Genomic DNA, 144179 nt, shown 5'->3' on the forward strand with positions numbered 1-144179 from the left:
GGATCTTAGAATTGGTTGGATTTCCCTCTTGGAGGGTGGAGAGGAGATCGAATATTGGCTATCTCCCCCATGAGACTGCCAAAAGGACTACAGCCAGTTCGTCTCTGATGATGGAGCTGATATTGGAGAAGAGACAGAGGAGAGGTGGGTACAGCTATGCCATAGATTATGTATTTTGTGGTTTTATATCTTGATTTTATTCTGTGAACCACCCTGAGACCCCTGGGTATAGGGCGGTATATAGATGATGATGATGATGATGATGATAATAATAATAATAATCATCATCATAATAATGTCAGAGCCACCCGTGGTCCCAGCTCACAAGAGACCAAAGTCCAGTCCGGCTTATGTACAAAAGCTTTTATTGAAGAACATTCTTAGCTTTACATCCGAGCTCCGTGGCTCTACGTCCGTTACGCTTAGACCGCTGAAGTCCCCTCTGAGTCAGTCCCGCCTCTACACCAGTTTAAGAGGCTTGTACTGGTCCACCTCTTCCTCTCCTTCCTTTTCCGCAGGGCCTTTCTGCCCCCCTGTGTTCTCTCCCTTCGGGACTCTCCAGAGGCTGAATCCTCTGGCGCCTGCTCCCCCCTCCTTCGCGCTTTGGGACCAGGCTCCTCCCCAGGACTCTCTTCACTTCCGCGCGCCTCCCATTTTGAACTTGGCGCGTGTACGTTGCTCCTGACCTTCCCTTCGACAGTTACACTGCTCTCGGTACTACTCTCCGCCCCTTCCGGCAGGACGTCTTGCCCCGATCTCCTTCCCCTCTCTGCTTCCTGTTCTGCTCCTTCTGACACACTGGTCACTCCACCCCCTTCACTCCGTTCCGGCGGAGAAGCCGGTCCCGATCTCCAACTCCCCCTGGGGGTTCCCCCTTCGTTCCCTTGCTCCTGACTGCTTCCCCCTCTAGCTCCCCTTGGCTTGACCAGGGGGGCTCCCTTTTGGGAGTCCTCCGATTCACTGGACGGACTCATGGACAATCTTGGGTCATTGTCGTCCTCTTCCTCGTCACCCTGGAATCCTTCCCCCTCGCTCTCTGTCTCCTCCCTCATCTGCGCCTCTCTCCCTGAACCCCTGACAAATAATAATAATAATTATAGATCCACAGCTCTCTCTTTCTCCCAATGTACCATGGGAAGATTAACAGGATTTGCATTCAGGTGAGCTAAAGCTAAAGTGAAGGCATAAAATGGAGAATAACTCATGAGGAAAGGTTGACAAATAGCAGGCAATGACAAAATCATCATCATCATTCAGAAGAGGCAATGGTCTGCTGCAATATTTTCCGGAGAGGAAAATCACAAGGTTTTTTGAATAACGCTAGTACAGTATCAGGAACAGCCCTTAACATTCCTCCAAACTGCAGATGCAACAATTGTTTGTTTTACGTCACTTTCCGAGCCCTTGAAGCAATAATGTGGCCTTGCTATGCGTATGATAGTCATGTGCATCGATTAGAACTGTGGCACTTTTATCTCTCAAAACAACTTCGCTCATTTTCTGTCACTTGCTGAAGTCAGTTCTTTTTCCTCTAAGCAATGCAGGAAGGGGCCGAGCCATATGACGGTGGTTTGGTATTCTTCTAACAAACCTTTCAAAGCAACCACTGTTCAAATGCTCCACTGTCTTTAGATGTAGTGCATGAAGCAGTAGCAAGAGGGAACGAAGAGTCCGTAAACAGCGTTGCAGCTAAAAACTGCACATCTGCTACCTGCTTGGTTCTCCAAAGACTTAATTTTTTTTAAAAAATGTGTAGGGTTGTATTTTGTGTGCATGTGCACGTGTACTTGTGTGTGTGGTGTGTACAGCAAGACAGAGATCCTTGCTCTGAGGAATTAACAGTCTAAAAATTTAATACAGGAGAGGCAGTAGGCAAGATTACCGCCAGATGACGTGTTTGCCTTATTGTGCGCTTCTACTTACCAGTAGCACAAAACTTGAAAAATCCCGATACTGTTTCTTGGCTCTCCAAGACCATGGCAAATCACATATGTAGAACAGGAAGGGTGGCAGACAGCCATGTGCTTACAGCGTTTCTGACTTTCACATGTGTTAAAGCCAAACACAATTTTATACACAGCAAGCCAGTCACAGAATTTATAAAATTGTGCAATGATTTCTGAAGAATGTCTGGCATAAAATTGTATCCAGGAAATCCCTGTATTTCTTGAATATCTGAAGTTCACAGTAAACGGCATTCTGCCCCAATAATTAGTTTCTGTAAGAGCACAAATCTGCTTCTAGAGTGGAGTATTTATTTATTGTTAAATTGCCCAGTTCTGTTGTTACACCAAACCATTGTTTAGTGTTACAAGAACGTGTCCCGCGTCCACTGGGCTTAAGCACTCCCCTTCTTCTCCTTTAGTGCTGCTGCAAGGAGGTGATTGGAAGCTTCTACATATGTTTTAGAATAACAGCAGTTTAGTGTGTCATCTGAATCCTAAACTGTGGTTAACGTTAATCATGGTTAGCGAAAGCAAGATGACTTTATAAATATACCACCAATCAGTTAAGACTAACAGCAATATGTCTGGATTTTGAGGCACAACAAAGTTCATCTCACCACAGATGGAAGAGAAAGATTCTGAATTCCTCCCATCAGACTGGAGAAAGAGGAGTAGTATATGAGTTTGGCAAGAGGCTAGGTTCATCCTTGGAATGCTAAACATTGATTTAGCCTAGCATCCAAACCAGCCCTGCCTTAACTGTTGTTTTGAAATGAAAGAACAAATAAGTGTTTATAATTTAGCAGCAAGAAACTTGAAAGAAAAGATCATTGTGTTAAGCCCACATAGTGAATCCAATGAATTAGGTCCAGTGTCTTCATGCAATATTGTCAAATGGAAAAATGCATTGGGTCAGAGAGAAAACAAAAAATATGATTTACTATATACTCAAAGAGAGTGTTGGAGATAAACTGATGTTAAAGATGACCATATGTTTGTGCTAGAGACCTCCAAATCCTATTATATGCCCAAATTTGGATTAAGTAAAAAACCCATGTGCAGCAAAAAAGGGAAAAAAGAAATCAAACAAATGGTAAGATGTAGGCGTAATCATGTGTATTGTTTGGGTAGATGATTCTCTTCCAAGCCCTGTTGTTTTGCCCGTCTCATAGCTACTAATCTAATTTTCATGCCTTCTGTCTCCTCCATCACTGTGTTTTCAAGCCTGGATGTCTTAGTGTTTCCCCTTTTCACCCACAAGTAGATATATAGCTGACATATTTTGTAAGTGGCTTGACCTAGTTTTAGCAGATTACTATTAAGTAAGTGTTAATGATAATAATTAATTGCATATAACAGTCACCAATGATGGGATATTATTGAGTCATATGATTTAGCACGATTGCAGCTTTTTGACTCTGGATTTTCAATGTCTTCATTTGCAATACTGCATTTTTAAAACTCAGAATGGAGTCCTAGTTAAGCTGCATCATTACCATAAGATGCTTTCTGAGCCCCTGCGTTTTTCAACCTCAAAACAGATATGAAGTTACTCTCCTTTCACAATCTATAAACCATTTTGAGAGCAATTTTCCTTATTTAATAGGGGTTGCCGTTATGCTTGTGATTCTTTAATTTAAAGTCAAACACATTAGGCTCCCAAATATTAAAAATGATGGCAATTGAGAGAAGGGAAATTGGAAGGCTAGTACAGGCATTCCCAATGTGGAACATCTGTAAGGGATGGAGAAATATGGTACATGACTGTTCACTTCCAGCAAATGCAAGCTGGTATATAGGACTCCTGGCACATCGAAAAGTAGTGCAGAAGAAGGAATTCATGGCAAACTACTCCTGCTGAAATTCCCTCTTCTACACAGCCAATATTCACCAGTCTGATGCTATCCAGATGTTGGACCACAACTCCCATCTTCCCTGACCATTGGCTACGCATGCTAGACCTAATGGAAATTGAAGTCCAAAACATTGTTTGTGTGCACGCCAAAATGGGGGAGACTGTACCCAACTATTAAAAGGTGTACAAGCCCTGTCCCCATAGCTTATATTTGTCAGGGAATGAATCTGAAGCCTCCACTCTTAAGACTGACTCTCTTGAATCTGAGGTCCAAGTCAACCTCCAAACAAGATCTGAAACAGAAAAGGATGGAAGTCTGGAAAAGGCACCAATCACATGGATGCAGAATCCCCCAAGAAACTTTGAGTGGAGAGACCACAAGGGTAGAAAAGGTCAAGAGGAGATTGACTGGAACTTCATTACTTATAATTGCCAACTGCGACCGACGCCTAACTCACATAAGAACTCTGCCATTCCTTTAGACATCTCCTACTTTTGCATTATGCTGTCTGCCTTACATGGGCCTGCAGTCAACTTTCAGGTTAGCGGATTGGTGATGTGGAAAACCTACATGCCAGTGAGTGAGGGGTTTCCTCCCTTGTTCTAGTACCTAAAGTACTTCTTTTTTTTTTCAAGTAAATTTTTATTGTTTTCCTTACATATTCTTTTCCAACAAACCATATTAATGCCATACATTTCCTTTGACTCTGCCGAGTCGCGACTCCCCTCCCTCCCTGCAATTGGTATATTTAACCCCTTTCTGTCGCGCACATCATTCTCACAAAATGAAGGTATTACATTGAAGGTATTATGTCAATCCTGCTAGTGTCTTGACCTCTTTACAATTGTCCTTTAAATATTCAATAAATTACTCCAATTATTTTGGTATCTTTGGTCTTCCTGGTCCCGGATCCTCCCTGACAATTTGGCAAGTTCTGCGTATTCTGTCAGCTTCACCTGCCACTCCTGGATAGTTGGTATGTCTTGTTTTTCCATCTTTGGGCCAGGAGGGTTATTGCGGCGGCTGTAGCATACATGAACAAATTTTGGTCTCCCATTTTGATTTCCATTCCTATTAAACCTAATAGACACACTTCCGGTCTTTTGGGGAAAGTATACCTATTTTTTTGAGTTCATTATAAATTGATTCCCAAAATTTTTTAACCTTGTCACAGGTCCACCACATATGAAAGTACTTCTGGTACCGGGCCTATCCATTCTAGTTCCTTTATAGTAAGATCGATCAACCACACTGCTCCCTGTATCAGGAATGCACAGGCCAGTCATGGGGTGCTGGTGAATGAACTTAATTCAAAACCAGATGGTTTTGAGTTGGCTTGCATATAATCCATCTCCATAGCTGGTGCACGTTTGTTGCAGTAGCACATGTGTGCAATTAAATATGGCTTTTCAATCCTTCACACATTTTTCAGTTGATCAACCATACTACTGAGCCTTTCCCTACTCTCTTTCACATTGCAGAACTCCAATATAGGTTTTCAGTAAGCTCAAATAGACCATAAAAAAGCAGGTTGATTAAGCACAGGACAACGATGGAACTAGCAAAGTATATCACAGCACGGCTATGAATGAATGTATATTATTTACACTTTTATTTAAACTCTTTTAACAATACAACTTTTCAAACATCCACATATTTATACATACAGCTGCTTTGCATATATATATATATATATTTATATAAAAATATTTTTCAAGAACCTAAAGGAGTTGAGGAGACATTATTGCTACAAACCTGAAAATATCAAGCTGCTGCAAAACTAATTTTTCAAAAAAAATTATAAAAATATAACTTTTTAGAACATTTAAAGGAATAAAGTCTTCCATCTAAGTGCCAATGAAGTACCGCGGTGTGGAAAATTATTATGCCTTCCAACAGCTATGGGAGCCAAAAAGGTGTTGGAAATATCCTTAGAAGTTGGGGCCAGGTGCAGGATAGAAGCCAAGGCTTCCCTATTCTCAGAACAGGAAGATGACCTGCATGTGCAATGGGAACACCTGGTGCATTTCGGGAGAGTTTCCCTTCACAGAAGAGAATGGGAAACCCCTGCATATGTGGATTTTGGACTGAGCCCTTCTTCCCCCAAACTTCGGAAAGGTGCAACAGCGTAAATAACTCCAGTGCAAGTGTCTTCACAGTAGACACTGGCTAGCAAACATCTCTAAATAGAGCCCCAAGTGACATGGAGGAAAATGTAGCTATAGATCAGATCATACAGTAAAAGTGAGTGGTATTCAGTGTAATTTGAGGAATCTTATCTTGCATTTGGGTGAATAGCTACTTCTAACAAAACAATGTAAACTCAACAAAGGAGTGCTGAAATAACAGGGTGCTGAAATGCTGGTGCACTATAAATAAATAGCTATTTCAAAATTGGTCTATTACCCACATGCCTTCTTCTAGATTTTCGCTCCTTTGGGGAAAACTGGATCTTTTAGAGAAAAACAAAGGGTCTAGAATGTTTAAGCATCTTTTCATGGTCTAGGACATTAAGGATGTATTCTGGAACAACAGTAGCAATATCGTTATGCCATTCCTAAATTTACCTGCCTGCTATACTTCGCTTGGCTCTAACATGAAAATCCACAAACCTCAAGCAAGTTATTTATCAAGTGTTGCCATCCCTGCAGTACATAATGTCACAGAGGGATAAGCCCTTCTCCAGGACGTGGTTATGTGGGCCTGTACAGAAAGCTTTCACGGTTGTGTAGAAAAATGCAACCAGGAGATACTTGGGGAAGAATAAGAAGGGAAAGAAAAGGGCTTTTACAAACAATAATCATGTTGATGGTAAGAAAAGCTGTGAAAAATGAGCAGCTTTCTTCAGAAGGTACCTAGTTCATACCATTAACACCTTGCCTAGTCTCTGATCAGCATTACAAGAGCTTTACAGAGAACATAAAACTGTATGTTGTGTAATGCAAAGAAGACATATTTCTTCACCAGATTGAGAAGCAGTAGTCAATGGGGACACAATTATTTTGATCACTTGGAAATAGCCACCCAGCAGAGAATTTTCTTCTTCCTGGCATATGCCGCGAAAGAAATGGGATGCAGAGACCTTCCAAAGTAGATGAAGCTATGAAAAATAATTAAAACCAACCACAGGACAGCCACTCACAGGTTACAAAATATACATGTACATGAATGTGAACATATGCATTCAAAAATGAAGCATGAACATAATCTTCTCCTTCAGCCTCACCCACCCATGCCCCAACGTATCTTCTACCTAGAATGCAGAAGCACCAAGAGGGGGACAAACCAGGTGAGAACTGCCACTCAGATGTTGCTAGACTCTTTTCTGCCATTTCTTCTCTTTTCTGCCATTGGCTATGATCATAGGAACTGGAAATCTGGAGGGCCGCAGGTTCCCCACCCTTGTCCTAAGAGGTGGCCCAACATCTCAGGTGCTCAAGCTGAGGTGCTACAATATTCAGGGTCTTTCCAAGTGGTCTATTTTGCTCCAGGATTTGAATTGTTATGTTTTGCTTTTTGCTTGCATTTCTAACATTTCTGGGGTTGGGAAAGTAATGGAAATCGATTCAGATATCTGCATTTATTCATTTCCAAACATAAACACCTATTTTCTAGAATCAGAGCTCTTGATGTCTGGCATTATATATAATATATACAGATAGATACATCCAGCGGCGGAGGAAGCAGAACTGGCACCTGGGGCAGGGCAAAACACCTGGCCATCCGTACGGCATATGCGCGTGCTGTATGTACGGTGGCGGGATCCTCTGCATGTGCCTGCAGCGGCAGCGGTTGGGATCCCGCTGACAGTGCCATATGGTTTGTTTGGAGGAAGGCACTCAAGAGATCGACATATCCGTATCCACCCCCAGCAAGCGCACACATGAAGAAAAATGCCAGGCAAATTCAAGTGCATTGAAATGCAAGCGCGCATTTGCCTCTCCTCTACGCCCCCCCCTCACCCATGAGGAAGAGAAAAGGGCAAGACTTTGTACCTATTTTAAAAAATCTGCAAAAGCAAATGGATCCTTGTTCTCCTATTCCTCCAAGCAATGCCAGTGCAGAAGGAGCTGCTGGCTAAATGAAGGAGTCTCTCTCTCTCCTGTTTCAAGTTTGCAACTCCTCAGGGATGGAGGAGGAGGAGCCTCTTTTTTTGCTGCCATTTTCTCCTGGCCCTGAACTGCCCACACCGCCAGCTGCACATGGGAACAACACAATCCAGCCCAGAGAAAAATAATAATATTTTTTTAAAAAATGCAAACAATTCGGGAAGGAGGGAGGAGAGTCAGGCTAAAAGCACGGGTTGTTTTTGGTTTGCTTTGGGGTTTTTTTGGTCAGCTACGTTTGCCCCACGTATCGTCCACTTTGTCAAAACACCCACCCACCGCAAAAGGAAGTTAAAACAGCAACAAGGTGCCTCCTCCGCCGTGACCATTTCTACATAAAGAGAATGCAATTGGAAATGGAACCGAATCGGGGCAGAAAAGGGGTATGGAGAAGAAAAGGCAGACCAAACATTTTATTTTCTTCCGTTTGAATTCAAGCGAGACTTGAAATAAGCAGAGACTTCTTCCCCCAAAAAAGAGGGGTCCCCAGCACCCAAGGGCTGAAAGCAATGGGGAGACAAGAAAAGCGCTCGCAAAAAGTTTCTCATGTCTCTTTCATTGAGTGACAGATGCCTAGACAGATTTCTCTTTGTTCCTAAAGAAACAGGAACTCACCCTCTCCCCCCAATAGCACGCGTTACCCCGGCTTTCCTCCAAACAAATCCATCCCCTCCCCCCAAAAGCTGTCATTTTACAGAAATCAGGTTTTATTTCTGTGGTGGTTTTTTTTTAAAGAAACCTAAATTTACAGAGTCCAAAATCGCTAGGGGTTTTTTTTGTGGGGGGGGGAGCAGATGTAGGGAGGAGTTTGCACAAGAGAAAATTGGGAAAGTTGCCATTTTGGGATCAAGAGGGAACAGAAGCATGTAAAAGTAAAAGAAAGAAGGTTTGAGAGGAGAAACCCTCGAAAACTTTTTTAAAAAAAGGTTTGTGTGTGTGTGTGTCCTTTAAAGAAAGCCAGACCCGGGGGGGGGGGGCAGCAGAAGCACCTCCATTCAGAGAGAAAAGGCAGGAAAGAAGTTGGACCTCTCTCGCAATTTTGCACTGAACATTACCGGGGAAAAAGATCTTCTTCCCAACTCCCTCGCCTCTTGCTTGCTTTTCCATAGCTGAGTGCCTGGAAAACACTTTTGTTCTGCCCTCCTCTTGCTTCTTTCCTCGTGGTGCTTTTTTGTCCCTCTTCTCTCCCACCCACTCCCCGCTAGAATTTTTATTTTATTTTTGGGGGGGCAAAGTTGAAGTGTTTTTGCAAACACTGATCGGATATTCTCCGTGCACACACACACACACACAACACACACACACCACCCAGTTCTCAACGAGGGCGCTCCATTCTCTGTACAAAAACTCTTTCCTCCTCCACCGCCCTCCCCCTGCCCCTGGTTTGCCTTTGAGAAAACAGTCACGGTTTTGCAAAAGGTAAAACCAAACCCCCGAACCCTCTTACAAGTGCTTCCAGCCTTCAGACGCCCCACACACTTTTGCAAAAAAGAAAATGGAAGAAAAGTAAGAACTCCAAAGTTTCGCTGAGCAAAAAGAAAGAGGGGGGTGTGTGTGTGGGAGCTGCACGTCTTTGCCGGCAAAGCCGAGCAAATCTCATCCTCTCCCCGCCTCCTGCCTATTCCTCCAGGCTCCAGACAGGACTCAGGAGTGGGGCCAACGGCATGCCGCCCCCCCCCCAACGCAACTCCCAAGTATCCAGAGCCAGGAGGGGGAAGGTGGGGAGAAGAGGAGCTGCTCGCCGGCAGCGAAGGGTGCAGCCGCAAGGGAGGCAAGGCGCTCTACTCTTCGTTTCTGGCCTGACAGCAAGAATCGGCACTGTGCCTTTAAGAGGGCGCCTGCAATTTCGCCACCCCCACCCTCCTACCCAGCACAAGAAGTAAAAGCCCGATAGGTGGGAGGGGGAGAGAAATGTGACCTAAGCTTGTAACGTGCAAGAGAGACCATGAGGCACTGCCGCGCAGAGGATCCTTTGCCCGTGGCTGCAGGCGCAATGGCACCCCCGCAGGGTGCCCTCTTGTCATCCCTTCAGAGATTGCACCCGGGGCACTCCGCCCCCCCCCCCACCCACCTCTTCCTATGCCACCGGATGCATCTCTAATCCATACCAAAGATTTTAAACAGGTTGTTTTCCCACTCCCAAACCTGGTTCTACACTACAAACGCATTTAACATAGCAACTATACACAGATTCTAGCAAACAGTGTAACAACATTGTTAACCGTGATGGGTAACCTACTTTTGTTTTAAAACAGCATGTGATTTTCAAAAGGGGGGACAGAGCAAGAATATCACTGCAATGTTCCCACTACCCTCAGCGTAGTAGCGAATACGCTGCGAACAACCAGTAGTCATTTCGAAAACAACAACAGTAGTTTCTTCATCAAGGCTGGACGAGTCTCCTCTCAAGCAACTTCATGCGTGAGCAAGGGCTGAGTCGATGAAGCGCTGCTGCCAACCGAATTTATTCTCACCGAGTGATCTGGAGCATTTCCTTGAGTGCAAACACCACTTGTAACGTTTGAGTAAATCTGGAGAAAGATTCAACAACGCGATCAGTACTGAACGACTGCAATGACAACAAACTACCTGCCCCATGGATCGCCATTACAAAAACTTGTGTCACGACCAATTGTTTGTTATTGGATTTTGCTCCCATTTACAATTGTAGAGATACAGTGTTACCTCAGGTTAAGTACTTAATTTGTTCTGGAGGTCCGTACTTAACCTGAAACTGTTCTTAACCTGAAGCACCACTTTAGCTAATGGGGCCTCCTGCTGCGCCGCCGGAGCACGATTTCTGTCCTCATCCTGAAGCAAAGTTCTTAACCTGAAGCACTATTTCTGGGTTAGCAGAGTCTGTAACCTGAAGCGTATGTAACCCGAGGTACCACTGTATCCCTTAACTTACTTTATTATTTTATTTATTTGCACCTTTGCAGGAACTTCCAAGCATCTTGCCTGGATTTCACTTATCGCTTCACTCCATCTGTGAAAGTGTCAGGGGTTTCTATAAGGCACATCTCCCCATCCAGACAAGGGTTGGACTAGATGACCCTTTGGTCCCCTTCCGACTGTACATTCTATGATTCTAAGCTAGAGGCATTTTTGCAATTAAAGGACACCTTCCAGCCACACACGAAAACTGGATCAGAACCAGGGCTCCATTTTGTCCATAGACCTGAGGTTCCCCAACCCTGATACAAACCAAAAATGGCTTTCAAATTTGTTCCATTTTTTAAAAAACCAGTAAGCTTTGGATTTAGTAAAAAAGCACAGTGAACATCATTAGATGGCAACATTCGTAGGCTTCTCTCTTCAGTCTAGATTATTTGATCTCTTTTGATCTGTAAGGATCTCCAGTGTGACTTACATAAAGTTTAAAAGTGCCTTGGAAGTGCTTCCATGCCATCTAACTGCTCTGGGGTCACCACTCCACAAACCTCAATTCTCATTAAGAAACTGTGGCTGTTCCCTTCCAATTTTATCCCACTTGCTCTCCCTGATTTTTTGGTCAGTTGTCTGGCTGTGTACTTCCCCTCTACTCTGGAATTTCTGCAAGTAGCCAATATGACAACACAAGGCTTCTATTTTTGAGCCAAAATCTGCCAAGTGCCATTCCTGAATCAAGATATACAAAAACAGGAACGGTATTTGGTGACAACTTTTTTTCATTTCTACTCTTTCAAGCAACTGAGAAAGGCATTTAATGCAGAGGAAACTGGGGGGAGACCCATTTACGGTGTGTAACGACATTAAACAAGGGCACTCAGCACCCATCTCCATCAAGAAGGCAGATTGAAAGGCTCAGTGCTTACATGGTTTGTGGTATCTGAAATCTGCTGCTCAATCAATTGTACAATTTGCTTAAAAGTCGGCCTCTTCACGGGGTCAGCATCCCAGCAGCTCTTCATTATCTCATACCTGCAAATGCGGTCAGAAATTTATCAACTGAGATTTCAGCAGTCGGTGAAATGTTAAGTAACATGTAGAGCAACGATGAGCAATATGGCATCAAAATGCAGTATGAGCAATATGGCATCAAAATATGGCTATTTTACTGCACAGTTTTTAAAGCAAACCACATTTACTGGAATAAGTAGAAAGATTTAAAAAATATAGTGATTGTGTGTGGAATCCTAAAAAGACAACAACAACCTGGTGCTGTATGGTGGCCTATGTCCTCAGTTCCGATCTTGCCTTGCCATATATTTGAGAAGCCCCCCATTATATTCAACCATGCAGGTACTGTGAGTTGATCTGCCTTTGTCATCAAAGGACAGTCTATTGAACATCTCAACTTCTTTCAAAACCTATCTCTCATAGACACCTCACTTTTCTGCTATCAAGTAGCCCTAGCCCTTTGTTCCCATCCTCATTCTTTATTTAGTGCACCTTCTCCATTCATGCTCTCTGCTTCTGAGCAGAGACGCTACCCATCTAGATCTATATCCATGATCTAGCACACTGTCGGTGGGAAATAAAGAGCAGGACTTATAGGAACATCAAATCTTGAAGACCCTGCTGTCAAGGTCATCTGACATGCAAGACGTAACCAGCTGTACTTTTGAATAAATAAGGTATACTATTCATTGTATCAAATTGTAGATTCCAACGGAAGTCTCATAAAGTTCAATGAAAAAAGCAGAAGACCCAGTGGATCAGTTCATTCTCTAGTCAATTCATGCATAAGGTCCATACATGTATAAGTGCCTATTTCACTTGTCTGTTCATAGAGTGCAATAATCCACATGAAGGGTTGTTACAGTTCCACAGAATCCTTTCACGGAGTCTAATAGGTATAGGCAAATAGATCATTTTTTTTTTTTCGCTGGTACATCACCCCGGCAAGACTGGGGAAGATGTACAAAACCGGAAGCAGCACTTGCTGGAGATGTAAAAATAAGGTGGGAAACTTCTTCCATATGTGGTGGACTTGTGAGGTGGTGAGAGGATTCTGGGACCAAATCTAGGATGAATTAAAAAAAATATTGAAGTATAGTTTTCCTAAAACACCGGAGGCGTTCCTCCTAGGTATGGTAGGAGAGGAGATCAAAAGAGAGGATGAAATTTTTTTTCAGTACGCTACAGCTGCGGCCAGGATCTCATTGGCGCAAATCTGGAAAACGCCTAATACCCCCACGATCAAAGAGTGGCAGATGAGACTGTTCCAATATATAGAGCTAGCGAGACTGACACAAAGAATTAGGCATCAAAATAACAGTAAATTAAAAAATGATTGGAATAAATTTTTAGGCTACATTGAAGTTAACTTTGGAATTACTAAAGTCACAGTGGATGGAATTTAATACCTGCAATGTTTGGATTATAGTAATGGTAATATAATCTGTGAGAAGGTTATAAGAGTTTCTAGCCCAAACCGGGTCGGATGGAGGTCATTGTGTTCGTAATTCCTGATTTTTTGTTTATTATCTTTTGTCTTGTCATTTTCTTTTATGTATGTCCTGTTGTTGATTTTTTTTATATGTCTGTCTTTTGTATGGTGTATTTTGTAAAAATTTAATAAACAGATTAAAAAAAAAAAAAGGTATAGGCAAATAGAAATTTGATTATGAGCACTCTAGAGAATGTACTGATCTACTTGGGTCTTCTGCTTTTTTCGTTGAACTTTATGAGACTTCCATTCGAATCCACAATTTGATACAATGAATAGTATACCTTATTTATTCGAAAGTACAGCCGGTTACGTCTTGTGTGTTTATTGAGTATGTTTCACGTAACCATAGGTTTGTTGTTATTTTGCTAAGGTCATCTGACAGTCGTGGCCTGCTGGCTATCAACAACATCCCATCAGCTATGAGGAGAAAATCAAACTGAAACTAGCTAACTTTGGGACACAAAATTCCACAAGTTTGTTTTCTCTGATCATCATCATCATTTGCTTAATTCGTCAGTTGTATAGATCTAATGCTTCTGGGATCATGTTGCACCAGTTGCAAGTTTCAAGACAGGTTTGGAAGTTCATCAGCAATGGCTTCCAAAATTTCAAAAGATCATGTGGGGTGTCATCTGAGCAAGACTTCTAGGGGCTGCAGTGCAGTGAGGAGTCCAGTCTATGTCATTTCACCTCTCCAAAATCTAAGTGCAATTGTTCAAAATAAACAAATTTGGGAAGGGGCCATCACCTTAATGCTAGAACATGTGGCCCTAGAGAGCTGGACCACTGCTTGGGCTACCCAGATCAAAATTCACAGATAATGTGCTTCATTTACTCACACTGCCAAATCCAGATTTTCTGGGTGCATGCTTTGGGTCATACTGTGGCTAGATTTTGTTTTTCTATTTTTAAAGAAATTTGAGTACAGATCATAATGCAAACTAATATCTCAATCATACATGCATGTATGTGGGACATCAATCGTACTAATTTCACTGGGGCAAACTTCCAAGTCAATGAATCTAGGACCAGCAGTTACGGCAGTGATGGGGGATTTTGTAAATATTCAGTTGCAGTTGTAGTTTATTTCATGACGTACAACTTTGAGCAGGAGAACACAAATACATTGCTTAAATCAAGAAGCTTAAATCTAGAAGTTTGACATTTTCCACTTCAACGTTGTTATAAATTTGGCCTCTCACATTTCAGCAGGTGCAAATTCTGGAGTAAACATTCTGTATCCTTCCTTAATCCTTTTATAGAACTTGGAATCCACAGGCATTCCAGGATAGGGACTGCTTCCTGTTAACACAGAGCTGTCTGTTAATATATCATATCAGGTTTGGTTAAATGTGAGAAACAAAAGATCCAAGAAGTAATTGTTGTAGCTCTGTATAAACTACAAGAGTTGATAGTCATATGCGTCTTACCTAGAGAGAACAGTTCCCAAAGCAGGATTCCGTAAGACCAGACATCACTCTCAAACGTGTATACACATTCAAAAATGCTTTCAGGTGCCATCCATTTCACAGGAAGTCGTGCCTTTACAGAGAAAGGAAGGGAAAATGAAAAATGAGTGCATTAAGTGGGCGGGCAGGGGCTGAGCCAACCCCACCGCCATTGTAAGACTACATCAGGCCTGATTTGGGTCCACTCACTGTGCTACCTCCAGACTGGTTCAGGGATCTGATTGCTCCTTCAACTTCTGCCCCAGCTGGCTGGTCTGCAGATGTGGCTGCATTGCTCCATTAAGCCCCGCCAGCAGCCAGCGATAGGATTGAGCAGCTCATTGAAAAAGTCATTCCTATCAGAAATAGCAGCTATAGAGATGGGCATTCACTGCCATAAGACAATGCCACCAAGGCACTGGAAAGAGTTCATTTCAAAACCCTTTAGGTAGGAGCTTAATCCAGGTAACAAAGATGGAAGTGATATTATCACCAAACTCGGAATATAATCGCACATTGTATTAATTAACATTATTTTTTAATATATTAGTGGCCATGTGATAATTTTAGCTTATAAATTTTATTGTTTAATGTCTTAATTTGTATATTAAGGTACTTTTATAGCTCTGTTTAGGGTAGGTAACGTCTTGATAATATAAATGTTTTAAGTTTTTTTGTATCAATCCAGTATATTTTCTTTTAATTGTTGAATGTTTCTGTGTACGTTGCGGGAGCCTTTGGCTATGCGCAATAAAACTGACTGACTATATTCTGAAATGCATAAAACCCACCTAGAGGAAAATCCCTGGCCTGCTTCTACCAAAATGTAGCCAAACTTCTACATCTTTTGCATTTAAAGGCAGCTAAAGGAAAGACAAATCAGGCAGTCATGGCAACCAAACATACTCAATATTGCCTATAGCAGTGGTGCCTTAAAGATGTCTAGGACTCCCCCCATCAGCCTCAGTCAGCCTGGCCACTAGTGAGGGATGATGGGAGGTTCTCAACATCATCTAGAGTGCACAACGTATTGATTAAAAAAGAGTCACAACACACTTAGCCATGATGATGATCCTATTTATCCAAATGCTGTTTTATAGTATCCCACGGCTATGCTACAATGTACTTTGTGTTTTTATTTGTTCAGAGTAGTTGAACCGTTTGAAACTGCTTATAAATACAATGAAAAAATCTTATAAAATAGAAACAACCTAAGGCCAGTATCCTAAGAGCTGTATTACTAGTTTTATGGATTCAAGTGGGTTTTAGATATGTATCTTGAACAGCAGGGCCCCAGGCACCCCATTTTTGAATCTGAAGGGACTTTTCAAAACATTTTGTGATATAGCTGAGATCTTTCTGTTAAAAGAGAGTTAAGTCAGACGTCCCAATGGATTCTCCAATGGGCTTGATTAAAGCAGCACCTTGGAAGTCGGTCTAACTCTTAATGTTGCTGTAGCCTACATAATTCCTAAATGATTACACGTTTCTAGTTTTCTCATCACAAGGCAGTTCGTTTTCTCTAATGAAACCCCTTTTAAGTTGGTTTTGGGCATTAGAGAGCAATCTTAGGTTAAAATCACTGCACTTCAAAGGATCACGTTTCATCAAATGGCTGCCATTGTATGGTACAACCACAAGTCATTGTTTGGGTTCAGGAAACCAATTAGTGTTACTGTTTAGTGTAATTAGATGAAGTGGTAGCCTTGAATTAGAGCAATAATCTAAAAGCCACCATATCTTTGATCACCGGAGGATGATTGAATTGTTTTTTGCTGGAGGCAGAGGTAGGTGCTGGCTGCTGTCACTCTTCGGGGTGATTGGAGTTCCCCTAGCATCAGCTTTGATATTATGCCAGAAACAATTATGGAACATCACCAGCTCCTAACAGCTGCAGCCAATTCGTCTCCTGACTCGTTCACACTATGAAACATCAGGCAACTCAGGACACGGAAACCCCTTAATCTAGGCAAATGAAATTCAATTACTTACTGCCCCCCTTGCAAGCTGTTGCCCTGTATGTTAAAAACCCTAGATGCAGATAATTAGTCTGAGGCTTCAAAATTAAACCTGGTCCTCACTTAAGTTTCTTCGCACATATAGATGCTATTAAGGGGCTTTCATACTCTTGTTTGCTTGCCTGTGCTGCACGTATTCTGTCATTACAGCTCGTGCCTGAATATCACATTGAATTTTTCAAGGGAAAAAGGAGTGATGGTAAAACTTGAAGGAAGGAATGTAATATTCTTTGCCTGAGCCTCAGATGAGTCAGATTCTCCTTATCCCAGGAGACAGTTTCAACCGCACACATGTCACACAGGAAGAGATTACAGGTTTAATGAAGAGATTTAGTTGAGAGGAAGTTTATCTGAGGGGAGGCCATTTGCAACAAGCGAACCTATGACAGAAGGGACCTCCTCCATACCTTCTGTTCTGAAAATCAGCACAATTTGTTTCCACTGTCCATCTCTCCATTCCTATTCTAAGTTGGCCCCCCCCCCTAGGCAAAGGCTATTTGGCACATAGACGCTGACAGGCATGAACTCCAGCCACTAAGAATCAAATGCAGTTCCACAACACACTTCACAGAGGTGCAGGTTGCATCCAAACATACTTACATTTCCTTTGACCACATAATTTGAGTCGTTCCTGATATCTCTTGCAAGGCCAAAGTCACATATTTTTGTAATCCGCCCATGAGTAAGCAGTATGTTTCTTGCTGCCAGGTCTCTGTGAATGCACTGAAGGGATTGAATAAATATATATATATATATATATATATATATATATATATATATATATATACACACACACACACACACACATATAAATAAATACACCCACACCCACACCCACACCAAATATGGTTGTTTTGCATTGCACACCACCAATATACAACTGTGCAGAACTGCACTTCTATTATATTTGGGCACCTTGGTCTTAATTTACTGGTCGGAGTCCTGTGGCTATAGCCAAATGACTTTTTGAGGATAGGAGAACCAGGATCTTATTGGATAAAGACTGGATTGTACCAAGGTAGCTACAGTAAGATCCTACAGTTAGTAAGCTCGCCTTGCTTTACTTTGTGTCTGTTTCTATTTCTATTTGATTCCACAAAGGGGGGCGGGGGGACAGCTTTCCTTCCCTAGTTCTCTTGATTCTGCCAACTCAGAATGTTGTTCACGGCACAGTGACTTGGAGGAAAGGTCCATGGAAATCAATGGAATATGCTTTCAAGTAATGTCTTCAGAACTGGAATGTTTTCCATTGGGGTTTCCACCCACTGCACCTACTTAATCTTGTTCACCATGATACAAGGAAGCCAGAAAGGGATGCCTTCCACCAAGTGGCTTAAGGGGTTGTTCTATGGTGTTGTTTAGTACAAACATTTAGTATGAAGCAGATAAAGTTAGGTGAAGAGCTTTTTAAAAAGTATATAAAAAGGCCGACTGTACAAAGTAGTATTTACAGGTGCCCATAGTATCACAACAATTTAAAACACTTCCTGTGACTGATGGTCATAGTACTGAAGGCCAGCTCTGCTAATCTACAGAGAGGATATATGATGCTTTTGTGACCTGGGATTGGTAAGGGTCTGTTTCTCCAGGCTGAAGAACATAGCTGATTCCCTGCCCATATTCCACAACCCCTTATTTCCCCATGGGAGGTGTACCTGCTGGGGGAGAACTGTTATTTTACACTCCCAAGGTGGCATGAGCAGGGGTGTAAAAACATCAAGAGCAGGAGGCAAATACATCCCCCCCGACAACAGCTGGTTTCCCATCCTTTCAAAAATTACTCAGCAGTGAAAAAGATGCTCAATTTAGTGCTCCTCTAGGTGAACAAATTATTATTTCCCAACTTCTCCACTCACATTTTTGGAGGAAAGGAAGCTCATCCCTTTTGCCACCTGATAAGAAAAACTTAGCAAGTCTTCAATATCCAGAGCCAGTTCATCATCTTCTAAGATGGCAATGGTGACATCCTGATTAGCAAACGATCCTATGCAACACAAGTAGGGACAATACATAAATGGATTAATTATGGACATTTGGGAAGATAGCAGTTTTTCTATTAACAGAGCACAGCACTTAATTAACACAGGAATACCCCTAAGCTGCTCTTGAAACATGAAGCGATTCTGAATGTGTCCACCCAATGGAAAACTGCAAAATTGTTTTCCGTTTTAGTGTAGATTATTAAAGTTCTAATACACTGAATTAGGGCTGGTGTTGCTGTTTTTTAATGGACATGTTCTGATAGGTATGGGCCATTTCAAAAAGGAACTTTCTTTCTTTCCTTTCCAATCCTGCATGACAGCTTACCTGGCCTTCCAGGACTCCTTTTAGTGGCTTTGGCGTGGATGACCTGAGAAACTCCTGGTTTCATGTCCATGTATTCATCAGTGGCATCACTATGTGGAAAACAGAAGAACTATGAGGTTGGATAATATATGGGGAATCTGTTGGCTTGGGTCACTGGACCCGTAGCAGTTTGTATGATGAGGAGTGACTAAGGTTTTCAGCTATATAGAGAAGATGACCTGAATGAACATATAATTTTTTTATTTGAGAGAGAATTATTTAATCCGTACAGTGGTACCTCGCGTTAAGTACTTAATTCGTTCCAGAGGTCCGTACTTAACCTGAAACTGTTCTTAACCTGAAGCACCACTTTAGCTAATGGGGCCTCCTGCTGCCGCCGTGCCGCTGGAGCACGATTTCTGTTCTCATCCTGAAGTAAAGTTCTTAACCTGAAGCACTATTTCTGGGTTAGCGGAGTCTGTAACCTGAAGCGTATGTAACCTGAAGCGTATGTAACCTGAGGTACCACTGTATTATCAACAGTCTCACAGTCTAGCATTCTAGATTGTTGGCTGACAAATTTGTAGTTGTACAGCACAGAACTTTGCCAGGCTGCAAGACAATGGGAAGGAATGTCCAATGGAAACAAATATTCATTGGCTATGTTGTTCTTAATCCCATACCATTCCCATCATCCCTGGCCACTGGTCTTGGTTGCTAGCGATGATGAGAGATGTAGTCCAAAAACAGCTGGAGACCCAAGTTTGGGAAACACTGATCTAATCCACAGGAAACGTGGAGACTCAGTCAAAAGTTTGCGAGGAATAATCTGACTGCTCTCTTAAAGGACAGCCAGAATGGGAGTACTAGACTGAATCACAAAGTCCAGGATTCAAATTCCTTTAAAGCTTGTAAGCTTATCTGAGTAGTCCTGGGCAGGCCCCTTATCTTTCAGCCCAGACTACCTCACAAGGTAGTTGTGATAGTAAAATAGGACAGACTCTGTGTACACCATCCTGAATTCTTCAGCGGAAGCACGAAATAGAAGAAATGTGATAATAAAAGCTCCCTCCCCCCACACAAAATGAGTACAAAGCTGTGAAAAGCAACAAAACAACTCCCCTCCCGAATGCACAAGCGCACAAAAGGTACACTGTGATTTCCTGGCAATGACCACAAATATTGGCACCACATCCTTACTACATGTGTTCTTTTTGATAGAGAAGGTTCTTGTAGACAGCTGTTTCTTCATGCTTTGGGCAAATAAAGGAGTCACGTTTCCTTCTCAGAAAATTCAAAAGGTCACCATAGCAGCAGTATTCTGTGATGACCAGAGTAGGACCTGCAGATGCAGAGGAAGTCAAAAGCAGTGGGTGAGTTTTCCATTCTGGCTCAGGCATATTTAAAAACAGAAACAAACAAACAAACAAACAAACAAACAAAAAGCCCCTCGATTATTTGGCTACATGTACAAAAACGGGCCATTTCAAATCACACTATAGAGTAGTGTTTCAGCTTGAAAAGTCAGGGTGAAATTACATCAGCGGATTCTCTATTCAGGCACTGAGCCTTATTTCCAATTAAGACGATGTCATTCCCAATTAATTATTTTCACACATCAATAGGGCTGCAGTGTTAAGAAACACACATACACACAAATTAAGCAAGTCCTGTGATAATGGTGCAAACCAGACACATCTGTTTCATTCCGGAGCTCTTCCTGAAGGAAGTTATCTGTTCCAAATGTAAGCTTCAAACATTAATCCTTTTGATTCACTCGTGTTTACAGTAGACTTCTCGCTCTTATAGTAATGTTTTGGAAATGATATAAAATATTATAGTCTTCAACATAATGGGGGGGGGAGGGAGGGAGAACCATTCAGATAGAACTCTCTACTGAGACAGAAAGCTAGAAGCTCCAGACTTTTCAAATGATTAAAAGGGAAATTTAAGGGCAGAATCAAATCGTCTACGGTTCTAAAGTTTTTATATCAAAGATGTGTTTTTCTGAATGCCTGGCTGCCTCTAAGTCATTTCAAGAACTGGATGCCTGAGATTTCAAATATAGGGTTCTGTATCAGTGCTACTTATTCTGGATAGTTCCCTCCCCACTCACACAGAACCAGAACTATTTTCCATAATAGCAATAACTACAGTCGTTTATGCTGGGTGAGGTATTATGACAAAAGCACAAGCCTTCTCTTGGGGCTGTGAGGTCTCCTTTTCTGTACCCCAGCAAAGCTTGCCTTCTTGACTCACCCCCAATGGACATCCGGCGGCCCCTAAGTGTGCTCAGTCATCAAACCGCCCATTGCTTCCTGCCCTCCTGTGGGTTTTCCCTTCGGTGGGTTTTGTGTACTTCTACAAACCTTGGGGTCCCCCTGAGCCTGCAGGTGCCTCCTCCTCTTGTGTGTAGAATGGAGCGTTTGATCTCCTTCAGAGTAAGCAAACACATGAGGAGTAGCAAGGATGGGTTGCTCCACCAAGCTCCCTCCAATGTGTCACTTGTACACAGTGTAGAGCAGCGGATCCCAATTAGCTAAGTCCCGTGGACCTCCTGTTTTTCAAGCCATGGACCCCCAACTTTTGAAATTTTTGCTATCTCTATGGTGGTTTTCATTATGTGAATAGTGCCATGGACCCCCTGGGTGGGTTACGCAGACCCCCTGGGGATCACAATCCACCAGTTGGGAACCCCTGGTTTAAAGTTTAAGACTGATGCCCTGAAGCAGGGAAGCTCCCAGTGTAATTTGGAGCACTGATTTGGTCCTGTGAGGACCATCCATGGGTAGAGGAGGCTCCCTGCTTCACACCTTCTCCCTCAAATTCATGGAGGGCTCTGAACTGCCCTATGGTGCAGGGCTTGGCGGCACAGACCGCTCCCCACTTCTCCTCACTTGTTTGCCGACACACAAGATGCCTGAATGCCAGAATAGGACGTTTCTCTGTGTGTGAACATTACTAGCTTTCCCCTCAAGCCTCCCCAAACTGTACCTCCAACTGTACAGGCTCCAAGTAGATTGACAATGTTAATGTGGTTGCCAAGGTAACTCAGGACTTTCAGCTCGGACATCAGGGCTTCCTTCTCAGTGAAATGGGCGCTGGCTGGAGAGAGAAAGATGAGAAATTCAGCGAACATAAAAAGGGAGAAGGGAGTCGCAAAGGAACATGCCTCAAGGTGTTCCAGGTTGCTTCCTGGCCCAATGTGCTTTCAGGTCTTCCAAGAAGTCTCTGCTTAAAACTAGGTTTGCCACGCTGGTTTGTGATCTTAGGAACATTTACTTGCAAGGGGTACAATAACTGGGGGGGGGGGGACTCTCTTTAATCTGATGTGTCAGTGTTCTGACACATGGGGTACATTCTTATGGTCACACAATGTGCTCCATATTTTGGAGACCCTTGGATGGCAACTCCACCTCAAACTCCCTCCTGAAGTTAGGAAAATGGCTACTGGTGTGTGTGTGGGAAGTCGCGTTCCTGAAGATTCATTATGGAATTTCCTTCCCAAGGAGGTGCTTCCAGGCTCACACTCTACCAGTCAGAATCACAGAACCAGAAGGGATACCAGGTCATCTAGACCAACCCAGCATCCAATCAAGTATCTACAATGCAGGACGCAGCTGTAGCATCCCTGACAGATGCTTGCCCAGCCTCTGCTTAATACCTCTGACAAAGGAGAACCCACTACCTCCAAAGGCAGCCCGTGTTCCACTCTCAAACAGCTCATACCATTAGGAAGCACCTCCTAACGTTTAGCTGAGATCCACTTCCCTGCAATTTCCACCCACCAATTCTAGTTCTGTCCTCTGGAACAACAGAGAACGAATGTCCTAATATTTCCTGCATAGCAGCTCTTCAGATATTTGAAGCTGGCAATTTATGCAGGAATTTGGTGCTGAAGGCAATGTGTAGCGATGAGGTATGGTTTTCGTCTTTTGGTGTGTATGCCGCTTTGGGAACCCTTGGGATGACAGGGCAAGAGAGCTATTTTTAAATACCGTATTTGTTGCTCTATAAGACGCACCAGACCATAAGACGCACCTAGTTTTTGGAGGAGGAAAACAAGAAAAAAAATATTCTGAATCTCAGAAGCCAGAACAGTAAGAGGGATTGCTGCGCAGCAAAAGCAGTGATCCCTCTTGCTGTTCTGGCTTCTGGGATAGCTGCGCAGCCTGCATTTGCTCCATAAGACGCACACACATTTCCCCTTACCTTTTAGGAAAGTGAGTCTTATAGAGCAAAAAATACGGTAAGTAAAACTTGCAATGAAGGTGTTGGGAACTTACGTTTGAGCATCTTTACAGCTACTCTCATTGCTCCATCAGGTTTGAAGAGACCATAGGCAGTGGCTTCAACGACTTTCCCAAAAGCTCCAGCTCCAAGAGTCTTGCCTAAAGGATTTTCAGAGTGTTTAAAAAACAACAACCAAACATTGAGCTGCTACCAAACAGATTAGCAATGCAACCTGATCCAATTCCTATTTTTTAAAGAAATGTAAAGCAGGGATAGGCCATTGTAAGATCCACAAATAGTGTTCCACCGAGTAGCTGTTAATTCCATTATTTCATGAATCTAGGTAGAGGGTGGGTGGGGGACAGCAAATTTGTTACACAAAGTCCAACACTATTGTTAATATTTTGGGGCCCGAAGTTACAGTTCCTTATTTTCCCTCAGCTCCCCTTTGTTCCGCACATCTGACTTAACCTTTCCCTCTTTGACTCTATCTCTCCTGTCTCTATGTCTTCGCTATTTGACAACAGTTACAGGTAAAAAAACAGTAACAAAGTACAGTGGTACCTCGGGTTACAAACACCTCTGGTTACAAACACTTGGGGTTACAGACTCTGCTAACCCGGAAGTAGTACCTTGGGTTAAGAACTTTACCTCAGGATGAGAACAGAAATTGTGTGGCGGTGGCGCGAAGCCCCATTAGCTAAAGTGGTACCTCAGGTTGAGAATGGTTTCAGGTTAAGAATGGACCTCAGGAATGAATTAAGTTCACAACCAGAGGTACCACTGTACAGGCATCTAAAATGCATACTGAGGTTTAGTTGTATGTGTGACGTACTTTGGAGGTGACTGTAAGCAGAACAACAAATTATGGAAGCAGAGTTACTTAGAACATGGCACAATTAATGCAGACCTTTTCCTCCAGGAAAGTTCCCTACCATTTTCCTCAGCTTGTGACAGGCAGCAGTGTAACACAATGCAAGTCAAGTGGGGGACCAGTCTGTGGGCTAGGGAGAACTCTTGACTGGTTTTATATTGGCCTGGTTCGCACATAACAACAAGCCAAACTATGGTTTAATGTACAAATACCTGGAGTAAAAAAAAAATCTTCCCTCAGTCCTGTTGCTGCCATGCTACCCAGAGCTAAGCCATGGTTTGGTTTGTGTTACATCCAAACCTGGGCTTTTGGTTTGTCTTGCTCCCAGCAAACCATGAGCTGTAACCAAGATTTGCTCTTGGTTTACTACTTGTAGTTCATCTGCAGGAGACATGCTATTAGCTCAGGTTCTCACATAACATTAAGCCAAACCATAGTTAAGCTCTAGGTAGTGAAGGAGCAGGTCATCACACGCTTGTTTGTTCTTGGCAAGCCCTGGTTATGTGCAAAGAAGGTAGCTTGTCTAACCTTGTGCTGAAGAGGACACAAGCTCCTTAAAGGACTTCTTTAAAAAGGAGTACTGGTCCTACATTCCCCACCCACTTCCAGGAACAATGCCATTCTGCTGACACAGAGTTCTTAGGTCAAATACATGTAAACTAACCAAAACTTAGCCGGTTTCTTGGAAACTCCCATTTGTCATCATAAGGAAGCTGTGTGGGATCTATGTAAACATAGTTGTTTCCATTTATTTCGTCAACTACTTTCCACTGAACCTCATATTTTGGTTTCTGGAAGAGAGATACAACCATGTTGAGTGCATAAAACCGTGAACGTAGGTAAAGGAAAAAAATAAGATCATGGGTGGTATAGCCACATGCATGATTCTTACCTGCAGATATTTGTACACAAGAATGATGACTGTGATGCACATCAGTCCTGCCGCTACTCCAAAGCCAATTAACAAAGGAGTGAAAAGGGTGTGGGTGCTTATTTGTTCTGGAAAGACACACACAAAAGAAGCCTGGCTTAAATTTTTGCATTAAGAGACTTGGCCCTTGACTCATCAAGGAACACAGGTATGAGCCAAAAGGTGTGTTCTCCGTCTCAGGGAGATTACAGCATAAACACAGTATGCCGTTTCAAATATCACTCGGGCTGCCAGTTACCTTTAATGGCAAAGTTGAAAAAAGCAGCACTCCTGGCAATGTCGTTGGAAGCTTCACATGCAACAGTGCCATTCTTGAACATGCTGGCATCCACGGTGCTTTCAACAACTATCTTCCCAAAAGGAGGAAAAGGTGAATCTTTATAATTGGTCTTCACATCTACTGGTGAAATGTTTGGTGAATCTGAACACCTGGAAGGAACAATTCACCCGGGTGAGCCAACTTGGTGGACAAGAGAGAAAATATCCAGAATGTTGATGCCAGGAAAATAGCAGCATCCTTTAGGTCAGTGATGGCCAAACTTGGCCCTCCAGCTGTTTTGGGACTACAATTCCCAAACCACTGGTCCTGTTAGCTAGGGATGGTGGGAGTTGTAGTCCCAAAACAGCTGGAGGGCCAAGTTTGGCCATCGCAGCTTCAGATGAAGAAATGCATCTTGTTTATATCTATCTATATTAGCATTCCCTAATGCTGTACTAGACTGTCTAACATTAACATCTATGTACTATACATTTTGTTTTTTATATAATTTTAATTAATTTTTTGTTTTACACTTTAGAATATTCATTTAAACAACCTTAAAATGTCAATGACTTCCCTTCTTCTCTTTCCATGATTCATTTCGCATATCATAAATCCCTGCATATTTTACATAAACTAAACCATTCAGTATTCCATGATTAGATCGGACAAAACTTGTTTGCACTGTTGAATTTATCTTAATGCTGCCAACGTTTTCAAGTGTACACAATTTCCCCCCCCCCCATATATTCAATAAACGTTTTCCAAACTTCTTTAAATTTATGTTCTATTATTCTATATGTTAGGTCTGCAAGCTGCGCATATTCCATCAGTTTAAGTTGCCATTCTTCTTTAGTTGGGACCTCACTCATTTTCCATTTTTGGACTAACAAAACACAGGCCGCAGTAGTGGCATACATAAATATCCCAGGAAATTCCCATGTACTATACATTTTGAGTGAGTAAAACCTCATCTTAAAAAGCTTTGCCCATTCTAAGAGGGAAAATATCTCATATCTCATACTGTTCAGCATTTCCAAAAAGGTGAAACAAAATCTCTCTTGAAAAAACGTTTTTGCTCTAATTTTTGGTCTGTCTCCCCCACCCACATGAGGCCTGAAGTGCATGTATAGCGCCTAATGTCAAATTTGTCTAACACAACATGCCCCAAATTATGTAAATCTGCTTAAAAGCCTACTTTGCATCTTCTACAAAGTATGACTTTAGATTTCATGATCTTATCACATTTCTCTTCTCATTAATTTTCAGAATACATATAACAGGAAAACAAAGTGTGTCAACAAAATGCTCACAGCCTGTTATGACAATTCATTAAAAACGTTACAATAATCCAAAGGGTAATATATTTAATGTCAGATTTCAAAGTAGCATAAATGGTGGTGAATTCCCAGTGGCTATTTTTTCCTTTGTGCCATGTTGCACTTTCAGCCAAGATGGCAGCAGGCACCATTCTCTAGGAAATCTCTTCTCTGAGCAAATTAAGACCAATCACTCAAGGCCACGTTACCTTGAGACCCTGACCTTCCCACAACTATGCAGGGCCTTTGTAGAACTAAGATTCCGACAGATGCCCTCGGCATATTTAGAGAGGAGATATTGGGGAATTCCCCATATGGATTGCAAAAGTATACATGGATGCAGTACGGTAGAGGACACCCAACACTACCTGCTGATTTGGCCCCTGCATACAACGCCGAGAGGAAAATTTATATCGCCAATTCTTAATTGGCTTCCAGGTTGATTCATACCAAAAGTGACTGTTGAACTCCTAGCAGATAAACATCTATATATTACACACCAGGTAGCCAGATTTGCACCTGCAGCCAAGAAGTTCTGTTCCAGCTATGTGAATGCACTCCAATCTTGAGTCTTAATGTTGTAAATTTCTTTTCATGTTGCAAACTGCTACAGGTTATGTGTATGATTTAAGATGAAAGTTTCCTTTTCTTCTCTGTCGTCCATTGCAAAGGCCTCTGGCTATATACAATAAAAACTGACTGACTGTCCAGTCAGTTTCTTTATATATGGAATGGAATCGGGCAGCTGTTTTGTCTCTTGCTGTAGGCAGCAAAATGTCTTCGGCTGGGCCTGAAGGCTCTCTGCAGAAACCTCTGTTTCTGATACAGAGAAAACTAAGGCTGTCCTAAAAGTGGTTTTTAGCTGGCAGAATACTCTTTTTTCATTATCTACTACAAGGTCGCAATTTAAAATCCTTTTTAGGATGGAGCATATATACAGAGTTGAGAAACGCTGCCCGTTGCTGTGGATGAAAAATGCACACCTCAAAAATAAACTTAGGAAAGAATAACTTGTGAAAAATGATTCATATAGGAAACACATTATCTGCTAGCAAGAATGTCTTTAGAACGCTGTCAAAATAAGCAAGTGCTTTATAATCTTGTTTGCAAATCCTCTACCTGCACTGAAAGTACATACAATCTTCTTAGAAACTTGGTAATTACCTTTGTAGTTAATTCTCTTTTCCCCCACAAGCTTACAAGACACATTTACCCTATAATCTACTGTGTGTAAATGAAAATCTAATTACCCTGTGTCCTGGAAAATTGTGTTATTACATGATAAATCCAAAAGATAATAGCCATACACGGGAGCTATTTTGTAATTGTCATTCTACGGGGTTAAATCATTAGGGCCAAGAACAGCCCGGCTGCAAGTGGGAGTAAGCCCTCTGAAGTCCATGTTTGGCCCTTAATGTTTAGTCATAAATTATAGTGACTCCTTCAAGAAAAGAGCAAGAAGCGAACCACTGAAAAGTCCTGTCGTAAGTAAGGCTACTTAGGATAGTGAGTGTGTTAGAATGCGGAGTCCTCCTAGCCTAAGCCAGTTTGCTGAGAGATGCTGACTGGTCCCTCAGTTGCCAGCCGATGGGCAAAGGAAACATGGGACCTATTCCAATGAACCTTCCCACAAATATGCATGGAGGAACCAGACCTGTTAACCCTGCTCCTGACAAATCCACGTGCCATGCTTCTCAAGGGCCATAGGGGCAGTGAAAGGGACCTAAATGTGTACAGCTATGCATGTCTAGGGCTTATCTTTGAGAACTGCTCCCAAAGGCAAAGAGTAGTGGTGGATATGTAAAAAAAAAAACACAAAACACAAAAACTAAAGGCTTCTGGGAAATGATATATAATGAAATGAAGATGATGTTTAAATGGGCTTTATCCCCCAAAGACCTGAAGCTTTTCTCATAGGGATAATAGGGATGGACATGCCAAAGAAAATGACCAAATCACTTAGGTACGTGACAATAGAAGCTAGAATGTTATATGCATGGAAATGGAAAGAAGAGAAGGTTCCAACGATGGGGGAATGGCTTAAAAAAATAATGGACTATGCCGAAAAGGCAAAGCTGACAGCAATATCAAGATATCGAAACGATGGACTTTTTATAGAAGAATGGAGGGCTTTTGTGGAGCATTTGAAAAAAAAAATACTGAAAAAATACAGTCAAATGAGCAGGATTTGAGATAGGGAGCAGTGGGAGAAAAATGATAAAGTAATTGTATTAGACAGATTTCTGTAATAGACAAAGAGTTTGAAAGACTGCAGTAGAAAAGGTTTTGAACAAAAACACTGGAGGCACAGGTGGGAAGTCAATACATGAAACGATGTAACTGTTCCATTTGAAGTTAATTTGTAAAAAAAAAAAAAAGGAAATTCAATATAAATTATATTATTAAAAAAACAATCACGAAGAGTTGTATTTGTGTATAGCTCCATGCACGACTACTGGAAGGGCATGGCTGGCTTCTGCTAGCAGGGGTGGGTTTTGCTCACTTCTGGTGTTCCCTGAGGCTGTGTGTAGAAAGGTTCATCTGAATAGCTCCTACGTATGTTTCCACCTGAACAGTCCTATGGAGAAAGGGATTTTTTGTCAGTTTGCATTTCTTAGTGCAGAAAGTGTTGATCTGATATGTAGAGAACTTTCCCATTTCAAGAAGGTTCTGGAAGTTTCTGTATGTGAAAGAAACAAGTAGCAGGTTCATGATGTTTGGGTTATTCTTTCAGAAAAGCTGAGTAGAGCTGGCTTAAACTGGTTCTCTTACCTCTGTCAAGGTCATGCTGACTATAAAAGGAAGGCCAGAAGGAGCCTGGGCTTCACTTTCTCTTTCTATCTCGTTTCCTTCAGGTGTGGTGTTCTGTACATGCCATAGCTGTCAACGTTTCCCTTTTTTAAAGGGAAATTCCCTTATTCTGAATAGGATTCCTCGCAAGAAAAGGGAAAAGTTGACAACTATAGTACATGGTATGCTTAGTGTTAAGGTTTAGACTTACTATAAGTTATTGTAAGTTTAAGTTAAGTCTGCTGCAACTGGATTTGTTATGGACAGTGCCAATCCTGAATGTATTGGATTTGTGACCATTATGCTCATCTGCCTTCAGTAGCAGTAAAGCTTTGCTGGATAAAATGTAATTGCCTCTGGTCTATTTTTGGGGGATCCTGCAATGTGTTCAAGTTGTTACTCTGCTAACTATACATTGGAATCTACCCTGGATCAATACTGAGTAGAATTTCAATGACACTTTTGTGGCAACACGATTGGCTGACAGCCTCTGTTAGGCACTGGGGGCAGGCAAGGTTGGGAAACCAAGCCATCAAACCCATTCCTCACTTTTCAAGCAACTTTCCAGTGGCTGATTCAGAGCTGTGGAGCACATGATGTACAGGCAGAGCATTTCTTTATTTCGTTTTATTAGAAAAATACTATCATTTGTATCGCCCTTGCCCTTCTACCAATATAAACACGCCACTCATCTGAACATTTGTTTCTGAGCATATTAATTTACTGCGCTGAAGATCTAACCCAAAGACAAAATGCACGCTGGAAATGATTTGGCTCACTCACCTTTGCTCAGCTGCTGTGCAGAAATACCAGTCTATTTTGGGGGCAGGGTACCCAGCAGCAACACAGTGAAGCATGCCATTGCTAAGCCTGTCTGAAGTAACAATTTCCGGTTTGGCTGAAAATAAAATGGACAGATATATAGTCATTCCTTAGATCTCCTTATGACTGTGCATTCATACTTTGGCCCAAATACTAGAAATATGTTGAAAACGTCTGCCAATAAATTAAGCATCTGCCCCCAAGGCACCGACAAATGCTTTCCCTACAAGTAAGCCCTACTGAACACAGTGTTGCTTCTGAGTAAACCTGTGTTGGCTGTGCAAAAAGAAACATAATATTCATCTTTGGAAACGCCCATCGTTTTCCCCACGCATCAAAGCATTTTGCAGTGTTTACCCCAGCAAGTCTTGCTAGTCAACAGCACTCGAAGGACAGAACTAGGTGTTCTATGGCCGCTTTGTGTCCGGAAACCATGGGTGCTGCTTCTCTGCAAGATCCACCCCCCTGCCGCCAACATGTTACAAAGAAATCTTGCAAAAAAGAAGAAGGGGGGAACAACCAAGTCAATCTCAACAGGAATGTAAATAAGTTAAAACAGGAAGTAGAAAAAAATACCATTGATTTTCATAAACCTATACAGTGGTACCTTGGTTCTCGAATGGCTTGGCTCCCAAACAAATCGGCTCCTGCATGCCGCAAAACCAGAAGTGTTCTGGTTTGCAAATTTTTTTTGGAAGCCGAATGTCTGATGTGGCTTCTGCTTGACTGCAGGAATCTCCTGCAGCCAACTGGAAGCCACGCCTTGGTTTTCAAACCGTTTCGGGAGTTGAATGGACTCCTGGAATGGATTAAGTTTGAGAATCAAGGTACCACTGTATAGTCTTCCCGCAGGTTCATATTGGTCTCAAGTTGACCTCTTGTTTCTACTCGAAACAGAGATGTTGGGGAAAAGGCTGATGCTTGAGACTACTAATTATGTCCAGTATTTAGCATGAGTAGAGCTAAGGTACCTTAAAGAGATTTCAGGGCAACTGCTCAACTGCTTTTTACAAAGAGGCATCCCATGAAGGGAAATGAATATTACGGGCTTGCTACGCTGCTACATACCTAACGTAAGTTTCTCCGTCGATTAAGGTCTGTGGCCTTCTGCTTCCTTTTCCAAGACATGACACTTTCTTTTATTACATTTAAGAAATCGCAGCACTGCTGCATTTAAAAGATTATTATCAGAGCCCATGGGGAAGACAGCAGCAATAAATAGGATTTACAGACATTTGTTCTAGCTGTCTTTGAAAAGGCATCCGAAGAACAGGTACACCAAGGAAAAGACTTTTGACAAAACTTTTCCATAACATCCTGTAAGGATTTACTTAATGGAGGACCTGGACAGCTCTAGCAGGAACTGAGGCCAATGCAATTTTGACAGTCCCACTCATTCCAAATCCTCAAGCACAAAACAAAGACTTCGACTTTGGGAGCACTCAGAGTAATGCTTGCAAAAGCCCCGGGTTTTTGAGAGCATTCAATTCAAATACTCGCCGAAAGCCCAGAGGATGATTGCAAAGTGCCCTTTGCTACTGCCTCCCTTTCCCTCTCAAAAGCTGAGAATCTTACTGGCGCCAGAGGGAAGGTTAAGGTAGGCAGTTGAGATTCTTCCTGGTCCGTGTTGGAACATCTTCATTGGGCAAGAGACTGGGACTACCGGCCCCAGAATCTCTGTTTCTGTCAATTCCAAAGGGAGAAGGCCCTTCAACATAGTCCCATCCTCAGTGGGGGAAAACCACTGCCTGTGCCTGATAGAACCCACTGCACTGCTGAAGGAAGGTTAATGGAGTCTTATGGACAGAGAAAGGAGGAGGAGGAGGCAGCAGAAGTGCTTGAAGGATTGAGGGGAGCAGAGCAGCCTGCTCAAATGCTGTAGCAGACTAATGGCATCCGCTATGAGCCAGGAGATCTCCAGCACAACTCTCAGCCATGAATTCATCCATAAGCCACTGTCTGAGCCAATGCATGCCAAGCACACACTCAAGGGAAGTGTTCTTGCCTCCATGGAGGTTACAAATTTTTAAAACTATAGTCGAGACGCAACAGGTCAGCTCTTCACCAGGTGTATAACTTCTAAACACTTGGATGATTTATATGTCTTGAGATTATGCATAGAGGGGCCTTAGCTTCTGTGTGTATTCACTTTTCTTTGGAAACCGCCCCCGCCCAAGGATTATGTTACAGGAACTGAAAATCCTTCTTCCCCTCTGTATTTGCATGCAACACTTCAGTCAAAATAGCAAACCAACCAACCCTTTTGCAAAATCGCCAGGCTGGATTCGCAACTTGACTCAACTGAGTGCCGAACTCGCCGGTCATGCACATCCTGGTCAGAGGGAGCGTCAAGGGAAAAAAACAGCTTCAGGCAAGAGAAGAGCTCTCTTATTTATTCAACTCCCAAGCAATCGCATTCATGAATACTGTTCCTTGCAGCCCCCATCATGCCTAAGATACTTGACTGTTTACTGGATTTTGCAGCCTGATCTTATGCTGGGTTGGGAACACAAGTTTACAGAGCGACATCTAAAACTGCCTGCCCTTGACAACGGTTTGGGAACTTCAGCCAGCGCCTTCTAAATGCCAATGAGCTACTGGGCTAAATTCAGGATGCACTGGTGTACAAAGCCCTAGGCAGCTTGGGACCAGGTTACCTAAAAGGTTGCCTCTTTGCCTACTCAACCCTGTAACCAAGTGATTCCTGCATTCTGCAGCAGAGGGCATTTTGTAGATACTAACCTTAGTGGGGTAGGAGAGCTGGGGGGGGGGAATTCACATCTGGCAACCATTGCACCCCTTTGGTTTCAGATAGGGCATAGACAATAAAATTTGGGACACAAATTTTAACAGCCCTGGCTTATTTACCAGAAGTAATGTATTTAAGTGTTAACTCTGGAAGTGTATACTCGATTCTGACCAAACTAAGCCCCCTAATGTATATTTTGCTCCACACCCCTGAGATTACAACAGATTAAAGCCACCCTCTCCCCCAGGATCCCAATCTGGGTCATGCTGCCCACCCTCCTATTTACCTTTTAAAAAGCCACTGAAATATTGCTAATTGCATGCATAGCATCTCATCCAGTTTCCTCCTTAGTTCCAATGAAAAGCTGGTGCAGATATGCCTTAAGGCTATATGACTCCTTGATTCAGTTATGCCAGGGTACTTGGATTGAAACTGATGCGAGACCTGTTTTCATATACGGGACTAAACAAACTCAGAACCTAGGTACTCCCTTCATTACTTCTTTTTCATTTGCAACTAGCCTTGGTAAGATAACATGCACACAGACATCTGAGACGCAAGTCAATTTAGACAGAATATATATGGATTGAAGGAGGCTGCCGGAACTGAATGTTTAACTACTATGTTGAGGTCTGCTGTGTTTCACACACGCAGTGCGTGTCTGTTTTAAAATTAGTTTTATGTCCTCCATTCCTACCACCAGGATCCAGGTACGACTGAACAAGTCACTGACTGCAACACAGGCCACTTTCAGATACCATTCTACCCAAAAGCAGCTGCAGCCATTACTTGATACATAATGAATGTACCTATCTGCGTAAGGACTGAGGGCCAAGTTCTGTTTGGCTCTCCTGTTTGTGGAACTGTCACCAAAGTTAATGGGTGTTCTGCAAATATATTCCCAGGAAACCGTTTCAACTGTTTATTCATTGGGCTTTTGGCAGCAAATATGGATTTCAAATAATTACAGAACTGGATGTATTTTCAGGATGAAAAGTCTTCCAAAGTTTAGAATACATTTTTAAATGCCTCATTAAAATTACTTATTGAAGAGCCACCCCTTCAGCTTTGTTGGTCCTGGGGTGAAAGAGATGAGCCAAGGGAGTTTTGTTTAAGATTACTCAATTCATTTTCAGTCTCTTGATTCGTTCCTGGGTATGTAAACAAACTGGGGGATGAAATGAGTTCAGGATTTGTTGAAATGAGTTCAGCTGGAATTGTAAAGGTCACCTCTCCTTTGAGGTGGGCTTTTATATGCCCCTGAAATCAGTTTCCAAGCCCAACCAAGCTCAAGAGACTTTTGCCAGTATCTCCAGTTGCTTTTGTGTTGACTCTGAGAACGCTGGGGTGAACTCTGTTTCTGCCTCTGCTCATTTCTGAGCTACATAAAAGGCTTGGCCACGGCTTCTATTCGTGATGCGAGCATGAACGACATAAGGGGACCAGACACTCATCAGTGGGTTAAACCAGGTCTACAACTTTATTAAACGAAACCAGCTAATTGTTTTATTCTTTCATAGTTTTACACCCACTTGCCGAGTCATAAAAGCCATTTTAATCCTTCGTCAACCACTTTGGGTAAATAAATATTTTAAGCATAGGAATTGTGTGGTTCTGTTAATACCCCTAAGCGAGTAAAATAATATCAGCTTCTCTTATTTATTGATAAGTAGGATAATGTTGCTGTTAGCAATTGTACCCATTGCAAAAAAATGTCGTCCCTCTGTTCTAATTACAGTGGTACCTCTGGTTACATACTTAATTCGTTCCGGAGGTCTGTTCTTAACCTGAAACTGTTCTTAACCTGAAGACCAATTTAGCTAATGGGGCCTCCTGCTGCTGCTGCGCCGCCGTCATGCGATTTCTGTTCTCATCCTGAAGCAAAGTTCTTAACCCGAGGTACTATTTCTGGGTTAGCGGTCTGTAACCTGAAGCGTATGTAACCTGAGGTACCACTGTAATCAGCTTCCCATATCAATGCTGCCAAAAGTCTAAGCTAGGTTAACAGTGCAGAAGAAGCAAAAAACCGTAATTCCTCCAGTGCCAACATAGCTGGCAGACCAAAAAATATAAAAAATCCTATACTGTCACCCAAGGGTGGGTGGACGGATACTGAGCATGGGCAAAAGAAGGGTAGCTGGAGAGAGACATATATAATGACTCTATCCCAAGATGGCATCTGCTAAACAAGACATGCAACTTCATGTCCAGTGGGTTCAGTGTCAGCGGTAACCCTGCTTGAACATTTCCACATTGGGCAGATAGAGTAGCTATTTGCCAGAGGGGCAGCACCACAAACCTGGTCTCCTAGCAATGACATCACTGCCATATACTAAGATGGTGTGGGTGCAAGGGGGATGGCAAGGTTTGGGTGCAATGACGGGAGTATTGGATTGGTTCGGCAGCACTGTCCACACCTTACCACCACCCTGAAATGCTCTGCAGTGGTGATGGCCCTGCCAGGAGGCCAGGTCCACTCCACCCACCCTCTCCACTGGTTGCTCCTAGCTGTTACATGAGAGCAGAAGCTTCTGGTGCAACCTTCTGCACCAACTAATGTGCCTCTCTGTGTGCTGCAAACTGGAGTGGCAATGGCACACCCAGTCTTTCTATCCAATGTACGCACCGAAGTTGTCAGCCCCGCAGTGCATAGCTCTGGGCCTGTGGGTGACAAATTCCTCTCCAGAGTGCGATGGTGAGAACGTACATATTGCCACCATGCAAACTTAAATATTTATTTGCCTCTAGTAATTAGGAGGGAGAAGGAAACTGGCAATAAAAGTAACGCAAATTGACTCAATGGTGCTGAAGTGACGACTACGGAGATGCAAAAGTAGGAAAGTAACTTCTTTAAGCTCTCTTCAACCGTGCTTGGAATCTGCCTTGCTGGTAGCTCAATAGCACTTAATAAACTAATGAAATTAGAGATTTAAAGCGCTTTATGGCTGATTATTGACAAGAGGATGGAACTATGCAAAACAGCTTAATGAAATGTTCAATAATTAATTTGTTGCAGCTGAAGCAGTGAGCAATACATAGCCATTAGCATCATTGTTGTTTTTTTCCTGATATTGGGGATAATTAAAAACAGTGGAGTGAATCAAGCCAGTCCCTGTAAAATTTGTTTTTTAAAAAATGCTCCCAGAATGAGGTTGTGAGAGTAGGGAGTGTCATTTTAGAGGGTGAAACTTAGTTTTTGAAAATTTCTTCAGTGAGGGGTCTTAAAAATATTGTTTTTGAGTGTGAGGTATTCAAATCTGCTTTTATTTTTGTGACTGGACAACATTTAGCTTGGTAAGTCTGATGAAGAAGCACATAAACTGCTTTTGGGAAACCAAATAATTTTACCTTCTGAAAATGTCAGATAATGCTAAATAATAAAAATTACATTGATATTAAAAAATCTGTAAGTACTTGGCAAGCATTTTTAATGATTTCTATGCCAAATTGTATTAATTTAACCAAAATATCTTTTGAATTCCCCAGTCATGTTACAACTTTTTAGCACCCGTCATTTTTGGAAGTTGAAAGTTGAAAAATGCAACGGTATGGGAGGGTATCTCTCCCCACACTTGCTAGCACTGGTCCATGTTTGGATCAGTGTTTCATTACATTCCTTTGGCTATACTTGATGATGTCATCAGCAAAGGAAGAAAAGAAAGAAGAGGAGGAGGAGATTCTAGGACTTGGGCTAGCAGTAATATTCAAAAATCTGATCACCCATGTAGATTTCTAATAACGTTGGGGTACTCGCTATGTCTTAGACCAGTGGTTCTCAAAGGCTGTGGCACACCACCCTGGCGTGGCAGGAAAGGAGGGCAAATGTGGCAGGAAGATTCAACATGAAAGATTAAAAAACAGAAAGGCTTCTTTGTGCTCATGAGAAGATGAGAGTTTGCATGTCTCAAATTAGACCTAATATAAATGAGATTACCTAGCAAAAGCAAGCTCACGCCTCTCATCGAGCTTACATATATACTTAAGGTACATGTGTAAGAAGCTTGTTTATCATTATATTTTTGGAATGATTCATGTTCTTATTGTTTTATACTTTCTGGATGTCCCATGACCATATCATACAGCAGTTGTGTTCTATGTTATAAATTAAGCACTGCTAGTTGTTTCTCCCCTCTCCCCAAAGTATTTCAATATATTTTTTTTAAATGGCATGGTGCGAGCAAATTTTTATTCTGAAAGTGTGGCCCAGAGGAAAAAAAGTTTGAGAACCACTAACCTCCCCCACAAGACTGAAGTCAAAACGATATAATCCAGTCCTTGGTTGGAGCCTGGGATACAAAGGTGATAATGAACACTAAATATGTGGATATGGGCTGTGTGCACTCTGAAACTGGCTATGATACAAGTGCACCAAGTAATCCTTCCTTAATTTACACGTTGATTCTAAAACACTGTCAGTCAGAAGAAGCAAGGCAGCTGCACAGGAGAGAAACACAGCTGCAACCTACAAAAACCTTTTAGACCATGTAAGCCTTGCCGGCTGAGAACAGACAGTAGGGTGGTATTCAGCTAAGATGTACTCCGAATAGACCCGCTGAAATTAAGGAAACGTGACTAAGTTAGGTCCACTCATTTCAATGGGTCTACTCTTGGTGACTTCTGTTTCAGTTTATCTGAAGAAGTATGCATGCACACGAAAGCTTATACCCAGAACAAACTTAGTCTCTAAGGTGCTACTGGGGGACAATTTTTAAAATTTATTTTGGCTGCGTCAGACCAACATGGCTACCTACCTGAATTTAGTTGAACACTGCGCAACATATCATTTCTGAGACTTTTAATCTGCCTACATACTATATCTGTTAAACGCACACATTGATCTCAAAGAATTCTGGGCACTGTGGTTTAGCCCTCACAAAGTTACAATTCCCAGCAACACTTGACAAACTACAGTGCCCAGAATTCTTTGAGAGAGGGGAATGTGATTCAAATGTTTATAGAGTTATATTGTGTATGCAGAGAATGGCATGTCTGCTAGCATTAAGTATCTTATTCTGACAGCAGAACTAGGTTAGCTGGTTGTTCGCTTTAAGTAACCTAGTAGTAGTCCACTACATTTCTGCCAAATATGTAGGCGGGTGGGGGGTGGGGGGGAGGTAATGTTTTCTGAATTTTACAGGCCTTATAGCTTATAAAGTATTTAGCTCAGGGAAAACTTGTCCCTTGAGAATGAATGAGATATACAGTTGATTCAAGACAGGGATACCTAATGTGACCCCCTTCCAGAAGCTGTTGAAATACAGCTCCCTTCAGCCCCTGCCAGCATGTCCAATGGCTAGAGTTGACTACAATTGTAGTCTAGCAACACCTAAAAGGCACCACATTAGCTACCCAATTTGCAGCAGTATTGTAGCCTTACTGGAGTTCACCGATTGGGTCTGCATTGCTCCCGGAGAGGAGGAAGGATGTCAAATGACACCGAGGTTGGTTCAAAGAAAGAGTTTATTCTGCTCTCCGGATAGCAGAAGGCACTTGCGTGGTCAGTCCACAGCAAGTCAAAGAAATGAGAAATTTCATGCAGTATATATATCCTCCAGGCACCCTCTCCCTCCTTCCCCAGGAATCCAACCATGTCAGCCTATGTACGCAGGTTGACATCACATATGTTCCTGCTCTGGTATTCTTAACCATAAAAGGGTATTCCTTCCTGTACTTCTGACCACAAAAGGATCTTCCTGTTCCTACTCTTATCGTGGACCAAGAGGTCATCATCTCTGAGAACACACTCTGGCGCTGTTCCCAGACTGGGTCTGTGCGTTTTTGTGGTCAGGACATAAGATAAGGCACAGACATGTCTTCTCTGTTCTACTGGTACAGTGAAGGCCATACTTGCCGTCACAAACTGATAAAGGAGATGGCTCCGAGCACAGCTCTATACAGCTGGGTTTTGGCTCAAAAGCTCAAGTTAAAGCATTTTAGCTAAGGAAAAATAGGGATTTTGGTGCAGTTTCAAACTGCCTGCACAGTCAGTTTTGGGGTTTGGGAAACCCATTCCTCCATTATATATTTATGAATGTTGAACTTTTTTTAAAAAAACATTTATAGGGCTAGTCAAGATTTACTCAGTAGTTTGCAAACCAGAAAACAGTCTTAAGAAACAATGCACACTCTTTTCTGTTTCCCCTTCCTTTCCTATGGTATCCCTAAAACCACAGTTTGAAACCATGGTCTGCAAACCATCACTCTGAGAGAACATGATTAGCCATGTCTAGCTAAACAATGGCTAACGTAAAGAAGTGAAGCTAGAGGAGAATCGAAAACCAGAGTTTGGAGAGAACACTGCTGGCATGGAAAACTAAAAACACGTTTAATGCCAAGAAGGGAAGAGAGGAGGGATTGTTCTTGAGATGAGAGAAAGGAAAGAGCGCTCACACCTGGGGCTAGCTCCCAATTTGCAAAACCATGTTTTACAAGGTGCCCATTAATCACTGTGATGCCTTGCACGTACAATGTGTTTTGTTAAATGCAGTGAACTGTGATAAAGAAATATTGCAGACTGCTCTTTTCTACTTACTGTTCACATAGACATTAAATGCTATAGAGGAGTTGGCATCTGAGTTGGACACAAAAAATGTGTATACGCCTCCTTCTGTTCCCTTCAGTCGAGTAAGGTGAAGCTCACTGGAATACCTAGAGGAGGAGGAAGTTTTATTACTCATATTATTCACAGCGCAAACAGAAAGGCCAGTCGCTATCCTGAGACATTTTTTAAAACTAAACAGGTTGTGCTTACAAGTGGGATCTTAAAACCACCAAGGACACCAATCCGGTCTGCTTGTTCCTTTTGGACAACCACACTTTGCTATGTTGCCAAAGGCAACAGAAGGCTGCTTGAAGGATCCTGAATCAGAAGACCATTGCTTCTGCATTCTGGTACAGATGCATGTGCAAATCTCAGTGCCAGGCAGTTTCATACTGCATGGCTATGTGAATTTTGCATCCTATTCAAGATGGAGCTCACTGGGCGGTCTTCAAATAGTCACTTTATATCAACAGTTGTTGTTTCTCAGACTAACTTTTCCAAGAGATGTTGGGTAGCTAAGATGACACTAAGATTGATATCCAAAGTGCATTTACCTGGTAGCAAGCCTCACTGAACACACTAATACTTACTTCATAAACTTATGTAAAGGTAAAGAACCCCTGGACGGCTAAGTCCAGTCAAAGTTGACTATGGGGTGTGGTGCTCATCCCACTTTTTAGGCTGAGGGAGCCGGTGTTTGTCCACAGACAGCTTTGGACACCATGATGAGTGCCAGAGTGCACTGAAATGCTGCTTACCTTCCCGCCACAGCAGTACCTATTTACTCGCGCTGGTATGCTTTCGAACTGCTAGCTTGGCAGGAGCTGGGACAGAGCAACGGGAGCTCACCCTGTTGTGTGGGTTCCAACCATTGACCTTTCGATCAGCAAGCCCAAGAGGCTCAGTGGTTTAGACCACAGTGCCACCCGCATCCCTTCAAACATGTAGGATCACACTGTAAGCACTCTCTGGATCCAAGATGGGACAGAAACACATCTAGTAACACCCACCTTGCCCTCTAATTTATTGATTGATTTAATTAAATTTATATCCCATGCTTCCTCCCAAAGGAGGCCAGGGCAGCATTTTCATCATCATTTCAAGCGTTTCCTGAGGTAAATGTAGGCTTGTACCCATCAACCTAGCTATGGCAAATCGCTTTTTCTCTCTCAGCTCTGGTACGTACGCCTTATGGCTGATGGGAGTTGTCAAAAGTGTGTCCTTAAGCAGAAGGCTGTGTCTCCCCAACTCTGGAAGAGAGTTGCTGCTTGGAATCTTCAGGCAATAATGGCAGTATGACAGCTCACTTACTCTGTCCAGCAACAGAGGTTGGCACAGCTGCTAATTGTCCAAGCCCTGAGGGCCCACCACTAACCCCAAAGGCCATCTGCAGCAATCCAGGCCCTGCAGTTGTCTCAAGGTGAGGCAAGGGAAACTTACGAGCCACTGAGCACCAGAGCCTAAGTGGTTGTGACTGGGAACATTTTAAACCAACTCCACACACACATTGCTTCTGTGGTCCTGATGTGACATTGGTCCAGATAAATGCTATGTTGGGGCCCCAGAAGCATTGTGGAAGGATAGACGTGGCGGCAGCAACAGCACGATGACTTGACTGGCTTTCCTACTGCTGCAGCAGCTGCCTACCATGGTTAAGACCATGGATCGGCAACCTAAGGCCCGGGGGCCAAATCCGGCCCAATCGCCTTCGAAATCCGGCCAATGGATGGTGGTCTGGGAATCAGCGTGTTTTTACATGAGTAGAATGTGTCCTTTTATTTAAAATGCATCTCTGGATTATTTGTGGGGCCTGCCTGGTGTTTTTACATGAATAGAATGTGTGCTTTTATTAAAATGCATCTCTGGGTTATTAGTGGGGCACAGGAATTCGTTCATATTTTTTTTCTCAGAATATAGTCCGGCCCCCCACAAGGTCTAAGGGACAGTGAACCGGCCCCCTGCTGAAAAAGTTTGCTGACCCCTGGTTAAAACCAATGGAGGAAGAGGGTCCAGAAAGCTGAGGAAGCAGTAGAAGTCCAGCAAACAAGCCTAGCCTGGGTTTGATCATTGGGTTTAGTGGTCATCGGTCAGTAAGCTAAGTAGGAAATCCCCGAAACATACCTTCCTGTACATCATATCGAAAGGCAGCTGGGAATTGTCAGAAAGATTTAGGGTGCTCTTCCCTCCCCAGAAAAGGGGTAGATCCCAGCAGCTTTGTCAAAGCATGCTTCTTTGCAATGTATTACATTACCTGTTTTTGTCTATGTTTGTGACCCGCACATAATGATCGGATGAATTTTGCAAGGTTTCATTCATATACATCCATACTTCTTCTTCTGGCTTTGGATATGCCTCATACGACACAATTAAATCCAGATTTTCTCCATCATTTACATTTACTGTTGTGTTTGCCGAAGTTGATAAATTGACATATCCTTTACCTGGTGGTTGTCATATGGAAAGATAAAAGTAATAATAATTATCTGGGTTTCTTTAAAACCGTGTATAATTAAACCAAGGTCAGGAGAATAAGCAAACTTTACTGACAAGTATGGCAGAAATTGCAACCTGTGGAAAAGCAGGTCTTATCAGCTAAATGCAAGACTGAGCGTCAATGACATTTTACTGAGTGAGGTGAACAATAACTCTAAGGTTCACAAAGAGATCCTGAACTTCTGTACAGGCATTTTGCATGACAGGCCTAGATGTAGCCACTGAGTGGGACGCAAATGTCCACGGGACATTATTTATTTATTTACTTATGCATTTCTTGGATTTAATTTATAACCTACCCTTTGAAAAATATACAAGATCTCAAGGTAGCCCACAGCACAAAATGTCATAAGAATGCAACCAACGCAAATATAAAACAATAAACAATAAATGCATCTACAACACTAACATGAATGAGTCATCGGTAAAATGGGCTGTGCAATAGTACAAATAAACAGAAAGCTTATTGAAACAGTTATCTTGTTTTGCCATTAATGTTGCTTTATATGTCAAACTTTAATTGTACATTTGTATTTTATTTTTCCATGTATTTTTATGTTTAGGAGAATATTTTATTTTTGTTTATTCCACCGCTTTAAATATGGAACTTTATTGTACTCAGTATCTGAGTTTCATTTGTCATGTTTTATGCCGATATTTTGTAATATTCTATTTGATGTTTTTAATTTGATGTCATGATCCGCTTTGATTTCCCCCCCCAGAAAATGTAAAGCGGGTTATAAATGCTTTAAATAAAATAAGATGCTCTTGGGCCAATAGGACTTTATAAGTGAGAACCAGCAACTTGCATTGCATCCAGCAATCAATAAATCTCTTTTTGCCCAAGTGTGCCGTGTTCCCATCCTATTTGCAGCTGATAATGAATTCGGTCCAGTGGAATATCCACAGAATCAAGAGATGCTGCAATGTAACAGCTAGGTTTTATTCATTTTGTGTGTGAAATTAAAAGGTCTACGAAGCAGAGTGGTGGTGGTGGGGGTGGGGGGGGTACCCACCCTTTTCGCCAATTACGGATAAAGACATGTTCAGAATACTCCTGCTAATTACAGTACATGAATATGCTCCTAATCAGTTTAGCACTTATGGTAATTTTAATATTTAAAAAGTACTACATGTCACTGCAATCCCACACTCTGGGCTGCTTTTCAGGAAAGTATGTTAATAAACAGGGCAATGTAAGCACCTTTGGTGGCTGCTTGGCAGAACTCATCTTGAGTTCATGAGACACAATGGTTCAGGCTTTTTAGCGGGCGCTGGAAATCAAACCTTTCATGCTAAAATGTACTTTTTGGGCACACTCCAGACACTTTGGGGAGCAGCTTCTCTATCATATGGTCAATTACCAGATGGAAACTTGTTTCCTGCGTTTTCCATTTGTAGAGTAGAAAAATCTGCTAATGTATAGAAATTGGATCGTCTCCGCTGCAGTGCCCATTTCACCAAGTTAGCCTTTCAAAAATTGCTACCAAGTCCAGCCACTGCATACTCTTTGTGAAAACCCTTTCAGACAAAAAGTCACACTGAGTTCAATGGGACGTACTCTCAGGTAAGCGTGTACAGAATTTCAGCCTAACTATATAACATGCAAAGGCCGGTACATAACTATTTTATTGTGTGTTGCCTTTGGTGGAGAGGAGATTTATAAATGCAACCAATCAGTCAGTCAGTCAGTCAGTCAGTCAGTCAATCAATCAATCAATCAGTCAATCAATCAATCCCCCATTCTCAAAACAAAAAAATTCCTTCCAGTAGCACCTTAAAGACCAACTAAGTCAGTTCTTGGTATGAGCTTTCGTGTGCATGCACACTTCTTCAGATAAAGTATCTGAAGAAGTGTGCATGCACACGAAAGCTCATACCAAGAACTGACTTAGTTGGTCTTTAAGGTGCTACTGGAAGGAATTTTTTTGTTTTGACTATGGCAGACCAACACGGCTACCTATCTGTAACTGGAACTATGGAAGGCACCACATTGAGCCGCATGAAATGGAAGTCCATCAACCTCACCAAGAAGGTATCTGAAGAAGTGTGCATGCACACGAAAGCTCATACCAAGAACTGACTTAGTTGGTCTTTAAGGTGCTACTGGAAGGAATTTTTTTGTTTTGACTATGGCAGACCAACACGGCTACCTATCTGTAACTAATCCCCCATTCTGTAATGTTAGTGAACTTTACATAAAGATGCAACATGGTTACAATTCTATACTCTGACATAGTAGCGTAGTTCATGTTTATGGTGAAAAAACCTTGGTTATAGCTCGCATCCTGGAGCAAGACAAACCATGAACCCAGGTATAGACATAATGTGAAGCCAAACCATGAGTTTGTCCTGGGTACCGCATCAGCAGCAAGACCATGGGAGAGGTGCTACATCCATGATGTTTGGTTCAGGAACCTCCATGTTCTCTCAATCACACCAAGTCATGTTTTGACTTAAGTGTTATGCATGAATCAGGTCGGTATACTACAGGAGAGCCTATTGCAGTGTGAAATTCAAAAAATGGTTTACACGAAGCTACTTGGTCATCTACGGCAAATGAAGCTTTGTGAGAGTAGGAATGCGTTACTGGATCACAGCCATATACCTTTGCAGTGCCAAACCCATTTACAGCACATAGATGGCGTAAGGCCATAGATGTTTTTCATGTTGACTGAGGATTGACTGACAAACTGGCCGAGGTTGACTAACTAACAGATAAAGTAAAGGTCAGGGGAAAGATGGATGAAAAGATAATGGATGAAATCCACAATTTCCAGAAACAATCCCTCTGACTTCAAGGAGATGTAGAAAAATTAGAATACCTGGGTTTGTGGATCTCAGGCTGTTGCAGCATGTAATGCCAAAAGTAGCTATGCTAGCTTACTGGGAGGTGGGTCACTGTTGCCAACTGGGAGAGAGAGAAGTGAAGTGGTGGGAAAGCTGGTGTGGTGCACATCCACTGGCAGGAGCACCAAATTGGTTCCACTGGTGCATTTTCACTGCACCAACCTCCTTGTCCAGTCCCGGTGAGCAACAAGGACCCATCTGCTGGCAAGCAACATAGCAGCTCTGCCCCAACTGTTGAGTCACTTCCGTGTAATGCTTCTTCTTAACCTGCATAGGCAGGCATGGGGCCCAAAACTACTGAAGCTAGAATACAGTGGTGCCCCGCAAGACGAATGCCTCGCAAGATGAAAAACTCGCTAGACGAAAGAGTTTTCCATCTTTTGAGGTGCTTCGCAAGACAAATTTCCCTATGGGCTTGCTTTGCAAGACGAAACGTCGGGCAAGTTCTTGCAAGTTTCCCCCCCCCCTTTTTCTAAGCTGCTAATAGCCGTTAATAGCGCTAAGCCGCTAATAGCCGTGCTTCGCAAGACGAAAAAACCGCAAGACGAAGAGACTCGCGGAACGAATTAATTTCGTCTTGCAAGGCACCACTGTACCTTACTTAAAAATAGCATAGAGGCTATGACTTAGGAGAAATAAGAATGTACAATGACTGAGGGTGCTGCATTCCTACAATACACATGCATAATATGCTTGTGAATGTCCTAGTTCTTAATTAGGGCACCGCTAAGGGTCTCTGTGGCTAGTTTCTCCTTTGAAAGCAGCAGTACTCTTGCTGAAGGACAGAAACACTTCCTACACTCACAAGTTGTGTCTTAGGCCCAGTTCACACTTTGCATCTTGCAGAACAGGTGCACCCCCATAAGACATTCTTATGAGGTCAGGGAGCCAGGTTGCAATGGCAAGATAAACAAGAACAGCTCACACAGGTCCGCAGTTCCACAATGAAGGGGTGTGCATGCATGTATGCATGTGAGTCATCCAGGGTCAACTGAATGGGCCTTTCCTATGGAGTAGCATCCTTCTGTCAGGAAGGTGCTGATCCTGTGAGAAGGGTCTATACGATCAACCATGCCATCACATTATTTGTATTGTGCCAGCTGAGTGTAGACACAAAGGACATCCTAGTGGCTTCTTAAAGGGGTGGTAACCACATAACCACATAGGGAAACCCAAGGGTGCTCTCTTTTGTTGACCAGGATCAGGACTTTCTGTATCCACATGCTAGTGCACCTGTTTTCACACTGTAATGTACACACATTGCAAAACTTGCTATTTGATTTTTGGCATAACATAATATAGTATTATATATATCTATTTATTTCCAACCATCTCGGTCTGTATGTTATATTCTCCCCATGGCACAGACATCTTATATATCTGCAGTATTACTATTTACCTAGTACTTTCAAGGTTATAGTGGAATTGATTGTTCCAAAAGTGTTTCTTCCTTGGCACACAAATGCTCCAGAATCATTAACTCCCACTGAACTGATGTTCAGCTTTAATTTCTTTTCATATCCATAAGCGCCCGTATTCCTGCTTCTCCCTGTAACAGTCTGTCGGCAAGGGGGAGAGGAAAAAAATTAACATCCAAGATACAGTGTATACAGCATCTTTCCTAGATAAATTAAAAATAGATGTAATTATAACTTTGCCATATTAATATTCATAACTTAAAACCAGAATAATAAGCCATCATGACAAACCTGTCACTGGAACCTCTCCATACAAAACAACTACGTTCTCAGAGCTCTCTTTAAAAAAAGCTGAACTCACTCCCCCCCCCACCCTTTTTCCCCCTTTTCTTATTTCCTTTCTTCAGATCCACTCCTACATTCTTGGTAGTCTGCCTTCTAATTAGGAGACTCTGTAGACTCTTCCCAGTCTTACCTCAGCAGCATGAAAGGCATTACAAAAGCTTGTCTTTTTGCAATGTTGCTTCAATACACATGGGGAACATGGGTCATGCGGTAGGGGCGGAGCCTACAACACCGCTCTTTCTCAGCACTGAGATGACATAGCCCCAGTTCCCAGAAACACTGCTTTGGTAAGTTGCCGTATCAATGTCTCCTCCCATGTGGTCCAGAGACATTACAGTGGTTCTTTCATCACCACTGAGGTAGCACTGGAGGGATTTCAGTCTTGGCCTGGCAAAATTCCACATCAGGGAAACCTGGATCTCCAACAATTGAAATTTTTGATCATGTAATTCTGGTCCACCGGCCACTGGTTGGCAGTAACTAGGGTCAGAATTGGGCACCAATGTACTGCTTGATTAACCATCACTGTAGCAGCAGAGAATGCACGTTCTGGCCAAGGGAGGGAGCATCCATTTTTGAGACCAGCTCCTGGTTTCCTAACCACATTTAGCAGGGAATCCGTGTTACCACTCCACAGCTAAATGCCAATACTCTTCCATTTCTCATTCCAAATTTAGCTGACTGACTCCTCTAACACTATTTCTTAAAAAAAGGGCTGAAAGAATCAACTCTTCCCTAATATTTCAGTAGCATTTATTTCAAGCAAATGTGGGGCGGGGAAATAGAATGAACAAACAAAACTAAAGAATATGAATCCGAGTACATACGAAAACAAGCTTTTGTATGAAAAATTTATAATGCTCTTGGAACTGTCCCAGATCTCCCATCTGCAGGTCCCATATTTGACCGCATGCTGCTGAGGCTCAATTCACCCTTGGAGTGGGTGAGTTGCGATTTGCCAACAGATAAGCACTTAGGAGTCAGCAGCTCTGCTAAGAATGGGCTCCAGGGACAGATTACCCAGGACGTATTCCCCCCCCCCCCGAGGCTGTGCGATTTATCTAGCATTACAGTGCTGCCCTAGTCCTTTTCTGGGTACACATGAATCACTGATTATATATTCTAATCACTGCCATTAACAGTTGACAATTAAACGTGGGATTGTACTCAGCAAGGTTAGACGTGACCTTCTAAGAAGTTTTCCATGCATGCTTAAATTACAAGATATGCCACTACCAGTGATTCAGAGCAGAGTGGGTGTTACCCAAAATAAAATAAAAATCAATTCCACATAGGTAAGGGGCCTAGCAGCACTGGGACCAAATCTCTTGGATGACTCTTCCTGGCCTGCTTGTTTTACTGACTCTGGCCTACTTGTTGCTCATCGACTTCTTACTCATAATGACCAAGCTCAAATTGGAAGTGGGCTCAGTTAACCAAGCAACATCCCCTTAAAAATCAGAAAACAGGTCAGTAATTTTTAACCCCCAAAGAGCTTTTTTCAACCTTCATTAGACCTAACAATTGTTATCAGGAGCATTATGGGGTTGGAATTCCTGCTATGAATCCCCATTAGCCTCAATCCCACCATATATTCTTAGCTGGCCGCTGCTGGAGCTATAGGTAGCTCTATTGTCCCCTGGCATTTGGGTCTTTGTTACACAGGCTAACTCTTCTACTATGAAGGGGGAATTGTTGCTGTTGTTTTTTACAACATTACAGTCATACCTCAGGTTGAAGTTGCTTCAGGTTGAGCGCTTTCGGGTTGCGCTCCGTGGCGACCCGGAAGTAACAGAACACATTGCTTCCGGGTTTCGCCACTCGTGCATGCGCAGACGGCCAAAATGACATCATGCGCATGCGTGGAAGCGGCGAAACGCGACCCGCGCAGATGCAGGTTGCGTTTGCTTCAGGATGCGAACAGGGCTCTGGAACGGATCCCATTCGTATCCAGAGGTACCACTGTATGTATTTTCATGTTTTTATATGTAAACCACCCCTGTGGTCTTTAGGTGAAGGGCAGTTTGGAAATTTTAAAAATAGAATAGAAATAAACACCACCACAGCCAGGTAGTAGCAGCAGAACAAAAGGAACAGCCGTAGGCAAGTGGGTCCCAGGGGGAGTGAATGAATGTGTGTGTGTGTGTGTGTGTGTGAGAGAGAGAGAGAGAGAGAGAGAGAGAGAGAGAGAGAAGGATTGAGGAGCTCTGGAAGCTGAGATTCAGATTATGAATCACGGAGATCAGTGATTCCTTGCCAAAGAACTGTGAACTTCAGAGGCATTGTGACTTGACATCCAGGCCTTTCATGCGGTAGTAGTGCTGCTTTAGATATTCAGGCTTCTCTCATGTGTCTGGCTTTCTCAAATTAAAGCCTGACCTACTTTTCTGCGTTGTTGCTCTTTGGTAAAGTCATGACCACATTCAACAGCAGCCTGCAGTCTTTGCTCGACTTCAAAAAGTTCTTGGCTGGGAACCTCTATGCATTTGAACTTTGCTGGGTTCCACTCCTGGGAACTGGTTCTTGCTCATGAATAACAGGGCCCTGATAGGGGATAACTACTGGATCAGCTTCTCACCTATGCCAGCAATTCACAGAAGCACTACCAGCCTCAGGAACCTGCAGCAACCTGTGAATATGAGTTTGGAGCTTTCTCAACCACTGCCTCGATTCCTAAAGCCACTGCGCTTCCTCTCCCTGAACTCTCATTCCTCCTTGCCTTATGGACTGGCTACATGATTCAGACCTGCCCTTGAAACCTGCTTCCCAGGCAGCCGCTGAATAGTTTTCCCTTTATAAAATGGTTCCTGGGATGCTAACTAGCATACAAATGCATTTAAGAAGTTCCCAATGCAATAATTCCCAAAAGCAAAGGAGCTTCAGAGTCTAGCGTGCTTCACCTTAACAAAAGTATGTTTGTGTTAGGTTCCTTTCATGTATTAACATGTAACATGTACAGTATTTACCCCTTGAAAATGGAAGTCCCTGTGAGGTCTGGCAGGGTTTTTTTTTTTAAGCAGTTCTGCACTTGTGACTTCAAATGCATTCAGAGACATGGGCTTATATCAAAACTGGGTCTTTTGTCTAGATAATAATAAAACAAAAAGAATGAATGACAGCAGGGTTGAAAATATGGAAACGCAAGGATGGCCAGAAGGCACAAAACAAAGCAAGAAGTATTAAAGCAGGGAGGAAGAAGGATAAAGCAAGAATGAAATCTGAAGTTGCAAGAGGGCCTATGGTACCTACTGGGAGAGAATGACTTCCTACTTTAAATAAATCCTAAGAAGCAGATGAGAATTTTTGTGAGTAGCGTCTAGTAGCTGCTGTCAGTCAGAAGGAAAGAGACAGATCATGCAATTCCAGGTAGGTTGTTGTCATGCCATGTGTGGCAGAAAGGGTAAAAATCCACTGAAAGGCTAGGAATCCATTGAGGTATCTTATTTGAGACTTGTCAAGGCTACTGCTCTGGGTAACGACACTTCTCAGGAATACTGTTTTGTCATAACTAATGAAGAACGCACCCCCAATGTGATCCTGTGGTGTGTTTTTAAGATTGTTCTTTCAAGTACATTAGTTAAGACTGATGGGGTATAATGAACTCACCGCGCTGCCTTGAAAAATCCAATTAGCTTGCAGAGTGCTATCTACATCCTTGATTGTGCATGTAACTTCAAATTCTTCACCTTCTTTGAGAAGTTGGTTGGTTTTGGATAAGGAGATGGCTGGAAGGGATTTGTGAACTGGAAAACAATTTAGATGTGCATTGTTTTTCATTATATGCAGTGCCTCCAAGAGAGAGGAGGGAAAAAAATCAAAAGTTATTAACCTCCTAATAAAATATTAGACCTCCTAGAGGTATTTTAAATTTCTGTAATGTATTTGAATTGTTCTTTCATGCCAAGTACATCTCTTAGTTAAAGTATGAAAACATTTATAGGCACTATATAGCATGCACAGATAAGCACACATAATATTTAATCCTGCAAAGACTGAAGCATAATCAGGAAACTCATTCCATGACCATTTTATAAGGTTACAACCCAAAGGCCTTTCCATCCACTGATGGAAGCTGAGTGTACCATCTGAAAGAAATAATTATCTTATTATTTTACCCTTGTTAACATGCAATCTTATATAAAGGTATACAAACTATAATGGCTGCCTGAGCTGCAGGAAGAAGTTTGTACACAATAATAGCAGTCATCAATATGGTTTTACTAGATATTCCAGTAAAGAGGAATTACCTGCCCTCACAACTAGTGTGATAAATTCTGACACCTTCTCCTCTCCATTTTGGTACGCCACACACTGGTAACAACCAGAAAATGATCTCTGTACATTTTTTATGGTAATTCCTTTCTGAAGATCAGGAACTAACTCCATATTCCCAGGCAGAGGTTTCCCGTGACACCTTTTCAAAGTGAAACTTGAAATGTCTGGATCTGTCACTGGACACTGAATGAGAGCATCACTATCTTCCATCGCGTATGTGACAGGCTCATGAAAGAACAGGACCGCTGGGTCTGAAATGAAAACAAAAACATTTTTCCTGAAGACTATATATTAAATAATGATAACAACAACTACTACCATTCTTCTTCTTCTTCTTTTATAATTTATACGCCCCCATCTGACTGGGTTAACCCAGCCACTCTGAGCGGCTCCCAACAAAATATCGAAAACACAGTACAACACAAATCTTCACACAAGTATTTCCCACCCTCCAACAATTTATGCTGTTTATGATTTTATTGTTCGGTTTTATTTATTTTTTAATTGCTGTAAACTGCAGTGGTATATCTTGATACACTGGCGTATATAAATATTTCTGTAAATAAATATACCTCTTAATATCGAGTTTTCCAAGTGGTGTACAATGAGGTAAAAAAAATAAACAGAATAGATAAAATCGGTTAAAATTAACCATAACATCGGGAAAGCTCGTTTAAAATGCCTGCTGGGACTTTAAAAAGTATTCAGATGGTACCTGAAGTGCAGTAGGGAGGGAGCTTGTTTGGTCTCAGGAGAAAGGAAGTGTCTACTGTACTCAGCGTCTAATGTTGGATACCACTCTGATCAAATTTGGAGCCAACCTTTTTGAGTAAGGCATCTATTCTGCTTGTTGTGCACCTTGATTTAGGCTAAGAGGATTCAGTTTCAAGCAAACAATAGCCTGCCAGGTGCCAATGGGAATTTCACATGCAGCGCATAAAAGCAATAGCCACCCAGTGTTGTTTGCTCCCATCATTTGATACATAGGAGGTATATGTATTTCACCCGAACATTGAGAATTGATGAATATACTGAGTGAATAGTCTTGTGCTTGTTGGATTCTATTGTCTTGTGGTCCCCTGTAATTCTACTTGTTTGTGAAAATGTGGACTTAGCCCTTTTACATGCAGAGCTACAGACTCAGGCAGTCACAGAGTCTGAATTTTTTGGAACTATTGAAATCTCCTTTTTCTGAAATATAGGCAATTAAAGAATTCTGTACTAAAGAACCCTTATCCATTTTAATCATCATTATGATGCTTTCTTGCATAATTGAAAAATAAGAAAAAACTCCTCTGGGACTAATTTTTGCTGGGACTGTCCCCCAAACTTTATAAATTCATCTCCAAGTATACTTCAGACATTCATGACTTGAAAATAACAGAATGAAAATTATGAGGATATTAACTAATGGGTTGTCAGCTGAGTGGGTTCAGAGCCTCTGTGAACATTTCTCCTGATTAGACTTTCCCAACCTTAGGTCCCCAGATGTTGCTCTTGTAAACATCTCATAGGTCTCTGATCTCTCTGCCTGTCTTAGATCTTGATGTTATTGGCTAATCAGTTCTCTGTTACAGTGGGCCTCTTACTGTCACATGTGGTACCCACACATCAGAAGCTGACTGTAATTGGCTCAATTTGTCCTAATGTCTTCAAAGGGCTACTAACTTTAAGACCAGACAGATTTGGGGGAAATGAGAAAAATCTCCCAAAAGCATGCAAAAAGAACTTCCGCAAAATTAAAGTCTTATAACACTCTGATTGTGATGAGGGATTTTGAATTAAGTCTATAGATAGATTGGGTTTTTAGCCAGAAACAGACTTAGTTGTTGCTCACTATTGGCAAACTGTGAGGCCAAAGGAAATACTAAAATTGTCTCCTTCTGGAAACTGGTGAGGTATTTTTAAGTTTCCAGGAGAACAGAGCGAATTCAGTGAATGGAATTACTTTAGCTATACTTTCCAGCTCATCCTACTATGTGTTAGCAAGCCCTAATGGGGGAAATAAGATCACAGAATGTCAGAATTCCTTTCATAGTACAATTTCCTTTTGTTTATTTGGATTTCAGTATGAAATGGGAGCCCACACAGTAAAATTCACACTTCAGTACATTACCATGAATAGCTTTTTCCATCTCATTCACAAACAGAAATTCCTACGGAAACTGTTAGGAAATCCCTCCATAACAGAATAGAACTTTAATAAAAATTATTTTAACTGGTAGCAAAGGCTTATTCCATCTACTGCAATCCTCAAAACACCTTAACAGACATACTCCTCCCCTCCCACCACAATCCACAGGCTTGAGTCCACTCTGATTGGCACACAGCACTTGCATGAGAAGGATTCATTATTCCCATCAAAGGCTTTACGATGCATCTATATGTATGTGCAGAACTGCCCCCTCCAGAAAACAGGGGAGCCACCTAACGCAGGAAGCGTTCTGTGTTCATTTGGGAGTACTTTTGAGGTAAAACGCTGAGAAAAGTTTGATTCTATGTTACTAATGTGGGGTGGCTATTGATTTCCTATCTGTGGATGGAACCTGCATCACACTGGTAGCATCTGCATGATGAAAACACATGGGACATATCAGTGAGAGAGAGATGTAGCAGCAACAGAAGAATTTCCCGTATGATCTGTCCCAAGGATGCAGCAGCCAGCCACTCTACACTTACCACCTTGCTGAAGCTAAGCAGGTCTTAGTCTGGTCAGAGCTTGGATGAGAGACTTAATGGGAACCAAAGGCCTATTTGGGTTCCACAATGGAATAAATATGGGATATAAATGTAATAAAACAGGACAGACACTCCATACTCCCTGACTACCACCAAATAACAAACTGAACATTTTGCAAAGAAAATAAACTCTCAGTGACAGATGGGCAGCATGGATACATTTTCTTTCTGCGCAACTTCACAGAGCAGAAGAAATCAACAAATTGAAGGCCAAAAGTAATTCAAAGACATCAACTGTTAAGTTGTGGGTTGACATAGCAGACGACACAGCGATTTCTCCAAGTAGCTCTTTATTTTGTAAGCTGGAATAGAACTAACTGCAAACAGCTCAGCCGGCCTGCTTTTATAGGCAGCCGGCTGTCAACATTGTAGCAACAACAGCCCAGAGTTCCCACCTAAAATAACTGATGTGGACCTGAGTGAAAACTATCTACAGACCTGAGTGAAAACTATATACAGTATCCCCCTGCTGGCCCAGGGTGAAACTTCACTACATAACATCAACCCATAGATGAAGAGGAATTTCTCTGTTCAACTAAGCACACACAACCAAGCACCTCAGAAAAGTCTTGCAGACAGTGGTAGGAATAGTACCAGAAATGCACTACTAAAAATGATTCTTGGTTCACATGTATTTCTGTTCATCACTTCCTGTCTTACATATATGAATGTAGTATCACAGTTCTAATACAGTCTGGAGAAGAGGAGGTTAAGGGGTGATATGATAGCCATGTTCAAATATATAAAAGAATGTCACATAGAGGAGGGAGAAAGGTTGTTTTCTGCTGCTCCAGAGAAGTGAACACGGAGCAATGGTTCCAAACTACAAGAAAGAAGATTCCACCTAAACATTAGGAAGAACTTCCTGACAGTAAGAGCTGTTCGACAGTGGAATTTGCTGCCAAGGAGTGTGGTGGAGTCTCCTTCTTTGGAGGTCTTTAAGCAGAGGCTTGACAACCATATGTCAGGAGTGCTCTGGTGGTGTTTCCTGCTTGGCAGGGGGTTGGACTCGATGGCCCTTGTGGTCTCTTCCAACTCTATGATTCTATGATTCTATGATTCTATGTTTCGAACCATCTCACATCACAGAAGCAAAGTTTTCCCATGAAGTAAGTTCACACATTCAACTGCCCTTTGGGATTATTGGAAAATCAATTAATGAAAAAGTTAGTGATCTGTACACATGTGTGAACCAGTCCTTAAGTTTTACCAGAAGCAGATTATAGAAATTAGGGAAAACATGCACTTTGCTTTTGGCAGTGCTTCCATAAATCCCTTTAGTAAGATAAAGGACCACAGAAGAGCTGCCCAGAACACATTAGAAACTCATACTCCAGATCCTCAGCTCCCCTTATTTCACGATATTCTAAAGATGTTTGGGGTTTACGTGGGCATCTTTCCAACTACATATTGTTTTTTATTGCTTTGCTTCATAAAAAAGAAAAGGAAAATATATATATACACACATACAAACAAAAATAAATAAAAGTACAGTACAATATAGAGAGACAAAGTAAAAGTAAAATAAATAAAAAAGAAAAAGATATATATATACATAAACTTAGTATTTACATCCACCACATAACCTGATCTTTGCTTTCTAGACTTCCTTTAGCTACTCCCAGAATCATTCGAAGTGATACTTTAAGTTACACATTTCTTAGTCTATATTGTCATTATATCTCTTCATATACATTTCTTAGTTTATATTATCCTCATAGATTATTTAGTCTCCTATTATCTTTCGACAATAACTCTTATTTTTTCACAGTACGTCTCTGTATCCCTTTAGCGTTATTTTCCCTTGGTTAATGAATTCCAGATAATCTACATATTTTCCCCAATCCTTGGTGAACTTTTGGTTTTTTATATATCTTACTTTACCTGTGAGTCTATCCAGTTCCATGTAATCTAACAGCTTTGATCTCCACTCCTCCACCGTTGGAGTTTCCTGCTTTTTCCACATCTGGGCCAGCATTACTCTTGCCGCTGCAACTGCATAATATACTAATCTACAGTCTTCTTTTTTTATCTCATGACCTAATATACCTAATAAAAAGATTTCTGCTTTCTTTGAAAACGTATATTTTAGGATCTTCTTTAATTCCGTGTAAATCTTTTCCCAGAACTGTTTCACTCTTCCACACTCCCACCACATATGGTAGAAGGAGCCCACACTAACCTTACATTTCCAACACTTGTTATCCACCTTGTACATTTTCGATAGTTTCATAGGTGTTAAATACCACCTATAAAACATCTTCATTACGTTTTCTTTTATCGTTATACATGCCGTGAAACTAAGTCCTTCCTTCCAAAGTTTCTCCCAATCTTCAAATAGTATATTATGTCCTACATCCTTTGCCCAGCGGATCATCACACACTTCACTTCCTCATCTCCTAGATTCCAATCCAACAATATCCTATACATTTTCGATATAATTTTCTCTTCTTTATTTATAATCTCTATTTGAAACTTGGATTCCTTCTCTCCATAACCTCTTTCCTTAAAATCCTTTCTAAACATTTGGTTCACTTGGAGATGGTGTAGCCAATCATAAACATATTCTTTGACCTGGTCGTATGGTCGTATCTTCCAATTCCCCTCCTCTTTGATTATTAACTGATTATATGTTGCCCAGTTACTTCTCATATTGGTAGTCTTCACACACATGACTTCCAGAGGCGAAAGCCAATGTGGTGTTTTCGGTTCCAGCAGATTTTTATATTTTTCCCATGTTTCAATTAATGGCCCTCTAAAGATATGATTCCTAAAACCCTTATATATTTTCCATTTATCCCGCCATAAATAGGCGTGCCAGCCGAAGTTGTTGTCGTGGCCCTCCAGGTCAAGTAGTTCCCTGTTCTCTAACTTTACCCAATCTTTGACCCAACATAGGCAAACCGCCTCATAGTATAACTTTATATCCGGCAAGGCGAAACCCCCTCTTTCCTTTATATCTGTTAATAATTTAAACTGAATCCTAGGTTTCTTTCCCTGCCAGATATATCTCGAGAGCACTCATTGCCATTCTTTGAAGATTCGGCTACCTTTAATTATAGGGATGGATTGAAACAAAAACATCAGTCTTGGAAGCACATTCATCTTGATCGTGTTGATCCTTCCCCAGAATGACAAATTCAGCCTTCTCCAAATTTCCAGATCTCTTTTTATTTCCCTCCACGCCGGTTCATAATTGTTTTTAAATAAGTCTATATTCTTAGGTGTTATCCAGATACCTAAATATTTCACTTTTTTAACCACCTCTATTTGCGTTTGCTGTTGAATTGTTTCTGTTGATTTCTGATCCAAGTTTTTACCTATTATTTTTGTTTTACACTTATTTATTTTGAACCCTGCTACCTCTCCAAACTGGTCTAATTCTTTTAGTATTTCTCCTGTCGCAATTGTTGGTTCTTCTGTCATTATTACATCATCATCTGCGAAGGCTTTGATCTTATATTCGTTCTTTCCAATTTGCACTCCTTTTATTCTTTGGTTCTGTCTTATAGAATTTAATAAAACTTCTAGGGTCATTATAAACAGAAGCGGGGAGAGTGGACAACCCTGTCTTGTTCCTCTTTGTATCTTTATCTCTTCTGTTACTATATTATTGATAATCAACTTCGCTTTCTGATCTGTATATATGGCTTTCACTCCATTAAAGAATTTCAGAGTTTCTGGTTATCTCCCGCTTGGACTACTGCAATGCGCTCTACGTGGGGCTACCTTTGAAGGTGACCCGGAAACTACAACTAATACAGAATGCGGCAGCTAGACTGGTGACTGGGAGCGGCCGCCGAGACCATATAACACCGGTCTTGAAAGACCTACATTGGCTCCCAGTACGTTTCCGAGCACAATTCAAAGTGTTGGTGCTGACCTTTAAAGCCCTAAATGGCCTCGGTCCAGTATATCTGAAGGAGCGTCTCCTCCCCCATCGTTCTGCCCGGACACTGAGGTCCAGCTCCGAGGGCCTTCTGGCGGTTCCCTCACTGCGAGAGGCCAAGTTGCAGGGAACCAGGCAGAGGGCCTTCTCGGTGGTGGCGCCCGCCCTGTGGAATGCCCTCCCATCGGATGTCAAGGCGATGGACAACTACCTGACATTCAGAAGACATCTGAAGGCAGCCCTGTTCAGGGAAGTTTTTAATATGTGACATTTTAGTGTATTTTTTATCTCTGTTGGAAGCCGCCCAGAGTGGCTGGGGAAACCCAGCCAGATGGGCAGGGTACAAATAATAAATTATTATTATTATTATTATTATTATATTAAAGAAGTCATTTCCCACCTCCATATGTTCCATATTTTTCAGCATGAAGTCCCAAATAACATTGTCAAATGCCTTCTCGGCATCTACAAACATCATTATAACCTGTTTGTCAATCCTGGCAGATAGGTACTCTAACATGTCGATTATAATTCTTGTGTTGTCTCTCATCTGCCGACCTGGCAGGAATCCCGCTTGGTCCCTATGGATAATTTCTGATAACAACCTTTTCAACCTTTTTGCCAGGATCCCTGCGAATATTTTATAGTCTATATTCAACAGTGAGATTGGTCTATAATTTTTGACCTGGGTTAGATCTGCATCTTGCTTGGTGATGAATGTAATAAATGCCTCTTTCCAGGTCTCAGGGAGTTCTCCTTTCCTTAGAATATTGTCTATAGTTTCTTTTAAAGGTCCCACCAAAATGGGTTTCATCTCTTTATAATAACCTGCAGTGAATCCATCGGGACCCGGGGCTTTTCCCCTCTTTAGGTCTTTAATTACATCTTCTATTTCATCACTTCCAATGGGAGTATTTAATCGTTGTCTATCCTCCATTGAGATTTTCTGCACTCCTTTGTCCTTCAGAAATCTCTCTATTTTCCTTAAGCTAACTCTCTCTTTTTTGGAATATAAACTTCTGTAATAGTTAAGAAACTCTCTCCTAATCTCCCTATGGTCAGTTTTCTCTTCGTCTCCCACTTTTATTTTGTTTATTGTAGTCTGTTCCTTTCTCTTTTTGATTTGCCATGCAAGCCACTTGCCGGATTTATTTGAAAACTCGAAATTTTTTTGTCTTAATCTTTTAATGTTCCACTCCACTTCTCTATTAATTATTGTGGCAAATTGTGCTTGCAGGATTTTAATTCTTTCTTTTGCTTTTTGACATACGTGGGCATCTTTCCAATCAACAACAGGAACAATTTTGTCTCAAAGGGATCTTTCTGGAGCCTTCTGGCCCAGAACAAATCCCCAAACCAGTGTTTCAAAATAGTGTTACTGGACCTCAAGTTTTACTGGAAGTTCAGTCCTGCTTCCAGTTTCAGCTCTGTGGTAACAGCCTTGGGCTACTCAGTACTAAGGGGAAAGCATGCTGCTCAGATGTACCTCTGATGACTATCATATATACTGAGTTGTTGTTTTTCCCCAATAATATTTATTCAAGTTTTAAAAGGTTACAAAAAAGAACACAATATATAAAAACCAAACATATCCAAGAGAAAAATAAAAATAGGGAAATAGAAAAAGCAAAAACAGCTAAAAAGGAAAAAAAATACAATCCAAAAAACAAAAAAAGGAAAAGAACAAGTTAAACCTTAATATAACTCCCTTTCTTAACTTATCTCCTTGACCTCCTCACACCTCCCCTCTTTGTATTCTAATTCATATAGATATTTCAGCAAATCCTTCATCTTATTTTTATCCTTATATCTTATCTTATTATACTGTAATTTTCCATTCTTTCTTTCACCAATTAACCATCCACTTTTACTTTATTTAATCTTATTTCTCATTAAAACTTATATATCTGAACTTATTCTTGAAATGTTTCCCCTAGGGTCAGAAAAAAATCCATTCCACGATTTTCCCATCTCTCATTAAAAGAAAAAGAAAAAATCAAATTCTAATATATACATTTTAAATTCCCAATTTTCTTTCATCAACTCCCCTCCCCGGTTTCGGCCCCTAGCAATAGTTCCATCAATCTCGGAAAACCATCAACCCGGAGATCATATATACTGAGTTTTAGCCTTCAAAACAAGTTTCAGCGTTGATCCTTGGTTTAAACCCTATAAATACCGAGGTCAAAACTATTGGGCAGGGTTCAGCAGTTTCCACCTGGACCTCAGTGTTTGTTCAGATGTACATCTTCAACACTTGATGGCTACAACCTTACTAGATCATACAGTGGTGCCTCGCAAGACGAAATTAATTCGTTCCGCAAGTTTTTTCTTCTTGCAAGTTTTTCGTCTTGCGAAGCACAGTTTCCCATAGGAATGCATTGAAAATCAATTAATGTGTTCCTATGGAGACCGCTTGCCAGGCTGGCGGTGCGGAGAAGGGCTTTTCTCCCCACTGCAGGCCTTCAGGACAGGTACGGGAACAGAGGGGAAGGCGCGCAGCGCTTCTCCTCTGTTCCCGGGGCTTGCGGTGGGAGAAGGGTTTTTCCTCCCCACGCCAACATTCAGAACAGCATTCTGAAAGTTGGCGGTGGGAAGGAAAACCCTCCTCCTACCGCAAGTCTTCAGGACAGCCATCCGAAGGCTGGCGCGGGGAGAAGGTCTCTCCGCCCCACCGCCAGCCTTCGGAGCAGCCTTCCCAAGGCTGGCAGCGGGAGGAGGTCTCTCCGCCCCACCGCCAGCCTTCGGAGGAGGTCCGAGGACAGTGGGGAAGACGCGCTGCGCTTCCCCGCTGTCCCGGAGATTTCCCTATGGGCTTTTGTCTTGCGAAGGAAGCCCACAGGGAAATTCGTTTTGCGAAGCGCCTCCAAAACAGAAAACCCTTTCGTCTAGCGGGTTTTCCGTCTTGCGAGGCGTTCGTCTGGGGCACCACTGTACGCATGTGTGAATCAACCATCACAGGTATTTCACTGCCGAGATGAACTCCAGTACCTTTTGGCATTACCTCCATTGCAATGTTTGTCAATGGAGTCAGCTCCTTTTGACATCTAGTCAACAAAGTGTACAGAAATCCCTAAAGTGGCTCACTTAAGGAAATCGGCAGAGCAGATACTTCTTCATAGAAACTATGGGGTTTCTCATCAAATGACAATGAGAAAAAACTGTGCCTGATTACCCTGAAAGAGAGGAGACACAGCAGTAGCCACATGATCAGGAATGAATAATGAAGAGAGATGCAAAGGACTCTGGCCCCCAACTGCAGGATCCAATAATTTACTTGTGGTAGGTGATACTACAAGTAAGTTCTCTGACCCTACAGCTCAGGGATGGCTAAGATGTGGCCCTCCAGATGATGCTAGACAATGACACCCACCATCCCTTACTATTAGCCATGCTGACTATGGCTGCTGGAAGTTGCAGTTCAGAAACATCTTGAGGAAAACAGCTTGGCCTCTAGGTGGATCTTCACTGTCCAGTCCTGATACAGGTCGCTACATGGTTAGTTGAACTACATCTACTCTTCTTTTCCACAACTATATACCTATGAACATACGTACCTACCTAAACCGTACAATCCTCTTTTGAGGCCCAGATCTCAGCATTAGCGCTGAATGAAGAGAGTTGGATAACTACTAGGGAGAAGGCTTTTTTGGTGGTGGCACCCTCGTTGTGGAACAGCCTTCCCAGGGCCAGTCACTATCTTTCAGTCAGCAGGTGAAGACTTTTTGATTCACCTCATGTTGTCTCTTCCTCTCTGTTTTTAAATCTGTGTTTTAACTTAGCAGGTAGGCTGAGTTTTTGCTTTGCTGTGAAACTTTTGATTTTCTTGACTTATTTTGCATTTTCATTTTTTCATTACTTATTTACTCGGTCATCAAGAGAACTTTATGTTATAGGGCAGCATACAAATGTCGTAAGCAAACAAGCATAAACAAAACTGTGGAGAAGGATGGAACTAAAACTGATCCAGCTGCTCCCAACCGGTATCTGAGCTCACGTTTTCCCTGTTGGCATAGATCCAGCCACCCAACTGGTTGCCAGGAAGCACAACAATTCAAACTGTCTATCTATTGAGCATGTCTGTTTGCAGGCCTCAAGAGCAAAAAGTGTGCATTTTTTAATGTAAAAATGTGGGAGGATTATTTTTGTGTGTGTGTGGAGGGGAGGAATGCCCATGTTTCATAGGAGTATACATGCACCACAATCCCAAGCACATTTGCTCAGAAATCCCACCATGTTCAATGGGACATGCTCCCTAAAAAGCATGTTTAGGATTGCAGCCTAAAAGGTTCATTTCAATATGCCCTTTGACATGGCCCTAAGTTCCCAGAAAGACAAGCAAAGGTTTTATGCCACATCCATCTCCGCAATGCTTCTTGGGAGCAGTTGTTTGAGGGTAATGTGGTCTTAGATCAAGACTGCCCCATCCTAGAATAATGGATAGCAAGTAGCCTACACCTAAATTTCAGTGATAGTTTAACACACCTAAGCATTTGTTCAGACAACCTTGTGGTGCAGCAGTTATCTGAAGGGTTCATCCGATACAGTGGTTTCTTAGGGTGTGAAAACATCCCATCAAAAGCACCAATGTGATCAATATAAATGGAAGCACAAACCAAGTTTTCAGGTAAGGAGGAGGGAAAAAAAAACAATAATATTTACCTTTAACAAAAACATAAATTGAGTTGTTCGATCTCTCTGTGTTTGTACATGTATATGTTCCTGTGTGGCTTGCTTCTGCTTTACTTATGTATAACTCCTTCATTTTTGAAATGAGGGGCTTTCCTGATGGGTCCGAACTCCGAAAATCCCAGGTCACAGGTCCACCATCACTACACAACAGCTTTAACTCTTGTCCACTATTCACAGCCCAAGTGGAAACTGCTGGAATAATAGAAGGTCTGGTACCACCTGCCAAAAATAAAATTTAGCATTTAGTGTTTCGTAGATTTCCTTTCATTGGTCTTTAAAAAAAAAAATAATCATGTTGCGCAAGCCTGCGTCAGTTTGCTTTGTAGTTTAACTTCTTTTCAAAACACGATTCAAGTATTCCCTCATGGCTGATGACTGAAATTTCTTGGCTGCTAAAACAGGCTGTTTTTGGTGCTCCCACAGCGGGGGGGGGGGGGTGTCAATGAAGACAGTCCCTGATATATCAGGTGTGGAAAGGAAGTATCTTAATTGGGGTGGGATTAAATCATTTCGGACAAGGCAAAAATTTCAGCATCAGTCTTCATTAGCAAACAGATGCCCCGAAGCTACATCACAACATGGTACCATTACTCCGGACATTATGCTGAAAAAGGAAAAGATGGCTGCCATCATGGGCTGCCCATGGGGGCAGCCATTTTCTTTTCCATTCAGTTCCCATGGTAATGATGTTTTTTCATGATGTAGTTATTCCCACTGTGCATCTGTTTACTAATGAAGATGGATGTTGCTCGGCTGAACAATCTTGCCAGAAGTTAAAGCTGCAGAAAAATCTGCTGTTGGTTTAAAAAACTGAAAAGAAACGTATCGTCTGCTGCTTCATCTGGACAGTATCCCTCTTGCCACAAAATCATGAGAATCTCTCCCTTACACTGAAATGTTTTAGAAAGTGCCTTCCCACCTTCACTGTGAAGGTGAGGAAGGACTTTTAATATAGCTTGATTTTTTTTCTCCAGCTCCTCCTTCAAGGCCAGGTTGTTAGAAATCCAGAAACATAAACAATTATGAGCTCTAAGAGATATAGTCACATCAGCACCATATATTTAAATCACATGGCATCCCATAAATAACCCTGGGAACTGTACTTTACACCTAAGAGTGACAATACTCAGCACCTTTAACAAACTACAATTCCCAGAATTCTTTGGGGGAAAGCAATATGTTTTAAATGTATGATGTGAATCTCAAACTGACCTTTTATTAAGCCTTGCTAGTCTTATGTACAATTAAGAGGACTTATCTAGAAAGACATCCAAATTATTGTTCTTTCATCCAGTCTTTCTTTGTCTGAATATGGAAGAGTGGTATGTGTCCCTCAAGGTTTTATCTTCGCATTATGCCTACATGCTAACAAAGGAGGAAGAAATCTAGCTTTCCAGCTTCCTCTTCTGGCATTTGCACAGGAAGAGAACATCTATAAGATATGCTTTCTGATGCTGTGTGGCTCTTTTCCCTTGACCTACCCAGAGAGGTCAGCGATTGAACCGGGGACCTTTTGAATTCAAAGCATACGCTCTCCTACTAAGCTACAGCTCTGAATCAAAGGGAGTTAAATTAATTCTGGCCATCTTGGGGAGGTCTAAGTTCAGGTACCTGAGTTCAGCTACGGTGTATGTCTTATCACAGTTAAGCCACACAAACAGTGTATGTTCCCTAGAAGGGGATGCTATGGGAATTCTTTTCTTTTCTTTTCTTTTCTTTTCTTTTCTTTTCTTTTCTTTTCTTTTCTTTTCTTTTCTAGAGATAGTTTAAATCTGACAGCTTATGTATTAGTGTTTGCTTATGATTTGTAGATGCCCACAAAGTTTAAAAAACAAACAAAACCAGTGTAGCCCCATTTGGCTTACTGTGTGCTCATTTGATACCGACGGTAAGAACAATTCAATTAATTAATTATTGGGGGGGAAAGTTGGTTTCTCTCAGCATTAGGGACAATGCCATCGGCTCAGCCTGCAAATGAAGTTTGCAAGGATTATAGGGCAGTACCAAATTTATTTAACTGGCAACTTTAGCAGCACTTAGAAGTACAATGGATTAAGAGGGTGTCAGATAAACACTCCAGCTAGTGAGAAATCCAAAGGTAGTTAAATGCAGATGATAAGGCAGAGAGAGAAGGTCAGATACTCTACAGAATCTAATCAACCCAATCAATAGAGACCCCTCCCAATCAACAAAGATTGGGGGTCAAACTACATGTTACACTTAACGTGTAGCATGATGCTATGTCTCTATTTTTTCCTTAAATCAATTACAGTTGCTTGGGGCGGGAGGGATTGTGACAAAAATAACAGCATGCAGGGATGGTAAGACTTCTTCCCTCTTCTGTCCACAACCCAACACCAACCCCCCCCCCCAAAAAAAAATCCTACTGGCACCCCAAGGGGGTGACTTTGGAGGATTTTGGTTAGGGAGTAAAGGAAAAAAACCTCCTCTCCCTGTGTGTTTCGAATCCCCACCCCCAAAAAACCTCCACCTCCATAGCTGTAATTAAGCATGCAACATATTTTGACCTTAAGTGTGGTATATTGAGTAGCATGTTGGATAGGACTAGGTTTTAAATTTCTGCCAAGTCATGAAGGTCATAGAGCCAATTCATACACTCAATAACACATGTGGAATAGCTCCATTACCATAGCTACAATGGGGTGTGTGTGTTATGAACCGATGGCAGATCCTGGGAAGCTCCTGGTATTGCAATCTCTCCCTAATATTTAGAGAGGCTAAGAGCTGGACAATAAAGAAGGCTGACCGCCGAAGAATTGATGCTTTTGAATTATGGTGTTGGAGGAGACTCTTGAGAGTCCCATGGACTGCAAGAAGATCTAACCTATCCATTCTTAAGGAAATCAGCCCTGAGTGCTCACTGGAAGGACAGATCATGAAGCTGAGGCTCCAATACTTTGGCCACCTCATGAGAAGAGAAGAATCCCTGGAAAAGACCCTGATGTTGGGAAAGATTGAGGTAACAAGTAGAAGGGGACAACAGAGGACGAGATGGTTGGACAGTGTTCTCGAGGCTACCAGCATGAGTTTGACCAAGCTGCGGGAGGCGGTGGAGGATAGGGGTGCCTGGCATGCTCTGGTCCATGGGGTCACGAAGAGTCGGACACGACTAAATGACTAAACAACAACAACCAGCCTTTTTCCATAGGCAACTTCAACAACAACTACAGTGGAACCTTGGTTCTTGAACGCAATCCGTTCTGGAAGCCTGTTCAACTTCCGAAATGTTCAAAAACCAAGGCATGGCTTACGATTGGTGCAGGCGCTCCGGAAACAATAGCCAACAAACCACATTGGACGTTCGGGTTCTGAAAAACGTTCAAAAACCAGAACACTTACTTCCGGGCTTTCAGACTTCGGGAGCCAAAATGTTCGAGCGCCAAGGTGTTCGAGAACCAAGGTTCCACTGTACATGGAAACACTATGAATGCGTGAATCAGGATTGGCTGAGACTGGGCCCATCACTCAACCTAACTCACCTCACAGAGTTGCCAAGAGAATATTTTTAAAGTCAGTTTTTAAGGGGGTGTTATATATATGTGGGAAAGTATGTATCATTCTTATTATTTCTATATTCATTTTAAACTCTTTTACTCTTTTGAGAAAGTTTAACAGAAGCACATGCACACAGTAAAACATTTTGAATCCTCCCCTCCCCAAAAAATATGCATATTTGCTTTTATTTCCATGCATGCATTCCTTTTATTTGCTTGCTTTGGCATCCATAGGGAACAATAGCTTTCTTTCACTCTGTGCAGCCATGTAATTTCTAAGTCATACATTCAAAGGCTTCTGTTTGGCTTACAATGAATCTTCTCTTCTAAGCCACCATACACCTCTAACAAGGTACTCAGCATACGTCCCCCTGACAAGAATGAATCCAAAGTCACAGGACTGAGAGCAGCATTTGCAGTTCATCATGTGCCCGTTTATGATTCCCAAGAAGAGACAGCAACAAAAACCACTTTATGGTATTAAAAGAAACACACACTGCACATCATGGGAACATAGGAAGCCTCCTTCTACTGAGTCAGACCAGCGATCCATCTAGCTCACTAATGTCTACCCTATATGAAAGACAGATGCTCTACCACTGAACTACGGGCCTTCAAAATGGCACAAATCACACATGCGTTTATTGGAACACAATGTGTGCCCCGCCAAGCTGAACAAGGACATGCAAGTAACCTGACAAGTGTCTGTCAGCTCTCCTGCTTTTGATGTTACAGGCAAACCGCTGTACATTCAATGGGTGGCCATTCAACCTGGGGTTGGAAGCTGAAGTAAAATGCCGCTTCGCTTTAATAAACATGCCCCAGATGAATCGCTTTGCTTTCCCCCTTCATCGGCCACCTTGTTTTAGAGGTGACATCATGATACTGGTGACATCAGCTTCTTGCCCATGGGAACGTGCATCCTTAGACAACAAGGAGTTAACTATCCTGAAGAACCTTTGGTGGTACCAGCTGTTGCTGTGGGATTGCAGCTTTGGCTGCTGCAATACAGTGGTACCTCAGGTTAAGAACTTAATTCGTTCTGGAGGTCTGTTTTTAACCTGAAACTGTTCTTAACCTGAAGCACCACTTTAGCTAATGGGGCCTCCTGCTGCCACTGCGCCACTGCTGCACGATTTCTGTTTTCATCCTGAAGCAAAGTTCTTAACCTGAGGTAATATTTCTGGGTTAGCGGATTCTATAACTTGAAGTGTATGTAACCTGGAGCGTATGTAACCCAAGGTACCACTGTACCTCAGAACTGCAATAGGAGCATTTACTATATTAAATAGCGCTTCACTATTGAAAAACAGCACGTTGGATAATAGGAACAAAATTACCTTTTTAATCAACATTGAGATTTCTTGCTGTAGAGCAGGGGTGGGGAGCAGATGTTGACCTCCCCCCACTCCTGTGGGCTACTTTGACAGGTGGTCAGGGCAGGTAAAAAAGAAGTGGAGTTTGCAGTACAACCCTCACTTTCAACAGAGCTTGCGTTGAGTGTCAAATTTAAAAGGCACCCAATGCAATCCCTGGTTTGCACACTCCTGATTGTGCCTTTGCAGCCACAACTTTACCTGCCGCACACCTGGCATCATATATGGCATCAGGTGCAGGGCAGGTGGCCAAAACTTTGGGGCAAGGGCCTTGTGGGCCAAATTAGGAGCCCTGCTGGGCCAGACTGGACTTGTGGGTCAGGGCTTCCCCAAAACAGATGTACAGTTTCTAATCCGGTGACACTTTTTGATTTTGCCCAAGTTCTTTTAAGACTACACAGAACAGGCAAGTAATGCAAAGCCAGTCCTTTTGTTAGGTCTCCTATTAGTCCTCCATCAATCATGAAACCCTAAAGCTGGGTAGCTCAAAATTCAGGGCTGTATCCCACCTTCATGGCAAGCAGCTCTGTCAGGCCCACACAAGCAAAGGGAACACAACAGTTCCTCAAAGGCCGCTGGCCTGCTTCGTGTGGGAAGGCAAATCACCCCTATATCCCTGCCCTACAATGGGGAGACCCAGCAAGACCCAGCCTATTTCTTCCAAACTGGGGAGGGGTAGGATACCACAAAAGTACTTCACTTCACTGCTCACACCAACAATATAAAATAGCACGGAAGCTGCTCGGCTACACGGATGTCTTTCAGCCGAGCTGTTGAGCTCCCCGTGACTTGACGCTGTCATCCTCTGCTCCACAACTGACACCTGTGGTGCATTTTGCACATGGCTGACCAAGAACAATGTTATCAGAGGCGATTATCACCTGCATTTCTCATTCGAGTCAATGAGGGGCTACAGAAAGTTCAGGTCCCTGTTGTTCCTGCTTGGATTCGCAACACCAGGGGGGAAACAACAATGACCACAATACCTACTTGTTGTTTACAGTGGCAGATATGTACCTCCGCAAGGTCTCCCTGCAGAACAAAGCACTTTGTTGCCACAATTAAACACAACTGACACCATAGCCTAGCAAGGCTTAATAAAAACAGGTCAATCATCCTTCAGTTACAGTTCCTGAGCTAAATATCCCAAAGGTTTTCAGATCAATAGTGGTTTCTTTGGAAAGTCTTAAAACTGGGGGAAGATAGAGAGACAGGATTAACAAGGACTCTGTTGTTTACCAAATGGGTTGTTTGTACCATCTGTGGAGATAATGTGATAATGATAATCTCCTACTCTCTTTTAACATTAATCCTTTTATCTTTAAAAACTCTGAAAAGCAACAAGCCAAAATGCAAAGAGCTGAGGAGGGTAGCTGGGACAATCGATGTTTACCTCAGAAAGTACAAGGTTTTTTTTAAAAAAAAGTAAAATAAAATAAAGGTGATGGTTCTTGCAGGAGACATCCCTTACGGTGTTTGTGGGAAGAGCTGTAACTCATTGGAAAAGCATCAAATTTGTACGCAGAATGTTCCACTTTCAATTCACGGCATCCCCAAGAAAGTCTGGAAAGGGTTCCCTGCCTGAAGCCATGGAGAGCCGCTTCTGCCAGTCAGTGATAGGCAATATGGAGTTAGACGGACCTATGCCAGTTTCTAGTAGTGTTCCTATGATGAAAAAAACACTCTCCCAGGGCATGGTGGATGAGATGTGGTCCATGAGGGAGTTTTAATGCAGCCACCAAAGCAAGGAGGTCGAAGGGGCAGGCCGAAAGAGGGCAAGTATGGCCACGTTGCTACATAAGGGACACAAAGCACCAAAGCACCCAGAATAAAAAGGACAGGAGGTAGGTGAATGGGAGAACCGACTCCACCGAAATGCAGCTGAGGTTGTGTGCCAGTGTCTGTGGTGTGAGAGCTGCCATGGCCAAGCCAGGATCATTTTTCACTTGCACCAGAAAGTCCTCAGCTGTAGACAGAGAAGACTTCCATAGTCCTGTTAGCGATTTTAATTCAGTGCAGGCATATATATGTTTATATAAATGTGGTCACAAAAGGCACACAAAGCACTCAAATGTTTTTCAATCCTCATGTACTGCATATTCGGAGTGGGGAGGGGGGAAACCAACCCTATAGCAAACCTGGAGGAATACAAAAGGTAGAAGAATTGGCAGTTATTTAGCCAAGGGATAGAATAACAAAAATGGATGCCAAATTGGTTCAACAAGCTTTCCCACACCCATGACATAACTTGAACACTGCGGCCGCTATATTCGGCTGAGGATTCTTCTATCTGCCCCTACTGAGAGGAGCTTATAGTGAAGTGAGAAAATTTAATGCGCTCAACTTTTTGCTCATTATAGACAACAACTTGTACTGGACACAACTCAATTAAATGTGGCGTGAGGAAGGTATGCTTGCGCTTTTAATAGTATTGGTTTTAAACTGCTTTTAGCTGCTTTGTCCGCTGGTTTTATTTTGCGGTTTTTACTGATGTTTAGTGTTGATACTGAATTTACTATTTTTATTATGATTAGTTTGAAAGTCGTCTTGAGGGTATTCATGTCAAAACGGATATACGTAAGCAATAACAGGTAACAGGATGTGAAAGGAAACGCAAAAGTAGATCTATATTTGGCTAGAGCTCATGAACTGGACGTAAAGATAAAGCTTTGGATCAAAATGTGAGTTAGTTTGATTTCAGGGCCATATTTATTGACTAGACAATCCATACTAGATCTGTGACAAAAGGTTGCAGTGGATCCTCACCTTCTGGCAGGAATGTTCCTGTTCTGGGTTCCTTCCAGACAGGGTACTTTAAAAAGCTCAAGGAGACCAACGTACCCACACCCACACATATACACCTGTTTTTACCCTCTCCAATTAACCTGAATGAATATGCTAAACTCTCTTTTGATTTTTCCACCCCAGACAGAGGGGGGAGGGAGGATTTCTCCATTTGTCCCATCCACCAAAGAAACCTACTTCTGCAAACCTCAGGTTCTCCCAAACTTGCATCTCTCTTGTTTCTCAGAGGCCCCATTTTGGCCTTGCTGACAATCTCTATCTGAGCATTGTGGTGGGTTTTCGCAGCACGACACCACATGCATTTTGCTCAATCAAAATGTTGCCTACTGAGAACACGTGGAAATTTTTGATTTCATATAAACTTACAAAATTGATGCTACTTTCTGGAATATACTCAGTTTTGTTCCAGATTAATAAAACTGCTAATCAACTAATTGTTCCCCCTCTTAATTTCCTTCCCAACCACTGTACATTTACATATGCAAAATATAAAATAATTAAGCTGCAACAATTAAAACAGATCAAAACTTAACACTAATGGAAAATTCATCATTCAAATGTGTTGAGTTCTTACTTTTTCATTCACTGCAACCTTTACAGGACAATTTGCTTAATGGTTTTGCTTTCCCACTCCAGCCCTCAACTTATCTTTGGAGGCACTTTCCAAAAGCGCATTATCTCTTTACTTTTTTTATTTGAAAGAAGTGTTTATTGTAATGTGCCACAAGGGTGTGAGATGATGTTTTCTAGATTTCTTTAAGAAAGTAGCATCAATAAAAAGAAAGGAAATCTGGAGAGCCCCAAAGCTTTCCTCTCCCATAACACCATTTGAATCACCAGCCATTTAGAAAACACCAAATTCAACTGAAGTGCAGCTTTCTTGGTAATATGAATGCTAATTATTTCAAGGGCTGGCAGCAATTTAATCAAGATATTGAAGTTTCATTAAAGATATTCCGATAGTCTCCTAGATAAAGCCTTTACAAAAAGGGGGAAAAAATAGCAATAACTACATAATTATTCTACTGCTGCTATTTTGTTATCTCTGGGTTTTTCCCTCTGCAATATATCTCATTTTGAGAAAAATGCAACAATGAATAAAACATGCAGATTAAAATAATCTACACAACTAAACTGAGGGTGAAAGAAAGTTAATATTATATCTCAACTCTAGTTGACAGTGGCTGGCCCCAAAAGGGCCTCCTACATCTTTAATACCTGCATAGACATTTAAGAAGTCCAAAAGTAGGTAGCCATTTTAGAGTCTGTGTGGGCATCCGAGTCCAAGAACCCTTCAATCTGCAGTACAGAATGGCTTGCCAAAATGGGTTTCTAACTACATAATAGTCACAGTAGGAGTAATGTTGGACACAACCTCTAATTACTTTACAATCTTCTTTATTTTTTGCAGAAGTAAGGGATTGCTCAGTTTGCCAACTCCAATTCCAAACCGAAGCAATATTTCACCCATCATCAGTTGCTTTCGGTGGGGAGAATAATCCCTAATGAGGATGCTAAATTAATCGCTGGCTGTCAGACATAGATGGTTTAAGGTTCTAGGACTGAAGAGATACCAGAAAAGTGGTCCTCAAATGATTCAAGCTTGAGCAAGCCCACTAAATTTTACGAAGTGTAATCTCAATTTGAGGCACAGCAGTAGCCGTGACTTACTAATAACTTTATGTTCAATTTATAGAGAACTCTTGCTACTTATAGGAAGTCCATACAGCTTGTTACCCAAAGCAATCTGGCCCCGATTATGCCATCAGATCACCAGGGACTTGACAGACCTCCTGTTCTTGCTGCCTGTCTGAAACAGCAAAACAACACAGAACAAAAACAGTCATACATGTTTGGTAGGTTGCAACTGGCTTAGCTGGTTACAAGTTGTGAAAGTCTGATTGATAAGGTCCTTGAACACACAGTAAAATGTTTGTTTTGGCCCATATGCCTGATTCCCTTCAAATAGGATTTCATATCTGAATAGTTTTCCATTGTAAATAATATTACACTTGTTTCAATATTGTCTTTTAAAATAAAATTCCATACTCAGGATGTTTACATTTCCGGTTATTTGTGGATGCGAAGAATAACCTGTCTGTACACATTTCTCTCTTACACAATCAACGAAGGAGTGGGATGAACACCAATCCATATGCCAGTTGCACAATATGTAAGCGCCATGTTTGTTTCGATTGCTCTAAAATTTCACTGAAATAGCAGAGATCAGAATGCAGCCTTTGTCTGCGAAGTGCAACTGAGGAAAACGTAAAGGATTCAAACGCTGTTTGAGCCAACCATTGAGAACATCTTCTTTGTGGGTATTTTCTCCTGTCACGTCGTCAAAGGCTACACTCTTTTAGTCTGGGAAACTGACAAGTCATTATTTTGGGAAATGAACAAGGCAGTTCATGGCTCACTCCCAATCTCACCGCAACATCTGCAATCTCACCACACTCAGTAGTTTAAACAATAAATACATTGTGGAACTTGTTTTCTATGCATAAACTAAAGTAAACCTGGAACATGACTGTCTCTATAGTGATGACGTAGCCAGCTGGAGCACTGATAGCAATTAAACTTCTTGACCAGGCAGTGAATGTAAAAAGCATTTTCTAAGCCCACACTTTTTATGGAAGCCCCCAAATTGCCTTCCTTATGTTCTGTTCGAAAGCACCCACATTAATGCTGTGATCTCAGCTAGGGCTAAGAGGAACTCCTTGGAGCCTCTCAAGAACTTTGTTGGAAATGTCAACCTGGAGCCTAAAGTGAACAGTACAACCTGCAGTAGAATTGCTCGATTTATTTTTTCATGCCCCAAAGCTAGCTTGCTTTATTTATTTATTTATTTATTTATTTATACACACACACACACACACACACACACACACACAGCCCGCCCATCTGGCTGGGTTTTCCCAGCCCCTCTGGGCAGCTTCCAACAGAATATTATAAACACATTAAAAATGCCTTCAGATGTCTTCTAAAAGTCAGATAGTTGTTGATTTCCTTGACATCTGATGAGAGGGGCATTCCACAGGGCGGGCGCCACCACCGAGAAGGCCCTCTGCCTGATTCCCTCCAACCTCACTTCTCACAGTGAGGGAACTGCCAGAAGGCCCTCGGAGCTGGACCTCAGTGTCCAGGCTGAATGATGGGGGTGCAGACGCTCCTTCAGGTATACTGGGCAGAGGCCATTTAGGGTCTAGACAACAAAGGATAAGGCTAGCCATGATGGTTATGCTCTGCCTCCACAGTCTGCTTCTGAATATCAGTTGCTGGAAACCACAAAGGGGGAGAGTGCTCTTGTGCTCAACTCTTGCCTGATGGCTTCCCACAAACATCTGGGTAGCCACTATGAGAACAGAATGCTGGACTAATGGCCTGATCCAGCAGGCTCTTATGCCCCACATCAATACCCCACTGCACATACCTGGAGGTGTCTTAATGCAGCAGGTAAGGGTTTGTATGTGCAGTGGAGATCTAGCAATGCTCTGGAATGTCCCCAAGCCAGGTAGACCCTCGCCTTGCACACAGTTTATGTCGATGATCTTTCTGAGCTTCCCGGTTCCACTCCAAAAAGTGCTCTGTTCCAACCAGAACCCACAAAATGGCAATTAAAACCAACCTGAAGGTCAAGCAATACCACGGCTTTCGGCAACGATTATCTGAACCAAAGCAAAACAATAAGTTTTGAATGGGCTCATCCACTGTGAGGACATCATGCTTTAGTGGTTCCCAAATTTCCCACAGAAGTTGCCTCTAAGAAAAGCCACTAATCATTTGATCACAATCCCTTGACATGGAAGAGGTTTGCTGTTGTTTAGTCGTTTAGTCGTGTCCGACTCTTCGTGACCCCATGGACCAGAGCACGCCAGGCACTCCTGTCTTCCACTGCTTCCCGCAATTTGGTCAAACTCATGCTGGTAGCTTCGAGAACACTATCCAACCATCTCATCCTCTGTTGTCCCCTTCTCCTTGTGCCCTCCATCTTTCCCAACATCCGGGTCTTTTCCAGGGAGTCTTCTCTTCTCATGAGGTGGCCAAAGTATTGGAGCCTTCAGGATCTGTCCTTCTAGTGAGCACTCAGGGCTGATTTCCTTAAGAATGGATAGGTTTGATCTTCTTGCAGTCCATGGGACTCTCAAGAGTCTCCTCCAGCACCAGAATTCAAAAGCATCAATTCTTCAGCGATCAACCTTCTTTATGGTCCAGCTCTCACTTCCATACATCACTACTGGGAAAGCCATAGCTTTAACTATATGGACCTTTGTCAGCAAGGTGATGTCTCTGCTTTATAAGATGCTGTCTAGGTTTGTCATTGCTTTTCTCCCAAGAAGCAGGCGTCTTTTAATTTTGTGACTGCTCTCACCATCTGTAGTGATCATGGAGCCCAAGAAAGTAAAATCTCTCACTGCCTCCATTTCTTCCCCTTCTATTTGCCAGGAGGTGATGGGACCAGTGGCCATGATCTTCGTTTTTTTGATGTTGAGCTTCAAACCATATTTTGCGCTCTCCTCTTTCACCCTCATTAAAAGGTTCTTTAACTCCTCCTCACTCTCTGCCATCAAAGTTGTATCATCTGCATATCTGAGGTTGTTGAGATTTCTTCCGGCAATTTTAATTTTGGCTTGGGATTCATCCAGTCCAGCCTTTCGCATGATAAATTCTGCATATAAGTTAAATAAGCAGGGAGACAATATACAGCCTTGTCGTACTCATTTCCCAATTTTGAACCAATCAGTTGTTCCATATTCAGTTCTAACTGTACTTTTCTTTAAAATCCCTCTGCTTGTTTTGTTAACTACACACCACCTGTGTAGCCTGACAAGCCACCGTCTAAACTGCTGTGATTAAATGCATGGATTCTGAATCACCATTTGGAAATGCCTGCCTTCTTTAATTATCCTTTAGTTTTTTAAAAAAAAAAATCAAATCCCAGTATCTGGCATCAACTCCATATGAATATCATGGATCTCCTCATTTCTCACGAACACGCTTTTTATAATTTCTACTAATTGCGTAACACATTTTAAAATGTTGGCTCATAATGACACTTGATGTAGGTGGCTGGTAGGGAGGTGAGATTTTGAAGATGGGGTGAGAGGCAGAAATGGGCAAAGCAACTATAATACCAATGTTACCTTTGGACAGGAAACTACTTTTGACAAACACTGACATACTGTGGTACCTTGGGTTACATACGCTTCAGGTTACAGACTCCGCTAACCCAGAAATATTATCTTGGGTTAAGAACTTTGCTTCAGGATGAGAACAGAAATCGTGCTCTGGCAGCGCGGTGGCAGCTGGAGGCCCCATTAGCTAAAGTGGTGCTTCAGGTTAAGAACTGTTTCAGGTTAAGAACGGACCTCCGGAACGAATTAAGTTCTTAACCCAAGGTACCACTGTACCATTCTCTTATCGTTTATGCAGCCAATGAAGAGGCATTATCAAGAGTTCAAGAACACATTCTCCAGGAACAACAATTACCGTATTTTTCACTCTATAAGACGCACCTGACCACAAGGCGCACCTAGTTTTTGGAGGAGGAAAACAAGAAAAAAATATTCTGAATCTCAGAAGCCAGAACAGCAAGAGGGATCACTGCGCAGTGAAAGCAGCAATCCCTCTTGCTGTTCTGGCTTCTGGGATAGCTGCGCAGCCTGCATTCGCTCCATAAGACGCACACACATTTCCCCTTACTTTTTAGGAGGGAAAAAGTGAGTCTTATAGAGCAAAAAATACGGTATTAGGGCTTGTGAGTTAGGGTGCAGGAAAAGAGTAGGAGTGGTCTGAGGCCTGTGGGGGCCACATTTGTGCCCCCCTGTGCCTGACTCTCCCCATCCCTGTGGAAGAGGGTCTGTTCAAATTCTACTAGATTTGACTTTTACCCAGAACCATGGAAAAGTGAATTATGTGTGTCAAAGATTCTCTCTGCTAGGATGGGGAGGAAGCAACCAAAAGGTGTGTGTGCTTGCAGGCATTCTTTCAGCATTCCATGCCCTAGGAAATTTCCCAATTCCAGCTTCCTTATCCCAAACAAATTCCTCTGAAGTCATCTTTCCACGGTACAGGAAATCAAAGCAACATGATTCAGCTTCTGCTGTCATTCATCCGAATTTTTTATTTCCTTTTTTTTAAAAAAAGAGAGGGGAAAAACACTCTAGCCTTCATTAGATATCGGAACCGATGAGTTTTGGTTCCTCTTTATTCCCAGCCAGTCTTTGTTTGTAATAGCTCACTTGATGCCACGAGGGACATCCGTTCTCGGTAAGTCGAACGCTGCCAAGCGAAGTCTACTACTCACAGGAAAGAAAAGGCACAACACATCCGAATACCTTTGTTATCTCTCCTTTCAAATAGCGTTAACTCATTTCTCAGGCTTCCAAAATCAAACATCCCACTGGTGCTGCCAACCACAAAATGAAGCAGATTTGGAACTGTTAGACTCTAGAAAGCTAAAGTCTTCAGCGACAGTCACAGGGAGCTTGCCATTCTCAAATCAAGTCAGATTTATTTTTTTATTTTTTTTAAAAGAATATATTATTCACAGTTCTAGTTTCCCAAACTCAGCTGCAGGTGTGACTATGAGATTTGCCTAATGGGATTTTCCCAGTGCTGGGTAGCTCTAAGAATTGTTCAGATAGAGGAAAACAGGAAAAAAGACGTAAACACTTGTCCAACCACCACTCTGCAGGTCCCGGATGCTTAGTAGTAACACTGATTAATTAAGTAAAACGCAGAGCTTGAAATGTGCAACTGATTATGTTACCAACGGAACATAATCAGTACTGTTCATAATCACTTTACGTTATTAAAATCATTTTAGTAAAACTACCATGAATGATAGATCGACATGTTCTTTGTACCTGCATGTGAAGAAAAAGGAAGCTTGAATCTTTTTCTTTTCTATTTTTGTATAATTGGTTCATTTACAAAGATTCACCATAAGCCGAGAGACGGGAGTATTATTTTGGGTCTACTGTACAACCTGCCTTTGTGAACCCCCCCCCCAATGTAAGCCATAATCATCCCCAAGACTGGCATTCCTATCTTAAACGCATCTACTCTGAAGTAGTCCCACTGATTGCAATCAGGGTGCCGAAGATGATGTTTACATATGTCCTTCTCCTGCATTGTTAACCTGTACAATTCCGTCCTACATTATTTCTATACACATAATGTGACTGACTTGCATGAGTATTCTTTGCACACCATGAAAAACTAATGTGTGTGTGGGGGGGGTCATTCTCACATACGTAGTCAGTTGACTCATGTGTTTTCAGGGTACTTACACAGATTGGACAGTGTACTTCAAAGTGCCATTGTTAGCCTCCTTCCTATTAGGGAAACATAAGCGTACATATCTTTGCAGAGAGACCACAACAATAGTGCTGTCAGCAAAATGAGCAGAGTTGCCAGAATAATAATGTATTAAAATAAAGTACAGTGGTACCTCTGGTTAAGTACTTAATTCGTTCCGGAGGTCCGTTCTTAACCTGAAACTGTTCTTAACCTAAAGCACCACTTTAGCTAATGGGGCCTCCAGCTGCCACCGCGCTGCCAGAGCACGATTTCTGTTCTTAACCTGAAGCACTATTTCTGGTTTAGCGGAGTGTGTAACCTGAAGTGTATGTAACCTGAAGCGTATGTAACCCAAGGTACCACCGTAGTCTGTTAAACATTAAAAGCTTCTCTAAAGAGGGCTGCCTTCAGATGTCTTTTAAAAGTCTGGTAGTTGTTCTTCTCTTTGACATCTGGTGGGAGGGCGTTCCACAGGGTGGGTGCCACTACCGAGAAGGCCATCTGCCTGGTTCCCTGTAACTTGGCTTCTCGCAGTGAGGGAACCGCCAGAAGGCCCTTGGTGCTGGATCTCAGTGTCCGGGCAGAATGATGGGGGTGGAGACGCTCCTGCAGGTATACTGGACCGAGGCCGTTTAGGGCTTTAAAGGTCAGCACCAACACTTTGAATTGTGCTCGGAAACGTACTACATTGTTTTTATACAGAAGTTACAATATTGGCTCGTATTTATTATTCTTAGTCATTAGTTATACTTTTATGCTGCCTATCCATCTGCATTCTCTAGGGGCAGTCCACAGAATGTTAAAACCAATAAAACAATCATAAAACCCCCAACCACGGATGCCGCCTGAGTGCTGGAAGAGAAACCTGCTCCCTGCTGCAAGGCTCGTTTCCACCTGGCCTAGGGGGCAGGGCCCACACTCACCCTGAACAGCTAAAAGGTTCCTGGGAGGCCACTGGGACATTGCTGGAACAACTCTTGGGTGGGGGCAACTGGCTAAAATGTTTTAAACGGTTCTAATTTTGGTTCCCCTCTTTCATTTTTGTTGGGTTGGTGTTGGTTAAATGTTTAGTTGGGGTTGGCAATGACTTTAATTTGGGTCTAACTGTAAACTGTTTGTTATTATTGTTACTGGTTTTTATTGATTTATTGCTTGTGTAGGATATCTTTTTTAAAATGTTTGATATTTTGTTCTGTTGTGTTGTGTATGTTGTAAGCCGCCCAAAGTGGCTGGGGAAACCCAGCCAGATGGGCAGGATATAAATTTAATTTATTATTATTATTATTATTATTAACCATACAACACATTTGAAACAGTATAAAACTGCAGCTAACAGTTTTGAACATGCACAAAACAAGAGGCGTAGTTTTAATGTAAGATGCAAAAGGATGGGGGATACAATTAAAAGGCCAATTCTATACATACCTTGTGGGACATCTTTGGGAGATGAAAAGACTAAGGAGTAAGCCCTACACAAATACTGAGTGGAGTCCCTAAGATGGTTGGATGGTGCCTGGTATGCCTTCTATTGGCAACTCCTGCAGCCCAGCTAGTGCCAAATATATTGCTTTCCTTTCCTTTGGACCACATCAGCAAGCCAAGGGGGGGCGGGGTGAGGTCTTGTCATCTAGGCAGCCCAGGACCTCTATACACAATGGCCAGGCTTGCGCCCTGGTACTGCTGCATCAAAAACAACTCTGGAGGCAACAGTTATGAGTTACCGGTCTCTGCAGGTGCTGTCATTCTCCAGCGGTTTGACTTCACCCCTGGAGGTGAAGACAGGATGGGTGCCAACAACTATACATGCCTACTCAAAAGCTAGTCCCATTCAGTTCTTATTGATTTCAGCAGATTGAAGTCTGATGTGTGGCATCTTGGATACTGGCAGTCTTGTAACTTGAATGACAAGAAGGGAGTGGTGATGCAATCCTCAAAGTGCCTTTTCTACTACACCCCTCCAGATGTTATAGGACTCCCAACTGCCAACAGCCTCAGCCATCACGGCCAATAGACAGGAATGATGGAATTTGAAGCCCGCCTGCATATAGAGGTCCACCTTCGCATCCCAACTATCCAGCAGAGCAGCGGGGAAGAGGTGTAGCCCACTGTCAAAGTGCATACTTTGCATGCCACAGTTCCAAGTTCAATCCCTATCCTGGGTAACTCCAGGTGTGACTTCTGCCAACTGTTAATAGACTAGTCTTCCCAACCTGAACCTTGTGCCCTACTTGATTTACCTCACGTGCAGATATTGTAAATGTCAAAATATTGTACATGCAGGAATTAGCAAGTGGATAGGTGGTGGTTAAGAATAATAAAACAACAAAAAGCTATTATAAGGAACGAAATGTTAATTAGAAATAACTAGGGAAATAATGCAGGAACAAGAACAGACGCATCAAGAACGGAGTGTCCGAAACCAATTTTTGGAAAGTTTGTATTAAATTTGTTTTAATGTGGCCGATTTGGTAAAAATTTGGAAAAATCAATAAAAATGATTTAAAACAACAACAACAACCTGGTGCCCTACAGGTGTTGTCGTTATTAGTTTCATTTGTGGATCTAGTTCCATGTTCTGGACTACAACTTGCACCAGACCCAAGCATCCTAGGATGATGGGAATTATAGTCCAAAACCAGGTTGGGGAAGGGTGGTTTAAACAATATTGAGCTATATGGACCAACGTTTGGACTGTCGAAGGTAGATTCCTATAAACGTAAACAACCTTAACTAGGTAAAGGATGAAGAAAGGGAGGGTGAGGATCAAAAGGGTTCAACAAATTCACCACAGCCCATGGTGGCAGGCATTGCCAGTTACTTGAAGGAAGTGAGTGGCAAGTAAACAGTTTGATGTGGCTTGACCCCAACACATTAAAGGGCCATACAAATCAAAACAATGGGACTTTTGTTTAGATACTTCAAACAGAAGAACTCCAGTTGTTTAGATAGTTCAGTTTTCAGAATAGGAAGGCCAGGATGATAGAGGATGAGAATGAACCTGAAGTTTACACTCTGAATGGGGTTTTTGTCCAGTAGGAATAACAGGGAAACAGAATAAATGTAGGATGTCCCTCTCTTGGATGGAAAAAAAAGAAATATAGGTGGAGGGGAAAGTTGGAAACAAACTGAGATTTCACTAAACTGAGTATTACACAGAGTTTTTAAAAAAATCAATCGCTTTCAGGATATTAGAGCTAATTTCCTCTTGTCCTTTTAGAATAGCTGAGAGAGACTTGAGGAAATGAGTCAAAATCCTGGAAGATGTTTGTACTACACTAAAAAGACAAACAACATCTGTAAAACAGCGCTCAAATGTAAAGGGAAACACTGCGTGAGATAGCACTTCTCAAGGAGTGAAAATGACAGGAGGACAAAAAAAGAACCTGCCTAAAGAGGTTTCACCCTGACTTCTCAATGCCTCTGCTTACAAAATGCATCTCATAAATTAATGACACAATCCTATGTAAGTTTACTGGGAATTAAGTTAATGCTGATTTCAGTGGGACTTAGGTGGGCATGATATTGGAGCCTAACAGCACAATCCTAGACATGTCTACTCAGAAGTAAATCCCATTGGATTTAATGGAGACTCCTCTCCTCTCTACTTGGGAGCCGCCGCCGCCACCACCACCTCTGGCCTCTGAGCTGCCCCATTCCTGCCCCAAAGAGAGGTGCCTCCTCACACAGGCCCACAAGGGCCTGCGAAGCACCCCCTGGCCAGTCCCAGAGATATCATTCACCTGAGGAGCTTGTAGCCAGGGCTGCTGCAACAAACAGGTGTGCAAGCCTTTGGGAGGCAGAGATGCAAAAGGGCATCAGAGGAGGAAGGGAAGGGAAGAGGGACAGAGGCCAGTGTTGCCTGTGGCTCTCCTGACTATCATTCAAGGCACCCCAGGGTGCCATGGCACACTGGTTGAAAACCACTGGGTAAGGCTATATCATTTACAATGGTCACATCCAAAAGATAGGTCGCTGTCCCCGAAGGGTTTACAAAATCACATCTGGCATATGTAAAGTAATACAGTGGTACCTCGGGTTACATATCCTTCAGGTTACATACACTTCAGGTTACAGACTCCGCTAACCCAGAAATAGTGCTTCAGGTTAAGAACTTTGCTTCAGGATGAGAACAGAAATCGTGCTCCGGTGGCACGGCGGCAGCAGGAGGTCCCATTAGCTAAGGTGGTGCTTCAGGTTAAGAACAGTTTCAGGTTAAGTACGGACCTCTGGAACGAATTAAGTACTTAACCTGAGGTACCACTGTAGAGAAAGGAATCGAGTACAAACAGGGAGAGAGTATATATTCAATTCAGTTATACATACTAAAAACTTGGGGGTTTTTTGCGGGGGGGGGAATAAGAGGGGATATGCAGATAGCTTCCTTCCCTAGCATGAGGGCTTAAGATGAGGATAACAGTACAATCCTATGCAGATCTACTAAGAAAGGCACACTCAGTTCATAAGGACTTACTCCCAAGCACCTGTGTTGAGGGTTGCAGCCTAAGACAATTCAATGGAGGTCACTTCAGAACAGTTGAGTATAATACTGGTATATTTTACATATCCATAGTTGATAAAGGTCTCACAATCTAGTAAAACAGTGGTGGCCAACCTTTATAGGGAAGTATGTTAAGCGTTGCATCTTAAGTACGCAACACAGCGAATCTAGCATATACGATTCATATAGTTCCCACAGCTACATTGCCTCTGACTCCACCTAGTGTTGGCCTCCCTGCCTTCCAGCCTCAATGGCATGGAGGAGACCCACGTGCATCTCTCTCGCGTGCAAGTTTCAGATCCTGTGAGAATCCTCCTACTGCACAACAGGACAGGGAGAACCTTCAAAAACCTGCACATGCAGGTTTGACTATATGAAAATCCACCTGGAAGAAACGTAAGACACTCACCCCAGCTGGAACAGGCACACGTGGGTACGTGATTTTATTGTGGACGAAGGCAGGCAGCCACAAACCAAGCCACCAGCTCATCGAATATACTGCTGGCCCTCTTGTAAGAAGGCTGCCCAGCAGCACACCTCCCCATGGCTCTCATTTGCAATGAATTTTGGAGCACTTTCCCACTTTATCTTACCTTCTACAATCTCTGCCTCACACCCAGGCATGCCAGGGCTCTAAGGGCTGGCAGCAGTGAACCCAGCCATAAAAATAGGGAAGAACTAGTAAGCCAAGTCAATATTTGTGGACAAAAACGATGAGTGGAGGAGGAAGTTATCTCCCGCTTGGACTACTGCAATGCGCTCTACATGGGGCTACCTTTGAAGGTGACTCGGAAACTACAACTAATCCAGAATGCGGCAGCTAGACTGGTGACTGGGGGCGGCCGCCGGGACCATATAACACCGGTCTTGAAAGACCTACATTGGCTCCCAGTACGTTTACGAGCACAATTCAAAGTGCTGGTGTTGACCTTTAAAGCCCTAAACGGCCTCGGTCCAGTATACCTGAAGGAGCGTCTCCACCCCCATCATTCTGCCTGGATGCTGAGGTCCAGCGCCGAGGGCCTTCTGGCGGTTCCCTCATTGCGAGAAGCAAAGCTACAGGGAACCAGGCAGAGGGCCTTCTCGGTAGTGGCGCCCGCCCTGTGGAACGCCCTCCCATCAGATGTCAAAGCGATAAACAACTACCTGACATTCAGAAGACATCTTAAGGGAAGTTTTTAATGTGTGATATTTTAGTGTATTTTTGGTTTCTATGGAAGCCGCCCAGAGTGGCAGGGGAAACCCAGCCAGATGGGCGGGGTACAAATAATAAATTACTATTATTATTAGGAAGGCGGTGACAGTACTGGAAAAATCCCAGACAGGTGGCTGTCTGGACGCCAAGAAATATGATGCTGGTACCTACAAACTTGAAATACTTACTTCGCTTTTTCTTGACATATCAAAAATCTGACATTGGTTTCTAGATATTTTGAAATATTTTTCCACTACTGGATAGGTAAGGGAGGAAGAGCACAATAATGCAAATATCTCCACCCCACCCAAAACACCTGCCATGCTGCCAGTTCCAAATAGTGCAATATTTCTGTTTACGCTATGCTATTCAACAAAGGACTGTAATTCAGAACACCTTCCATGATCATACAGTGAGAAGAGTTGGTAAGAGAGAATAAAGGTGTCTTATGTTGCACTGTTCTTTTGTCATTCTTTGCTCTGTGTGGATTATTTCATCCTCTGAACCAGTGTTTTCTTTTCCCCTATAATGTTTCGTGAACTACCAGAAAACAGACTGCCTCAGGAAGGGGGCAGGCTCTCCTTCCTTGGAAGTCGAAGTTGGACGGTTATCCGTCAGGGATGTTGTAACTGCAAGATTCCTGCCCTGAGCAGGAAGTTGGGCTGGATGACTTCCAAAAACTCTTGCAACTGTAAAATTCTATAATTCTAGGTCATCAAATCTGGGAGATCTTCAAGGCTCAGCATGGCATTGGACAGGGAAAAAATAAATTGCAGTGTAGACACTGGGTGATATATTTTTAAAAAACCAGTTCCACTAGTGCAAGGACTTTTGGCCACACCATGGAACTTCTACTTCTCTTCTCCCTGTGTATCCCCACCTTCCGGCAAATCTGTTTTGGAGATGATCCCACACCCCTGAATAACCTTCTGGAGCAGATTTGGGGAGGGAAGTTTACAATAAGCGACAACAAAATAGCATACCCAACTTTTTTAAAAAATAGTAAGAGGTAAAAGTAGTAAGAGGTAAAATACTGTGATGTTAACATATATGAGAGAGTGCTCGAGGGGAAATAGTTAAATAGGTTGCACAGGGGTGGAGTCAGTGGGTCTATAAAACCAGTTCTGGGAGGAGTTCTGAGAGGAGTTCGTTAGGAGTTGTTGGGGGGTAGTTGGTGGGATTTAGTGGGTTGGCTGGTTGGGAAAGGCAGTTGGTAATAGAGAGACAGTTAGGGCCGTGGGTTCTTGAGTGTGGTGAGGTAGAAGAGATAGAGAGAGGAAAATAAGACTAAGAAAGTAGAGAGCAACAACGTTTGGAATGCTGTAAAAGTTTTGTTTGTGTCTGAAATAAAATACACTCTTCTTTATTAATTGAGAAGCTGACTGAGACTGAAGTAATTGTACCAAGGAGGACCTGGTTGGTGGCAGCGGATTAGTGGTGTACGGGTCAATAGTCCGTGAGACGACTGGGGGCTCCGTACGAACGCCAGCAAGACAAGCAAAAAAATTAAAAAAATTGATTAAAATCTCTCTGAATTCTTTTTCAAAGTGTCACTTGCAATCTAAAAGTCAACAGGGAGGGTTCCAAGCAAACCTCTCTAGGCAGGGACATTCACAGCTGTGGTGGTAAGGCTTGCAATCCTGTACACATAGTTGAGATGATGGAGGTGCTTACAAGAGAAGCTCCTTGTACAATCCTTGTACAGTGCATGTGGGCAGGGTTCAAAATTAGCAGAGTGCCAGGCGCATTTCGTACCTAAGGATTCTCCATTTGCGAGCACCTCCAAAAGTCTGGGTGCCATTTTTTGTGTGCCTGGCTGACACTCAAGGATTACTGAAATGTATGTGCTTTGAAGCCTTGAAGTATATGTTAAGAATAGACAATATATGAAGGAGTTTAACAATAAAGAGTAGTGTGTGTTGAAAACTGAAGTATGGTACCATTATTTTTATTGTAAACACCAAATTAAACATTTATTAACAATTTCTGCCAAAAGTGTGGTATTAACAATGTGTCACTTATGTGAATTGTGTATTAATTCATGCTTATCAAGATAATAAATAAAAAGGGTTGCTGACACATACACACACATCCCAGTGATAACTAGCCATTTTGTTTTGGCACCCACAACTCAGGTCCCAGAAGCCATTTGGCTCCTAGCTTTTCTATCCCAGTTTCTAATACTGCATGTGGGCAAATATACAGGAAAAGGTGATAGGAAGAATTACTGTAGGCTATATAAGGCTTTAAAGTGAAAAACTATCCATTTGAATTGGCCCAGAAACAAGCAGGTGCTGATCTTTTAGGACAGGCATAGGCAAACTTGGCCCTCCAGATGTTTTGGGACTACAACGCCCATCTTCCCTAGCTAACAGGACCAGTGGTCAGGGATAGTGGGAATTGTAGTCTCAAAACAGCTGGAGGGCCGAGTTTGGCTATACAGTGGTGCCTCGCAAGACGAAAAGAATCTGTTCCGTGAGTCTCTTCGTCTAGCGGTTTTTTCGTCTTGCGAAGCAAGCCCATTGACGGCTTAGCGGATTAGCGCTATTAGCGGTTTAGCGGCTTTTAGCGGCTTATCGGATAAGCGGCTTATCGGCTTAGAAAAAGGTGGAAAAAAGGGGGGGGGGAACCGCAGGAACTCGCAAGACATTTTTGTCTTGCGAAGCAAGCCCATAGGAAATTCGTTTTGCGAAGCACCTCCAAAACGGAAAACTCTTTCGTCTAGCGAGTTTTCCATCTTGCGAGGCATTCGTCTTGCGGGGCACCACTGTACCTGTTTTAAGACCATGTCGCAGCATTCCACAAAGCTTTTGTACCTGTTAAATGTTTCTGAACTGTCTTCAAAGGTAGACCTATGTTAGGTAGTCCATAAAGTGGTTCCCAAGACATGAGATTATGGAGACAAGAGGATTCTATATAGCCAAGCTTGAGAAATTCTATATTTCTATAATATAATATATAATATATATTTCTATAATATTTCTATAATATGCTTGTGCATTACTGGACAACTTTCCAAGATGCAGCATGCATCTGATGAAGTGGGTCATAGCCTATGAAAGCTTACGCTGTAATAAAATCAGTCTTTAAGGTGTTACAGAAGTCTCTAGTTGTGAAACCTCATCTGCAATTCTCAACCACGTCTCATGCAGCAGGTCAGATGAAATCAAAACAGTAAGGTGGCAGCTACATTCAAAAGGTTCATGGAGGTGGCATGCATGGGTTTTTCCCAACCTCATCAGCACAGCCACCCTGCCAGGATGTTAAACAGAGAGACTGTGACTTGATCAAGGTCAGCCCGTGAAATTCATGACCAACTGGGAATTCAACGAGTCCGAAATTTCCATGGTTTGAGGGAGAAAGGAAGGCCACAGTATGCAACCTTCCAGTTAAGGTGTAAAATGGAAAGGAAAAAAACTGTATGGAAAGTTTGGAAGCCCACCCAGCCAAGGCCACAAAGATGCAAAATGTGAAAATTTTGAAGAGTTGAAGGTGTTAATAGCTCAGTTTCATAGGAAGGTTAAAGTTAGGTATTGTGCCAGTTCCCCTCTATTGAAAAGCGTGAAGCAGAACAGTAAACAAAGAAACTAAACCTAATGTAAATGTCTGTGCGATGTTTGCCTAGGTAGAGATCCATTAGGGCAGTGTGTCTCCTTCTGTATCTTCATGCTTCTCCTCCATATTAATAAATTAATCCAATGTGTCACTCAGAGCAAAAACAAACAAACGTTCTCTTCTGTGAGGCTCCAGAGAACACCCAATGCCCGAATATAGTTAAACAAAGAAACAGGAGGCAGAAATAATCACTCCAGCAACCTCTTGTCCTTTGCACACCAACGCTTAAAGAGGTGTGTTGACCTTCCAAAGAAGCTGTAAGGCCAACCCTGTAAGGCCAACCCAGGTTTTTCCTGAAGAAAAAAAGACATCCCAACAGAAATCATGAGGCACCCATCACATGTGTGTGGGGAAAACCAAGAAAAGCTCAGTTGCCTTATCTCTGGCCTAGTATTTAATCTTTGCAACAATTAAACCATTGATGTCAATAATGGAGACCATGTTTTGAGGTAGAATGTTCAGAAATGCATTAAAAATGGATGTGGCTTTCACTATTAATATGGAGGTCAACAGGTGGAAAGAGCAAGCTTACAGCAGGGTTTGTATTTGTTTAGGGGGTGATCTCCCTGGTTTAGCTCCATTTGCCTGCTTCTGCTTTTTATCCTCCTCCTTCTTGTCATCACCACCATGACAGAAAGGCAGCTCTGATTCACCCCTTAGTGGGCTGGCTGGTAGATCCCAGGGGGCAGAACGTGGAAGGAGAACTCCAGCTCACTGTTTCTCTGTGTTAATAGGACGGCACTGCTGAGATGACGGATTTAAGCAGATCAGCTTCTAGCTCATTTCACCTTAAAAACCTGCTGTCTAGTGACCCTCTTATACACAGAGACACACACACAGTACTGCCATAGGCCTGGCTTACATTTTGGGAAGACTGTGCAGCAATCTGCAGGTGCGCATGGCACAGCCACAGATATATACCCTTCCTCTCCACAGCAGTGAATACCCACACACAGTGCGAAGTGGATACTCCAAATTGGAAGGCTATGTGCACTGAAATCCAATTTGTGTGATTTCTCTTTCACACACGAACACACACAGCTACATGTGTTGTATATGGAGACTGCGACCCACTCCTCCAACCAAGAAATATATAGAACTGGTCTGTAAACATGTAAACTGGGCCAAGACTTGCACAATATGTTGCTGCACTATGCAGCCTGCCCATGTGATTGCGGGGACAGAATGTGCTGTATTAGGTGCAGCAGTTTGCCACCTGTATTCCTTTCAAGGGATAGCTGCTACTTGCTCCAGGTAAGCAGAACCTAATGATGCAAGGTTACAGCTTCTCAGAGATGTACTGATGCCTTCTTAAGAAGTACCCAGCTGATAACGGTGATTCTAAGCAATGTTTCAGGCAAGGAATCAGGACCAATCACTCCCTGTTCCTGGGTTAAGAATGCCAGCAATTCTGTCTTTCTTTTTGTGCACGTTAACAAAACTCCCTGGATCACTCTATCAGACTGATTCCATCAACTTTGCTCACAACAAACCACACCTTCTTCTGAGACATGTCCTTTGCCAGGGCAGAAGAGTAAAGATGTCACTAACATACCTCACATATTCCAGTAGCAGGCATGTACAACCTCGGGTATTAGTGTGCAACCTGATCTAATATTAAGACTTCTCTATGTTCGCATGGCACAACTTGAGATCACCCTGAAACAAAGCATCTACCTCAGCATCTTTAAGAGGTTGTTTCCAAGTAGTTTTGCTCAATCTGACTATTATAAAAGCCTAAAGTTCACCTAAAGTTCAATTCTAAAGTTCATCAGTAGCCAAAGTGGTCCCCATCAGATTTTGTGGACCACAAAAGTCACCATTTCTAAGTCATGCATCTGGAGGTCTACCCTTAATGAATAGTGCTAAGCCCAATAGAAATAAATGACACATAGATGCTAAAGTGTGTGAATTTAAGCCAATGATTTCAACAGGGCTAAAGTATTGTTTCAACTTCCTCCAATTTGTGTCCCTGGCTTTGTCTTGATTCTAATTACGCAGCTGTTGCTGCCGCACCATCCTCTGAAAGATCAGAATCTGTTCTCCCCATACCACCTGCCAATTGCAATTCAATTATAGCATTTTGCAACAATACAGCAGACACTAAGCAGTTTATCAATGGCTATTAGCCACAATAGCTCAACTCCACAGCCCTCTTACTGCAATCACTAACAAACATAGCTGAATGTGCAGTGTCCAAAGACCTTCAGGACACCAGATAGATAAGCCCATTCTCTCTCCTACTTCTAGATTCCACTACCACCAAGCACTATGTCCAATTCCTGGCTATTTATTTGCTTATTGCCATTGGGCAGTTCACATAATCCGGTACTCACAAGATGTATTGCACAAAAGCATGAGCCCTCTTCCGTTGTACTCAGCCCTGTACTCAGGTGTATAGAACACATGGAGGTTCTTCTGAGAAAATGGCAGCTAGCCCTAGATGCATGATTGGTGCCAGTTTGAATGGGGGGTCCATGCACATGAGGATACGATCTCTGATGGCCTAGAGTTCTCCTCCTTGTGGGGACAGCTCTACAAAGACATCTCCTTACAGGCATGCCTCCTTTCACATTGATGCCAATCAAATGCCAGCTGTGGATATGGTCAATACATGTACAGATATCTAGGATGTGGGGCTAACCAGGCAGCCTCTTCACATTGTTAAGCTATCATGGTTAAAAGCCATAGACTGATTCAAGCAGTCTATGGCTTTTAACTGTCTCTTGAAAGGCAGTGGCAGCTTTTGCCAGTGTAGCATTGCCAACACTTCTGCGGCACAAATTGTGGTGTGTGCTTATTTATTTATTATGATACGCTGTCTCCCACTGTTTCATCAATGGCGCTCAAGGTGGTAAACAACAATAATGTAAATACAATGCTGGGCTTGTGAAGCAATTTGCGTTACTCCTGCTGTGTGCAGTTGCTCTTGGGATCAAGCTATTAAGATTCTGCTTCATAAACTGCTGTTTGTGCGCACAGTCAATGCTACATCAAATAGCCAAGTGCACGTTTGTGGGAGTCCACTGGCAAAAGACAGGTGAGTGGTAGCTTGGTAAAGACTGGGCATGTGTCTTTTGCTGCCAAAAGCTGCAGCTGGTCACCAGGAACACCTAATAAGAAACAGGTGCAGCTGCAGCTGTTTTCAAATCACGTAAGGATTGAGGTTACCAAAGGTGCCATGCAAGCTGATTCTTATACCTCCAAGTTACTGGTTTTAAAACTGCAATGCAAACCATGTTTTACCTAGATGGCTCCATGCAAACTGACAGAACAGAGCAGAGGGATTTGTGACAAGGTCAATGCAGAACTGCAACTGGGACCAAAGGAACGAAATTACATTGCTGGGCTCCTTAATTAGCCATTGGGGAAACCCTGAATTAGGTGTGCTGGGTTAGGCCACAAAACCATCAACGTCTCTGTTGCACAGGCAAATGTAGACCCAACAAACCCATTTACATTAACCAAGAACAGATATAAACAGCTCTGGTTTCTCCTTCACTAGAAAAATGCTGGACACAGCCCTCAATCTCGTGCATTATTTCACCGCTGTACGCTATGCAACGTTCATTTCAACCGCAAAGGCACGCTGTACTGATTAGGAGATAAGTTAGCCTCAAAAACACTCGCTCCCCCATGACAGACACGATACGGAAAAACCCATCAACTTGCTTACAAAAAATAAAATGCAGAAGTTTCAAAAGTTGTTCACATAGGCAGTTTTGCAGGCATTCGGGAGTGAGAACTGTATATGGTTGCTGGAGTCTCCTCTCAGTGGCAAATTCTAATATTGCACCTGCGCAGGATGCAGCTCAGACTCCTTGTGAAATGGTATTAAAAGGGGGGGGGGGTTAAAAAGGTATTTTAAGAGCAACAAAACCATCATGTTGGAAGTCCATAGCTGCAGCCAACATAGAGCAAGTTGAGAACATTTAAGCAATTATTCCTGTGCAACCAGCACTGTAAACCACTCTATTATGCCTCTACAATTATATCCAGGGAATGCTGTGACTTCTGCATGGTGTTCCTAACACAGAGCCTTACTAATCCTAGACAAGCTTTCTATCTGCCACTACTCTATAGAGAAACTCCCCCTTCCCCAAAAAGTATCATCTCAGCACTCCTTTTTGTTGTTGTTGACTAACGTCCTGCTCCAAAACACATTTCAGTGTTCTGTATTTCAGTAAATAACACTCCTAAAAGATCACAATAGCAGATCTACAAAGTGAATGAAGGGTTGTTTCTTTATGTGTGAGACAGGCACTTCACACAGTTTGTATAACAGAATAACACACCATGCATGTGGCAATCCATGGACCTTTGCTCTGTGGATGTCCAGAGCCATCCCGCATCTCAGTTGATTTCACTCACAGATTTCAGCTGCACTGAGTTTCGGGTAGGAATGAGTGGTTGGCAAGATTTAACAACACATTTCTGCTTAGGTTTCACTGCTGTACGAATACAATTAAGGCTCTTTGAGTGGCTTCTGACATGCAACTACCAGCAACAGGTACGTCCACCAGTAGAAGGCTGAAAAACGCATGTTCACTATATAATATGTCCTTTCTATGTACCAAATGGCTCTCACTGACAGGTGCCAGCAGAGGGTGGGAATCACCTGCCAAAATCACCTTATGAGGATGGGGAAAAGGAATGATCCGGCAAACAACATGGCAGCAGTTGCCACTTTAAGACTCAGTATGTTGGCTCCCCAAAGAAACAGGTCGTTTTATATGCCATATGCAGGTTCCGCTCTCAGCACATGTTGTCTGACACTAAAAAAAAACAGCAGCAGCAATGGCAAGACAAATCTTGCGTGTGATAGTGGATACATATGACCTGCGGAGACATGGCTTGTGAGTTGGGATGAGCAAGATTCTTCAGCAATGGCTACACAACCAAGTGGTAGGGGGAATCAACACAAACTATTGCAAGTATTGGTGGGTTGGTCTGCTCTACTAACATGACGAAAATTATTTCTCAATATCAAAAGATTTGTAGAAATTACAATTTGCTTTTTATGCAATAAAAAAAAAACACCATCCTGCATTTTCAAAGCAACATTTTTCTATAAAGGGTAGTTATGCTCCGAGTAGACCCACTGAAATCAATGGGACAAAGTGGCATGATTCCAAGTCCTATGGGCTTGCTTCTGCTCTAAGGTGCACAGGATGTGACTGCGTTGTCCCATTGATTTTGCCACATAACTTGATTTTCCCTCTAGGACGGAAGTGCTCCTTGCAGAATACCCGTTTCTCCAGAGACTTTAGGACAGGATTCACTGGGGCGGTCATTTGAATCCCACTAAAACACGCTATTTGGAAAAGCTCCTTCGCAATCAATGAAACGTTGTGTTTTGTTTTGTTACCATCCCCACCCCTCAAAATATCATAACTTTAAAGTTGCGCATTTAAGTATCGCGGCTTGCAAAATAAACCTGCAGCGCCTTTCCTGACGCTTAACGCGCCTGCGGATCCGAGCGCTGGAGCCTAAGGGACGGCGCATCCCGTGATTGGCATGACTGCAAACACTGACCCACTGGCCGCCTACAACTTCAACCGGGCTCGAGATCCCTTCCCAATGGGAAGCGGGTGAAGCTGACCTCGAGCTCCAACTGCCCTTCCTCTGGGAAAAAAGAGGCCGAGCTGTTTCACCCAAACTCGCAAACCCACCCAAGCTGGTTGCCAAACAATCCCTTCTGCCTCCCACGCCCCCAATTTCCCCACTCTCCGCCTGACCCTCAGGCGTGTGCATATTCTGTGCTCCTCGATCCCCAGATCCCCGGCACGGATCTCGAGGGAGAGGCGCGAACCTAAGGACGCGCCTCCCACCCGGGCACCGTTTGTGCCTCTCCGCGCGCGCCCCTCGTTCGGCTGCCGTGCGCAACCGTCCTCTGCGCGCCAGGTGCCGCCGGTGGCTTCCCGGAACGCCGCCGTTTAAGAAGGGATCCGACCCGCTCGCTTCCCACCTGTTGATTCGCCCAGAAGAAGAGCCAGCAAAGCGACCGCCCAGAAAGCTGGGGAGCCTTCCATGGTGCCGCTGCCCGGCGTCCGATCCTCCAAGCGCAGAGGCTCTCCAGGCTGACCTTTCGGAAGAAGGGTCCCCTGCGCGCGTAAAGACACACAGAGAGAGACGCGAGCAAAGCCACCTCCGCGCGGGGAGCCCGACTCGCACTGCCTCTCGCCTCCTGCGGCCACGCCTCTGTCTCTCTCTCTCCAGCAGCCCACTGGCTCCGACAGACAATATTCCCGCGACAAACTCCAGGGGCTGGCGCGGGGTAGGGAGGGGGGGAGTTGCAATGTTGAGGGCTGAAGGGAGCCTATCAGACCTAGCAAATTACCGTGTCTCTCCGTTTTTTTTCTGGAAGCGTTCTAACGTACAGAGAGGAATCCTTTCCCTTTTCAGCTGGAAAAAATAAATAAATAAACAAACCACTCTCTCCCCTCCAAGTCTCCCAGACACTCCAAGGGAGAGGTGTTAATTAAGAAGGTAGTACTGTAGTTGTTTTATGGAAAGGGGAAGAGACAGTGCAGAAGTAGCTCTCCAACAATGAAAGCCACCATGACTTCCCTTCAAAACTCTACAAAGAAAACATTTATAACAGTTGCTGTTATGGAGTCAGCTGTTCTTTATGAGATATGTTGTGCCAAAACATGAGCCCTCTTCTGTTGTTTAGCACCCAGGTGTGCAGAACACATGAAGTTGTGCATCTCCAGAAGGGAAAAGGTCTTGATCTGCCCCAAGTTAAGCATGTTTATGTTGCATGGATTGCAATGGAAGGGCTGAAATCAGTGGACGTTAAAAGGGCTTGAGTTAGGCTAAATCACGTGCATTATGAACCATTGCTGTTATAATATTTTTACTGACGAATAGCCAATTCACACATGCACCAAATAGGCATATCAGGGCAAAATGAGGGAATGGATGCAGAGTTTGGTATGTGATATGATATAAAGATGTTTGTGTGTATGCATGTGTGACAGCTTTGAAGTGAGGGCTAGATTGTTCCACCTTAGGAAATTAATGTGAGTAACGTTGTGAATCCGGCTCATGGTTAACTATTCTCACACCACTGCACCACATTCCAGTTCTGCTTAGATTCAAACCCAATTTATGCTCTTTGGCTTGTGCTTGTTCTTACTATTGCTCCAATCACTTCCAAAGAAACAGCAAACAAGAAAAACAGGGATGGGAAACGTGTGTCCTTCCAGGTGGAGACGTGGAGGCCTTCCATAGCTTAAGAAAACAGCTCCTTTCAACAAACCGTAGTTACGATTAACCATAATTTGAAAGTTAGGATGTAACACTAAACTGTGATTAAGCTAAAATGGAAGCAGAAACTTACGGTACGCAGGCTGAGACCCTACCTGCCTGCGGACTGTCTTGCCAGAGTAGTGCATGCTCTAGTTATCTCCCGCTTGGACTACTGCAATGCGCTCTACGTGGGGCTACCTTTGAAGGTGACCCGGAAACTGCAATTAATCCAGAATGCGGCAGCTAGACTGGTGACTGGGAGTGGCCGCTGGGACCACATAACACCGGTCCTGAGAGATCTGCATTGGCTCCCAGTACGTTTCCGAGCACAATAAAAAGTGTTGGTGCTGACTTTTAAAGCCCTAAACGGCCTCGGTCCTGTATACCTGAAAGAGCGTCTCCACCCCCATCGTTCAGCCCGGACACTGAGATCCAGTGCCGAGGGCCTTCTGGCTTTATTAGAGCAGGCATTTGTCCAGAGATATCGGTGGCCCTGATAAATAATTCCATGGGGCCTAAAATATGGGGAGGCAGGAATTAACGTACACACCATGGCTCTCAGTTTTATGTATTGGGAGGAGTAGATGGGTCTCGAAAGGCTGTATCAACAATGAGAGAGCAAAGATGTATACAAAAGTCCTATCTTCATTCATAGTATAATATTCCGAAGGTAGCACATTGCTTACTGATGGAAGAATTCAAAACAACTTGCCAGAAAAAATCCATACAAAGATTGAGAGAAAGACATATTGCTGTTCATAACAATGCAGCCACTATCAGGATAAAAGAGAATTTCTCTTCCTCCCTCTTCAAGGCCATCAGATACTTGAAAGAAATTGCCAGTGGTGAGATGTTAGTTTTGTTGCTGTCCCAAACTGCAAATCTTTTTTCAAAGGTTAACGTCCTTATCCCACATAGTCTGGCAGCATCAGATGAAAGATTTGCCTTGTATGTAGAAACTGTCTGTCTCGCCATTTTTTTGCTCGTTTTCATTTTTTGACAGGGACTCTCTTTTGTCTGGTGGATCCATCCTTCTTTGCAAAGTAAAATATTGATATATTTACATCAGATAGAGTACTTCAAAACTCATTTCACATTAGGGTCAATCTCATCATACTTTTTTTTTTTTAAGAGGAGGAGAAGAAGAGGGGGATTAAAAAATTACAAAAAAATAAAATAAATGTCATGACTAGCCCACATTTTGTGGTTATTTGTCCTAGATTCTACAGAATGGATATGACTTAATCTGTTCAGAAATAAGGAAATCATTCAAAGTTCCTCCATGAGTCCAGTTGCCTGTGGTACACACATCACGATGACAGAAATATCTCCTCACAGATCTATTCATTTGGTAAGATTTTAACAAACACATTTCACTTAATTTTATTTTGCAAATTCAAGTCAGATGCAAAACAAGAAACAACACACACAAATCACCATGCAAAACATGGTGTTTTAGTGATTTTGGTTCTTTAGAGCAGGCCAGCACCACTTATGACCAACCAAGCAAAAAATGTAGAGTGGGGGGGAATCAACAAACCTCCTTTTCTTGCCTGGTTGGGAATGCAAAGGAAAAGGGTGGGGTTGTCCATCCCTTATAGGTCAATATATGGCTGGTGGCCCACCTGTGAGTTGTAACATGCCTGGTTTAAAGGACTGCAGATTTTTATTTTATTTTATGGAAGGCACGCATGACCAATCAGATTTCCAGGCCTTAAGGAATTCATTGATGCGGAAAGCGCAACTGGAAACAGACACGCTTATATTGCACACCCTCCACGTGCTCCTGTTTTCCAGGAATAGTCCAGGAATTATGGACGCTGTCCTGTCTTCTGATTTGATTCCCGGAATGTCCCTATTTCCCCTGCCAGTACCACCACCACCGAGATGGGGAAGAGGATGAGTCAGTGCTTGTTCTGAGTGGCGGCAGCGGCAACAGCAGCAGTGGCAGCTGCACTGAAGCATCCTGTTGCCTCTTGGTTGCCTCTCCTCTGCTGCCAGCCTCCTCCCTTGGGCAGCTTGTGGGTCTGAGGGACAGGCAGAGCACAGGCCTGCCCTGGGCACAAAGAAAGGGGGAGAGGACCAGAGGTCTTGCTGTTTTTAATGCTTTGCGTGCCCACATCTAACCTTGCCCCTTTCTAAAATGTATTTATTGGTGTGTGCTTTTCTTTTTGTAAATCTACCAAATAATAAAATCGAGATTAAGGGGTGTTTTCAGGACAGTGGAGGGTGTGTGTGTATGTGTGTCCCGTTGGTTTGTGGTAGTGGCAATGCTCTGGGTAGGGGGCCAAAAATGGTGTGTGTGTGTGTGTGAAGGAGGGTCAGTTGTGGGGTATGAGAAATGTCCCTATTTTCACCGGAGGAATGTCGGAGGGTATGATATCAGGTTGTAAGATCTCTTTCCTTAAGTTTTTTTCCATTGTGTACAGGGAAAACATCAAAATAAAGTACTATAACCAGAAAGCTGAGTGGTGGGGAGGGTACCGAAACTTGCTTGGGTGTGCAGCTCAGGCCTGTGAGAGCTGGGTGTGAGACTCATTCTTTCTTAGAGTCCCTCCTGAGGGGATTCTTCTGCAGAGGTCTAAAATGAGGTACAACTCACAATATGAGCCTAAAGGTAAAGGTAAAGGGACCCCTGATGGTTAGGTCCAGGCGCGGATGACTCTGGGGTTGCGGCGCTCATCTCGCTTTATTGGCCGAGGGAGCCGGCGTACAGCTTCCGGGTCATGACTAAGCCGCTTCTGACAAACAAGAGCAGCGCACGGAAATGCCGTTTACCTTCCTGCTGGAGCGGTACCTATTTATCTACTTGTACTCTGACGTGCTTTCAAACTGCTAGGTTGGCAGGAGCAGGGACCGGAGCTCACCCAGTCACGGAGATTCAAATCGCCAACCTTCTGATCGGCAATCCCTAGGCTCTGTGGTTTATGTAGGATTCTGCTACTCTTACTTATTTAAAATATTTCTACCCCACCTTTTTTGCATCTCTGAGATACCCAAGGCTGCTAACAGTCGCTGATGCTCTTGTCCTTCAAAATACAGTATACCACTAAAAGGTAAAGGGACCCCTGACCATTAGGTCCAGTCGCAGACGACTCTGGAGTTGCGGCGCTCATCTCGCTTTACTGGCCAAGGGAGCTGGCGTACAGCTTCTGGGTCATGTGGCCAGCATGACGAAGCCGCTTCTGGTGAATCAGAGCAAAACACAGTTTCATTGGTCAGATCAGATAAGTAGAATAACGGTTGGTTTACAACCGTAACAAAATTGGTCTGGGATTATGGATGTCTAGTTTTCAAAAGTCACTGACTCTGGGAAAATTTTGCATTCTATAATTTGTATTCTATACAGTAATCTAATGAAAAAGTCTGGGGTAATGATCACATCCATTTTGGATGGAGATGCAACTGTTCCAGAGCAAGACTCTGGTGTACTGGAAGGAGCCAGAATGTTACAGGATGGCTTTGTAATCAAAGAGTCGCTTATTGCATATATCAAAATGGCTCACTTATTTTAACGTTGTTTGGTTTTGCTAATTAGCTATAATGATTTGCAGTTCAAGCTAATAATTTCAGGGTTCAGAGTAGATAACTATTTTTGCAGCGTGACATCCATGTTGCATGGCATTTTAAACTATCTTGAGCAGCAGCTTAAAAGCACTTCTTTTCAATAAGTGTGTCTCTAACAAGAAAATCCTTAATAAAAAATATTTAAAAAAATAATAATAAGTGTGTCTCTAATTCCTGTGTCCAATCAAACCCGGCAGCAGTGGATTTTTCTCTCCTTTAAAAATAAAACAACATTTTGTGTGATTATGTAACCGAATACATTGCAGAAAGGTAAGACGCCATTCTGAAAAATCAGTTACTGCAAAGTTATGCCTGAGACTAGAAGCGCGCAACTCTCAGGAAATTCAGAAGTATACTTCCTTCAGCAACTGCTAAATCTATTTTCATATTTTATGTGCTTGTAAATATCAGGTGTGCAGTGGCAATGGATCAGCAGTGGGAACCATTACTTTTTTAATTTCCTGACTGTGGAGTTATTAAATGTTCAGCTTGTGTATTTCATATATACTATATTCCCCAATGGAATTTTAAAACAGCATACAAGAAGACATATCAACAATCTTTAGATTTTATGAGGACTCATTCTACAAGTTTGTTGATGGGCTGAGCTGAGCTGACTAAGTTACCCTACTCAGTGGTAAGGAGGAAGAAGTGAGACATCTTTTTCGAGGCAAGGAGGACAAACATCCCATGATACACTGACCTTTCCTCAAATCAACCTATTCTTTTCCCACTGACAAATATTAGCTTTCAAGCCATTATTATTATTATTATTATTAATTATTATTATTATTATTATTACACTTATATCCTGCCCTTCTTCCCAAAGGGGCAGCAAACATATAAATAAAAATATCAGCCAACATATAACTAAAATTATCATTAAACACATTCTAAAACAGTTTAAAACCATCACATTCTCTCTTCCAATGATTTCACAGCCACCAGGAATTGTGGGTGGTATTCTTACTCAAATTTAGACCCATTGAAAGTCATGAACAAGACTAAGTTAGGTTCATTAAATTCAATGGGTCTACTTTGAGCAAAAGTGTGGGGTTTTTTAAATAGCCGATAAATGCCTGGGTAAAGAATATTATTAAATTCCTCCCAGAAGTCAGTAATAAGGGGGACAACTCCACCTCATCAGAGAGGGCATTCCACCAATGGAGAACTGCCGCTGAGAAGGCCTTGTCACAGGTCAACACCAACTGGGGAGTCCCCAGTGGCAGAACCACCAACAAGGCCTCACCTGCAGATCGTTAGCTTTAGTTCAGTTGGTAGAGCATGAGACTCTTAATCCCAGGGTCATGGGTTTGAGCCCCATGTTGGGCAAGAGATTCCTTCATTGCAGGGGGTTGGACTACATGACCCTCATGATCCCTTTCAACTCTGCATTTCTATGATGGTTGATACTGGAATAGTCACTCTTTTAGGTACTTGAGTTGCTCCATAAGGACACCATAGTCAATAGTGTCAAAAGATGCTGAAAGGTCATGGAGGACCAGCAAGGTCACACTCTCCCTGTCCCTTCCCCATTAAAGTAGGGGTAGTCCTTCCTTCCTTCCTTCCTCCCTTCCTTCCTTCCTTCCTTCCTTCCTTCCTTGTCAGTGATGGTGCTATAATAACAGCCACAATCACGATAGAAAGAGCAACTCAACTGAGAATGAAGTTCTGAGTGAAACTCTGACACCAGAACAAGACTCTCCACTTTTCTTGGATTCTGAATAGTTTAAAATCACGCTAAGGCGTTTTAAACTATCCTAGCAACACCTAGAGTCCGGTCTTACAAAATCCATTCCAAAAGACTTTCAGGTACCATGCAAATTTGGATGCTAACATCATTGTCTCTTGCTATGTCAGAGTTTTAGGTAATGTTCCACAGACATTATTGTGCCTTGTGATCCCTGGGAAGAGATAAGAAGACCCAGCAGCTGCTACTTGATACCATCAACCCTGAGGTGCTGTTGACAATTGTTGGGAATGGTAAACAAACCCTACTGTCCTTTCAGGTGTGGCCTTTTTCTTTAGTCTTTGAAAGGGCTCTGAAAGCACTCTGAGCTTTCACAAGACATCAACACTGGATATTTCCCTTTTTCTTCCATCTGAGCTGTCTAAAGAAATTATATTCTTTAAGAAATCCCAGTGCTTTTCCCCACCCTGCATAACTGTGCTCTGTTAATTTTTTTATTCCGTGCGCTGCTCTGGTTCACCAGAAGTGGCTTAGTCATGCTGGCCACATGACCCGGAAGCTGTACGCCGGCTCCCTCAGCCAATAAAGCGAGATGAGCGCCGCAACTCCAGAGTCAGCCACGACTGGACCTAATGGTCAGGGGTCCCTTTACCTTCACCTAATTTTGTTATAATGGACATGTTCCTTTGTTTGATTTGAATTTTCTTTGGTAAATACCAAACTGAGCAGCCATGGGATAAAAAATACAAATCCTCTCATGGATTTGCTATGTTCTTCTTCTGAGGCCCTATTTATTTACTTCATTAGTTGTATCCCACCTTGATGGTGAATTTCATAGCCACTTTGGACCCTGGTCTCCCAGGTCTCGTTGAACCATTTTGGTCTAGGGGCAATAGCTGTGGCGGAGTAGTTAGCCACAATGATCTGCATCCCCAAACAATGAGATGGGCTGCAAGAACTACAACCAAGTGATGGTGCCCTGACCTCACTGCTGCCCTCCCCCAGCCCAGCCCCAACCAGGAAAACAGCAGTGTCGCTGATGTCCACACACAAACACTGCTGCTCCAAATGGAGATACAAAAGCAAAAGCCTTGTTAGTCCCATAAACCCTCCCTTTAATGTGTGCCTGAACTCCTCACTCTGACTCCGAGATGCTAGCCAAGGGCTCTTTTAACTTTCTACCCACCAGGGCTTCTTATTTCTCTTTGTCTGAGTTTGACACAGGCCAGCTTTTATCCATCAAAAGATAATAATATCATCGCCAGGGCAGCATTTCTTAACCTGAAGCACCACTTTAGCTAATGGGGCCTGCTGCCACGCCGCTGGAGCACAATTTCTATTCTCATCCTGAAGCAAAGTTCTTGACCCGAGGTACTATTTCTGGGTTAGCGGAGTCTGTAACCTGAAGCGTATGTAACCTGAGGTACCACTGTATTAGGCATTTGGGAGACAGAGGAGAATTATCAGTCATTTGCTTATGATCACTGTGGTAGACATTTCTTTATTCACTGAGAAAATGCTATTTTCCTTTTTAAAAAATTTCAGTCTGCCTTTCCTGCTTCGTGCTTCTGTAAGCCGTTACAATGAATAATGATTTCATAATCATCCCCGATCCAGTCCTTTTGAGGGTTCATGTGATTCTGACTACTGAGGAAATTAAAGACTAAGAAGGAGCTTGTCAACAGAGTTGGCTTCTCTTCCTTCACCACCAGCCTGAGGAAATCTAGATCTCTTGTGAAGATTTCAGTCATATTGTCACATAGAGAGTTCTTTAATACCAAAGAGTTTTGTTTTTTCTGATCTGTCGCCACAAGCCGGAATGTCTTTTCTTGTTGTGGGAGAAAATAGATTGTGAAAATTAGGCTTGGCGCCCATACTTACAACCCATAACTGACTGAGAGCTGATGTAGCATACCGGCTAAGAGAGAGAACTTTGAATCATGAAGTTCCCAGTTCAAATCCTGCCACTGCCATGACGTCACTAGGCAGCCTTAAGCAAGCCATCTCCTGGCCTTAGTTTCTTCTCACAACTCTTCTGTAGGTGAGATAATAGTAGTGATTTGTCTTACAGCAGAGGTGGGGACTTGAATCAAGCTAGTGAGCCACTTGCCAATCATCCAATGTAACTATGAAGTATCACCATGACCCAGTCTGCAAAGGAGAACAGTTCCTTTGCCCATGGGGTTTGATTTCACAATGTGCCAGCCAAGGAAGTACTTCCTTTTTAGACTGATCCCAGCAAGCTTTACTAACAGACCCTATTTTCAATGGACAGTCCCAGATCCTGGAATGTCCTGCTTTTCCTTAGGATATCCCTATTTTCATCAGAGAAATGTTAGACGGTATGGAGTTATGTGGGGACGCGGGTGGCGCTGTGGGTTAAACCACAGAGCCTAGTACTTGCCGATCAGAAGGTCGGTAGTTCAAATCCCCGTGACGGGGTGAACTCCCGTTGCTCGGTCCCTTCTCCTGCCCACCTAGCAGTTCAAAAGCACATCAAAGTGCAAGTAGATAAATAGGCACCGCTCTGGTGGGAAGGTAAACGGCGTTTCCGTGCGCTGCTCTGGTTCGCCAGAAGTGGCTTAGTCATGCTGGCCACATGACCTGAAAGCTGTACACCGGCTCCCTCGGCCAATAAAGCGAGATGAGGACCGCAACCCCAGAGTCGTCCGTGACTGGACCTAACGGTCAGGGGTCCCTTTACCTTATGGAGTTATGCAACCCCTGAGCCATGGAGATCAGTAAACTTTTCCAACACAAATGTTGAGCTCAAAGCGGCTGCTAATACAGTGGTACCTTTGGTTATGTATAGTGGTACCTCAGGTTAAGAACTTAATTTGTTCTGGAGGTCTGTTCTTAACCTGAAACTGTTCTTTTTTTAAAAAAAAAATTTTTATTAATTTTACAGAATAAGAAAAAGAACAAAAAAAAATAAAATACAAGAGTTTCATAAATCATATTTCTTTTACAGAATCTTTTGGACTTCCCCACATCTTCCCGAATCTGCATTATTTGTAATACCAACTTCAGCATTTTGTTATCTTATTTCGTCACTTATTGTATCTTTCATTTTGTCATGTTACCCATTTCAATATATTTGTAACCCAATGTTCATAATACAAAGTCTTCAGCTATTTATTATCTTATTTCATTACTTATTGTATCTTTCAATTCATCATGTTACCAAAGTCAAAGTTATTATAACCATGATCTTATGTATTGTGATTAAAACATAATGCAATAAAAATTTTTCTTAATTTCACCTCTATCTTCTTGTGCCTTAGTTTTCATTTCACCTGATTACCATTGCTGGGGCTAATATTTCCTAAAAAGTGCATTTTCTTAACATTCATACAACTTATAATATTTTTGCAAATAGTCCTTAAATTTTTTCCAGTCCTCTTCCATTGTTTCTTCTCCCAAGTCTCGGATTCTGCCAGTCATTTCAGCCAGTTCCATATAGTCCATCAACTGCGTCTGCCATTCCTCCAGTGTGGGTAAATCTTGTGTCTTCCAACACTTTGCGATGAGAATTCTTGCTGCTGTTGTAGCATACATAAAAAAGGTTCTATCCTTCTTTAACACATTCTGGTCTACAATGCCCAGAAGGAAGGCCTCCGGTTTCTTAGGCAAGGTATATCTGTATACCGTTTTTAACTCATTATATATCATTTCCCAAAAGGCCTTCACTTTCGGACATGTCCACCAGAGATGAAAGAACGTCCCTTCCGCCTCTTTACACTTCCAACACTTATTATCAGACAGGTGATATATCTTAGCAAGCTTGACTGGGGTCATGTACCACCGGTATATCATTTTCATAATATTTTCTTTCAGGGCACTACATGCCGTGAATTTCAATCCGGTGGTCCATAGCCTTTCCCAGTCCTCAAACATAATGTTATGTCCAATATCCTGTGCCCACTTTATCATGGCGGATTTGACTGTCTCATCCTGTGTATTCCATTTAAGCAGCAAGTTATACATTCTTGAAAGTAATTTGTCTTTAGGTTCTAACAATTCTGTCTCTAATTTCGATTTTTCCACCTGAAACCCAACCTTTTTATCTGTTTTGAAAATTTCCCGAATTTGAGCATAATGCAACCAATCTCGCACCTTGCTTTTTACACTTTCAAAACTCTGCAGCTTCCAATTGTCACCATCTTTTTCAATTAATTCCCAATATTTTGGCCAGTAGGCCTCCATGTTGAGTCTCTTACGTGCCTTGGCCTCCGCCGGTGAAAGCCACCTTGGTGTTTTGCTCTCCAATAAGTCTTTATATTTTGTCCAGACCATAAAAATTGCTCTTCTAACAATATGGTTTTTGAACATTTTATGAACTTTAACCTTGTCATACCACAAATACGCATGCCACCCAAAAGCATTATCAAACCCTTCCAGATCTAGGACATCGGTGTTCTCTAACAAAAACCAATCTTTCATCCAGCAGAAGGCTGTAGATTCATAATATAACCTCAAGTCTGGCAGGGCAAATCCCCCCCTTTCTTTCGCATCTGTTAGTATTTTAAACTTAATTCGGGGCTTTTTGCCCTGCCAAACGAACTTAGAGATATCCTTCTGCCACTTTCCAAAACATACCACTTTGTCCACAATCTGCAGGGTCTGAAACAAGAATAACATTTTCGGCAAAACATTCATCTTTATAGCTGCTATTCGGCCTAACAAGAAAAGTTTTAGTCTTGTCCAAATTTCCAAATCCCTTTTAATTTCTGACCAACATTTCTCATAGTTGTCCTTAAACAAATTCAAGTTTTTAGAAGTCAGGTACACCCCTAGGTATTTTACCTTTTTAACCACATTTAATCCTGTCTCTTTCAAAAACTCATCTGCTTCTGTAGACGTTAGGTTCTTTGCTAAGACCTTAGTCTTTTGCTTATTCAACTTAAATCCCGCCACCCGACCATAATCAGAAATTAAATCCAAAACTCTTTTTGTGCTAGGAACTGGCTCCTGTAATGTTAATACCAAATCATCTGCAAATGCTTTCAATTTATATTGTTTTACTCCAACCTCAATGCCCCGAACTGACCGGTCCCTTCTAATCATGTTCAAAAGCACCTCCAGGACCGAGATAAACAATAATGGGGATAGAGGGCACCCTTGTCGTGTCCCTTTTTCAATATTGAATTCCTCCGTCACCACATTGTTTACTATCAATTTAGCTTTTTGATCTGAATATATTGCTTCTATACCATTTTCAAACCCCCGTCCCACTCCCATCCCTTCCAAATTTTTCTTCATGAACATCCAAGAAATGTTGTCAAAGGCTTTCTCCGCATCAATAAAAATTAACACCGCTCTAGTGTTAATATTTGTTTGTAAGAGTTCCAAAATGTCAATAATGTTTCTCGTGTTGTCAAACAAATGCCTACCCGGGAGAAAGCCTGCTTGGTCTTTATGAATCACTTCGTTCAATACTTTTTTAAATCTATTAGCCAAAATATCTGCAAAAATTTTGTAATCCACATTTAGGAGTGAGATGGGACGGTAGTTCTTAAGTTGAGTCTTTTCAGTTTCTGTTTTAGGAATCAATGTGATGAAAGCTTCTTTCCACGTTTCTGGTGCCTTCTTACCCTCCATGATCTGGTTACATACCTCCATCAAGGGTTGTATCAAATAGTCCTTCAAAACCTTATAATATTTGGAGGTAAGTCCATCAGGGCCTGGAGATTTGCCTAGTTGGAGGTTCTGTATGGCACTCTCGATTTCCTGCTGTGAAACTTTAACATTCAGGATTGTTCTCATTTCCTGGGAAATTTTTTGTAATCCGTTAGTTTTAATAAATTGATCCATCTCAGATTCTTTCTGCGGCCCTTGTGCATAAAGATCTTTGAAATATCTCTGGAAACATTTCCTAATTTCTTCGGGCTTCTGAACCATTCTCCCTTCAATCTCTAGATTTGTGACTGTATTTAGTTTTTGTCTTTTTTTCAACTGCCATGCTAGCAGCTTCCCACACTTGTTAGCTGATTCGAAAGATCTTTGTCTCATTTGTTTAATTTTCCACTCCACTTCTTGGTTTATCAGTTTCATGTATTGGGCCTGGAAAAATTTCACTTCTCTCAGCACTTCCTTAGACTTGGGCCTGGATCTTAATTTCCTTTCACCTTCACTTATTCTCTCCAGTATCTTCTGCTTCTTCTCATTCCAGAGTCTTTTCTTTACGGTGTTTTGTTGTATTAGAAACCCTCTCATGACCGCTTTACTTGCGTCCCAGATTGTTCTTTTTTCCACCGTAGTGTTTAGATTTATCTCAAAGTAGTCTTTCAAAGTTTTTTGGGCCTTCTTCACAATCTCCTGATCTCTAAATAAAGTGTCATTCATTTTCCATCGGAAGGATCCGGTTATGTTTAGTCTCAATTCCATTTTCAAAGCATTATGGTCGGAGCAAGTTTTTGGGCAAATTTCCACTTTTCTAGTTTTAGGTGCCAGTCCTTTAGTTGTCCATATTTGGTCGATTCGTGTCCATGACAGATGAGCTTCAGAAAAGAAAGTTCCTTCTTTTCCTAGGGGGTTCTTGACTCTCCATATATCAATCAAATCCATATTGTCTGTCATTTCAAAGAAAGTTTTAGGTAGTCTGCCTTCTTTTGTTATATTTGCACTCTGCGACTTATCCATATTTACAGAGACAACCCCATTCATATCTCCCAACATAATAATGTTGTTATAGTCTAGATAGTCCAGTAAAGTCTCATGCAGCTTCTTAAAAAATTCCGATTTTCCATCATTTGGTGCGTAGATTCCTAATATCAAAATTTTTTCTCCATGTGTATAAATTTCAATAGCCAAGATTCTGCCTTGTTCATCTTTAAATAGAAATTTCGGTGACAGGCTCTCCTTTGCATATATCACTACTCCTCTTTTCTTAACTCTGTCCGAAGAAATAAATTCTTGGCCTAGCCTTTTGTTAATTAGCACTTTCCGATGGAGCCTTGTCACATGTGTTTCTTGCAGGCAAATAATGTCCAATTGTTCTTTCTTCAAAATGTGAAATACTTTCCTTCTTTTTTCTGGAGAATTTCCGCCATTTATATTCCAGCTAAGAAGTTGCAGAGACATCCTGAATCAGTTTATAGGCCTTACAATGGGGTGTCTAGGTCCCCCATTCCCGGCGGTGGCAGTGATGGTCCAGCTCCAGGCTGTTTGGTTTCTGGTAGTGGAGGTGGCCAAGACGCAACTGCTCCTTTCTGGAGGTCTTCCCCGTTGTCGTGAAGAAACTTCTGCTGGTCCTCTGGTGTTCTGATTCTTATTTTCCTTCCTTTATAACTAAATGATAGTCCTTGCGGGAACTCCCACCTATAAGGGATTGTGTTGTTTCTCAACAGCTTTGCCAGTTCTATATATGAGGCTCTAAGATCCAATAACAATTTGGGTATATCTCTGTAAATTTCAGCCTTTTTGCCTTCTATCTCTAGAGATTTTTTGAAATGTAGGCCTAGTATTTTGTCTCTTTCTTCTCTTGATCTCAAAATAACCAAACAGTCTCTGGACTTGTCTTTCTTCACCGATCTGCCCAGTCTAAATGCAGTCACAATTTTAAAGTCTTTATCCTCTTCTATTCCCCAAAATTTGGAGAATAAAAGTGTCAAAAATCCCTCCAAGTTGCCTTCCTCCAATTCTGGGACAGCTTTCAACCTAAGGTTATTCTCCTTGTTTCTCAATTCCACCATCGACAGGTAGGCCTGTTGTTCCCCTACCTGTCTTTGCAGAGGCTTGATTTCACCTTTAATCTCATCAACTTTTTTACTTGCTTGCTCCGCTTTTTGATAGGCTTCCACAGCTAATTTATGATTTTCAGCTGTAGCTCCTTGTAAATTCTCAATTGCCTGTGTATTCTGAGAAACCTTTTCAGATAATGCACCAATAGTAGATGTTGCTTGGTCTATTTTTAATGATTGATTGTCCACTTTTTGATTTAGAATTGCTAATTGTTCTAAAATTTGTTTCAAAACTGTGTCAGATCCTCCTGTTGCCATGTCCTCTTCAGCAGGCTGTTCGGCCTCCACCTCCTGTGCTGTCAGGACGGTTGGAACAGATGATCTACGATGATGAGCTAAAGTTTGGACAAGTTGCACAGGCTTCCTTTCTTTTTCTTTTTCTTTTTCTCTTTCTTTAGCTTTGGCTGCTCTTGTTTTCCCTGTGCCACTCATTCCACACCTGCCTCTTGTTCAAGGTCAAGTTATCCTTTATTCCATGAGAAAGCAAGTCCAGAGTACAAACAATTAAACCACAAAAATTCCAAACAAAGTATGTTTCCCAGGCCTCTGTAACTCCACAATCCTCTAGGGGGAGTATCTTAAAGTTTCAGGGAAGGAGAGAATTTTTCCGCCATTTAAAGTTTCTGTGATCTCTTTTTTTAATTTGTAATTCCAAGACAAAAGGAAGGTTCGCAGAGTCCTCTACTTTTTAAACTAAAGCCACTAGGAGCCAGAGTGGTAGTTGCAACAGTGTTTTAAACATTTAAAGTCTCAATATATGTAGCGACTTAAAATCTTGTTACTATAGTCCGCAGTTTGACAGCTCAGTTACGCACTGACAGCCCAACGACTTGCGTTCTTAGAACAAAGTCCCAAATACAAGTCCCATAGGCAAAAATAAGATCTCTCTTGGTCTTTTAAATAAGAGGACTGTAAATTCTGTAAATGCACAATAGTTCCACTTTACAAAGTTCCCATTAAACGCCTCAGCGCTTCTCTGTATCTATGCTTTGATCTTGTAAGCAGTATCGGGAGACGGACTTCCTTTTACTCGTCTCCCGTTTTCAAACCCGGAAAAGAGATATTTTGAGTCCAAATTGTAGTTCACTTTACTCACGGGTATGTTGCTTGCCAAATTGATGTTCACAGGAAGAAAGGTCGGCGCTCATCAGCAGCAGCCGTGCGGCTTCGCCTCCCGCAGAAAGAGCGATGAACTCACAGCGCCGCTCCCCCTTTCGCGCTCCGGAGCCCCTTACGGGGTCCCTTCAACACTTCTGGGGGAGTTCCTGGCGCCCGCCGAGTCCCACGGCCACGGGCTCCCTCTGCCCGTGGTTTTTCCTAACGGGTCGTCGCTATGCCGCAGCGAACGACCCTTTCCTGCGGAGCCCCTCTTCAGAAAGTGAAGAGGACCGCCATCGCTGTTTCGCGCCGCCTCCGGAAGTTGTAACCTGAAACTGTTCTTAACCTGAAGCACCACTTTAGCTAATGGGGCCTCCCGCTGCTGCCACGCCACCGCTGCACAATTTCTGTTCTCATCCTGAAGCAAAGTTCTTAACCCAAGGTAATACTTCTAGGTTAGCGAAGTCCGTAACCTGAAGCGTATGTAACCTGAAGTGTATGTAACCCAAGGTACCACTGTAATCACATTAGCATTAAACAGCAACAAACATTTCAGTCACTATAATATCAAACACAACACCATATACAGTGAACAATTGTGGTTCCTTGCTGCCCTGCAGGGTTGTTGTAAGAACTACAACTAGATAAAACATATCAAGTGTGCTGAGCACTCGAAAATGCTATACAAATGTTATTATTGGACATATAAGCTTAACATTCTAGGGATGAGTTATTTCCCTGAACTACCCCTCAAAAAATAAGTTCTTGGAAGGAAAGGCACACAGAGGAATGACAACACATACAAACACACAGCAAATTGCTGGAGGGCATTTTAAACTGATCAGCGTAAGACAGCAAGGAAGTAAATATAAATGTCACCAAAACAATAACCCGAATTAAAAGAGCACGCATTGTGTTCTAAATCTTACAGAAAATGTGCTAAAGATTAAGTTGCATATAAATAAATAAGACAACACACATCTGAAATTGGAGATGTGTAAATCATGCCCCAGGGGAAAAAATGGCATTAAGCAGGTTTAGGCATAAATTATCTAACTAGCGGATTCTTCTACTGTTGCGTTTTGGAAAGCCTAAAAGGCAGATCAATTTAAGGACCACATTTTTGTCAATTTTGTTTGTTTTAAAAAAATCTGGCCTGGGGGATGCTCAGATCCGTTAAGTGAATCGATACAGTAGGATCCAAGCTTGCTTCTAGAGGGATCAGCTATTAGTTACGATAAACAGATTTTGCAAAAAAAACCCCCAATTTTACCCTGTTGTTTTTAACAAACATTTTGGCTGCAACTTTTCATTACTTCTACACCTTTAATAATTTCTCATTGTTGCCCGTTAGAATCTTAGCCTTCATCTCAAAAACATCAACAAATATTGTAAAGAGTCGCTTTATGATGTCATTTATAAAAGAGATGCAGGATCTGCAACGGCCATTAAGTTGTTGCTCTAAATTGCTTCAAGTTTAAAATAGCTTTTAACTAAACTTTCCAACAATTATCAGTGAGAATGGTGAATCATCATACAGTTCTGACATTTTATTTATTTTTTAAATAACAGCAGACCAGAGTGATGCTGTTCTCTGGTCAGAGGAGACTCCATACCCTCCAACATTTCTCCGATGAAAATAGGGACATCCTATTCTATTAATTAATTTATCGTCATCGTCATCATCATTACTTATACCCCACCCATTTGACTGGCCTGCCCCAGTTACTCTGGGCAGCTTCCAATATATATAAAAGTATAATAAAACATTAAACATTAAAAAGCTTCCCTATACAGGGCTGTCTTCAGATGCCTTCTAAAAGTTGTATGGATACTTATCTCCTTGGCTCACAGGTTGCATTACTCCATACTTTCCAACATTTCTCCGACGAAAATAGGAGAAAGCAGCACATTCCAGGATCAAATCAGAAACCGGGACGGCTTTTGTAAATCTGGGACTGTCCATCAAAAATAGGGAAACTTGGGGGGAGAGGCTTGAGACTCTAATATATCTCATACTCTCTCCATTCATCATATTCACATACCTCACAGATGATCCTTACATCTTCCAGCTTTGAAACAGTAAAAGGGAAATGTAGTTCCCAAAGCCATTTAAGTGAGAACAAAATAAAAAAATTCCTTTCAGTGGCACCTTAGAGACCAACTAATTTTGTTATTGGTATGAGCTTTTGTGTGCATGCACACTTCTTCAGATACACTGAAACAGAAGTCACCAGACCCTTATATATGGTGAGGTTGATGGATTTCCATTTCATGTGGCTCAATGTGAGTGAGTTTAGCTTATGTTTCATTGGTCTTAAACTAGTATTGTAGCACCCTGCTTGTGGTTAACGCTTAGCTGGAATGAAATATTCAACGCAGCAATAGAGAAATTAAAATAGTAATTTATTTGTCAGACAAATAAATAAGAGGCACAGTGGTACATGGTTACCAAGCTCTGGCCTGGCCTCCTGCCATTCTGGCCAGCACTTATATTCCCTTAATCCAGCCCCCTTTGCTCCTCCTGTGGCTGCCTCTGTCCAATCAGCCTGGTTGAAATTCCTATTGGCTGTTTGCTAGAACCAATCACAAAAAATACACCCACAAAAGATACACCCATTTCCTTGCCCTTATAAGGGAGACAAAGAGCTATATATATGACATATAAGTAATAATATATCTTACATGGAATCTTAATTACCAGCTCACCTCTTGCCCTTCTTGCCCTATTGCCTTCTAAAACAAATGTTTAATCTTACATTTTTATGTTCAACAGATGTCAAGGATCTTGAGTTTCACATCAACATTGAAAGATTTCCTTCATTTAAGGTTTCTAAACAAATGCCTGACAACTATATATCAAGACTGCTTGGATGGCGTCTTCTGTCTGGCAGGGGGGGGGGCTAGGCTCATTTGCCCCTCTGGTCTCCTATTGCAATATGACTCTATGAAATAAGAATCTAGCATTTCTTAAATCCTTTGCATAATTACATTTAAGCCAATATATTTAAGCTAATATATTTCATACATTTATCATAGGTAGCCTCTTAAAAGAATAAAGCTTTTCAAAGTAAAAAGGAAGAAACTCAGTAAAACAGCTCTTAAAAGAAGCCTCTTCAGTTTAAGAAAGAATGGCTTTAGAAAAAGACTTCCCCAAAAATGCTCTCTTTCTTCTAGCTAAATGTTTTTCTTTCCATTTGCTCCTGGCCTTTCAACCTTAGAAAGAAGATCTGGCTCATTTTACTGGGAGGCACATTAGTATTATCTTACCCCATTCCTAATGGTGTTTTCTCAGCCTTGGGGCAGCATATGTAATTCTCCCTTTTTATGACTTTGAGAATTGTTTTTCTACTATAAATCAATGGGGCCCTCTTGTCTTAGGAGAATGGCCAAGGTTTCTTCTGCCTGGCATGAAACATTTGAAAATCCTTTTTTAAGCTCATTTTTAAATACAAGCCTTGATTGAAATATATAGAAGCTTTGATAAAAATGCAGGCTTATGGTTAGGTGCCTCATTCCCCCCTTTCAAGCTCAAGGACCTTCATCCCAAGTGTCCTTGATAGCTTGACCTTCATCATATTCCTGAGGTAAAGCTCTGTATAGGGCCATGATATGAGGTAGAGTTTCATTTGAAACCATCTTGCTAATTGTACTTCTAAAACATGAAATGATACATGGCATCATACATAAAACCAATACTACTACTGTCAAGAAAAACAAGCAAGACAATAGTATCCCTTTGAGTCCTGTGACATTAGGTAACCAATTGGTGAGCCATCCCATATCCCATCCTTCCCATGTTTGTACTGGGACATGTGCTATATTCTCCATCTTTGTGGCCAACACACGGATTGCCTCACCATTATCAGAAATGTTAAAGCAACAGGCATTCCCTGTCAAGTTCAAGACTCCACATAGGCCTCCCTGCCTGGCAAGTACATAATCCATTCCCATTTTCAGCTGCAAAATGGCGGCTCTACTTTCATCCAACTGTTGTGCAATAAGTCTCAAACTCTGGGCCGTTGCATTGGTTACAAGTTCCACTACTGCTTGCAATCGAATTATTCTGTTTAGATTATAAATAGGATCCCGTGCCCCTTGTATGAGCTCACCAGGATTCCAGGAGGCAGGATCATAATAGGCTATAATGCGCTCTGGTGGCCAATCATCAGTACCGCTCCAACTTTGGGTACTTCCTCCTGCTATATGAGAAATATCAGCATTCCTTCGTGTTCGCCTGGCCGAACTAGTGGGCATAATCCACATTGGTGGTAATACCCAACCCAAGAAACAAGTCCCACTCCATTTGGAAGGGAGTTTCTTGTACGCCCATTCTCCACATATCCACCACAACCATCGGGTCTGAGGTTTTTGGTACGGGGAATACAGAAGGCGAAATACCAAAAGGGGTAGAGAGTTTACAGTGCAGTATGTTAGATTGCCTTTCTCTGTCACAGTTATGTTCCACACCACTTTCCATGCATGAATAAAAGGAGGTGCACAGGGCAAGGTATTCCGAGTTCGATAGGTAGTACCGTGTGCCCAGGTATGACTATTCTTCTTATAATCCCAAGTATAGTGACAATGAGAAGAGCCTATCATGGGAGAATCAGCTGCATCTGATGATTTATGTACACAGAATTCCCCTTGTACAGGTATAACTCGTAATGGTTTAGTTGAGTTCCATCCGGGGAAATTCTGTATTTCAGTTTGGTGTGGCATTTCGCTTACCATACCAATGGCATCTAATGGTATCGGTAATAAGGGCATACCTCCCTCTGAATCATCTGGCCCAAGAGAGCAAACAAGGCAATTGGTCCTATTTGCAACATTAGCTACCATTTCAGCTAAACCTACCCACATATTGTGGTCATGGCTGAATCCATATTTAGCCAATTTGGTCAGATTCAAGGACCCTTCCCCTTCCCAAGGGATCAGGATTAATAATAAAATCATGTTGATGTCTAGTATATGCATTCCTTCCACAAAAGATTACCTTATTGTGATAGCAAATAATTATTAGCCCCAATATAATTCCCCCAGTGACAGAAATGGGGAACCACCAAGACCAAAACATATATCCCGAGGATCCCCAATGAGTAATATCTCTGATAATTGTTCCACAAGGGGGGCAGTCAATCAATTGTATTAGAGAATCTTTCCGTTCACAGTCGCTGGTTCAGACGCTCCTCAAGCTTCAGGCGTGCGCAGGTCAGCCAGCTTCCAGGTTGTGGCTGCAGCAGGCCGGTCGTCAAATGTTGCCCGTGACCTAGCCCGTTCCCGGTAGGGCTAGATACAGGGGTTTTTGGAGAGAGTTAGTTTTAAAGGATTAGAGGGGTCACCTTTGCACGTCCAACTGCCTTCAGACTTCTTCAAACGAGAGTGATGAATCCAGGGGGTCACCTCAGCTACCTTCACCGCTGTTGGAGTAGAGAGCAAGACGGTGTAAGGTCCACGCCACTTAGGTGCAAGTGGATCACGTTTCCACTCTTTCACCCATACGCTATCGCCAGCCTGGAACTGATGAATCGGCTCGGCAATGCTGCACGGCGTGCGCTCGAGGGCCCACCTGTTAAGAGAAACAAAAACACGGGAGAGAGATTGCACTTGTTCCTGTGTCACATGGTCTCCTATTTGTTTAAGGTCAGCTGGAATATCCTGAACAAAGGAGGGCGGTCTCCCATACAGGAGCTCAAAAGGTGACAACTTAAGTCTTTTTGTGGGTGCACACCGAACACGAAACAGTGTTATGGGTAACACATCTACCCATCCCAATCCCGTTTCCTGGGTTAATTTTGCCAATTGGGTTTTCAGAGTCCGATTCATTCTTTCAGTTTTCCCTGAACTCTGAGGCCTATATGCTGTATGCAGTCTCCATTTTACTTGTAGGACTCGACATACATCTTGTACTACTTGATCAATGAACGCTGGCCCATTATCACTTCCAATGCATCTAGGTAATCCAAACCTTGGGATCAATTCAGTGAGGAGTCTTTTAGTTACCTCTCGTGCCTTTTCAGTTCGGGTGGGAAAAGCTTCAACCCATCCGGTAAGAGTATCTACAAACACAAGGAGATACTTGAATCCCTTAGAAGGGACCAGCTCTGTGAAGTCCACAATTAGGCTTTCCATGGGGACGTATCCCACATGCTGAATTCCAGGAGGTTGTACCGGTCCCTGCCTGGGATTGTTTTTAGCACAAAGAACACATTTCTGTGAAATGCAAGTTGCTAATTGTGATAGATTAATAATATACAACTTCCGACTGAGACTCTCTCTAGTTGCAGTACCGCCAAGGTGAGTAGATTCATGATAATTTCTTACAATTGTGCCTGCTAGATGATGAGGTACATAAATCCTATTGTCCGGCAGGATCATCCAACCGTCCTTCACAACTGCTCCTTCCTGTTCAGCCCACTTCCTCTCTTCTGGGGTATAGTGAGGTTTAACATCTTCTGGAACTACCTCTGGTATGAGGGCTGCTATAAATCCTCCCACAGGCTTTTGGGCTGCCTCTCGGGCTGCTTTGTCAGCAGCATGATTTCCTCTGGTTATTGGATCCCTTCCTCGTCCATGACCTTTGCAGTGCATTACAGCAATCTGTTCTGGAGCCCATACTGCTTCTAACAGGATTTCTACTTCAGGTCCATATTTCAAAGCCTTCCCGTGGGCTCCGATTAGACCTCTTTCTTTCCATAGAGCTCCATGTGCATGCAGGGTTAAGAAGGCATATTTTGAATCAGTATAGATGTTTGCCTTACATCCGGCTGCCAATTGCAGAGCTCTAGTTAAACCTATAAGTTCAGCCTTTTGTGCTGAGGTGCCAGCAGGCAAAGCCTCAGCTTCCACAACTTCCTCATTGGTGACCACAGCATATCCTGCTCGTCTGGCACCTTCATGCAGGTAACTGCTACCATCCGTATAATATACAACATCTGGATTTTTCAATGGCTCATCTTTCAGATCAGGTCTACTGGAATAAACTTCATCCATTACTTGGAGACAATCATGTGATTCTTCATCATCTACCTCTGGTAGGGGCAGCAAAGTCGCTGGATTGAGCATATTCACTACTCGTAGATGAATCCTGGGATTTTCACACAATAGGCCTTGGTATCTAGCCATCCTTGGGTTCGTTAGCCAATAACTACCCTTATATTCCATGAGTGTCAGAACAGCATGAGGTACATTCACATACATCGTCTGGCCAAAGGTAAATTTATCAGCTTCTTTGACAAGGCTCGCAGTGGCTGCTACTGCCCTTAGGCATGGAGGCCATCCTTTTGCTACTGAGTCCAATTGTTTAGACAAATAAGCTACTGGACGGTTCCAACTTCCTAATCTCTGGGTCAGGACTGCCGCTGCAATCCCATTCTGTTCATGTACATACAGCTGAAAGGGTTTTTCCGAATTAGGCAATCCAAGGGCTGGTGCCTCCATAAGTCGTTGTTTGATAACTAAAAAGGCTTGTTTCTGCTCAGGTCCCCATACGAATGGGTCCTTTTCTGCACCTCGAGTGCTTTCATGTAAGGGCTTGGCCAGACTACTGAAATCAGGTATCCATAGTCTACAAAACCCTGCTGTTCCCAGGAATCCCCTAAGTTGTTTTCTTGTGGTAGGTTCCTTGATGAGGCAAATAGCTTCTTTCCTCTCTGGTCTCAATGCTCGTTGTTGGTGTGAGATGTCAAAGCCCAAATATTTGACCTTTTCTAAACATAACTGTGCCTTTTTCTGGGAAACTCGGTAGCCAGCTTCCCAGAGCAAGTGGAGCAGTTCCTCTGTCCCTTCTTTACAGGTATCAAAATCCTTTGCAGCTAGTATAAGATCATCCACATATTGCAGAACCACCTTTTCTCCCGGTGTTGAGGGGTAACTTGTTAGATCCCTCGCCAAGGCAGTGCCAAATAAAGTTGGGGAATTTTTGAATCCTTGGGGCAATCTTGTCCAGGTTAGCTGGCCTTTTGTTCCTGTCAAAGGGTCTTCCCACTGGAAGGCAAATATAGGTTGGCTCTGTGGTGCCAGCCGGCAACAGAAGAATGCATCTTTCAAGTCCAATACAGTAAAAAATGTTGCTTCTGGTGGGATCAAACTCAGCAAGGTATATGGGTTTGGTACATTTGGGTGCAAGGTCTCGATAGCCTGGTTTACGAGCCTCAAGTCCTGCACTGGCCTGTATTCATCTGTCCCAGGTTTTCGAACAGGCAAAAGGGGTGTGTTCCATTCTGATTGGCAAGGCTTAAGCAGACCATATTTTAATAGGCGGTCCAAATGTTTCTGGATGCCCTCCGCTGCTCGCCGGGGTAAGGGATATTGCTTTACAGATACAGGGGTAGCCATAGGTTTTAGGGTTACTACAATTGGAGCTATATTCTTAGCCATTCCTGGTGGGCTATTTTCGGCCCATACTCCTGGTGGCACCTGTAGAGTTCGGAGGAGCTTGTTTAATTCTGTATCCAATGTGGGTTGGACTTGCAAGGCTGACATTAGGCGCCATGATTGTTCCTTAGGTACTGAGAGGGTAATTATTCCTGCTGCTTTTGATGGCAGTTTCATTTCTGGACCTCGAGGAGTGAAAGTGATTTGGGCCTGCAATTTGGACAGCATATCTCTGCCTAAGAGAGGTATTGGACACTCAGGTATATACAAAAACTGATGGGTTAAACGATGTCCCCCAATCTGGCATTCCAAAGGTTGGAGGAAAGACCTCTTAGCTGACTGTCCAGTGGCACTTTTAATGATTACACTTTTGGATGCCTTTTTCTGCAATAGTTCTGGGAGTACTGAGTATTCAGCCCCAGTATCAATCATAAAGTCTATTAAATGGCTCCCTAATTGAATCGTGACCGTGAGCTCCTGGAAGCCTAACTTTATGGAGTCCGGTCGTTCCTAGTCTTGAGTAAAATCCTCTTCTGCCAGTCCAATGAAATTGTCTCTACTCCGTCCCTGTCCTGGTCTCTGATATCTTCCATCTCGGATCATTCCCCGTCCCCGTCCCTGGTTTCTTGGGCCGGAGCCTGGGCCTGGGCCTGGGCGTACTTCTTCCAACCTCAGGGGTTCAGGACACTCCCGCTTCCAGTGACCCTCCTTCTTGCAATTTGCACATTGATTCCTTCCCAGTGGTGGATTCCTTCCTCGCCCTCGCCCTCCATTTAAGGGGCGGTGGTCTTGCTTCACTGCTGTGGCTAGCATTACCATCTTTTCCTTCTGCCACTTCTTCTTCTCTTGCTTCTCAGCCTCATCCCTATTCCGATAAACTCGGCGTGCAATGGCCATAATTTGGCTCATCAGCATCCCTTCCCATCCTTCTGATTTCTGAATTTTCTTACGAATGTCAGAAGCGCACTGGGCCACAAATGTAGCAGTAATCATTCTACTGTTTTCAGGGGCTTCAGGGTCAAAAGGAGTCCATATACGATAGGCTTCTTGCAGCCTCTCTAAAAAGTCTCCCGGACTCTCATTTGGTTTCTGTTCTACTTCTGAGACTTTAGACATATTAGTGGGCTTCTGGCATGCCCTGCGGATACCTTGCACAAGTGTCTGGCGGTAGGTGGTAAGTCTGGCCAGGTGAATTGCATTGTTTGGATCCCAATTAGGATCTTCCAAGGGAAAGTTATCTTGGAGATGACGGTCAATATTATAAATATTTCCCCCTCTGGCCTGCTCACGCAAATATATCTGTGCCTTTTCAATTATGTCTCTCCTTTCCTCAGTGGTGAACAGAGTATTCAGGAGCTGGCGGCAATCTGTCCAAGTAGGACTATGAGTATTTATTATTGAAGTCACCAAGTCCATCATAGCCTGAGGTTTTTCTGCAAAAGATGGGGTGTGTGTTTTCCAATTCATCAGATCTGTAGTTGTGAATGGAATATATTGCAGGGTCGAAGTTCGAGGTGGCCGTGGTCCGGGTTGCCCATTAACCAGCGCAGGCTCCTCAAGTGCATCAAATACTCTTCTAAGAGGGGCTACTACGTGACCTTTCTCTTCACTTTGCTCTAGGGGCCTCAAATCATAGGGGATGGTATCTGTCGCAAGGCGTTCTTTTAGCAGCTTTATACGCCTGGCTGTATTGCTTGCTGACCGAGCAAGGTCTCCCTGTAACTTCTGTAACATTTCTCTGGGACTTGGATGTACAGGGGTTTGGGGTGGGCAATCAGTTGTTCCACTAAAGGAGACTGTAGATGGAGGTCTATTAGGAGTCACAGGTGGAATAACCACTTCTGCTTGGGCTTTATTATAGGACTCCAATGCCTCCTGAAGATATTTATCATAATCTATCAAGGAATCAAACTCTGTGACTCCACTCCCATTATTCATTCCAGTTTCTTGCCTTGGGGTTACAACTGGTGGAGTGTTTGGATTAAGCTCCCTTCGATGTGGAGCATAGGGTGGAGGTGGAAGCACCTCTTCCTCTGGCCCCTCAAAAATGGGTTTGAGTTTATTTGGCAAGATTCCTTTCCTAGCTTCGGCTTTTACAGCCAATAATTTGCATCGTTTGACTTTGCATTCCCTTATCCATGGAGGATTTTTATTTAATGTGCTCAGCCAGGAATCTATATATGGAAATTGTTCTGGGCACCCTCCAGTTTCTTTGGCGATATCAGTCCAAAGTTTGCTCACTAAATTTATATCAAAAGTTCCCTGAGATGGCCATCCAGTATTTTGTTTTGGCCATTCTAGTTCACATAACGTTCTCAAGCGCTCTGGCGTCATTTTGACTCCATATGCCCCTGAGAAGGCTTTCTTAAAATTATTTAACATACACTCAAGAGGTGTATTTTCCCCCTTTGAACCCCCAACTCCCATTGTATGGCCCTGTGAAGTATCCACTCAGTCACTCACAGACGCGCTTCGTGGGTTTCCTTGCCTAGTGAAGTCGCCTTACTAGGAACCGAAGTACTGCCCACTCCACACTCAGGTCAGCTACAGATTGCTCTGTACTTTCTCACACATACAATGCGCTGGATACTTCACCACACTCTACCTCCCAATCCTTCCCTTTCCCTACACCAGATCACCATCTGATGTACCCAACCACCTAGCGTACTCAGTTTCCCCTTACTGAGACGCAGAAGTTTGATCAAGACTTCTCTTCCTCCTAATTAATTGGAGGGCCAAAAATCCCTTTGTGCACTTACCCTTGGTTAGTTCCCTGTTTCCCCCGGTCCGTCGCCGCCAGTGAGCAGGGTATCAGACAGACGAGTCTTCTGCGTTCCCCCTGGAAAAAATTACCAGTGCGCGCTTTGGGTAAGCAGTTGTCCTCTCTCTTGTACCCTGCCCAGTAGGGCGAAGGGGCTGCGTTCCAGCAGACCACTTATCCGAGTCACAGGGCACCATAAAATGTAGCACCCTGCTTGTGGTTAACGCTTAGCTGGAATGAAATATTCAACGCAGCAATAGAGAAATTAAAATAGTAATTTATTTGTCAGACAAATAAATAAGAGGCACAGTGGTACATGGTTACCAAGCTCTGGCCTGGCCTCCTGCCATTCTGGCCAGCACTTATATTCCCTTAATCCAGCCCCCTTTGCTCCTCCTGTGGCTGCCTCTGTCCAATCAGCCTGGTTGAAATTCCTATTGGCTGTTTGCTAGAACCAATCACAAAAAATACACCCACAAAAGATACACCCATTTCCTTGCCCTTATAAGGGAGACAAAGAGCTATATATATGACATATAAGTAATAATATATCTTACATGGAATCTTAATTACCAGCTCACCTCTTGCCCTTCTTGCCCTATTGCCTTCTAAAACAAATGTTTAATCTTACATTTTTATGTTCAACAGATGTCAAGGATCTTGAGTTTCACATCAACATTGAAAGATTTCCTTCATTTAAGGTTTCTAAACAAATGCCTGACAACTATATATCAAGACTGCTTGGATGGCGTCTTCTGTCTGGCGGGGGGGGGGGGCTAGGCTCATTTGCCCCTCTGGTCTCCTATTGCAATATGACTCTATGAAATAAGAATCTAGCATTTCTTAAATCCTTTGCATAATTACATTTAAGCCAATATATTTAAGCTAATATATTTCATACATTTATCATAGGTAGCCTCTTAAAAGAATAAAGCTTTTCAAAGTAAAAAGGAAGAAACTCAGTAAAACAGCTCTTAAAAGAAGCCTCTTCAGTTTAAGAAAGAATGGCTTTAGAAAAAGACTTCCCCAAAAATGCTCTCTTTCTTCTAGCTAAATGTTTTTCTTTCCATTTGCTCCTGGCCTTTCAACCTTAGAAAGAAGATCTGGCTCATTTTACTGGGAGGCACATTAGTATTATCTTACCCCATTCCTAATGGTGTTTTCTCAGCCTTGGGGCAGCATATGTAATTCTCCCTTTTTATGACTTTGAGAATTGTTTTTCTACTATAAATCAATGGGGCCCTCTTGTCTTAGGAGAATGGCCAAGGTTTCTTCTGCCTGGCATGAAACATTTGAAAATCCTTTTTTAAGCTCATTTTTAAATACAAGCCTTGATTGAAATATATAGAAGCTTTGATAAAAATGCAGGCTTATGGTTAGGTGCCTCAGTATGCTCTAGGCTCAGATAATACTCACGAAGTATCCCATATCTCTAGTGCCACTACCTATGTAGTGTTTGCATGAGATTCTGATATACAGACCCCAAAGCTGGACTATAATAACACTGAGTTGGGCAAGAACAACCACAACAAACGTGCTCTTTTGTAAATTTGTTGACGAGTTTATACAATGAAAAGTTTAGGCTCAATGCCTGTCCGACTCCACATCCTTCTCCGGACCTTGGAAGACATTCTCCATAATCTCACACTCAAGGGACTGATGATTACTCATGGGTGTGATACACTCTGCACAAGAGCACAGATTATTACTTCACATTTTCAGGGCTGAGCCATGCATTGCAAATATGCTCTGGCTCAAATGAAACAATTGCTTTATTTGTGTGTGTGTGTCTGTTGCTTGAAATCCTTTGCTCTTTCGATTTAGATAGGGGGGGGAAAGTGGATTGGATAATGATAATGAAAAGTTAACTTGTTTTTTGACGGGATGAATACTGCATGCAACCGGAAGCAAATGTTCCTCACCTTTTTTTAAAAAAATAATTGTGTGTTGTTTAGTTTGGAGACAAAGGTGTAATGAATACACTCATTCAAAAACTTATGTCCTGTGGTGTGACTTAGTTTCTGAATAAGAGGCATGGCTTACAAATCATACGTGGCATCTCTTACATGGAACCTCTTCTGCCGCCCACAGATGTGAAGAGAATAATTTGTGTTTTTTAGTGAGGAGACAATGGCACACTATTACTACAAGATTTCAATTAATCCTTGTGCTGGCATGTCACCAAAGTGCATACTGGGAACATGTTGTATATAATATAATGATCTTCTTGTGTCGTGATGTATTCTTCTCTAATATCACATGTGATTTGTTTACAATAGAAGGTGGACCTGGACCTGGAACAACAGTTGGAGGCAGGAACTGCCAAAGTAGATCAGGTACTAATGTGCATCGCATATGTGCCTTTTTCATTTCCTCAGGAAAGTTAGCATAAAGTTATGGCAACAAACAACTGAGCATGTGTAAAGATGGCAGTTTGGCTGCTAAGTGAAGCTAACCTTTGCCTACTGTTCAGGTTCAGGAAATAGAACTCAACTTGTAATCGATCTTGGTTTGAATTATGGAACAAACTTTGTTGGACTGAAGTCATGACTCAAGATACATTCAATATTTGACTTAGGAGCCAACCAATTTTGAGTTTTGGTAGCACCAGTAGTCTAGTCCAGTATGCAACTAAATTAGGGGCTCATCCCCACTTCCACTTATCCTGTGCACAAGTCCAAGCAGTTTCCCACCTGTCCCACGCTTTCTAGACATGGGTCTGAGTGGGTTTGCTCCTTTCCTTGGGAAAACCCACTATTTAGTGATAAATGGGAGCAAACATCAGTATGGAGGAAACCTGAGTGATGTTGGCTCTGATTCAGCAGTGAAGATCGAGTTTCCTTGGGGGAAAGTGGTGGGGCAAGTACAAGTCTGGATGAGTCCTAGAATAAGTGATTGGAAGTGAAAAGAGAATTTTTGAAAGGAATATCTAGAAGTAAACTACATGAAGGTCCCCTAGAGTTCAAATGGACAGGTTATCAACCATTAATAAAATTTTCCCTCATCAGGCACCATGTCTTGTATCCTGATGGAAATGATTCTTTTGCTTGCTGTTATACCTTCAAGCAGTTCCTGAGCAGTTGCAATACATAAATCCCCATATTTGTTTGGAATGTAGCTTCCTGACTAATATACCAGCAGAATAGACCAAGCATGAAGCATGACAAAAACATGATTACTTAAAATGATCATAACTTTACGTTGTGCCCTCAACACTCCCTTCCAAAGAACACATTAGACAAGGAGACATAGCCTAATTTTCATTATCTTTGGATGCTCAGCAGTGGATCATATGACTAAATCTTAGGCCTGCCTATTTCTTTCTTTTAAAGCAGCAGTTGCTTACTAGATACAGTCCATTCCAATCCAAATCTCCAAGTGGTTTACAAACATCATAAATCACAACTTTAAAAAAAGTTTGATATTGTTATTGAAAACTGAAGTTTAGGAAAAGGTTACTAACAAAACTAGCCTAGTGCCTTGAAGGCAACATGATTCTCTATTTTCTTAGGAAAATATTCTAGTAGATACAGACCCTAATTCAGAGTCAGAAGAGACCTGTTGTCCTTAATGTGTCTATGGTGTCTGATCTGTGATGGCCGTTTAATGCTTTGAACCCCACCATCAAAGGCTCAGGTTGTATATATGTGTAAATAAACCATATATCATAAAGACACCACAGTCTCCACTGTGTTTCATTTCCAAAGGAAACGCAAACCCTGACTAAGTGCCTGGAATCTCTCACTGCTCTGAGATTGCGGTGGCATGTAACATTATTTTCTGGAATTAGAATGTGAAACTTGCATTGAAAATTAAGCTTGCACGAGAAACCATATCTGATATCTGATCCCTTCCCTCCCAGAAGGGTTTTTTGTTTTCGTTTTACCCCAACTTATTTTTCAGCAAGCCATAGTGATGTAAGATTTGCCAGCAGTCTCCTGGATGATCTGTCATGAACCTTGAGACCTACCACTTTGCCAGCCTACAAAGTCATGTCAAGTTTGCTAACAATACAGATCACCCGTACTTTGTGAGACAAAGAACTCTCTCCCAGGGATTACGTCACTAGACAGAATGAAGGTATAAATTGCAGGATCACCAGTCCCACCCTCCTCTAGTTCTTAGTCTTATAATTGTAAATAATTCTTGAGTCCCAAATTTTTTTGTGTTTTTTTTTTAAATTAAGATAGTGGTGGGAGAAATCTAATGAATTTAAAACCAACCTCATGTTATATTGGAGTCTCATTATTTTTCTGCCTTTAGGCTACTTTCTGCAATATTGAAGGACTGCAAAATGGAAATATAAGCATATGGGTGAAGAAAAATGTATTTCAGCAACGCATGTTATCCTGAGACCTGACAAATGATACGTGTCCTTAGGGCTCTATTTATATAATTGCAAACACTTGAGAATTATGGACATTTGCATATGAACTAAAAGTTCATCAAAGGCCTCCTAGGAACAGATGGTCAGGCTGGATCTCAGTGGCATAATCAACCCTGGTAAAATGTAGATATAACCTATGACAGAGAAAAGCATACGCTTGCACTTTCTTTAAATGATCTCTTTGTTGGGTTGCAAATGCAACAATTCAAATTCACAGGGCAGGCTGCATCCTAGCGCTCAGATCCTCATGTTGCATTCCCCAGAAACTTCAGCTGAGGGGGTCTTGCAGCTGAGAAAGATTTCTCCCTGTGATGCAAGAGTGTTTGTCGCCAGCTGCTAACCATGAATGACAAGCTTCAACAAAATGAATAACTGATATTAATCTGTACACCAGGGATGGGAATCTTGTGGCCCTCCAGCTGGTTTTCAACATTGCCATATATCACAATGTCTGAAATAAGGATGGGCTGGTTTCACGGTTTTTCCTGCTTCGTGATTTATGCCAGTGCCTGCTCTTGTGACTTGCTGCCGTCTGCGGGAGGCAAAGGACAGTTGAGCCGAAAGAGTTAATAGAGGTGGCAGGAATTGAGAAGAACATTGGCTGGCTTTATGGTTTTTCCCACATTGTGATTTTTGCATAGTACACTATTCACGCTATATTGCTATGTCAAAACTTATGAAGCCGATATCACAGTATGGACCTCAAACCAGTTATGGTCTAATTTGTTGGGTTTCCAGTGGGTGGCGCTGTGGTCTAAAGCACTGAGCCTAGGGCTTGCCGATCGGAAGGTTGGCGGTTCAAATCCCTGAGATGGGGTGAGCTCCTGTTGCTCGGTCCCAGCTCTTGCCAACCTAGCAGTTTGAAAGCATGTCCAAGTGCAAGTAGATAAATAGGTACCACTCCAGCAGGAAGGTAAACAGCGTTTCCATGCGCTGTTCTGGTTTGCCAGAAGCGGCTTAGTCATGCTGGCCACATGACCCACAGGCGGTACTCCGGCTCCCTCGGCCAATACAGTGAGATGAGCGCGGCAACCCCAGAGTCGTCTGCGACTGGACCTAACGGTCAGGGGTCCTTTTACATTTACCTATCTGAGTCTGGCTTCCATTTTAGCTGCGGCCTCACTGGCTAACCCTGAGTAGGAAAGCCATTCTCTCACAGCCTTTGTTCTCCAGCTGATAAAAGGAGAAAGCAGTGGCTATTTTGCATAATTATTCTAATAATATTGTGCATATTATAATAGTAGTAAACCGATCCTTGTTTTGCCCTTGAGATTTCAGTATAGCATTTCCATACATAAATATTGCACGCTTATAATTAAGGTTACCTCAGATGCTTATCTGCTTAAAGTTAAAAGTAGTAAACACAAGGAGGCAGAAATATTTTCTGAAGAGGAAAAAATACACCCCAAATATATGAAATTTTGTCTTGTTTTTTGAAGTGGTTCCTCACCATATCGGGAGAGAGACAGCGGATATATGAACCTGCTCTTGGCTTAGCAGGACACGGAAAATATTTTACACTATTCTGTAACCAAGATTTGAGCCCATACCGATGTCCTGAAAGCAACAAGGCTTATTCAGAGTGCACTAGGACAACACTTTTGTCACATTTTGTAGAAATTCTCCAAGAATGTTCAAAATGGAAAGACACTTTTTAACACTGGCAAAAATAGCTGCCTTTCAAGTCAGGCCTTATTATGCATCTGTTGAACAATATTGCAAATTTCTTCCTCTCCAGATAATTTTATATCACACGTTGCGCTTTTGTTTTAAGACACAAGAGACACAACAATAGTACGGTTGGTAAGGCTGCCTTGAGATTATTTAGCATGAAAGAATATTTGCATAAGTCAGGTAGGGCTTAATGACAACAGGATCCTGCTGGATATTGGTAGCTGGCAATACCGGCTATGCAAATATACCCAGATCCTGTCAACAGATGAATAAAGGCCAGTAACGGGCAATCTTTGTTTAATCTGTTCTTTCTCACACAGTTTCTATTAAGATGTCAGCCTGTGGCATTCTGCTCCAAAATAAATAGGTCGTGTTTGTCTGTTGCATTTCAGTGATATGCACCAGCTACTTGAAGAGGGTATGTTAAAATTGCTATTCATGCTGAGCTTCGTTACTGAATAGGGTGGAAACCTTGTATTCCAAATGGGAAACTCAAAAGAATAGTTTACACCCTCCCCAACTATGGGATACATTGATTCCAGAAGCATATGCAGGTATGATGGATACTTAGCATATCATACAAAAAAAACCACAGATCTGCATAAAATGTGCTGATTTGTATGGATAGCTAAACAATTACCATACCAAATCATTATGGAACTAATTGTTGTTGTTGTTTAGTCGTTTAGTCGTGTCCGACTCTTCGTGACCCCATGGACCAGAGCACGCCAGGCACTCCTGTCTTTCACTGTCTCCCGCAGTTTGGTCAAACTCATCCTGGTAGCTTCGAGAACACTGTCCAACCATCTCGTCCTCTGTCGTCCCCTTCTCCTTGTGCCCTCCATCTTTCCCAACATTAGGGTCTTTTCCAGGGAGTCTTTTCTTCTCATGAGGTGGCCAAAGTACTGGAGCCTCAGCTACCCGATCTGTCCTTCCAGTGAGCACTCAGGGCTGATTTCCTTAAGAATGGAGAGGTTTGATCTTGAGTCTCCTCCAGCACCATAATTCAAAAGCATCAATTCTTTGGCGATCAGCCTTCTTTATGGTCCAGCTCTCACTTCCATACATCACTACTGGGAAAACCATAGCTTTAACTATACGGACCTTTGTCGGCAAGGTGATGCCTCTGCTTTTTAAGATGATGTCAGGTCCAGCCGTAGGGTTAGACGAACAGCAATTTACATAGCATGGGGTCAGGGAATCTGGTGATCAAAGGTCAAGAGGAGCAAGAAGAAGCAAGGTCAGGCTAGGAACAACAAGCGTTGTTTCTATCATCTGACTGCTGCTGAGAACTCTGTTTAAGAAGGCTTCTCATCAGCTCCTTCTCCTCCATGTCCTTGAAGAGACAGATCAGCTGCAGGTGGACTCACTCCTCCTTCTCTACCTTTAGGCTGCTGTTCAGCAGGAAAAGCCCCTGGCGTCACCATACCACTGGATGGTGGAGCACCTCCTCTCTTGCCAACTCAGCAGGAGGGGAGGCATTTTGTGGAGTTTTGCCACCGGTCCCTCTCTGCCCTGGAGGCTGGGGAGAGCAGTGGCAGAGCTGGGTGGTGGAACTGGTGTGCCACCCCTTGGGAGGTGCTTCCTGAGGTGACCACCTCACCCAACTTCATGGGTGTGCCAGCTCTAAGGCCTCTACTTTCCCTTCTTCTGGTTCATTATCTTTCAAGTGGACTTGGACTGGGCTCCTTCAAAGAGAGGAGTGTTGTCTTGTACAGTAAGCATTTGGCGATCGTATATGGAGGACATTGACTACCCTGGAAGGAGATTCTTACTAGCATACTTCAACATTTCTCTGGTGAAAATAGGGACGTCCCGTTCCATAATGATAATTTTACTATTTATACCCCACCCATCTTACTGGGTTGCCCAAGCCACTCTGGGCAGCTTGCAGCATATATGATTTTTTTTTAAAAAAACTGCCCTATACAGGATTGCCTTTAGACAGCTTGGAGGATGGATAATTCCATACCCTCCAACATTTCTCCAATGAAAATAGAGATATCCTAAGGAAAAGCAGACATTCTGGGATCAAATCAGAAACCGGGATGGCTTTTCGCAATTAAGGAGGGCCTTGGAAAATAGGGACACTTGGAGGGTATACTACAATTTAATCCATTAATTCACAAGTCCAGCCCCGTGGAGAAAATTAGCAGAGGAACAGGCTTAACACTCACAACTGAGAAGAACAAATGAGAAATGCAAAACACAAGAAGCATAAAGCGGGGGAGGCTGTGTTGTTGAAGAGTGTAGACTGGAAATACCTGCGGCTAAAGCAGCATTTGGTAGGCCTTTTCCATAACAATAGTCAAGTAAATAGTATTAGTAGTAGTAGTAAAGTAAGCAGTATTAGTATAATTCTAAAAAAATACTACTATTACTCTTTGTATACTGTGTTAGTTTTATGATGTTGGCCGCCTTGATGCCAGCTCCGGCTGGGGAGGGCAGAGTACAAATTTTTTAAAAAAATATTTATTTATTTATTTGTTGTTGTTGTTTGTTTTTTGTTTTTTCTTATTCCCTGAAATTAACAGATTCCCAAACTACTTTCTATCTTTTACTGGCTAGCTTGTTTAAACTGTAGGATGCTCCAACAGTATATATATTTTTAGACAGGCCCTTAGTCTCCTGGTTGTATATTTTGCCGTCACAGGTATTGTAGCAGCATACAAGCAAAACAACCAATTTTTCAGTTTGCTGTTAGTTATAATCAAAATATTTCTCAACTGCAACACAAGATAAGAGGCTGGCAGTTATTAATTACAGAGGCATATTAAAAATTACAGGACGGGCGGGTTTAGCTTAACTGCTGTGCTATACAGCACTTCACAATAAACATCGGCACAGCTGAGAGAACATTGTGTTTTCAATTAATGGCAGGACATGCTGCAGATGAGTGCTACTGTCTAGGCTAGGGGGGCCCACTGTTCTTCAGACACTGGTTTTGGAGGGTCATAGATACATTTGCCACACAACTGGCCTCTTAGTCTTTATGAACTGGGGAAGTGTGTAGAAAATCCATAGAGTAATATGTGGAAATGTGTACAGTCGTACCTCGGATTAAGTACTTAATTCGTTCCAGAGGTCTGTACTTAACCTGAAACTGTTCTTAACCTGAAGGACCACTTTAGCTAATGGGGCCTGCTGCTGCTGCCGCGCCGCCAGAGCACAATTTCTGTTGTCATCCTGAAGCAAAGTTCTTAACCTGAAGCACTATTTCTGGGTTAGCGGAGTCTGTAACCTGAAGCGTATGTAACCTGAAGCGTATGTAACCCAAGGTACCACTGTACTATGTCTTGGATACTAAGATAAATACCTTTTTCAGGGCAGTTGCAGGGATGAGAGTACTTCCTTTAGTTAACTGTTCTTACGACCCAAACCTATGTCTTGGCCTTACATCTTGACAGATTACTTTTCTTTTTGTGTCTATTGATTAAAATTCAGCAGAGTCACCCATGGCTGGGATAAAATAGCCGGGAAACTTGATAATCTCTGATCCAGACAATATTAGTCTCTTCCAAGTGAAGAAGGTCAGTTCATCAGTGAAATAAATAGGGAAAATAAGCCAAATGTTCACAGTTTCTGGTCTTACACGATGTTGCCTCCTACCCTCCATTTTTCTGGGTTGTAAGAAGTTTTCAAAGGCAGTCATGAAAAGGATCCATGTCCTTTGCGAGGAGACCCCATTGGAAAGTGTATGTTCTATAATATATGACTAATTACAAATATAAAAGTTAGCAGGAAGGAACTTGGAGAGGTAGTGCTGGCCTTTATTTTATAGACGTATTTTCAGCACGTACATGCTGCTCAATTTTCTCCAGACCGCTTGTGAGCAATAGGAATACCATTTTAAAATATCATTTTTAAAAAATAAATAAATCACGGAATAATACAAATAGCATTCAAAGTCCAGTAGACAGATTCGGGGTAAAATTTTCCGTGCCAAAGAGCAAGCCATTCCAATCTGTGGACTGGAATGTTCGCAGGTCTCCATGTGGCACTGGAAAGACTACCAAGGTGCCAGGAGAACCTCTCTGGAGATGGATTTCCATAACTTAGGGTGCCACCACCAAGAAGGCCCTTTGCCCAGAAGCTATGTGTCACATGTCACTTGGCGGCTATAGCAGACAGTGGGGCTATGTTGCTTTGTCATGGTGCTGCTGCTTACTGAGAGGCAAGGCAGTGGAGGAGGACTGCAACGGGGGCATTGTGGCAGAGACAACCCAGTGATCCTGCTGCTGTGACCATGCTGCCCCCACACCATGCTGAGCCCCACTGCCTTGCCCCCCTCCCCTCTTGCTAAATGGTGTTTGGAAGGCTAAAGAGTGGTGCAGCCCCATGCATGTACCAGCTGCTACTGCTTGGAGGTCTTCATTCCACGGGAGCTGTGTGCGCCTCAGGTATCCTATCTGTCCTACCTTCTCAGTTCGTACAAGGTACAAAAACTTTGGACTGAAGGATGATGCTGTTAAGGAAGTATCAAAACTTGGGGTACCCTACTTAAAAGGTTTCCCAACTTTGTCAGGATCTGTGGCTTCAAAACCAGTCAGGTTCAAGAGAGAGAGCCAAGTTAAAGAAGCAAAACAGTGGCTAATAAGCCTGATAATTTTATTTGCTGCAACAAAGTTTCTACTCCCAAGCAAAGCAAAGAAGAAGCACCCTGAACATCTACTTTTAAAAATTCCTAAAAGGTGGCGCCATGATGGGGTGAGCTCCCGTTGCTCAGTCCCAGCTCCTGCCAACCTAGCAGTTCAAAAGCACGTCAAAGTGCAAGTAGATAAATAGGTACCGCTCCGGCGGGAAGGTAAATGGCATTTCTGGTTCGCTGCTCTGGTTCGCCAGAAGTGGCTTAGTCATGTTGGCCACATGACCCAGAAGCTGTAAGCCGGCTCCCTTGGCCAATAAAGCGAGATCAGCGCCGCAACCCCAGAGTGGTTTGCGACTGGACCTAATGGTCAGGGGTCCCTTTACCTTTACCTTAAAGTTTCCCATAATGCATTTTAAAAAGCATCATCAACATGTTAGAAAATATGTCTGGAAAGAGGTGTAGTGACAAGCATAAATGTGAGTCCCAGACATACCTAAAGGCAGCGATTATACATCTGTTTTTCACCTTTTAAAGAAAGTATTTAAAGAAAGTATTTACATTCCCCTTTATTATCTTGAATCAGTTGGCACTATCTCTTCTTGCTGTGCCTGGTGAATTGCATACACTATCTTGTGAGTATGATGGGCTTCTGTCTGGCCCTTTCTAATGTATGATATTGCCCAATCTGCCTGTCAGAAGGGGGATCCTGAGTCCAGGCTGTCACATCTCGGGGATGATGGCTGACCCTAACTCACCCACATGGCTACTCAGGTCTCCTCCCCTCCATCAACATCTTTATTACCTTTGGAACTAAATAAAACCATTTATTTGGCTATTTGGGGTGAATTTCTGGGTTTCAGAAAATGGGGTTCCCTTGCCTTATTCTGGTAAGATGGGTTTCTGATGCTCAGGTCCTGAGTGTTGTTGCTTAAGTAACCAAAACGGCACAACTCACAAACAGCAGGTATCAACAGGCTCCAAGTTTTGCAAAAGTACAAAGAAATATAGGGAAATGAGCATGGAGCATAGAGTTGGGAGAATGAATGAAAGGCTAGAATCTTGAACAGCAATCTACACTGCAGTGTTTTGTTGGTTCTCACACCTGTAGATTTTCTAAATGCCCAAATGTTACCTTTTTGCATTTGAACCCAGTAACAGCAATTTTCAATATCCAGCACCTTTTCGGCATTACTTTCCAAATATTTATAGTGCTGTGCTTCACTGCTTAACAAAGGTAACATTCCTAGTTTCTGCTGCGGGGAAGAGATGTCAGGACAGGGTGGGGGCAAGATTCATGTCAACAAATTTGTCAGTGTGGCTGGCTGTGAACCAGAAGGCTGGCTGTGGCTGTATTCCTGCATTGAAGGGGGTTGGATTCTATGATCAAAGGCCAGTTCAAAGGAAACACTGTTTTTAAAAGTAATGGGCCGGATCCAGGCAAAGGCTACAGTGCTAACCATGGCCAACTGTTCTGGTTGATTTCTGCAGAACCTATGTGCACCTTTGTCTAGATATAACCTAAAGTATTTTAAGAGCATCTGCTGTGGTTACAGACAGAGTTTGCTTACAAACTTCCTTTATTTTTTTCCCTTGCATGAGTCTGACTTATATTTATGGGCAGCCTTGTAGGTTCTCACTTCGCTTAAACAGATGGAGGAAACGAGGAAGTTTAAAAGCATTCATTGTCCACTTGCCCTTGTGACATTATTGGTTGCCAAAGGGCCTGGGAGGATTAAAGTGAAGCATTTATGCCCACCGAGTCTTTCAAATGCTCTTTCGCGTTTTATGTCTCCAATGCCGGAGTCAGAGGCATCAACCATTTTATAAGGATAAAAGGAAGCGGATTCAAAAACACTAAACATGAGGGTGGAAACCGCTAATTATTTAACTTTAGAATGGGATTAGAGTATTAGGATGGAAAATCATAAGATGAAAAATCACACACACAATCAAAAAACTATGCTACCCATTTGAACACTTTTAACATGACTAGAGTAAGTCTGCAGCCAAATTCCTTGAGCTTGGATACTCAGTAAATCCTCTTTCAAGTCTACCCCACTATTTTTAAACTAGGGTACATTAAGATGGCCCAGAAGTTAAACTGGAGAGAAGGTTCCCTGGCTTTCCATCTTTTCTATTAGCATACAACTCAGCAGGTGGCACTGTGCCCTAAACCACTGAGCCTCTTGGGTTTGCCTATCAGAGGGTCAGCGGTTCAAATCCCTGTGATGGGGTGAGCTCCCGTTGCTTGGTCCCAACTCCTGCCAAGCTAGCAGTTCGAAAGCACGCCAGTGCAAATAGATAAATAGGTACTGCTGTGGCAGGAAGGTAAATGGCGTTTCTGTGCACTCTGGTTTCCGTCACGGTGTCCCGTTGCGCCAGAAGCAGTTTAGTCATGCTGACCAAATGACCCAGGAAGCTGTCTGTGGACAAACGCCTGCTCCCTCAGCCTGAAAGTGAGATGAGTTCCGCAACCCCATAGTCGCCTTTGCCTAGACTTAACCGTCCAGGGGTCCTTTACCTTTTTACCTTACAACTCTGCAAAACACTGGTTTACTTTGTTGTGAAATAGTTTAGCCTAGAACCACCACTAGATAACAGTGAGGTCTCCATGCAAACGTCTAGCCTTGCTTTATTGTAATTATATAGGCCAGGTCTGAACCCAGGTATTTTGTTGCCAAAGGCATGTTAACGTTCTGTCTCCCAATCTTGCGTTATATCTCATGATGAGCAGCATAACAATAGCACATTCAACAATAAAGAGTTGACTGGGATACAATTTCTTATTTTCCTTTTTAATGCCTGCCACTTCACATACCCACACTACTCACTTTACAACAGTGGCTCAGCCCCAGTGTCTGCTGAGGATTGGAAAGCTCTCAATCCTCTCCTAGGGAATGCGGGGGATATATCAATCCAGCTCTCTCTCTCTCTCCCTCTCTCTCTCTCTCTCTCTCTCTCTCTGACATTTTCCTTGGAAGCAAAGTAAGCATAGGGTTAGAGTGGTCACTTGCATGTTATTAAAGAAGAGGGTATGCAAAAGATTCGCATATATTTATTCCTATGCGCAAATGCAAGTGGAGGAGTAGTTGCTCGAATTTGCATGTTGATAGTCAGATGAGACCATCCCTCTAAGCCTCCTGAACTTTTTCTACAGAAGGAGACCCTCATGCATGTTAAAAGTGTTGCCAACTTTTCAATTGCCCTCTGCTCCTCTGCCTGTACATGCCCTGCAGGTTTTAGCAGGAAATCAGAGTTGTTTCCATGAGAGAGCCAGTGTGGTGTAGTGCTTAAGAGCAGTGGACTTGTAATCTGGTGAACCGGGTTCGCGTCCCCGCTCTTCCACATGTGGGCTAGTCACATTTCTCTGAAGTGCCTCAGCCTCATTCACCTCACAGAGTGTTTGTTGTGTGGGAGGGAGGGAAAGGAGATTGTTAGCTGCTTTGAGACTCCTTAAAGGTAAAGGTAAAGGGACCCCTCACCATTAGGTCCAGTTGTGGCCGACTCTGGGGTTGCGGTGCTCATCTTGGTTTATTGGCCAAGGGAGCTGACGTACAGTTTCCGGGTCATGTGGCCAGCATGCCACTGCCTTGAATTGCCTTGAAGCTGCTGCTGTTGCTGCCCAAACCTTGCTGGACAGAGGAGGAGGAGTAGTAAGACATAGGCTATAGCAGCTGATGAACAGTTAACGGCTGCAGGTATTGGAGCTTTATCACCTTTTCCTTTGTTAAGGGTGCTGGGAATTATAGCTCTGTGAGGGGTAAACTACAGTTCTTGGGGTTCTTTGAGGGATGTGCTTGAAATGTACGATGTGTACACAGCCATTGTCTGGGAACCTGCCTCACACCAGAGCAGAAATGGCAGGCAAGAGCCACGCAACACACACACACACACACACCCTGTAAGGATTTGAGGCAATAACTTTATTGATTCTTACTTAAACACGTACAGGAAACTCCGGACTGCCGACAAAAGAAGAGTGGCAAATGAAATTAATAGACTATGCAGAATTAGACAAACTGACAGGAAGGAATCGAAACCTGCGGGACTAGAGATTCTTAGAGTACTGGAGTAAATATTTTAACTATATGAAAAACAATCGTAATAAACAGATTACTGCAAGAAGTTTTGTAAGGAGGGAGGACTATGCAAAATATTGCAAGGAAGACTATGAAGAGAATTATTAGTTAAGGACAATTAAAAGTAATAGAGAAATTAAGAAATGCAGATTAAGTGATAAAGAATGGAAAATCTTCAGAGATGGTTGACGGAAGTCTAAAATATTCTATAAGATAAGAATGTATGCTAAATGATTGTTGGAAATGATACGTTGGAAATTATATATATATATATATAACCTGCATATATATATATATATATATATATATATATATATATATATATATATACACACAGTGGTGCCCCGCAAGACGAACGCCTCGCAAGACGGAAAACCCGCTAGACGAAAGGGTTTTCCGTTTTGGAGGCGCTTCGCTAAACGAATTTCCCTATGGGGTTGCCTCGCAAGACGAAAAAATCTTGCGAGTTCCCGCGGGTTTTTTTCGCTTTTTTTCGCCCTTTCCCTAAGCGCTAAGCCGCTTATCAGCTGTTCCGCTGATAAGCCGCTTCTCAGCTGATCGCTAAAAGCCGCTAGACCGCTAATAGCGCTAATCCGCTAAGCTGTCAATGGGCTTGCTTCGCAAGACGAAAAAACCGGTAGACGAAGAGAATCGCGGAACGGATTAATTTCGTCTTGCGAGGCACCACTGTATATATATATATATATACCGTATTTTTCGCCCCATAGGACACACCGCCTCATAGGACGCACCTAGTTTCCCCCTACCCCAGCCACCAGAACAGGCTGCTGCCTGCAAGCCTTGCAAGCCCGGCGGGACCTCCTGCCGGGTGCACAAGGCTTGCGGACACCTTCCCGAAGCACTTGGCGTCCTCCGGAGGGCACCCTGTGCTTCAGGATGCAGGCTGCTGCCCCATCAGGGACCTCCCACCGGGCGCGGGAGGCTTGCGGACACCTTCCCGAAGCACGGGGCGTCCTCTGGAGGGCACCCCGTGCTTCAGGATGCAGGCTGCCGCCCCAAGCCTTGCGCAGGAGGCTTGCGGACACCTTCCCGAAGCATGGGGCGTCCTCCGGAGGGCACCCCGTGCTTCGGGCTGCAGGCTGCTGACCTCAAGCCTTGCGAGCCCGCGGGAACTCCCCTGGGCTCGCAAGGCTTGCGGATAGCTTCCTGAAGCCTGGAGAGCGAGAGGGGTCGGTGCGCACTGATGCCTCTCGCTCTCCAGGCTTCAGCGAAAGCCTGCATTCGCCCCATAGGACACACACACATTTCCCCTTCATTTTTGGAGGGGAAAAAGTGCGTCCTATAGGGCGAAAAATACGGCATATGAAACTCCAGACTGCTCCCAGATACAACTAACGTCGAGTGCCCCCTTGTGATCGAACCATAGATCCCTCTCCCTGGCCTCATTGGGGCACCAAGCACCATTCAATATGGGACAACTCTGTTTGAAAAACCACGTGTATGTGCTCCACATGAACACAAAGACTTACTTTCAAGGGAGATAATTATTTCTTATCGTTAAGAAAGGGGGCCTCTGTCGAAGAAACGGCATAAAAATAGATATTAATGTCCTATCAGCGCAAGATAACGTATTTTCTTGCCGATCACAGTTGTATTACGTGGCCAGCCAGTAAACGATATAATGCAGACAATGTCTGTTCTTAGTTGAAGAGATACGGATGGTGCTGTGGTTAATTCATTATCTAGTTCAGTAGTATAACAGCAAGTGGTTTGCCATGGTAACTTACACTGAAAGGTTCTGATCTGCCTGTGGTTTAAAAACACCCAACAAAAACCAACCCTATGACATATTTTTTTTAATAAAAAAAAAGTAATCAAGAAGTATGACACATAATTATTTAGCTAAAGGGTTTTTTTGCCGTTGCCTTTGTAAAATCAGTTTAAATACAACTGGAAACTTTATTATGAGTTAATAGTGAACTGAAGCTGTGTCAATCTGCTGTTAGCTTGCAGCGCCTGGACTGAAAGCATCTGGAGGAGGGGTGGGGAACCATAGACCCAGAGGCCAAATGTATCCCTCAGAGCCTCTCTTAGGCTTCTCCCAAGGTGCCCCCTCCCCTGCTGGACCTAGTGTTGCTGTTATGTACTGAAGTTCTCACCCTGGGCCAGCAGGGGATACTGTAGATAGTTTTTCACTCAGGTCCACATATGCAAATAAGGGATTGAAAGTGACGTTCGGTGATTGGATAGTTACAGAAAATGGTTACTGTTGCGTTCTAGTGGAGCTCCTTATAAGCAGGCTGGCTGAATCCTTCGGTTCAGTTCTGTTCTGGCCTGTGAATAAACAAGAGCTGTTTGAAGAATCGCTGTGTCGTCTGATATGCTCACCCACAACTTAACAGTTGCCACATTTGTTCTGGCAAAATACTGGACAGGGCGGGGTGGGGCAGTTGGTGGGAGATGCCCCCCCCCCCAGTGCCAAAGTGACTTCAAAGCAATCCATTACAACCCATGGCAGCCTAACAGGATGGCCCCTCTGGAATTTGCCATGAACACAAACACACACACACACACACACACACACACACACAACTACAACTAATAATAGTTTTATTATTTGTACCCCACCCATCTCACTGATTTACATGAATTTGTGGATCTCTCTGTGCTTGGCTGTCCAGAACTTAAATACATGACCTTTTGCACACCCTTTCAAACACATGCATTTGGAGAGGATCCCCAACTTGGCGGGGGGGGGGGGCAGGAGAGAGAGAGAGAGAGAGAGAGAGAGAGAGAGAGAGAGAGAGAGAGAAGACCTGAAATACAGGACAAAACTGTATCAGTACAGGGCATAGCGATTTACATTGAAATACAGGACAATCCTGTATTATACAGGACAGGTGGCAACCCTAATTGCACCATTTTTTCCAGGCCACACCGCTCACCAGCCATGTTTTGTATCTGTCTTGAGTGCTTTGGCCTGCCTGGGATGTGTCTTAGACTCTGTTAATAATGACTTTTGCTTGCCTGGATGGAGATTGGAGACGATTGGCAGCCATTTCTGATATTCTGAATTACTTTGAGTTTGCATTGAATTGTATATCGCTGGCTGAATTTGTTTGTTTTCTGCCTTATTTCTATGCTGCTGTGTTTTTGATATGATTATAGTGACTGTAATATTTGTTAATTTTTAATGGTGTTATTGTGAGCCGCTTTGCAGTCGACATTATTGTTGGAAAGGCAAGAAGCAAATATCAACTCAAACAATTTAAAGGCCTCTTTACCCAGGTTCTTTCTTTCTTTCTTTCTTATTCTTGAAAAAACACTACACAAACTTGACTACAAATTTTACTCTTTTTCTAAAGTGATGAGAGCATTCAGCTGCTCTTCTTCAAAGTGAGCTTGTCAAACAGGTACCCCCCCCATGCCGTTCTGCAGCAGTCCCAGGTGCCTCAGGTTTGTGAGGTGGTCTCCCAGCTGCTTGATGACCTTCACCTCTTCCTCCAGGTACTCAGACTCCAGGAAGTCACTCAGATGAGGGTCTCCCTTCTCTGTTGTGACCTTGTGCAGATCCAGCAAGGCTGGCTCACCTTTATCTCCACCTGCAGGGCATTCTGCAGGGCATCCAAGCTGTTGCCCCACTCATCCTTCTCTGACTTCTTGAGGTCCTTCAGCAAGATGCACTCTCCTCTCTTGTTCTGATATTTCAGGAACTTATCTGCATGCTCCCACTTTTCTTGGGACTGTTCCTTCAGGAACTTGGCCACGTGACCCAAGGCAACATAATCACGGTCAAAGTGGTAGGACATGGACAGATAGAAATAGCTAGCATACAGCTGCAAATTCACTAGCTGGTTCAAGGTAGCTTCGCAGTCAGCACAAAAGTTCTGGCACACCTGAGAAGCCATCTCTGTTGTTAAGTTGTGGGTGAACATATCAGACGACACTGTTCTTCAAACAGCTCTTGTTTATTCACAGGCCAGAACTGAACTGAACTGAAGGGTTCAGCCAGCCTGCTTATATAGAGCTCCACTACAATGCAACAGTAACAACTTTCTGAAACTATCCAATAACTGAGTGTCACTTTCAATTCCTTATTTGCATATGTGGACCTGAGTGAAAACTATCTACAGTATCCCCCTGCTGGCCCAGGGTGAGAACTTCAGTACATAACATCTGTGTCCTAGCAAACTAAACTGAAACCAAACAACACCACAAGCCCTACACTACTGTTACTGTCACCCAGGTCCGTTCTTATTGACAGCTGACTCTGTCCAGAATGGGTGCCATGTAGCCCAGAAAATTGCCAGGGTCTAGCAAATGAAGGTAGGAAGGTAGGGTGACCGTGGCATGGAGGTGGGGGCTGTCCAAGTGTGGATTGCTGCTGGATTTGCCCACTTCCCTGTGAGATGGCAACCTTCCCTCAGCCTGTGTCTTGGAGGGAGACCTTGATCCTATTTCATCACCTCACCTCTTCACATTTTGCAGCAGCCTTCGTCCCTCTCCAGTCCTGTCCAATATTCCTTTATTAGTTTTCTTTTACATCTAATAAAGTTTATGTGTTTCTCTGCAGACCCTCATCTCAAAAGCCTCAAGTCTCCTTTCTTCCATTTTGCTAAACATCTGTATGAGCCTCTGCTCCATATCTATGCGTGTGTGTGTGGGTATATTTGTTTTTCAGCACTGAAAAATATTCCTCAGGCTAGCATGTGCTTCTTCTTATGAAATTATTTATCTTTTCTGAATCTTCTGTCTTCATTTATTATGCTTCCCATACTTGCTCACTTTGTTTCCTATCTGTGATAAAGGGAGTTTTATTACTTGCCACCAGTACATTTGTTTTATGCTCATCTGCTTCTAGCCATAATTATGAAAAGCATGAAGCACACCCAGTTCTTCTTCAGCTTAGATTTTAATCGGAACCAAGTAAGAACACAACTCCTTCCCCCTTGAAATCCACTAGCCTCTCGCTGACACCTGCCTACTTCTGTTTTGGTCTTTCTCCTTCCAGCACAAATTAATACTAGGAAATTTAATTTTTCCACAACCACTGCAGGCATTTGTATCCCTGGGAGGGTTGTGTTTGATGTGCTCTGTTACATTGCTTCGGGGACCAGAAGCCAGAGAAGAGAGATAGACCTCCAACTTTCCTCACAGCCAGGTAAACATATGGGTGGAAGAGGCTTAGAGATTTGCAGGTAGGTGGGTAGGGATTTGGAGGGGCTTAGGTGGAAGGGGATTGGTGACTCACAGGGAAACAGAGAAGGGATCAGGCTTCATGGCACCCACAATTACTGTATTGGTGTTCCAGGAACTCCTCTTGTCAGCTTCTAACCTTGCTGGGTAAAGGACCCAAAGAACAGGAAGGGGCAAGGAGCATCATCCAGACTAACCCCCTAAACCTACAACTGTTCATATCCTGAACAGTCTGCCAACCCGGCAACAGAGCAAATTTTGATTCCAATTGGATCAGAATAAACAAGCTTTTTGCCAGAGGGATGACAAAGCTGATTCTGAGCCAATTGAAACTGAACTTTTCACCCGTCACCAATTTTGCCTACTCTTTTGGTATTAGACATTCTAGTAAGTTCCTGCTTATTATATAAATTCTATGAATGATATCCAGCGTTCATTGTTAAGTAAATCCATTGGTTTCAATAGGTCCACTCTAAGTACAATGGTACCTCGGGTTAATAACTTAATTCGTTCCGGAGGTCTGTTCTTAACCTGAAACACCACTTTAACTAACGGGGCCTCCCGCTGCCGCCATGCCACCGCCACTCGATTTCTGTTCTCATTCTGAAGCAAAGTTCTTAACCCGAGGTACTATTTCTGGGTTAGCAGAGTCTGTAACCTGAAGCATCTGTAACCTGAAGCACCTGTAACCTGCAGCGTCTGTAACCTGAGGTACCACTGTATTACTTAAATTGGATATCACCTCTTATTTGCCAGCAAAAGTAGAGGCATGCTTCATATTGGCAATGAAGGCTAATTCAGATGGAATGGCAAAACAAAGCTCCCTCCCACTGTCCCCAGTCACCTACCCTTACATTAATTGGTTCCCCTCTTCCCCTCCTGGTTTCCACGAAGCATCATTTGCTGTATTGTTTGAACTGGCAAACTATGGTATTTATTTATTTAAAGCCTTTTTATCTCATTCTTCAGCTGCAAAAGTTAAGTGTTTTGCCTCCTAACTGCAAATTGAAACCATGCTTTGAAGCAGGATCAAAAATTATCCCAAACCATAGTTTGCCAGTTCTAATGTCCTCACAAAACAACTCAAAACCACAGGAAGTAGATGAAGGAATGAGCATGGAAGAAGGAGGGGAGAGGAAGAAGGAACCGCATGAATTGAGTCGGTTAATTTCCCTTAAAACACACTTTCCCAAGAAGCAAGAGGTATTCTACAGCCAGTTATACCACTGTCCAGCTACTGCAAAGATATGCTGTAATTCTCTGTCTCCTAAAACCATTAACTCTATGAGATTCCAACAAGAGGTTCCTAATTTTTCTTCCAACTTGTTTTAAACATCTTACTATTAGACCTACTATCTTCTCATCCTATAACCATATCAAACTATCAGAAATCATGGCTATTAGTGACCAAAGGTCTGTTGGAACAATATAAGTATTTTCCTGCTGGTGAAAGGAAAGCAGAGAGGGGACTTCCTCTTTCCTTCTTGTGGAAGGAAGTTCCACAAATGGGGAGCAGCTGCCTTTCTTGTGTTATTACCAAACATGCCTGCAAAGGTGATAGGATGGAGAGAAAAGCTTCCCCAGAAGATATCCAAGCCCTGGCAGGCTCATATGGGGAGACATGGACCTGTGGCAGAAAACCCCACATGCGATTCTCCCCTGTCCTGCCCTGGTCTGCGTCAGTCTACCTAGAAGACGCCCGTCATAGACTAATAAGTCCCAATCACTGCAATAGGATATGCAAGGATTTCTCCTTTCGTTATACAAAACAGCACTGAGTCAGGAGAACATTTACATATCACAGCCGACTTGTGCACAGCCAATTACATAGCACATCAGACTCATGCAGTACAGCCTCATTCTTTATTTACCAGCAAGGCTACTAAGAAGTCACCTCTGGCCTGGAAGAAGTGTAACAGCAGCTGAGTCCCGTTTTAGGAGGAGTTTAATTGGAGGGTACCCTGAGCACTTCATTCCCTTCTGGCCTGTTCAGTTGCAATTTTAATTATAAACCCCCCACTTTAGGAGCTCACAGAGATGGAGAGAATTGCCAGATCTCTCGATCTCTCATTCATCCTAGAATTAGCTAGAGAAACTGTATTGTGCACCCCAGAGCTCCCAGGCAACAGGCAAGACACACTGAGAGACAATGAGCCTGTTTCAAGGCACTTAAGTTCAACAAAAGATTTTCCAACAACGCACTTAAACCTCATGCTTAACCTCAAGTTCAACTTGCACTTCAATGTGTGGTTCCATTTCTTCCCCGGGATTCATAGACAGTCTAGCGTTTTCACTTTTAGAAGCTCAACCATTAGTATTGTCACCATGATGAAACCATTTCAGAGAGTAATTTCTATTCATATATACCACATTTGTTTCAGAAATCTTAGCAAGAATAGAAGTGATATAACACTTGACCCAGCAGGAAACAAATTTAATGAATATATATATATATATATATATAAAATATATATATATATATATAAAAACCTGCATTCCTGTACCCGTGAAAATCTACGAAAGCATATATATATATATATATATATATATATATATATATCCCTTTTCTTCTTGTTATGGTATAAGGGGCTGTTCTTTGTTTGAAAGATTGGGCAACGTGGTGGTGTTGAGGGTTCAAATTTTTGAAGGTCTTCTGAAAGTCACCGGATAGTACTGGGAAATCTCTCAGCCTTCCTTACTTCACAGGATTTTTGCAAAGGTAACATGGGATAACAGGATACATATGCAGTTTTAAAGACATATCCCTTATTGAAAAACTCTTCAGCTCCTCTGTTGTCTGAAGTGGGGATAGGTGATATTCCTAGAATCCTTAGAGTTGCATTGTGGTTCCTAAGGGAACAGAAGGAAATGGTGAATTCCTTACAAGTCAATGGACACTCTACACACTTTTTTTTTTTTGAATAAGCCCCAGGGATGCCACAGGAACCCTAGGGCTCACATATTCATGTATATACTTATACAAAGAGGGAGGGAGATAGAGAGAGAGAGACTCAAAATGTGCTTTTTTAATCATACAGAATGATGCAGATGGAGATGCTATTATGCTAATCAATCATTTCTGGAAATGCTGGAGAAAATTGACTTGCTAAGGAGGATTGTTAAGTATGCTCTGCACATTGAAACTACTCTAATAGATAGAAGTGGCCAAAAAAATACTTTGGCCCAGTTCAAATGTAGATAGGGACGGACTGAGCAGCTGATTCTGTCCCATTTCAATCTTGGTGGCGCTCAGTCATAGATCTGTCATAAAGGTAAAGGGATCCCTGACCATTAGGTCCAGTCGTGGCCGACTCTGGGGTTGCGGCGCTCATCTCAATTTATTGGCTGAGGGAGCCAGTGTCATGTGGCCAGCATGACTAAGCCGCTTCTGGCGAACCAGAACAGCGCACGGAAACACCGTTTACCTTCCCGCTGGAGCAGTACCTGTTTATCTACTTGCACTTTGATGTGCTTTTGAACTGCTAGGTTGGCAGGAGCAGGGACCAAGCAACGGGAGCTCATCCCGTCGTGGGGATTTGAACCGCCGACCTTCTGATCGACAAGTCCTAGGCTGTGTGGTTTAACCCACAGCGCCACCTGTGTCCCTCCTCTAATAAATAGAAGTGGCCAAAAAATACTTTCAAATGTAGATAGGGACGGACTGAGCAGCTGATTCTGTCCCATTTCAATCTTGGTGGTGCTCAGTCATAGATCTGTCATAGAATCATACAATTGTAGAGTTTGAAGGGAGCACTAGAATAATCTAGTCCAACCTTCTGCAATGCATGAATCTTTTGCCCAACATGGGGCTTGAACCCACAACCCTGAGATTAAGAGTCTCATGCTCTACCATCTGAGCTATCCTAGAGCTGTGTGTACTATACTGTTCCATCCTTTTATGTGTGCTTTACATGCACTGAAACTGAATTGGAAAATCAGGAGGTGTGCGTAATCTGCTCTTTTCCCAGTTGAAGAAAGGGACTAAGGATTCAAAATCACTTTGCTAGGTTGTGTTTACAAGGTCTCTTAACAGAGTCTGCCATTGTCGTTTTGCCAAGCATAGGCTAGCTTTATTCTAATTTAAGATGAAATAGATCATCATTAAAATTGACATCGTTATGATGTTCTTTTGGGATTGGGTTTGATGGATGATAAAAACAAATAGCACTTTTATTTCCTCTGAAACTGATGAGCCTGCCTGAAGACTGGAGACTTTGGTGTTTTTAACAAACAGATTACTCCAATTAGGGGGTGTAAATAGGATTAAGCACATTGAAAAGACTCCTTCACAAATCTTCATGTGGGAAGAGCAATCTGTTTTAAATGCTCATTGTGCTGTCTGTCAAGGCTTACTGGCTTCCCCCAAATCCTGCATGCAAAGATGCACAGCAACTTAATGTATAAAATATATACAACATTGTGAAGGTTTTAATTTGAATTTTAACTGTGAATAAATAGAACAAATGCTGTCTCTTTGCTTTGCTTTATGACTGGCTTATTCTTGCTGATCTACACACCTCATCTAATAAAATTATTAGATTTATATACTGCCCTTCATCGTAAGATCTCAGAGTGGTTCACAGAATAAAATACAGGATAAAAACAAGTAAATGATTAAAAACAAAACAGCAAAACCTACATTATTATTATTATTATTATTATTATTATTATTATTCACCTCTTAAGCACATCAAATGATGAAATCAAATATTAAACCCACAAATAAATGAAAGAAGATAAAGATTCAACTTTCGCATCAAGTGAGGTTTGTGTGGAATAAATATTTCTACGACAAATGTCTGTCTCAATATTCAGGCACCTTTCTTGCAATATTTAATGACATGGCATAACCAAACTGCAGCTAATATAGCTGATTTCAGCCCAATTCACCATACAACTCATCACATGATAAAACTTTTTGGGCTGCCCAAGTTCTAATCTAGATCTCTGAAATGCTAGTTTTCTCCATGCAGTGGGTTTTTGTAATTTTGTGGGAAAGGGACTATTTTTTTAACTGCGACCCTCTTTGTTCACATTGTGGTTTAAGTCTTAATCAATCCCTTGAAAATCTGCTTGATCCTCACATTTCTGGTTACCGTTTCATTCTGGTTTTTCCCTGTGCACAGAATGTACGGCAAATTCCAATTCACAGCATATCTCTGCATAGAAATAGTGTTTCCTGTCAAACAAGGACTTCTTGTTTATTGTCCAGTTCACCG

The 144179-nt window shown here is 42.6% G+C and overlaps 1 protein-coding gene and 1 pseudogene across 2 annotated transcripts; both read right to left on the reverse strand.

Annotated features, from left to right (window-relative positions):
- Positions 1-8193: 8193 nt before the first annotated feature.
- KIT (KIT proto-oncogene, receptor tyrosine kinase) lies at positions 8194-92840 on the reverse strand. Its single transcript, XM_081875697.1, has 21 exons — positions 92556-92840; positions 62249-62497; positions 50930-51208; positions 50289-50425; positions 46319-46478; positions 41828-42017; positions 39568-39683; positions 30248-30362; positions 25335-25525; positions 25058-25164; positions 24830-24956; positions 23345-23449; positions 22053-22163; positions 20259-20400; positions 19080-19168; positions 18629-18756; positions 17373-17495; positions 14737-14848; positions 14509-14608; positions 11727-11832; positions 8194-10439 (listed from the first exon to the last, which is right to left on the reverse strand). Exons 1-21 carry the CDS (start codon positions 92617-92619, stop codon positions 10314-10316), a joined length of 2877 nt encoding a protein of 958 aa, XP_081731823.1. The 5' UTR covers positions 92620-92840; the 3' UTR covers positions 8194-10313.
- A 44301-nt stretch (positions 92841-137141) lies between these two features.
- LOC309349773 (ferritin heavy chain A pseudogene) lies at positions 137142-137672 on the reverse strand (annotated as a pseudogene). Its single transcript has one exon. The product of its transcript is annotated as a ferritin heavy chain A pseudogene (transcript).
- Between the last annotated feature and the right edge of the window lie 6507 nt (positions 137673-144179).

The sequence above is a fragment of the Podarcis erhardii genome (genome assembly GCF_964252035.2).
Source record: "Podarcis erhardii genome assembly, chromosome: 9".
Classification (NCBI taxonomy): Eukaryota; Metazoa; Chordata; class Lepidosauria; order Squamata; family Lacertidae; genus Podarcis; species Podarcis erhardii.

What these genes read in the sequence shown, in the direction of transcription:
- KIT (XM_081875697.1), bottom strand. Translation starts at nt 92,619, where the DNA reads ATGGAAGGCTCCCCAGCTTTCTGGGCGGTCGCTTTGCTGGCTCTTCTT. An exon ending in CACACTAGTTGTGAGGGCAG is followed by an intron (nt 50,426 to 50,929) that starts GTAATTCCTCTT and finishes ATTGTTTTCCAG; the next exon opens with TTCACAAATCCCTTCCAGCC. An exon ending in GCTTCCTTTCCTCCAAAAAT is followed by an intron (nt 17,496 to 18,628) that starts GTGAGTGGAGAA and finishes CAATCCCTTCAG; the next exon opens with TGCATTCACAGAGACCTGGC.